Source organism: Coloeus monedula (genome assembly GCF_965178545.1).
Source record: "Coloeus monedula genome assembly, chromosome: 6".
Classification (NCBI taxonomy): domain Eukaryota; kingdom Metazoa; phylum Chordata; class Aves; order Passeriformes; family Corvidae; genus Coloeus; species Coloeus monedula.
The window spans coordinates 42,638,878-42,775,507 of NC_138786.1; the positions used below are offsets into that span (position 1 = coordinate 42,638,878).

General features: G+C 47.6%; 6 protein-coding genes across 11 annotated transcripts in view; 2 read left to right on the forward strand and 4 right to left on the reverse strand.

Annotated features, from left to right (window-relative positions):
• Positions 1-21,796: 21,796 nt before the first annotated feature.
• Positions 21,797-34,604, forward strand: TMEM63C (transmembrane protein 63C; the record flags this gene model as incomplete). Its single annotated transcript, XM_082283186.1, has 22 exons — positions 21,797-21,994; positions 22,319-22,398; positions 23,535-23,622; positions 26,889-26,926; positions 27,332-27,474; positions 27,780-27,831; positions 28,252-28,360; positions 28,806-28,879; positions 28,984-29,064; positions 29,204-29,324; positions 29,441-29,574; positions 29,792-29,914; positions 30,461-30,614; positions 31,163-31,269; positions 32,053-32,139; positions 32,654-32,719; positions 32,836-32,998; positions 33,223-33,328; positions 33,529-33,696; positions 33,977-34,092; positions 34,239-34,310; positions 34,392-34,604. The coding sequence occupies 22 exons, from the start codon at positions 21,797-21,799 to the stop codon at positions 34,602-34,604; spliced, it is 2,493 nt and encodes an 830-aa protein (XP_082139312.1).
• A 5,292-nt stretch (positions 34,605-39,896) lies between these two features.
• NGB (neuroglobin) lies at positions 39,897-56,724 on the reverse strand (the record flags this gene model as incomplete). 2 transcript variants are annotated; one of them, XM_082283876.1, is made up of 4 exons in its annotated part: positions 39,897-41,211; positions 42,338-42,457; positions 43,985-44,096; positions 56,643-56,724. In XM_082283876.1, 4 exons carry the CDS (start codon positions 56,720-56,722, stop codon positions 41,065-41,067), a joined length of 459 nt encoding a protein of 152 aa, XP_082140002.1. In that variant the 3' UTR covers positions 39,897-41,064. The 2 variants fall into 2 exon arrangements, with proteins under 2 accessions (XP_082140002.1, XP_082140001.1); XM_082283875.1 differs by lacking the exon at positions 56,643-56,724 and adding an exon at positions 45,435-45,541.
• Positions 55,252-81,592, reverse strand: POMT2 (protein O-mannosyltransferase 2; the record flags this gene model as incomplete). Of its 4 annotated transcripts, none has more annotated exons than XM_082283872.1 (21): positions 55,252-56,862; positions 57,396-57,510; positions 58,173-58,313; positions 59,282-59,387; positions 59,573-59,632; positions 59,847-59,918; positions 61,071-61,147; positions 63,557-63,648; positions 65,316-65,467; positions 66,234-66,312; positions 67,785-67,854; positions 68,669-68,735; positions 70,720-70,829; positions 71,889-71,971; positions 72,886-72,992; positions 75,580-75,739; positions 77,427-77,535; positions 78,526-78,634; positions 79,786-79,890; positions 80,667-80,751; positions 81,393-81,592. In XM_082283872.1, the coding sequence occupies 21 exons, from the start codon at positions 81,590-81,592 to the stop codon at positions 56,757-56,759; spliced, it is 2,205 nt and encodes a 734-aa protein (XP_082139998.1). In that variant the 3' UTR covers positions 55,252-56,756. The 4 variants fall into 4 exon arrangements, 3 of the variants coding, with proteins under 3 accessions (XP_082139998.1, XP_082139997.1, XP_082139999.1); XM_082283871.1 differs by having other exon boundaries at positions 67,785-67,857; XM_082283873.1 differs by lacking the exon at positions 58,173-58,313 and having other exon boundaries at positions 67,785-67,857.
• On the forward strand, positions 81,584-91,055 carry GSTZ1 (glutathione S-transferase zeta 1). The gene is made up of 9 exons (XM_082283874.1): positions 81,584-81,717; positions 84,804-84,855; positions 85,434-85,501; positions 86,336-86,416; positions 86,886-87,011; positions 87,540-87,615; positions 88,443-88,495; positions 89,755-89,804; positions 90,555-91,055. The coding sequence occupies exons 1-9, from the start codon at positions 81,691-81,693 to the stop codon at positions 90,679-90,681; spliced, it is 660 nt and encodes a 219-aa protein (XP_082140000.1). The 5' UTR covers positions 81,584-81,690; the 3' UTR covers positions 90,682-91,055.
• A 10,808-nt stretch (positions 91,056-101,863) lies between these two features.
• TMED8 (transmembrane p24 trafficking protein family member 8) lies at positions 101,864-117,659 on the reverse strand. 2 transcript variants are annotated; one of them, XM_082284282.1, is made up of 6 exons: positions 117,550-117,659; positions 116,443-116,521; positions 113,757-113,886; positions 112,705-112,846; positions 112,165-112,464; positions 101,864-111,033 (listed from the first exon to the last, which is right to left on the reverse strand). In XM_082284282.1, exons 1-6 carry the CDS (start codon positions 117,626-117,628, stop codon positions 110,816-110,818), a joined length of 948 nt encoding a protein of 315 aa, XP_082140408.1. In that variant the 5' UTR covers positions 117,629-117,659; the 3' UTR covers positions 101,864-110,815. The 2 variants fall into 2 exon arrangements, with proteins under 2 accessions (XP_082140408.1, XP_082140407.1); XM_082284281.1 differs by lacking the exon at positions 117,550-117,659 and adding an exon at positions 115,082-115,146 and having other exon boundaries at positions 116,443-116,511.
• Positions 117,660-125,423: 7,764 nt separating this feature from the next.
• Positions 125,424-136,630, reverse strand: part of VIPAS39 (VPS33B interacting protein, apical-basolateral polarity regulator, spe-39 homolog) — a 15,295-nt gene continuing 4,088 nt past the window's right edge. Inside the window, exons 7-20 of the mRNA XM_082283154.1 lie at positions 134,839-134,895; positions 133,823-133,915; positions 133,124-133,157; positions 132,573-132,675; positions 132,457-132,484; positions 132,221-132,294; positions 131,601-131,676; positions 131,176-131,310; positions 130,665-130,706; positions 130,177-130,266; positions 129,696-129,782; positions 126,998-127,087; positions 126,594-126,698; positions 125,424-126,341 (exon numbers count right to left, since the gene is read on the reverse strand). Of these exons, the coding sequence (XP_082139280.1) occupies positions 126,321-126,341; positions 126,594-126,698; positions 126,998-127,087; positions 129,696-129,782; positions 130,177-130,266; positions 130,665-130,706; positions 131,176-131,310; positions 131,601-131,676; positions 132,221-132,294; positions 132,457-132,484; positions 132,573-132,675; positions 133,124-133,157; positions 133,823-133,915; positions 134,839-134,895 (1,035 nt within the window). The 3' untranslated portion in view covers positions 125,424-126,320. The remainder of the gene's footprint in view (positions 126,342-126,593; positions 126,699-126,997; positions 127,088-129,695; positions 129,783-130,176; positions 130,267-130,664; positions 130,707-131,175; positions 131,311-131,600; positions 131,677-132,220; positions 132,295-132,456; positions 132,485-132,572; positions 132,676-133,123; positions 133,158-133,822; positions 133,916-134,838; positions 134,896-136,630) is intronic.

A 136,630-nucleotide genomic window follows, 5' to 3' on the forward strand; every position in this document is an offset into this window, starting at 1 on the left:
CATAGCTGCAATAGCCTTTTTCTACAGATGTCATTCTCAGGAACAGTTGCACCATCTTGCTTGAAATATGTCTAGATGAATTCAGCCTGAGTCCCTCAATCTGCCTGGAGAAATTCAGCGTAAATATTAAGGCCATAAATGATGGAAAAGAGGAATTACAATTGGGAGATTCACACAGCAGGATGCAGTGCCACAGTCCCAGCTTCCAAGCAGCTCCCTGTGCCTCATCCTCCTGCTGCCTCTGGCCGCAGCTCCATGTCTCTCCCACACTGCTGCAGGGTTATGAGCGATGCAGGAAGGAGGTATTGTGTTCCTTCACACCCAGAGCTGGAGCTGAGCCACACACCGCTCATGCTTCTCAGGCATGTGGAGGACTTAAAATCCATGGGATGCCTGAGCCCTTGTGAGACCGCACCTGTAAGGCTCTTCTTGGGCCAAAATCGTGGCCAGTGAGGCCCAGTATGTAACAGAAGATGAAGGAGTTTTTCTCCCTTTTAGGGTTCCTCTGTATTTCCTTTTTGGTTTATTATTCTATTCTATTCTATTCCAACTAGGCACAATCTGTGCCAGAGGCAGGAGAAACAAGTATCTCCAGGGAATGACTTACACGCCAGCTAGGTTTGTCCAGCTTTGTGTGATCCCTGATGTCTTGGCAGGTAAAAGGAAGGGGAGAGGGTGTTCCCACCTTTGGGACTGGGGCAGCTCACCAGCAGCAAGGTTGCCAGATCTGCTCAGAAGTTAAGATTTCCCAGCAGTGTTTGCCAATTTAAGTCATCGAACATGTTGGCTCAGAGAAGCCACGGCTTATGAAAAACAGTCTTTACTTGCTGAGACGTAGGGGATCAAATATTGGGGACCCAGTGGCAGATCACAGTCATGAGGCATTTTAGAAAATCCCCATGGATTTTTTTCTCCCACAAGCTCCCATTACTCATTGCTTGCAGAGCACGTGTTGCACTAAGCTGGCATGGTCATCTCTGCTCTCTCCTGAGGTAGGCAGTGTCCCCTGATGCACGGCAGCAGGCAAGGTCTCCAAACCTTGGTGATGCTGTAGGACTGCCACTGGCTTGTCTGGAATGAGAAGGCAAACTCTGTGGCTTCTACACATCATACATATGGCTAAGGAAGATAGCAGTGAAAGAGATTTTGAAACATTTTTTTATTCAATTGTTCCCTAAAGTCTTGGGCATGTGTTGTTTGGGCTATGGTAGCTCCTAGAAGTCACTGGTTGGAGATAAAGGTCTCATTTTTATGAGACTCATTTACATGAAACTGAAGTTTTATCAAAAGACATCATGTTGTAGCCAGCCTGTTCTCTGCACCATGCTCCAGCAGACCCGAAGTCAGCTGAGGGCTACCTCAGCCTTGGGGAGCCTAAAAACAGAAAGGAAAGACACTAAGGGGTACACCTGGCTTTCATCTCTTGGTTGTTCATGGTCTGTGAGCTGTGCCTGCCATTTCCACTTGCAGTATGAATGAAGCTGTTATATTATGTTCATTCCCTGATGCTTCTCCTGGCGATTTTCATAGCTGTGCTTGTAAGACTGGAAGGTCTTTTACTTAAATGGTTGGAGTTTAACCACTGAACTGTGCTTCTTCAGCCCAAAAGTGATGAAATGAGCCAAAACAAGCCTTCAGAGGATGCTGCAGAACAATACTATTTACTCAGCATCTGGAGAAGCCACAGATGTGGGACCCCAGGTCTAACGTACGAGGCAGGAGCAATGAAGCACTTGGCATGTCAGTGAGACTTCTCTGCAGTCACATTCTGGTGACTGTTCCCTGGTAGCCCACTTGCAGGTGAGTCTCTGACCATCACTTGGGTGTTGGGTGCCGGCCGTTCAAAACACCCAGTACTGCATCCCTGAGGGTGCTGTGGGAGGTTTCTCCAGCACAGAGTGCACTGCCTGCATCATCACGGATTGGAGAAATGGGGACCAAACTGGGATGCTCATGGAAAACGAGGCTCTCAGTGCTCCTTTGCACTTGGTGGGTCAGGTCCCTGTCTGTCCTGCTGATCATTCCATACGAAGGCAGAGACCCTCTGCAGGAACAAGACCCGTAGGAACGTTCTTAGCTACCACCCCTGCTGCCACCCCTGCCAAGCAGCTGAGCGATGCTTCATCAAGGGGAGAGGTTTTGCAAACGGTGTTGAGGTCTCAGATGTACCCACCCCCCTGCCCCTACCACTACCCTACCCCGTGCGCCCCACCGCAGCGGCTGATGGCCCCGGAGGCCCGTTCCGCTCGCCCCCGGGGCACACGCCGGGCAGCCATCCCGAGGAGCCCGAGCGCCGCGGAAGCTGCTCGGAGCGGCGGATGAGGCGGGCACAGCCTCACACCCAGAAATAGCCTGAGACGCGCAGACCCCGCACCCAGGCGTTCTGCCGGCAGCTCCCCGCCCGCTCCCCGCTCCGAGCGCCGGGGCCGCCGCCTCGCCGCCTCCTCCCCGCACGGATGCCACGGGGCGCACGGTAGGCAGAGCGGCGGGGGCTGCCCGACCCCGGCTCGGGCCGGGAGGCGGCTGCGGCTCCCCACGCGGGGCCTGGAGCTCCGGCGGCGCAGGCCCCGGGGCCCAGCACCGGTGAGGCGGGGGGAGCATCCCGAGCACCGCAGCCCGCGGACCGCGGCCTCTCCGCCGCAGCGGGGCGGGCGGGGGGCGGGGCGGCGGCGGCCCCGGCCCCTTCCCCTGCCGGTGCCGGGCCCGGGCCGGTGCCGGGCAGCCCGAGGCGACCGCGGGGAGGGGAGGAGGGAGGCGGCGGGAGCAGGGCCCGGAGCGAGCGGACCCCCCAGCAGGTCAGTGCGGGACGGGAGCCGCGGTCCGGGCTGTGGGGCTTGGCGGGCGCGGCAGCGGGCTGGGGGCCCGGCGGGCAGCGGGGCTCCAGCGGGTGGGGACTGGGGCGCCCCTGGGGTGCAGGACGGATCCGGGGGCACGACCTGGCGGTGCGGTGGTTGGGATGGGGAGGAAGCGTGCGTGGGACTGACCCCGGCGCGCCCACGCCGAGCTGCGCCTGCCGGGTGCGACTGCGGCGGGGGATGCTCACCGGGCGGGTAAGCCGGCATCTCCTCGAGCAGCCCCGGGACAGCTCGCCAGGGCCGTCCCGCGGGTCCGGGAGGCAGGGACGGGTTTGGGTCGGTGTTGTGGGAGATTTCTGGGTTACTTGGCTCTGTTTAGACACTGTTTGCCCGCCTTCATCTTGGACCATGTACCAAAGTGTTTGTAAGTAATGCTTGCATCTGCCTGTCTGATGGGCGGCTGAGGCCCAGCAAGGCACAGGGGCTTCCCTGGGCTGCTGGAACAAGTTGGTGGCAGAAGCAGGGAGTGAGCCCCAGCCCCTCAGTATCATCTCCCAGTGCACATGCACTGGCCTGCGCCACTGGCCTGTGATGCGAGATAAAATGTCACCCCACCGCTGTGTCATGTCATGGCTTGTGCTCAGTCCTCACGTCATCCTGGCCACAGAATCGTCCTTCTGGGGGCTACACCTGACGGTGTTAGATATGCTTTGTGCTGGCAGGGGAGAGGAGGGGGAACTTCTCCCCATTTCTCCCTCCAGTTTCGTTATAGTGGTGATTTTGAGAGGGCTGGTAGGTCAGGGTGATCTAATGCTCTGTCCAAGCTGCTCTCCCCCAGGTTACAGCTTCATCCAGATTTGTCCATGGATGAAGGCCCTGCCTTCTCCCTTGTTTGCTTCCCCATCCTCACTAGCGGCAGCAGTACTGCACAGTGGGTTTGCTATTCAGAAACCTCCTGAACAGGAGTGTTACCCAGGAGAAAGAGAGAGAGAGAGACCTTTGTCTGGCTGACAGATGTTGTTTCTGCATGAACATCTTTTTCCTTTTAACTGTTTAGCCACCATCTCCAGAACATGCCAGCCTTCTCCCCTTTCAGAGAGTTCAGGGGAAAGCAGGGTGTGGAGGGAAAACTGGGTGGGGAAACAAGGTATGAGAAAGCACTTTGCCCCATGTTGGAGATTTACAGTTCTGTATAACCAGTCAGGCTGCCTGTCTGAGCAGAAGAGAGACAACAAAATATGCCATTTGGGAGAAAAGGTGCTGTTGTAGTGGTTTGCAGTATTTGTTCAGCGGGGAGAGGGGAGAAAGTGGAAAAAATAGGAAGCAGAAAGAGTGATTCTAGTACCAGACCAGAGCCTTGGCCTCGCTGCCTTCCCTGCTGCCCTGCAAAGTGGTGGTCAAGGCTGGGCAACAGATGGAGAGGGAAGCAGAAGCAGCTCCTTCAGGAAGGATTTGTCTAAAGTATCCTGGCAAACAGCCACTGGCAAACAAATAAGTAATAAATAAAAACAGGGAGGCCACCAGCACCCCTGCGGCCTCTGACTCCATAGCACATATGGGCTTTTCTGGCTACCCTGTGAGCTGAAACCTCTGCCTTCTTCCCATGGCTCCATCCTGGCTCCTGAAACTCCATTCCAATGCCTTTCAGGTCTTTTTTTTTTTTTTTTTTTTTTTTTTATTTTAAGATAACGTTTGAATCGCTTTGTAACTACTCTCCTCTTCAAAGCTTTCCCTGATGTTAACTATTTCATCTCTGGTTTGGTGGCTGCTGACAGTGGTAGGCATAGGGTGGTCCTGTGAAGGACAGAAATAGCCGTGCTTGCTGGGGGTGCTGATCAGGGGTGTGCGTAGGCCCTCGCAGGTAAATACTGTCTTCCTTCCATGCAGAGACTTCTGGCCCACAGGAACATAAGGCAGATTTCAGCACAGCTTCAGAGCCTGCATCTGCAGAATTGTAAAAGGATGAGTGTTTCTGCTTTAAAATATTTCTTGCAGGAAATACTCTCATCTTAAGAGACTTCGAGGACTTTCCAAAAGCAGCAAGAAGAGGGAGAAACGTTTCTAACACCCACAAGTGAATTGAATTGATATTAAACTAATCAATCACCTAAACTCCTAGGCAAACATCAGTGTGCTGTGCAAGTGCTGGCTCCTCCACGAGGTCTACAAACACGAAAGCCTTCTACTGTTGTCACTCCTGTGTTTCACTTTAGTTGCTGTAAATATATTTTGTGTACTTAGCCCTAAGTTTGAAGAAAACATTGCATTGCCGATGCACTGTGCTCAGAGCAAAAGCAAGTTTGTTTTGAGATTATTTCAGGACTGGAGAAGCAGCTCCAGTCCTAATTTCCTTCGGCTGTGGCTTGAACACATTCAGTCCCTAACCAGCTGTCATACTCAAACACAAGAGGACTTAGAGCTTTAAAAGATCCCACTTGGCATCTACCTGCACTTGAAGGTGCCTAAATATCCTTTGAAAGCTTGTTTGAAGTTACTGCTTCAAATGTGTCTGAGACTAGTAATTAGGCTGTGATCACGTATTTTTATTAGGTGGGGACAATGTCAGCAGTTTGCTCACACTATTACAGCAACAATGGGACAGACAGAGAGCGGAGCACAGCCCTTCCCATCCCCCGGGCCGCTATTGTTGCTGGCTAATGGGTGAGAAAGGGCACGGCAGGTCCCCCTGGGCCTCTCTGCAGAGTAGCTTGGAGGGGGCCATGGGCTTGCCTCTCCCAGCCTGCTGCCGTGGTCCCTGTGTCATCCTCACCTCCCAGGCAGTTCAGCTGTCGCTTGATCTCACACCTCCTCACCAGGTTTGCTTTTTATGACTTGTCTTGATGGTTACCTTAGCCCCAGTGTTGTCCTGCTTTACCTGTCCTAGCTGGTATGGCCCTCTCTTGGTTGATGGCTGTGTTGGCTTAAGAACTGCAGCCATGCTGAAGGCTGCAGAGAAAACCTCTTTGCCTGAGAAATTGGCGTCCTAATTGAAATTACCATAATGTTGTCCAGCCTCTGAGGAGAATGAATACCACTGTATAGAAGCATTTCAACACTGGAATCAGTTGTGTAGTTCCAAGCAGAGTCTCCATGAGAAGCTGGGGTTACCATTTTCACCAAGGAGGGGCTTCTTGCAGTCATAGTTTGATCTTAAATAAAGATGTGTTTAAAATGGAGTACCAGAGCAGAGAGATTTGGTGCTCCTGTTCAGTGGGAGCACATGAAAACTTTGGGTGACCCGATTCCCCTCTCCCCAGCACCAAAGTTGTGTCTTGTCATCCACAGATTTGTGGGTGAACAGAGAGGAAGGCAGGATCTGAACAAGACAGGCTCCGCTGCACCCCCAAGTGCTAAAAGGCAGCTTGTGAGAGGTGGAAAAATGTGTCATCATGTAATTTTGAGTTCCTCTAATAGAGATAGGAAAGGGCTCTGGCCCTGCTTCACTGGAGAACGCTTTATTATTAGCTGGGAATTGGTGGTAGGAGACAGCTGGGGCAGGAGGTGATGGAGATTGAGACAATGAGCCCCTTAATGTGCTGTGTTGAATGGTCAAGGGGAGACCAAAATTCAGAGGAGCTAGGGGTGCAGGAGTTAGGGCAAACAACAGTTCTGGAAATGTAGCTGGGGAGTGGCTCCCAGCTGTTGCCCAAAGTGAGCCTGTGGTATCCTGAGGCAAGGTCTGGGGCCTCTGCATTGTCCAAGCCAAGGTGGCCCTGCCAGAGGAATCCTCTCGCTGCGCTACCCATGCAGCAAGGTGACCCACGCTAAGGTGACACTTCCCCACCAGGCTGAGGTGCTGAGATCGTGTGAGGGCTGGCGAGCTGGTGCTGACTCTTGAGGCATGGAAGTGGCTGGCCATGGACCACAGGCACCTGTGCTGCCAGGATCCCAGCCAGCATTGGGACAGCCTCTAGTAACATGGAGCTTGGGACACACCTGGCTGGAGGATCTGGTTGAGATGGTCTTCTTGGCATGGCTGTGGTTTGGAGCAGAGTGTTCATACTTTGAGATATTCAAAACCTTCTGGGACACAGCCCTGAGGAACCTCTTCCAGCTGACCCTACTTTGAGAAGGGAGGCGGCCCTTCAGCCTCAATGCTTCTGAGCTTATTTGTGCTGTTGTCTGACAAATTCAGTCACCGTGGGATAATCCCCAAGGCAGCATTAGAGAAATGACCACAGGTTGAAGTTTGCCTAGCTTCCTTTTGTCTGCAGCATTCTGAAGGTCTCTACAAGATTAGGAGACTGCCAGGGCTTGCAGGCTCCAGGCTGGGGATGTGCCCTGTTCACTGTGTTTCTGGGCTGTTTTTCTCAGGGAGGGCACAACTACCTGGAAGTGTAATGGCAAAGAGGACAGAAAAATGAACCAAACTTTAAAGACTTCGGAGTAAACTTGTTCTGTGCCTTGTTTGGCTCTTGACCTGCTGCTGAATAGAATGGATGGATTAAAGTCAGGACTTAATGATCATAAAGTCACGACCTAAGTACCTGTTTTTTAATCGTGTACACTTCTGCTCTTTTCCTAAAGTTAAGTTGATTCTCAGTGATGAGCATGATGTAGGGCTTAGGGCTGAGCAGGAGGCTGCACTGTGCTAAATGAGTGAGTTTATAGCTAACATATGGTTTTTTAGACAATGTCTATATTTCTTGCATTAAAAAATGGTGAGTGATGCATTTCTTATTAGATACCACTTAATTATTTATTATAAATTTGGTCCAGCTATATTTCAGTGGAAAATGAAGTCCAATTGAAAATGCAGAGTGTGAGCATTTTAAAGTGGTTTCTAGTTGGTTAAATAAAACTGCTTAAAATGTATGAAGACATTATTTATATATGTAATGAATTTAACAATGCTATACTGCTATACTATATTGTATTACTATAATACTGTATCATAGGAACAGAATTGTATTATAGGAGATACAAAATATAGCCAGTGATATAACCTGATTATTTCTGACATTTAAGAATTCAGAACTAGTAGAGATTATCCTCTCACAGTTCATCTTCATTAGGCTTTGAAGGGGAACCAGGCTTTCCTGCATTAACCTGCAGTAATTTTTCAGAACTTTTACTAAACTAATCAGTGTACTAAGTTAATGGAAACATTTTTTCCCCTCTACTTTCAAAAAAGGTTGCTGCTGTCAGAGCCACTTTTGCAGTTCATCAGGCTTTAGCTCCAGGTGCTCAGCCACTGAGTGGATCTGGCAGCAAGGACATACTCCATGAATTTCCAGTGACTTACTTTTCACTGATGAGAGACATCTGGGGTCTTAGCATGTAGGTTTTATGAACTTCTAATTTTAAATTTGCTGTCTTTAATTTAAAAAGTTTTTAGTTCAGACAAAATCTGATTGCTTTTCAGTCAGGTGTATGTTTCCAAGAATCATAATTCTTTTATTTGTTCCGGTTCCAAGTCCTCTATATTGCTTTTTCCTTTCATATTACTGCTGCTAATCTTCTCATCAAGCAGTTTCATTTGATTTTTCTGTTGGGAGGTTTTCATCAAGCTTAATTTTCTTTTACCCAAGTTTTTAATTTCTTATGTTTTCTTTCATGAAGTTTCATCAAATTTTTCCTTCTTTAAAAACAAAGAAAGGCTAAACAAAGGAAATAATTGTGGTAGTGGCTGTGTAACCTCCTGAGAATTGTGCGTTTTAAAGACTTTCATGTTTTGTTCAGTCATTTCAGGAGTCAGAGGATTGATGTCTTTGCAAATACAGTCCTCTGATATCCTACACATTGGGCTGGAAAAAGCTAGCTGTGGAAAATTTTAGTAACTGAACTTAGAGAAACTATGACCATGCCCTAAGTCTTGTCTTGGGTACATACATACACTATGATGACTGTAGCTTTGTGTGTGCTCCAGGTTTCAGGATTCCTTCATCCCGGCAGCTACATCTGAAGGACCAGCTGCTTATTTGGTCAGTCCCTGCACAGAGGTAAACTTCTGAGGTTTCTTTCCCTCCATAATGAGAAGGTGAATTCCAGCCCTCTTAAAAGGCATGTTGCAGTTTGTTTCGGCAGAGAAGAGATTTCACTCCATATTTCTTTGGGCCTTGTTTTTTGGGGGCTTTGGGGTGTTATTTTGGTTTTGGGGGGTTTTGAGGAGATTTTTGGGGGTTTTGTTTTGGGGTTTTTTTGTTGTTTTGTTGTTGTTGTTTTGGGGTTTGTTTGGTTTTGTTTTGTGGAAAATATCCTGGAGGCAGCATAAATTTCTGTTATATGTGTAGCCTTAAAAAGTCCAAGCTGGGAGCAATACTCAGGGTATCCATCTAACTCCCCAGGTGCCCACGGGAGCCCTCCATGCCAGTGCTGTGTCCTCCCCATCCCCTGGGGTGGGAGAAGAGCTGCACAGGCATTTGATGGGACCCTGCCGACCCTCGGCTCCAGGCCTGCTCTCAGTGCTGCAGGCTGGTTGTGTGCTCCCTGAACACGCTGGGGAAAGCTCTCGGTTCCTCACAGCTCACCTTGTCTGAGAGGTAGAAAGCAGGGAGGGTGTTTGTGTCAGCAGGTATCTCTCCCCCTGACTGAGCAGAGCTAAGCTGGGGAGCTGGGTTTTGTGGCCATGCCCTGTGCGTGGCCAGCCTGGTGCTCTGCACAGCAGCAGCAGCAGCACTGTTGGAGCTCTTGGGTTCAGTCTGGTCCTGCAGCTCATTTAGCACTGGGTTTCTCCATGGCATGGTGAGCATTAGGAGGAGCCTTTCCAGTGTCCTCCTGTGGCTCTTCACACCTGGCTTTTGTTATTGCTTGGTCCCCTCCCTCCAGCATGACATTCATGTGCCCCATGACACAGCTGTGCTGCCAGGAGAAGCATGGAAAGCAGCTGGGCAGAGTTTGGAGGCTCTGTGTGTGTCCTGCAGGTATCAGTGTATCCCCAGGGAAGAAGCAACAGTGGGAATTCAGCTTCATGAATGGGAATTCAACTTAAATGTTGATGCCCACCGCTCTGGGCTGCCTGTTCAGAGCTCTGCTCACCCTCCCAGGGCTGTGGTTGGTACAAGGATGGTGGGATGAGCCAGAACCTCCATAGTATCTGTGGTTGCACAGATTTTTGTCTCTAGTGAGTGCAGGTGTGCTACTGGCAATAGTGAAGCTGAGGGGTATTTCGCTGCGGGATGTGTCCATGCTTTACTGACAGTGCTGGTTGCCCCAGGGAGTCAGTCTGGGAGGTGGCAGCTGTGCTGACGTCTCATGCATTTGTACCTTGCATTTTCCCAAACTGGCTGGCAGTGTTTCCAGGTGGAGAGATGCTTCTCAGAGCAGGGACGGCAGCTGTGCAGCACAGTGAGCACCAGACTGCCCCTTACATCAGTCAGATAGTGGATGAGTAGGTGAAGACCCTCACTCATTTACTAAATGCCTTGCTCGTGCTGCAGAGGTCAAATATGGGATCAGGTTCTTGGGGTGCTCAGTGCAGAGCCACAGTACACAGTGGCAAGTTGGGATGTGCTGGGTGGGGATGCAGGCAGGGAGAACGGCCTATCCAAAGCCAGGGATAAAGCAGGAGCCTTGTCTGGGACTCGGCAAGGATACCCAGCCACTCTCCAAACAACTCCATATCAATGCCACATCCCCAAACATCTCTTCCAAAATGGACACAGAGCCTGTCTGATTCCTGCTAATTGTGGCAGGGCCTCAATAGCTGCTGGGCTGTGGAGATGCTTGCAGTGGTTCTTGCTGCGACACTGATCACTGCCAGGTAGGGGGATCAGAGAGAGATATACCATCCTGCTGACACTGGGTCCCCAAATCTCTTCAGCCAGCTATATTCCTAGTGCTGGCTCTACTATGCCCAAACCACCCTGGAAGAACGAGGAGGCATGAACTTGGGGAGGTTCCTTTTGCAGCCATCTCCTGCAGTGCCTCATGTTTAATTTCCCATTCTTACCTGTTCCATGTGAGCAGTGTTTATGTGGAGCACAGGGGATGGCTGCCTGGGGACCCTGTGCTGCTGGCGGAGTGGGCAAATCAGCTCAGGGGCTGACAGCCCTTCCCTGAGCACCAGCCTGGCTGTGTGGCCCTTTATGTAGGGAAGGTAGGCTTGTGAAGAAAAGCCAGGGACAATCTCTCTGCCTTCCCTCTGATTTTCCCCCTGATCCTAGACAGCCTTTTTCCAAGGCTGAATTGCGCATGAAGCATCTCTGATGCTGCCTTTTGGATGCAGCATGTTTGAAAGGATGCAACCCCCCAGCAAACATGCCAGGCTGGGCTGGCAGCCCCTGTGCAGTGTTGTGTTGTGTGCTCTTGCAGCAGAAAAAGCTTGCAGGTCGCTCTGTGACCACCCCACTGCCAAATCTGCCATCTGTCTCACATCCTCTGGGCGATGCTGTGCCTCCCAGCCCACGGCTTCTCTTCTCCCAATGCCTTGTCCCTTTCCCAGCCTGGATGCTGTACATGTCCAGATGTGACACTTCCTTCTCTGCCTGAAGGGAAGAAAAACATTTCTTGTGTTTTTCTCCATTGCATCTGTCACTCCCAACACCCCTTGCGCTGGTGTGGGCAGCTGCTGGCCAGTGGGTATAGCCAGAACAGGGCAGGACAGCAGCGCAGTGGGTGCAGGCAGTGCCAGCCTGCAGCACTGGCACAAGAGTCTGTTTGCTGACCATTTGTGTCCCATTCATCCCCTGTTCTGGGCCACCCGCCTGTGATAGGTGTGTATTGGGGGGATCATGAACCCCAGTTCTTGTCCCAAAAGTCCTATGATTTCCTTTTTATCTCTGGTGCTCCAGGGCCATTTGACTCCCCAGATCCTTACCATGGAGAAGGTGAGAGCAGGCTGGTGGGTGTGATGGGCGGCCTGCTCTGCTCTGCTTGGCTCTCCTGTGCCCTGCAGCAGGTACATGGCTGTAGCTGTGCTCAGGTGTTGTGGGCAGGGGAATTCCTGGGGATGATGCAAATGATGGGGACAAGTCTTGTCACCATACATGCGCACCTGTCTCACTAGAAGGAGGTCAAAACAGTCGTGCTTTGCAGAGCCACTTGTCTGCAACTCCACATGTGCCTGGGAGAGCTATCTTCCTTCCTGGCTGAAGCAGCAGCTTTCCTCTCATCTCCCCCAAAAGCTGTGTGGGCTGCAGAGACAACTGGATGTGTGCCTCAGCGACCGGGGGAGAGTGACTACCCGCTCCCTCCACTTCCCTGGTGAATAGCATTGCCAAGATTGCCCTGCATCGTGTGCACCATCAAAAGCTTTCCCTTCCCTTTGATGCACTATTGACTCAAACCGGTGTGCAGAGTGCTAATCCCTCTGGCACTGCTGGATGTAACTAGCATGGCTGGATGTGACTGACACAGTGACTGCTGGGGCCATCCCCACTTGTGCAACCCACTGGTGCCAGAGCCTTCACTGAGCTGCCAGCTCCCATGCTCCCAGGGCAGTGTGATTCATCCCAGTCATATGGTGTTACCCAAATCTGCTCAGAAGCTGGGCAGAGGTGGGAGGAAAGCCTTGTCAAGGCCAGGATTGGTGAGTGGTTGTGCTCATGGGCTCCTGCCGCAGCCCAAACCTCACTCTGCCCTTGGCACCAACCACAGGCAATAGAAATGTTCTGGCTCTGCTCTAGATTTTACATGCACTAAAATCATACTTTGTGTGTGTGTGTATGTATGTGTATGTAGTGTTGTAATCCACTGCTCTCAGGAAGAAGTTTCTGTGCTTGCAGAGAGGGGAGCTGGGCAGGGCAGGAGTGTTTCTTTGCTTCTGCAGCAGAGTCAGCTGTGGAGGATGTTGTGACTGCTTGAAGATGGGGAGAAGTGAAGGGTGGAGAGGCTGGTGGCAGCCAGGCACCAAGGCATACCCCAGAACGGTGTGGAGGACCATGTCTGAACCCAGGCGAAGGGGATCAACAGGATAACCGCAACACTGCCCAGTGGCCCCTAGGAAGCTGTGGGATGAGGGTGCTTGGTGGGAGGGTGCTCCCAGCTCCCTGTCAGGCAGCAGCAGGCTGGAATGGAGCAGAGCTGTGCCCAGCAGCACGAGTGCCAGGCCCTCGGTGCCCACCAAGGTGGGCTCCCTACACATTGTGCAGCAGGCTGATGGGCATCAGCCGTGAGGAGGGCTGGCTGGAGCTCAGCAGCTGAGAGCAACTGCACAAGGGCTTGAAATGTGCTTGCTTTCTTCACCAACTCAGCAGTGAGGTCCCTGCCATCCCCAGGTGTGTCATGCTGTCCTGGCCAGGCAGGACACCGGGGTGCAAAGCCACCAGTATTGCCTGGCCCAGCCACTGCAATATTTGGCTTCCCAGTCTGCATCCTTCTCATGCACAACCCAACTCCTTGCCAGTCTCCTTCCCTCTGCCCTTGGGTGGAGTTCCCTCAGGTGATGGCCCCAGCCATGCTGGCTGCTCCCATGGCTGGCAGTCTCTGCAGCAGGTGGCTTTATAAAAGGCGTCAGATAAACATCCCACTCTTCCTTTCTACCTCCCACAGCTCCCTGCTCTCCAAACAGTGGAAGGAACTTGGGGAGGAAAGAGCTGCCTTTTCCCTATTTCCATCCTGTCTTGTTCCCTATCTCCAGGAACCAAAATGCGCCTGGCATCTTGTGGCATTGTGAAAGATGCCTGTGACTTGTGGTGACAGCTTCAGTCTGGGCCCTGACCAAGGCACAGCTACTCCTGGTTTCTCTACAGGTTTCCACAAGGGAGTGTTTTTCCCAGTGGAGGTGGCACTTTTCCTTCACAAAGGCCTTAAAATCCTCCTCTCTGTGAGCACTGTAACCTGGGTGGCAGAGGAACAAATCTGCTTGTAACTGCCTGACATCCCACCACTGTTGCAGCCTTGCTGAGATGTGTCTTCCTCGCTCTTCGATGCCAAATGGGAGCTGCCTCTGTAAAGTAGGCTGTGCATGTGGGCACATGCTGGAGCTGGCTTGGAGCTGGCAGCTGATAAGGAACCTGGAGATACCCTTTTCAGGGAAGTTCAAGCCCTTCCCTAGGGCCAACTGCTGCCATGTACCTTAGTCACACAGGCAGCAGGGTCTGGGAGTTGTTCTCATCTGCATGTATCATCATTAATTAATTGCAAGTGCAGGGGTTCCTCTGGGACTGTGAACAGCATGCATCAGCCCAGCTTGGAGCAGGGATCTGGTGGTACCACGATGTCTCTTTACTGTTTTCCTGAAATACTGCTTTTCTGAATGGACGTGTGTGTGTATGTGTATAGGTTAACTGAGAACCCCAGCATGATACCCTTTCCCTTTCCCATGTGTGAGCTCCCCATTCCCTGAAGTCAACCCTGGCTTTGTCATAGTATCATACAAAAGTTTGGGTTGAAAAGGACTTTTAAATGTCTTCTAGTCCAATGCCTATGTTCATGCAGTAAGCATGAACATCTTCAACCTGACCAGGTTGCCCACAGCACTGTCCAACCTGACCTTGAATGTTTCCAGGGATGGGGCATCTGCCACCTATGTGGGCAACTTGTGCCAGTGTTTCACCATCCTCAACTTAGAAAATTTCTTTCTTATATCTAGTCTGAATCTATCCTCTTTTAGTTTGAAACCCTGTCGCTACTATGTGTATTGAAAAGTCTGTTTCCATCTTTATTATAAGGCCCCTTTCCCATCTTCCTGCTCCCAGCCATCACCTACCAGCAGCCCAGCAGTGCCCTGTTCTCTGTGTGGGCTGGGGCTGGTCCAGGTAATCCTTTGTGCTGAAGAATGTTGATTTAAGTTTTATCAGAGGACAAGGGTGCATGATGCTCTGGGGAGCTTGCAGCCCCATTAGCTCATGTTTGCTTGGTGCATTGCACACACAAAATGTTCTGTGGCGGGCTGTGTGCACAGCAGGAGAGTGAAATGCAAACCAAATACGGGTTAGAGCCAACCTGCACTGGCAGCTTAGTCAAATGTGGCAAAAATGGCTGGGGGTGGAATAAATAAATTCCGCTCCGATTCTTCCTTCCCAATCTCAGTGCGCTGGCTTCAGCAGCCGCTGGCTCGCACATGTGTGGAGGAGGCGCTGGAGAAGAGCTGCTCTGTGCACAGCATCTCCCACACACACTGGCCCAAACAAATCTCCCTGGCTGTGGGTCTCACTGTAAGCACTGTTTGCTCTTGGTTGCCTGGGGTTTGGCTTTATTCTGCCAAGGAGCACTGCAACAAGTCAGTGTTGGCCTGCTCAGTCCACAGCATCCCTGCAGGAGAAGGGGCCTATGCAGGTGGCTGTTTGGAAGGCCACAACCATTGTCCTGCAGAGAGTCCCAGCAGAGGCTGGGGATTGGGATGCCTTCTCATTCAAAAACTTCATGGAACTTAGTCTGCCCAAGTGCCAAAAACCCACCCTGCATGGTGGTTCTGGGGAAGAAGGGGAGGGCAGAGAGCTGTGAGTGATGTGACAGCCACCACAGGAACACATAGCAGGGGAGGGGTTTGTACTGGTTTCAGGTGAGTCCCTGGGGCAGCATGACCCTGCACAGGGTTTCCTGAAGGTAGTGGCAACCTGCCAATCCTAAGTGCAGAAAAACTTGCTTAGCTCCCCAAAATGGGGTCAGTCTCAGCCTCCTAGTGGGTTACATTATTTAGATGAACAGTGTGGCAGGGCAGATTGGGAATTATGAAGCACTGGGAGAGGAGCAGCAGTGCCAAAGGCAAACTCACCGCTGAGGGGAAGGACCTCACTGTGGGGTTTGCATGCCTGAGTGGGCTCGTGGGTTGGCTCTTTCCCCAGCCTCCCTGCCCTGGCTGGCAGTGAGCCTGGCTTCGTACTCCTCAGTGAGAGAGCAGTGCCAGAGCTTACTGGTAGGGAAGATGAAGTTTATCCACTTTTAAGCAGGTTTATATTACGCAGTCATGCACTCACATTCATTTTCTCATTAAGTGGTGGGTGTGGGTGTGAAATGGAGTAGAATCAATGAAGTATGAGTCCTTCTGACCTCTCCGAGTGATCATATCTTCATTGGCAATGACAAAAGTGGTATTTGAGCAGGTGTTTTGTACCTGTTAGGAGTCATCTGTTGCTGCAGAGTGGTCCTTTGCCTCCAACCCTTACTAATGCCATCCTCCATAGCCCACAAGACATGTTGCTGCTTGTGGTATGGTCCTTGTTTGAAAGATGCATCTGATTTGCAGGAGGCTAACAGAACAGGCTGGTGCATGTCCCATATCCTGCTGGTGATAGGATGGGGTCTTCTGCTGGTGGGTTGTCTGTCTCGCACCCTGACAGGGTGTGGGCACAGCATTCACACCGGTGTCAGTGAGCCCTGCCCAGGGATGCTGCTGCCCCACGGGTGCTCACCTCACCGACCACGAGCAGCCAGAATCTCTCTTTGCTTTTTGGACCTGGAGGCCATTAATCTTAAGAGGGAAGGTTGAAGGGAGAGCCAGGGAGGAGTGCCTTGGACCTCTGTGGGGTTTTGGAGGGCTGTGTCTGTGGTCCCATCCCCTCTGTGCTCATACCCCTTGGGGATAGATGTGGCCCATGGTGTGCCTGTTCTCCCACGCACCAAGTTACAGGAATGGAGAGGTCACCATGCCCTGTGGTGCCAAAACTGCTGGGGGGTGTGTTGAGCTCAGTGCTGGCTGCTGCTGAGCCTTTTCCCATCCTGAGGTACTTGGTTAGCCCTGCTGAGTAAGTGGCAGTGGCTCAGGTTTCCTGCCCTCCCTGTCACTGCAGTCCTGCAAAGTCAGTCACTGCAGTACTGCAGGGTGGGATGCTGGAGGTTTGCCTGCCTGCCTGGTCCTGTGCACACCAGGGCATGAACCTGATCTCCGTGTTACAGCATCCTTGTTTTTCCCTTCCACAGCCTGGCCATGATTTTGTGATGGAAGAAGGATGTTGAAGCAGTCAAGTAGCATAGATGCTTGTTTTCTAACTCTAGGTCCTCAGCCTGGCTGTTCTGTGTGGCCACAGACTGCTCCATCAGCAGCCCCATGCCCTGGTTGCCCTCTAGCCAGCCAAAGTCAGTAATCCCACCTGTGCTAGAGTGGGATGCTAAGGCTGGATGAATGTAGGCATGCTGGGAAACCCAGCTTAGTCATCTCAACGCTCCCAAGACTGTTTTGATGTTTTGCTACTCCAGCTGTCTGTGAATCCCCTAGCAAATGAGTTTGCTGGCAGGATGCTTCAGGGGAAAGAGAAATTATGAAAAATTGCATTCACATAAAAGACATGCCTTATCTTTAATTGGAAATCTGATTCTCTGGATTAGTGCCCACCCAACCGGAGAGAAGAAACATATGCTGATGTATCAACAAAACAAAGAGGGCAGTGAATATTCAAAGCAAACCTTACATGCACTGAAAATGCTTCATAGAAATTATCCAGAAAATCAGTTTCAATGGAAAATCTCATGCATTCACTGTCCATTCACAGGCCACAAAGAGGAGAAAGAATTGCCCTACATGTTTTCTGACTTTTTTCTAACCCTATTTTAGTATCTTTCCTCTAAGTAAGACCTATAATGGATAGACCATATATTGAAATTTCTGCCTTTATGTTATTGCTTCATTTTCCCACCTGCAGCCCTGTCCACCCCTGTGTTTCTTGACTAGTGCATTGCTGTCAATTCTCTGGACAGTGGCTGCTCTGAGGAACATCTGCCTGTGGCTGGCATCTAGAGGCCCTGCCTCATACACAGCTGATGGGTAGCTGTCCTGACACCTTCTGGAGGTGAAGGTACCCATCCAGCTCTGTTATTCACAACAGTATTTGTTCCTTTGGCCCCTAAAGATTGGGAAAAGCACAAAGGCAGTGGCATAGCTGGGAACAGGAATTGGGTTGGTGATGCTGTGGGTTTTGTTGAACCTTTCAGATACTACTGCAGAGTGCCATCAGCTGAGTATTGCAAAATTCTGAATTTTCTCATTTGTATGATGTGAAAATTTAGCTTGGGCATTTCAACAATGACTTTAAGTGTGACCTACAGTGTCCCCGTGATTTCTCATTCTGTATGCCAAAAAACTTGCCTCTCCAACCAGAGGGAGTTTGAACATGTTCTAGGGGTCTGCATTTAAGCAAGCTGTTCTTGGTGCACATGAGCAGAAATCTCCTCCACTGCTTCTGCTGCATGCTGTTGCTAGAACATATACATGACTTACTTTTAGCTGGTTGCTCCCATTAGTTATTTTAATGGTAACACTGCAGCTATATAATTTGCATAAGCTTTTCTGAGAGCAGCACCATAAAAGGTGAGACTAGCTGGAACAAATGGCCTAGAAAAGTAGTGATTTGGGTATTTGGAGGTGAGTTTCTGTGGCTATCTGGCAATGAAAGGACCAGCGAAAAGGCAGGAGAGTGGCTTGAGATCAGGTTCAGAGGAGCTGTGATACGCTGCAAAGGCTGTGTTTACAGGCCTGAGCATGATATCACAGCTCCTTTGGACTCCTTTGGAGTTGGAGGTGCTTAAGAGAGAGAGGACAGAGCTGGACTGGGTCTTCAAGTATCTTCTGCTCTGAAATGTCTCTGTGCAGTCCGGCATTGTATCAGCAGTGCTGTGTGGAGAGAAATGGGCTGGAAGGGTGAAGGCTTGCTTTTGGGAGGTTTCTGGGCAGGAGAGCTGGGAGCAGGAGATATTAGCACCATCTCCAGGAGGAACCCGTTGCTTTTGGCCACCAGGAGCAAAATATCTGATACGGGAGAGAAGGGGATAGCAACAAGCACTTGATAGAGAAACACAACTTGTGCAGATCCCTGTGAAAATCCCTCTCACCCTGCCATCCTCCAACAGGATGTTCCTCCTACGAGCGTGAAGCCGGTGCCTAGAAACAAGCTGCAGGATCTTACTGCTGGGTAGTGGAGTGGTGGTGACTGAGAAGGGACTTGGAGGTTGCTAAGAGTCTCCTTGTTTATTTGCTGATGGTCTAACAGCTCCCTCGGTCAGAGACACACTCTCCTTGTTAACAAAAAGGCAGTGAATTATTGAGCAGCTGAAAATGCCAGATGGCAATAGCTCTGCTGCTTACAGGAGGAGGGGAGAGAGGGAGACATGCACATGGTGGGGAACAGATTGAGAGCATTTCCATAGCAAAAAGCAGACCCCGGCTAGAGGTCCTAGTGGCCCCGGGTGGTTGCCTGATGGCAAGCAGGAGGCAGGCAAGCCAGGGCAAACAGCTGCTGCTTGCCAGAGTAGCCCCCTCACTTCTTACAGGTCTCTTCTGGAGGTCCCTTTTCAGGGGTCATTATCCTGGTGGGACCATGCTGGCCCTTGAAGTACAGGACTCCCAGCCATGGCTGGGAGGCAGGCTGTGACTGAGTGCACTACAGGGATGCTTTGCCAGCCCATCCATCACTCCACACCCAGGTGCAAGTATTAGCCCCAAGTCTACTGGGATGCCCTTTGGAGAAGTATCAGCATATCTCAAGTGACCTGGCAGTTCTTTTGAGAGTCTCACTAATGTTCAGCCGTCCTAGCTTGGGCAGTGATGTCTCCAGACACCACAGACTGGACAGATGGATGTGTATATGGATAGGGACCTCCAAGGAGAACTGAAGATGCAGCATGGGCAGGTCTGTAGCAGACACGGAAGCCCATGGCTCAGCTGACGTTGCACCATGTGCACAGGAAGAGGGACTGCCATGTGTCTGCATGTCCTGGGGCCTGTAGCTCAGCAGCTTCTGACATCCCTTCAAGGCATCTATGCAGGTAGTCAGATGCCAACCTAATACTGCAGTGGGGTGAGGCTCAGGCTCTTCTGGGCTCATAGCCTTGGTCCAATCATCCGAGCCACTCCTGGGCTTCCAGTGAAGATTTTTCTTTGGGATGGAATTTATGCTTCAGAAATGAAAATAGCAAGTCACCATCTTTTTTTGTGTATTTAATTTGAAAACTGCAGGCACCAAGAGTAGTTCTTAAATTCTTCAACACTCTGGAGAGCTTGAGTTGAGAATCCCTTGGGAATCCTCAGTGTCCAGGCTGTCAGATCTTTTTTTCTTTTTTTTCCTTTGTTTTTCTTTTTTTTTTTTTTTTTGGTCAACTCTCGTGTTTGAAAACCTCCCTCCTCTTCAGCTTATTCTTTCCCTGGATGAGGAGGTCAAAGAGAGTCAGTCTCTCAGGCATGTAATGTATGTCAGCTCCTGCAGCAGCACTCTTGCCCTGCCCATTCTGGTCAGCTGTGGGATGGGGGTGTCTGGGCGCCTTGTGACTTTAGGACAGGACTCCTCAAGCAGCAAACTGCAAGCTCAAAGAGAGAGAGACTGAGGCCACAGCCATGCATATAAAATTAGGTGCTGCTGTAGTCCCCCATCTGTCACACTGACATAGAACAAGTAAATGTTTCCTAACAAAAGCAAATCTGTGTAGAACTTAGGAATATCCTCTTTCTAAGCCAAGTCATTTTCTGTGTGATGTCTCTATGCTCCCCAAGGACCTCTCAATTAGGTTTCCTTTGGTGTTGAAGAAGAGTTGATCCTGTTTGTTCTTGGTGGCAAAAACAGCCATAAACACTTTGCATCTCCACATCCCTGGAGGTCCCATCTCTCTTTGTTTGCATTCTCCTCCGCTGCTTAATTAAACCATGGGTCCTGCTTCTCTTCCTCCGTCCTGTTCATGTGGGCTTTGAGTGTCCTCCAGCAGGGATCACCTGGTGCTGGGTAACTGCAGGGGCCATAGCAGGGTCTCAGTTGTGGCTGGAATATAGATAAAAAGCAAGGAGAAGAATGAATGCCTAGTGGCTTGGATGCAAAGCTCACAGGAGTACATGTTATAAACCACTCTTGAGTTTTCACCTAGCCTTTGCACTGGTCACAATATACTGACCACAATATACTGTGCCCATCATGTCTTATAAACTTCAGGCAGGCCTGAAAATGTTCTTGTCAGGAGCACAAGTTCCTAAGAATAGAGATATAGAATAATTGTGGTTGGAAGGGCCCCCTTGGAGGTCATCTGATAAAGGTCCGTGCTCATGGCCAGGCCAGCTTCAAAATTATATTTGGCTGCTCAAGGCCTCCAAAGACTGTGTGGTCTCACCACAGACATAGCTGTTCTCTGAAGGCCATGCAGCTCTCCAGGCACCAGAAGCAGCTGGCTAAAGGTGTTGAGGGTGACTCCAAGGCTCAGAGGCAGGACAGGTACATGAGGACAAGAGACTCTGGCCCACTTGTTCCAACCCCATATTAGTTAGTGTTTGCTGTGCTGGTTCCCTCTCCTCATCTTTGTATGGTGAGTGCAGCAGCTGTTTGGCACTGTCCTGTGGCATCCCCATGAGTAAAAACCATGCTGTAGAGTGGTCATTCCCAGGGGCCCTAGGCACTGCAGGCTTGGAGAGGATCCACTCCTATCTAAAGCATGGTGGTAGGAAAGGTTATGGAAACAAGCCGCCGTCTTCGCCATTAATGGCCTTTAAGTGTCTCCTGCCAGTGGGGACTGTAACCTATGGTATCAGCTCCCGGGGAAGGTGGTGGGAAGCCTGGCATTTAGGGTTTTGAGAAGCTGACTCTTCTGAAGAGATCAAGATATCTTGGAAAGAGCAATTGGAAAGCAGGTGGAACGATGAAAGGGAAGTCCTCTAACTCCCGAGTCACACAGATCTTGATGCTGGAGGAAGACATCAGGCTTAGGGATATTCCATAGGCAGTAGATATCTGGCTGTGGGGAGAGAAGTGAGTGCAGCCCCAGCAGCCCAGTTGTCAATATCATCATTGCTGTTTTTTTCAGAAATTCAAACAAATGCTTCAGCTTCTCATTCCTGCCTGCTGAGGACATCAGAGTGGCCATGGCTCAACCCAGCTTCCAGGACTGAGGAGCAGAGGTGGTGAGAGACCTGTCTCAGGTATGACAGAGACAACCAAATAGTGTGGGGTTTAATGGGGTGGGGAAAGGGCAGGAAGTAGCTGTGAGATTTCTTCAGCAACACCTCTGTGTCCAACAACCTCTCCCTGAGAGAGACTGGGACTGGGGAAGCTCCGAGGTCACCAGCCAGTCCTCTCCCCTCCCTACCCTTAGTGAGCTCCTCAGACCTTGATGGAAGAGATCTGGAAGAGCCATGGCCTCTTTTCAAGCAATGGCTTCTCCATCCACACCCCTGCCTCTGTGTTGCAGGGTGAGACCCCACGCCGGCACTGATGGAGAGCACATACTCGATGGAGCCAGCACCTGATGGTGCCGGCCTCACCTCGCTGGATGTGCTCATCTTCCTGGATGCTCCAGTGAACAGCACGGAGGAGCAGTGCTTCAGCGCCCGCTCCCGCAGCACCGTCCTGGAGGGACTGCCATTTGGTGGTGTGCCCACCGTGCTCGCCATCAACTTCACCCTCTGGCTGGTGAGGGCCAGGAGGGTGCCATTTCTAAGGGTTCTGCAGCCCCCACATGCACTGACAGCCACACGCAAGTGCAGCCCATGCACTGGTGCACCTGGCTGACTGGGGAACAGGGATGAGTGCAGAAGTCCAAGGGCTTTGCCCTCATCGTGGTGGGCAGCCAAGGACACTTGGGCAGCAGTGGTGAGATTGCGGAGCAGGAACAGTTTGGAGCAAGAGTTTTGCATGAGCTTGGGCTCATGAGTGAGAAAGCAGAAAGGAGGGATATGAGAAGATCCCATGGGGTGAGACCTTGCAGCAAAATACTCCTCTTTCTTCTTCTTCCAGCTTCTCCTTCTAGTCTTCTCATGTCTTCGGAAAGCGGCTTGGGACTACGGGCGCCTGGCACTGCTGATGGACAATGATAGGTGAGGAGGATGCAAAGCTGCTGCAGGTGATGGCTCCATTCTCTTCAAGAGGGCTGGAAGGAAGGCCAACACTGTGGGGTGACACACAGAGAAGTTCAGCAGGTGTTGCTATCCATTCTTCCCACTGGCAACGGCCTGGTGCCCCCTTTTCCCATGGAGACACAGCCACCATCTGTGGCAGGGAGAGGGAAAGCCCAGGCCAGCTTTCATCCCCTCTACCATTTGGTGACAGTGCTCTTGGTGCCATTGAGGGCACTGTTCTGGGAAGGACAAAGGCCCAAGAGCTGCTTTTGAGTGGGGAGTGCGCCACTGCCTCTTCTCCTGCCAGTCTCTTGGGATGAGCAGGACTGGCTGGTGGAGGGGGCAGAGGGAGACACACAGCAATAAGACTGTTCCTCATGTCACCACAGCAACTTGCCTGGTCCGTCATTTGGGCTAGGTGCAGAATTCCACAAAAATAAGCAGTGTTCTGGTAAAAGGGGAGCCCAGACCATATTTCTAGGTGGGCTGTTCTGCCCAGAACAGCCTGTCTGCCAGAGCACAGCTCACCTTGGGCAACAAAGCATCTTTCATTGCACAGGCAGGTGCACACAGGAGGGGTCAGTGCAAGGCTGGGCAGCCCACAAGAGCAAGTTCTGTTAAGTCCCTCTCCTGCCTCCTCCCCTCTCCAGCTCCTCTTGGCCTCTGAATCTGGAGCTGTCTGGCAATGAATACGTGATGTTTCCCTTTATCAGTGAGATCAAAGGGCAATCAAGACTTAAAATGCAATTCCTTAAAAGGAATGATTACATTCCTTTTTTACTGTAAAACCATTTGAGACATCTGAAAACAATGGAATAGAAATACCTGGTTCAACAGTCTCTTGTAATGGACCTACGGCTACACCTCCATGAGCCCATCATGGGTCAGGGCCACAGAGAAGCCAGGGAGACTTGTTGGTGCAAAGGCAGCAAGATGCAATCCCTTTGTCCCAAGCCCAGCAGTAATCACTGTTCCAGGCCCAGTGTAGGATGCAGGGAGGGGGGAGGCATTTTCCGGGCTGCTCTCCTGGGAGAGACTTCTCCAAGGGTGCTTATCCTCTCCTGTCTGCTGCTTCTCTTCTGCCTCACCCATCCACTCGTCCCCTCACTGCAAAGCCTGACGTCGCTTTTCTATGGAGAGCAGAGTGAGAAGGAGAAGTCCCCGTCAGAGAGCAGCCCTCTGGATGCCGACAACAAGGATGTGGTGAGTGCCAGTGGCTGTGGCAGTGGGAACCTGGGCTGGGCTCATCCTGGCCTAGCCTGTCCTGTTCTTCATCAGAAACCTGGGTCAGAAGTTAAATGGGAGAAATTAAATCTCCTGCTCAACATCCTTTAGCAGTGGAGATTTCAGGGCTTTTTGTCCTGGGTTCTTTGAGGCATCTATTTTGAATGGCAGTTTGGAGGGATGCCCCTGTCAGGGCAACCGTCTCACAGCTGCACGGCTGTCCTTGCAGCTGTGGGAATCTAGCTGGATGCATGGCCAGAGCTTTGCTGCACGCCTGCAAGGACCTTTCCCACCCCTCAGGACAAAGTCTCCCACACCACATTTCCTCCTCTGCCAGCATCGTGGGGCTTTAAAGTAGTCTTCTGTTTCTCTCTACCACACTAGGCTTTGCTGGAAACAAACACAGATGGACACATTTTGCTGCCCCTTTCTTTTTTGGCAGAAAAAGCTCAAACATCAGTCACTGGTATGACTATGAACAAATGTCATGACTTATTTAAAAATTGAGGCAGGAAAGAACCAAAAGAAGCAAAATCCTTGCAAGTGGCAGGAGGCCAGTTTAAAGGCTCTATACCAGATGCTCTAGGCAAATGTATATTGCTCATGAAAAAACAAGTGAGAAAGACTACAGGGAAAGCCAGCACACTAAAGAGCAGATTAAAGGAGATTATTAGAAGCAAGAAGACATCCTTTAAAAAGTCAGACTGTTCACAAATGAGGAAAATCTCAACTCTGCCAGGTTAGATGTAAAATACACTAAGAGGAGTGAAGAGCAGTTATGAGGGGAAATTTGTAGAGATCATAAAAAGCTCAGAATCACAAAATCACAGAATGGGTAGAGTTGAAAGGGACCAAAGTGGGTCATCTGGTCCAACCTCCTTGCTCAAGCAGAGTCATCCTAGAGCACATGGCACAGGATTGTATCTTGAATATCTCCAGTGAAGGAGACTCTACAACCTCTCTGGGCAATCTGTTCCAGTGCATCGTGCTTTCTTCCAGTCCTCAGGCACCTCTCCTGATCACCAGGACTTCTCAAAGATGATCATGAGCTGCCTTGCTGTGGTGTCTGCCAGCTCTCTCAGCAGTTGTGGATGCATCCCATCAGGCCCCGTGAACTGGTGGATGTCAAGTCTGGCTAGGTGTTTTCTAACTCAGTGCTCCTTCACCAGGGGAGAGTCTGTCTTCTAACATTCCTTTATCCTGATCTCTTGGGTCACAGATCCCAGAGGACTGGTCTTGTCAGTCAAGACTGATGCAAAGAAGTACTGGATTTTTCTTTGCATATCAGGAACAGGAAACATGCCAGAGGGTTTATAGTGCTGTTAGATATTGAAGATAGAAACTATTCACTGGAGGAGGCAAAAATGCTGCCAGACAGCTAAATGAGGTTTGGGTGCCTTTATCCAGTGAGGAGATTGACCTGTTCATGCCCACAAACCCTTCTCTGGGATGCACCAAAACACCCCTCCAGCAGTGAGGTTGGAGGACGAGTTGCAATAAAAGCCTGACAAATTTCCACTGCCATCAGAAATTCCAAGGAGCAGGCACAGAACTTCTCACTCACCCTGAGATGAAAAGCCAGGATACTGACTGGAGTGTGCAACCTGTCTCCTGTGTGTGGGAATCCTTAAGAATGTGGAATCAGCTGATAAATGCTGTTGTTTCAAGAGGGTTTCTGGACAGCCCAAGAAATTACAGCCCAGGGAGCTTGGGGTCTGCAGAGCCTCTTAGGCATGGTTGTCTGGAGCAGAGCCTTGGAGTAGGACATAGGAGGGGAACCTGCTGGGCTGTGCTAAGGGAGTGTCTGACCCCTCTGGAGCTGTTGGGGATGTGGGTATGCCTGCATGTCCAAAGCCTCCTTTGGCTTTTGATCAGATGAAGCTAAGCTGTAGGATAGGAGGGAATGTCCAGGCATGAATAAAGTCAAGGGATGGAGAGGAGGAAGAAAATGCCAGCTCTCACATGGCAGAGTAAAGGAATCCCCCATGCTTGGTGTCCCTCCCATCCAAGGTCAGCATAAACAGAGCTGGTGAAGGCTCTGGAGCACAAGCCTTACGAGGAGCAGCTGAGGGAGCTGGAGTTGTTCAGCCAGAGGGAAAGGAGGCTCGGGGAAGACCTTATTTCTCTGTACAACTACCTGAAGGGAGGCCATAGTGAGGTGGGGGTCATTCTATTCTCCCAAGTAACAAGACGCAGGACTAAATGGCTGCATTTGTAGCAGAGCATGTTATTGGAATATATTGGGTATTAGGAAAAAGTTCCTCGCTGAAAGGCAGGCTGCCCAGGGAAGTGATAGAATCACTATTCCTAGAGGTATTTAAAGGGTATGTAGATGTGGCACTTAGGGACATGATTTAGTGGTGGACTCGGCACTGCTCAGTTAATGGTTAATGATTTTAGGGGTCTTTTCTAACCTTATGATTCTATTATTCTATATAACCTCCAGAAAGTAGTGAAGAGGCCAAATGGATGAGTGCTATTTGGCACAGCCATGACCTGGAGAACTGCAGAGGGACCTTGAACTTGCATGATCTCTGGTGTTAGTACCATGTAAAATAATGCATACGGGAGAAAACGCCTGTGCGTACACTGTGACAAGGAATAAGCTAGTACACAAGAACTTAGGCTGTCCTGTAGCACTCTACAGCAGTGCCACCTCAGCACCTGAGAGTAGTCAAAAAAGTGCATTGAATTTTAGGGGCTGTCAGGGAAGGGGAAGAGGAGGGAGCTCTGGAAACAGGAGCCTGTTACAGTGAGCCTCCTAAATATTCAGAGGAAGCTGAGGTCCAGCAAGTCACCCCTGAAACAGTAGGTTAATGCTTCACCTCAGCTTCCTCTGCAAATCTTTCTGTGGCCAAAAATATGCACCTGACAGCCATCAGGTTGGTTGATGTTTGTAGAGAGACTTCCCTGTCCCTTTATACTCCTGCCCTAGCAGACTCCTTGTTCCCCCTCACAGGAATTCTCTTATCACCACTTTCAAGGTCACATGGTCCCTCAGGGCTCTTGCCACCTAGAAGAGAGGTCCTGCTCAGCTTCCCACCAGCTCTTTGGATGTGTTTTCCTTGCTTCTCCAGAGGCAGCTGCCTTTCCCACTGGGCTGAGCATTGCTGAGCTGCCATGGGCACTACCTCCATTTGCCCCCTGGCCATAGGCACCGCACCACCTCTGCCTGTGTCCCCAGCTCCTCACCAGGGAGGTGGGGATGGTTGCCCTTGTCTCATCCTGACTCTCTTTCCTTCTAGGGATTCTGTTCCTGGCTGCTTTCTATCTACCAGATGAAGTAAGTGTGTGTCTTTGGCATTATGGTCATGCCCCACCACCTCTGGGCACCGCTGGGGGAGCTCATCACCAGGAGCTGCTGGGACCAGCAGCAGAGGAGAGCCCTCTTAAAACATGCATTCTGAGGAGAGAGCAGAGAGCTCACCCCTGCATTTCCTCCTGGCCCCTAGATCCTATCCCAAAGAAAAGGGCTTCAACCTCTCCTGATAGGAACCAGTCCTGTAATGAGATGGCATCTGGAGGGCTGCTTGGGTCCCTCATTCAGTCTGTGCTCAAATCCTTTGTGCCACAGTCAGGATGTCATGAGTTGGTGTGGGCTGTGAGAGACTGGAGAAAGCCAGTGTCCCCATGACGGGAGATGGTGGGGAGGAACCAGCCACACTCACCCCCACCTGCCTCTCTCCAGGGACGAGGAGATTCAGAGCAAGTGTGGGATCGATGCCACCACCTACCTCTCCTTCCAGCGGCACCTCCTGGTCCTGCTGATGCTGGTTTGCGTGCTCTCTGTGGCTGTCATCCTGCCTGTGAACTTCTCAGGGGACCTCCTGGGTAGGTGCTTCCCTAGTCACAGGATGACTCAGGAGTGCCATGCAAGTTTCCTTTGGGCAAGCACTGTGCCTCTGGGGCAGAAGGCAACAAAACCCCTCTCTCGGAAGCTCCCATGTGAGCAGGAGTCCACCATTAGCTGTGGGACAGAGGAGCATAAGAGGCTGGGAAATTCAGGGCAGTGGGGACTTGGTGGGGACCTGGGGGATGGAAAACAAGGGAGCAAACACCAGAGCCGATAACTGCAATAGGGACATGCACACTGCGCTGGGTTCCCTTAATCTTCTGCTTCTCCTCTTCCTCTGCAGGACACAACCCCACCCACTTTGGCCGGACAACCATCGCCAACATCCCAACTCAGTAGGTGCTCCCACAGGCAGGGGGGCTGTGTGTGCTGCCGCTGTGGTGGGCGCTGCTGGGAGCACCTAGGCACAGAACTCACCACAGCTCCGTGTGAGCGGCACACCGCTCACAGTAGCTCTGCGTCTCTCTGTTCTACGCATGAGCACAGTCAGGGCAGCCAACACAGTGGCCCTGCTCGTTGCACCCCCGTGCTGGCAGAAGCGCTCTCGGGGATGCTGCGTGGCCTCATTTCTGTAGTATCTCAGTGAACACCATGGGTGCTGCTCTTCTAGTTCCTGGGGTGGGTGTCTGACAGCTGGCACGGGGAGGTCCTGCTGGGTGGAAGGGGTGGCCATGGGTGAGATACTGAGTGCCGTGCTGGTTCCCATGCCACATGCTCATCACAGTGCTCATTGATCCCCTCTTCCTCTCTTCCAGAGACCGTCTCCTGTGGCTGCACAGCATCTTTGCCCTCATCTATTTCATCCTCACCGTCCTTTGCATGGCTCACCACTCTGTCCACCTGGAATATAGAGAGAATGAGAAGGTGAGCAACCACCCCTCCTCCAACCCTGCCTTGGTCAGTGCTAATGGATAGCTTTTTGCTTTGCACAAATGCTGGTCCCAGTAGGTACAGAGGGCTTTAGGAACAGCCTGGAACTGGGCTGGCAGGGAGAGGTATGGCTGATTTTCACCAGCTTCTGGATAAAGTGACAGCCTAGAGACAAATCTCTCTCTTGCTGTCTTGTCTCTTGAGACTGAAGCTCTGCTGTATCCATCTGTCTGGGGTATGGCATTGTCTGGCTATGCCCCCAGGGTTTGGGTTTGGGCATTGAGGAGATCTGTGCTGACTAGCCTCCAGGATGGCAGTCGGTGCTCCAGCTCCCCTCTGGGTGAACAGGGTGGCAGCGATATGTCCTGCAGACCCCTGCCCATCTTGCAGATCCTGCAGATCCATCCTGCAGATCCCTCTGCCTCTTCTCATCCCCCAGGTTGCCCGGACACTGATGGTTACCCACATCCCCAAGGAGATCACAGACCCTTCCCTTATCATCAAGCATTTCCAGTGAGTAGCCATGTGCCACAGCCTTGCTGGGTGAGTGGCAGGCAGGTGGCAGGAACTGTCCCCATCCCCTGGCTCCTGGTGCCACCATGCCCCTGTGCTTGCAGTGAGGCTTATCCCAGCTGCACCGTCACCAATGTCCAGTTCTGCTTCGACGTGCGCAAGCTGATGAAGCTGGATGCAGAGAGGTGAGGGGGTGCACGTCTGTGTTGCCTCTGTGCATGGGTGTACTGCTCCTGCCCACCACATCCAGGCACCCAGTCTGGGTTTCTGTCTGTATACCTGGGGCTCCCCGAATGACCTTCACCCCTATCGGCTTCCTGGCAGGCGCAAAGCAATGAAGGGGCGGCTTTACTTCACCACCAAGGCACAGAAAGAGGGGAAGATCATGATCAAAACTCACCCCTGCGCCCGCATCTTCTGCTGCCGCTTCTGTGGCTTTGATGAGGTAGGAGGGTGCAGGCAGGGCTGCAGGCAGCACACCTGCACCATGGGCAAGGCAGAGTGTGGCAGCTTGCCCCTGCCCCAGCCTGGTGTGCGGCACAGCCCTGGCTGCTCCCGCAGGTGGATGCTGAGCAGTACTACGGGGAGCTGGAGGAGAAGCTCACAGATGAGTTCAATGCCGAGCGCAACCGCATCACGCTCAAGCGGCTTGACATGGCCTTCGTCACCTTCCAGGACGAGCGGATGACAGCTGTGTGAGTGCCCCTCATGCAATGGCCATGGGATGCTCCCCAGCCTGTTGGCCACCACTGCTGGGGAACTGGGACACCTTGCCAGCTTTTCCAGCCAAAGCCAGGCAACGGGTCGCTCTCCTCTATGCCTCTGCCATTTGCAGAGTTGGCTGCCCTGTTAGAGCTGTGGGAAGGGTCTCTCAAGAAGTGAGATCTGACCCCTGGCTCCCTCTTCCTGCAGGATTTTGAAGGACTACAGCCACATCCACTGCCGCAAGCACCCCCAGCAGTCATCTGTCACCACCGTGGTCAAATCACACCACTGGGGTGTTCACTATGCCCCTGCACCCAGCGATATTATCTGGTGAACCCCCATGGCAGACGGGAGGGAGGAAGGGGGAACAAGCAGATGTGGGGAAGCCCATGTCCATACCTATAAGGAGCCCATGTCCATAGCTATAAGGAGCCTATGCCCATAGCTATAGGGAGCCCGTATAGCTGTAGGGAGCCTGTGTCTGTATCTGTAGGACACTTTCCCAGGGTGACAGGGGCTAAGAATCCCTCCTGTTGCCATAGCAGAAGTCAGCAGGGGTGATGGGGGTGATCACCCCAAGGGTGGCAGGGCTCAGCCAGCTGAGATTGGGGGTGATCGCCAGACTCTGATTTCTCCAGCCTGATTCCAAAACCTCCTGGTGGTATGGACCTCTGCTGTGGCTGTTCTCTGGTCCAGGGGGCTCTGCATGTGACAGGAAAGCAGCGCAGGGAGGGGAAGAGGGCGAGCTCAAAACAATGTCTGCCAGGATGGTTGGTGCAGATAGCTGGAGGCAGAGCTTCATGAAGCTATGCTGGGAGGCCCAGGACATGTGGCTTTTCCTCTTCATCATGTCCAAGTCACGTTTTCCTCTTACAGGGAGAATTTATCAGTCCGTGGCACATCCTGGTGGGTGCGATTCTTCCTGCTTAATATCTGCCTGTTTGTCCTCCTGTTCTTCCTCACTACGCCAGCCATCATTGTCAACACTATGGACATGTTCAATGTCACACACCCTGTGGAGAGCCTTAAGGTAGTCCCTAAACCATGCCAATTGTACTGAAAAGTCATCATTTCCAGGCTTGTCTGTGACAGGGGGAGGGTACCAGCTCTACACTGGCCCAAGAAGATGAGCCATCACTAGGATGAGCATTGATGAGAAACAAGGTCATTGATGAGGTCATGTCTGTGCTTGCTATCCATCCCCTTCTGCTTGTGTTTCCAGTGGCAGAGCCCTAGGGCAGCTATGCAAACCTGAGCTTTGGTGCTGGTGTCCATGGAGGCAGGCAGGTTGCTGTCCACTCAAGAAGAAAGGTCTGGAAAGAGCTCAGGAGATGTTAGGAGCTGCCAGCAGCACATCTCCTTCTTGCTCATTGACCTGTGAGCTTTTGGGTGGGCACTGAGGCTCAGAACATGGCTGTGGTGCCTTTGGCTGGCCTCAGGTTCTTATCTCCTGAAACAAATGCCCCTGCTCAGGGAGGTGATGCCCCAGCCCACCTGCTGCACCACCATGTACTACCTCCAGCATGGCTGTGCTCTGGTGGGTTGCTGAGGGGGTGTCTGGCATCTCTCTTCCTGCAGAACCCCATCATCACCCAGTTTTTCCCCACGCTGCTGCTCTGGGCCTTCTCCGTCTTCTTGCCCTTCCTTGTCTACTACTCAGCATTCTTCGAGTCTCACTGGACGAGGTAATGGGGCAGGCCCCCTCAGTCCCCCAGGGCTACCAGAGATGGGAGGAACCGCAGTGGAAGGGGAACCCACCCTGCAGGGAGGCAGGCAGTGGAATGGCAGACCCCCACTGTGGAGCAGGGCCCCCTGGGTGTTTCTCTCCATAGAAAGAAGCCGTTTGCTTCCCATAGTCCTGAACACTTTCAGGCTACTGACAAAGTCAGGTGGTTTTAAGATGGATCTGAAGAAGTCTGTGAGAGGGACAGTGTGATGGTGGACTGGCAGCAGCAGGGCCATCCCAGGCATGCTCCCAGCCCTCCAAGGCAGAGGTATGGGTTCAGAATGCTTAAGTAGCGGAAACTGCCCAACTCCTACAATGTGCTCTCTCTGTCTTCACCCTTCATCAGCCTCAGCCCCTGTGCCTGGTCTGATAAGTCCTTGTAGGAGCTTTTTCACCATCTCCCTTTTTCTGGGGGAAATGGGAGTTCATGAACTTGTACTAGACATCCGTCTGCCTCTTGTTGGGTCTATACCAGAAGGGATGGTAGGAGAGGGCAAGGATGAAGGAGGTGAGAGGCTGGGAGTATGAAAGCTTTCACTACAGCAAATTCCTCATGGTTACACACCCTGGCCTGGGAGAGGCTTTGCAAGACCCCAGGAGATGCTCAGATCAAATGCACACAGCTTTGTGTGGCTTGGAGTTACTCCTTGGTGAAAAGAGAGACTCAGCTCAGCCCCTCACTCCACCTGCTGCTCTTTCCCAAAAAAGTGCAGTGTTCTTTTCTTGTCTTCCCTCTCTGCAGATCAAGTGAAAATCAAATCACCATGCACAAGTGCTTCTTCTTCCTGGTGTTCATGGTTATCATCCTGCCCTCGCTGGGTCTGAGCAGGTACAGACCACCCTGCCATGCTGCTCTCCCTGCTCATGAGCTGCCAGGATCACATGCAGGCCCCTCACCCTGGCAATCCAGCCCCAAAGGGCTAAGGTCCCACTGCCACTGAAACACAGCAGTCTCTGGGGGAAAGAACACTCTTTAGCAGTGCTGAGCCACTCACAGATGGTCACAGACAGAAACCTTCCCTGCAGAGGAGTGGAGCAGAGCAGTTTACCAGGCTGCCACAGCTGACCCAGCGGGGCTGGTGGCAGTGATCAGCTGCGGCTTGGGTTCAGCAGACCCTAAAAGGACCTGGTCAGGGGTCTGCATAGCCCCACCTACAGCAATCCTGGCCATCCAGGAGGCAAGCACACACTCCACGGTGATCTTGTGTGGCAGAGGGGGCTGCTCTGGCAGTGTAGGGTCCAGAGGGTCTTGCCTGATCAGGGCAGGGGAAAGCACATGCCTTCTGGGTGTCTCTCACATAGCTCGCCTTCTTTCTGAGCTGCTCCTCTTCTCTCCCCTCCAGCCTGGACCTGTTTTTCCGCTGGCTCTTCGACACCCACTTTCTGGATGAGGCTGAAGTCAAGTTCCAGTGAGTAGCAGGAAGCTCCCAAACTTCCCAGGCAAGCGGGAGCACCTGTTGTCCATCGCCAGCAGCTCTTGCTGAGCATCCTCTCACTGTCTCACCTCTCTCTGTCCCTGGGGCAGGTGTGTTTTCCTCCCAGACAACGGCGCTTTCTTCGTCAACTACGTAGTCACCTCCAGCCTGATTGGCACGGCCATGGAGCTGCTGCGCATCCCAGGCCTCCTCGTCTACACTGCTCGCCTCTGCTTTGCCAAGTCCGAGCCCGAGCGGCTCCATGTCAAGCGGGTATGTGGCTCTGGTCACCTGTGAGCCTACGTGACCCCCAGCACAGCAGGGATGCACCCACTGGAAACTCAGGCTGTCGTGGTTTTGTGGGGATGCATGTGGGGACTTCTTCAGGCCCCTTGGGGGCTAGTGGGGATGAGGCAGTCCTGTGGGCTGGCATGCAAAGGCCAAGTGCAGCCTTTGCAGTGATGGAGGCAGCAATGACACTGTTGGTTGTGCCCCAGAGCCAAGCTTACCAGTTCCAGTTTGGACTAGAGTACGCCTGGACCTGCTGTATCTTCTCTGTTGTCATGACCTACAGCATCACCTGCCCCATCATCGTCCCCTTTGGTGAGTATGATCCCATGCCCATGGTCCCAGCCATGCCAAGAACAGCTTTGTCCCAGCCGCCAGCAGCAGCATGGGAGTGCGGGCTTCCTGCATGGTACAGGAGGGCACCCTTGGGCATCATCCCCAGTGCCTGCCCTGCATCCTTGTGTCCTGGCTGTTCCCATTGCCCTCCTCCCAAATGTCTCCTCTTGTCCCACCAGGGTTGCTCTACATGCTGCTCAAGCACATGGTTGACCGGTACAACATCTACTACGTGTACATCCCCACCAAACTGAACCAGCGCCTCCACGTGGCCGCCATCAGCCAGGTCGTGGTGGCCCCCATCCTCTGCATGTTCTGGCTGCTCTTCTTCTCCGTCCTGCGCCTCGGTAGGGAGAGCCTGGGGCTGCACCCTGCCACTGCTGAGAGTCGTGTTGATGTTTGGGGGTGACGAGCCACTGGTGTCACCCTTGAGTTAGGCATGGCATGGAGGGTGGCAAGGGGGATGGTGTTGGGAAGACCTGGCAGATGCAAGAGGTGTCAGCTCGTATTTTGGGGAGGGGATTGAGAGCTTGTAAAACCCAAAGCAGACACCAGCCTGGGGCTCAGCTGGACATGCAGCAGGTTTTTTGGAAGCTTATGTGCTGCCCCAGTGTCTCTGTGCTCTAGGTCCCACTCGGCCTGTCACCCTCTTCACCTTTGTGGTCCTCCTCTCCTGCATCATCTTCTCCTTCTTTGGCCTCTGCCTGAAGAAGCTGCAGCCGCGGAAACCCTCCAGCTACCAGGTGAACGCAGCCACCCACCCCACGGTTCCTTCACCCCACTGCATCCCCTCCTCACTTACCATGGGGAGTCTGACATAGCACCTGGCTGTCCCCAGCCAAAGCTGGGCCCCCAAACCATGATTTCCTCATGGCCTCCTTCTCCTCAGATGTCTGACCAGTCTGAGGGCACCTTCAATGACGTGGAGCGGAGCAGTGTTTCCTCCACCCCTAACTCCAATGTGAGTACCCCTCCCCAGCCCTGATGTGGCCACCTGCTCTGGCTCCCATGGGTCCTGATGGCCCACTGCCCCCCGGGGCAGCTCTTTGTGGCCACTGTCCTGCAGGAGCCTGAGCTGAGCCTGACGCCGGCAGCCTCTCCAGCACACCAGTCCTATGGCACCATGGGCAACCACCTGGAGCCTGCGGAGGATGGGGAGGATGGGGGGCTGCAGAGCTTCGAGACAGAGCTGGAGACAGTGGAGGGCGAGTACAGGAGCGGCCCCGTGATAGAGAGCCAGGCTCGCTACCAGTGAACATCCCTGGCACCAGCTGGGAACAGACTGCTGAGAGCGGAGGACGTGCCGTGGGGCAGGAAGGAGCCTTCCCTGCACTGGTGGGGGCCACCTTGCTTATGGGACAGGAGACAACAGGACTGATGTGAGGGGGACACACCACTGCATGGGCAGTGGCAGGAGGCTCTGGTGGTACCTCCCGCTGCCTGCACTGGCTAAGCCCCTTAGTGTCCCCCTGTCCCCACCTGCCTCTTCCAGCCCACAATGCGGGAGAGGGGGTGCAGCAGTATAGGGAGAGGGTCTCTCTGAGAGGCTGTGCTTTTGGGGGCAGAAGGAAGGCCCTGGCCCCTCTGAGAGGAGGAAGCAGCCCAGACAGCCCAGATGAATGTGCCTGCCACCACGCTGTCCTCTGGGTCCTCAGAGGCAGGGGACAGCCACCCCTAACCCTTGCATCTCAACCCATCCACCCATTGCTCAGGCAGCTGTCCTGCTGCCTCCCCTGCTGCTGGCCTGCAGGCTGCTGCCTGCCCCGCTTTGTCCATTTTAGCAGGGACTGCTGACATGCGTGTGCTTTGGTAGAGGAGGTGAGTGTCCCTACATTGGCCACCAGAGCCCCTACATGAGCACCAGCAGCCCTGCACCAAGGCAGACATCAAATGCAAGCCCAGCTCTTCCTCGACCTCCCACCCCATCCCCCCATCTTGCCGCACTACGCCTGTGTCCTTGGGCTCTTGGGGAGGAGGTCAAGAGACAAGTGTGTTTAATGGCTTTGAGGACAGCTCCTTGTCACTCCTCTTCCCTGGTGGCATCCCGTCATGCTCATGCTCTCACTGGGGCTGCCCATGGGACCCAGCATAGTTCTGTCCTAATGCAACAGAACAGGTGGAACAGGTGGAGTCTGGCAGGACCCAGTTTCCAGGTCCTCCTGGTCCACCACATCCTGCCTGCCCTTGTCCACAAGCTGCAGCTGTGGGTTGCTCCCCCATTAGCCACACTGCCTCTTGAGTGTGAGTCCTGCTGTGGTTAGTGTAAATGTGCCATTACCTGCCCATACAACATCCCTGCAGTTTTCCAGTCCATCCAGAGTAGCTGTGGTGGCCCCTGGGGACAAGGGTTTATCCTCATCCTGCTCAGCTTCTCTCCCACCATAGCCCACCTGGGCATGCTGGCTCCTTACTCTGCCCTGCTTTGGCCTCAGGGCTGATTTTCCTGTCCCTGATTCTCCTGCTAGCTTCAGAGCAACTGGAGTTGCCACCGTCCCGGGGCAATGCCAGGAGGGAAGGGAGGAAAGTGCGGCTCTGCCAGCACCAGAGCTGGCTGGCATTGGGAGTGCTGCTGTGCGAAGGCACATGCTCAGCCGTGGCACTGGTTAGCATTAGTAGTGCCACTGGGAGGAGGGGTACAGTGTGCCAGCTCTGGGCTGGGGGGAGGCTGAAAGGCAGCCCAGCAGTGAGAGCATCAAGTGGGCCCTTGGGGCATTTCTGTGGGGCTGGTGGATCTCAGCTCAGCCGGCTGGCAATCCCATGGCCCCCGTCCCACCCACACCCCTGCATGCTGGGGCGGTGGCTGCAGCACACGAGCCACAAAGCAGTTGGCTCGGGGCAGCCTTGAGCTCAGACGCTCCTTTCCAATCCCAAAAAGTTCTCTGGGGGGTTTGTGGCTTCCTGTCCAGGTGCCCCTGCAGCTGTCCACAGCTCAGCTGCTCCCCTCACTGCCCACTCCAGAGGCAGCCCCAGGCAGGGCACGGGGATGCTGGTGGCCTCTCTGAGGGTAGAAGCAAGTGCCTGCTAGTGGCACTGTGTCCTCGGGAGCTCGGGCTGCTGGTCTTATTGCCCTTGGCTGCCCCATTGTAGGAATGTGCCAGAGGCCTGTACCTTCTTGTGATTTATTGCTATGACCGTGCCTTGAATAAAATGACTTCACCCAGCTGCTGCCTGGCGTTGTCACCCCATGCATCTTTCCTGGCACTTGGAACACAAGCCCTGTGAGGAACGACTGAGGGAGCTGGGGTTGTTCAGTCTGGAGAAAAGGAGACTCAGAGGCGACCTTATCACTCTCTACAGCTTCCTGAAGGGTGGTTGTAGTCAGGTGGGAGTTGGTCTCTCTCCAGGCAGCAACTGACAGAATGAGAGGGCACAGTCTTAAGCTGCGTATGGGGAAATATAGGTTGGATATTAGGAAAAAGTTTTTTACAGAAAGAGTGGTGAAGTACTGGAATTGTCTGCCCAGGGAGGTGGTGGAGTCACGATCCCTGCATGTGTTTAGAAAAGATTGGATGTGGCACTCGGTGCCATGGTTTAGTTGAGGTTAGGGCATGATGATCTTGAAGGTCTCTTCAAACCTGGTGATTCTGTGATTCTGTATAGGGGGAGCCTTTGCCACTGGAGCCTTTTCCCACCTGTGGGCTGCATTTGACCCTGCCTGGGGATCTCCTGCAGAGGCTTCAGTGACAAGGAGACTGCTTGGACACATTCCCACCTCCAGACTGCCCACTATGATCCCCATAAAAACAAACTCCAACAAATGGGCAGAAGCAGCAAAGTTTCCGGAGTGGAAGAGCACCTTGCTGTGTCTCATCAGACAGACTGGCACAGCCCTTGGCACCATCCCTACATTGGCGATGGGTTGCAGTCCTGGGACAGTCGTGCTTTCCTTGTCTGCCTTCTGTCAGCAGTCACTCCATTGGCAGAGCTGGCTCAAAACACCACCAAAGGTGCAGGTGCTGCCTGGAGGTCGCAGGACAGTAGCCTGGAGCCCCTCTGGGACCACAGCAAGGGGCAGGGGCAGGAGGAACCCATCCCATCTGAGGATGAACTGCCCACCAGCAAGTCCCAGGGAAGGGAGTGAACACCATTTTGGAAGTCCTTCTCTAGATTTTGAGAAAACAGTGCTCTTTTCTCACCTCCTCCCTCCCAAAATACAATCTTTTTGCCTGAATTCCTACTTGAATGATTTGCCTCTGGTTTCAGCAGGTTCCTCCTGCTGGCTCCTCCACAGCTTCCCTGGAATGAGCCTTGCCACTCTGGTTTATGGCACAGCGCAGAAGGCATGGGGAGGGCTTCCCTTTGGGTGAAAAACTGGAAAATTTAAAACCCCAGTCCCCCATTGCATGCCCCTACAGAGGCCCCCCATGGTTTGTAATGAGTGGTAAACAGAGTTAACACAGAGCAGTGCTGTGCCAGGGAGCTGGGCAGGAGCACTGGCTGTGAGCCAGGGCTGTAATTGCCCCCAGTTGCAGCTCTCCCGGCCCTCACACCAGGAAGCTCATCACAGCCTAGCGAGGGCCCTCAGCCCCATCACGCTGCACCTCCACCTTGGAACCCGCTCAGGAACCCGCTCCCTAATTGCAGCCTGCACACTCAGAATCCCCCACAGCCAGGGCCAGCAGTTGCATGGAGTCTCCCAGTGTGCCGGCTGGTGGCAGACAGTGACAGGAGCATCCCTGCTGGGCAGCAGCCGCAGCAGAGGCGCAGTTTGTGGGAGCCATGGCAAACCGCCCTGCAGGCACAGGCAAAGATGGGGGTGCTGCTGGAGGCTGCCGTGCTGGCCCCTCCCTGCAGTGCCAGGTTTGGGCTCCCACCACCAGTCCCAAGGCCAGAAAGAGTTGGAGTGTTTTAGCAATGACCCAAAGGGGGTATTTCTTTGCATTCAGACCTCTGCTGCTCTCCTTGCCCTTCACAGCCCATCACACATTGCCCTGTGGAACAAGCCCATCCTAGATGAGCAGCATGGCTCTCCCAGGATGTTTTCACTTCTCTCCTGTGCCAAGGCTGGGATTTCCAGCCTTCAGGAAATGCTATTACAGAGCCTGAGCTGGCTTCCCCACTCTAGGCACCATTCTTCAGCATCAAGTGCCCAACTCTCCCAGGGCTGGAAACCCATCACATCAAAGCTAGAACATGCTAGAAGACACAACCTCCTGCATCCTCACCAGCTGCTCCCTGGGCAGGGCTGCCAGAACGACTCCACAGCTCAGCTGGCAGGTTGGATGCTCCATGGAGCCAGACAGGACTTCTCTATGAGGCCATGCTCTGCTGCTGCAGGTGACCAGCAGTGGGTGACCAGCAACAGGTGAGCCAGTGCTATGTCAAAAAACAAAAGCAGAAGCTGAACAACAGGAAAGAGATTTTTAAGCTGATGGCTTAAAATTCTAATTCCATTAGAGATTGTCATACTTGAAGGGTCTGAGCAATTAGTGGCAGGGTGTCTTTTAGCCCCTCCACTGCTGACCCACTCAATCACCAGGCACAAAAAACTCCCAACAGGCTTTTGCTGCTGGATGCTTTCTCATGCCAGCCAAGCTGCACTACACAAGTGCTCCTGGTGACCAATATCTCCAAAGCTGGAATCAACAAGAAACCAGTAAAACCCTCTCTGTCATCCTTTTTTTCAGGTCTGCTTGGGCCTTTTATATTAAAATATAAACACAAGGCATCACAAAGGGCTAAGACTCACTGTTGTTCTTTAATAAACAGTACAGCTGGGTATAAGAGGCACATAGAGTAGTTCAGTTCTCTTGGGAGTTACACAAAATGTGGCACAGAAGAGCAGAAGACAAGGAGCTGGGAAGGCTAGAGGGAGCAGGGATGGTTTGGGCAGTAACACCCACACCCCACCCATCACACAGCTGCGTACTTGTCACACGGAGCCAGAAGGTGTCCCACTCCCATGATGCTGAAGGCTGATGCCCCATAACAGGGTTGCAAAGATGACATCCCCATTCCCAAACCCTCCTGCCCCATATCATGCCATCAAAGTTGTGTCTCACCCCAGCCCCAGCTCCTCCATCCCTGACTGCCAGGTGCAAGAATGGGGAGGACTTCACCTGACCCAGCTGATGGAGAGAGCCATGGGCCAGGACACACACCATGACACTGCAGGGCTGCAGAAGCAGAACACAGTCCCATGGGGAGGACAGGGAACATGGGGATGTTCACTGCCTGTTTCACACCTATTAGCTTGTGTCCCAAACACAGCTGGAGGGTTCTTTGCATGCTAGAAGCCCATGGCTACCATCTGGCCTTGCGGCAGGGAACTAGAGATCCATCTCACAGGGCACCCCGTCATCCCCTCCATGGCATGGGCCTAGAAGACCTGCCACGCTGAGCAGGCAGCCTTCTTGTGCCCCAGAGTGAAGGACATCTGAGAATAGGAGGAATGTATCTCCAGGACAGGACCATGTCAGACCTCAACACCAGGCTCCTCCTGTCCTGAAGAAGAACAAAAAAAGTGCTGCCTGTAACTGAATAATTGCTCCATGTCCTTGCTCTGGGGCTAGTGGTGGCTAGAAGCATGGTTCTGCTTGTTCCACAGTGACTTCCCCATAAAGATGAACTCTTTCTCAAAGCACTCACATTCAACCCCCTCACCAGAGCCCTCAGGTGCTGCCTCTCAGCAATTCTCTGGGATTTCTTCTAGCAGATGCTATCTCCTCAGTCTTATGAGAGTGAGGAACTCTGCAGATGGGTACTGTGAGCAGCTGGGAAGCACTCCAGATTCTGACAGCATCAGCAGAAAGATTCCAGCTATGCTTCCTCTGGCCAAGAGCCAGAATTTCTGGAAGTTGTTGCTATGGCACGATTGCAACCTTCATTTTTATTTTAAGACATCTTTTCCTTGGATTTACTTTATTTTCCTTAACATAAAGCAGTAAACAGACACCGCTGCTGCTGCATTTCAGATGGCTCTAAGGTTAAGCCAACTGGCCAAATCAACACAAAGCCTTTCAGCTGGCAGCCCAGCCCTGCCAAACACAGTCTCATCTTGGGATTAATGTGACACCACTGCCTGAAGCATCCCTAGGAAACCTACTGGGTTGTGGCCAACCTGACATGGGGAAAAGCCAGGGATCCCATCCAGATCAGAGGCAAGGCAGAAGAAAGCACTGGGATTAACCATCTGGTAGTAATGTGTTGGTGAAGGGAGAGAGGGAAAACTCTGCAAGGTTTGAGGACAGCCACGTGGTGTGACCCGCCCTCTTGCTGCCTTTCCCCCTGGATGGGGCCAAATCCATCACTGCCACAGCTGAACCAGGTACAGTAGTGCAGGAGGACTGAAGAGGGTCAGACCTGGCAGGTAAAGCACAGCAAACAGGGTTTCAGGCAGATAAGCCCAAGAGGCCTATGCCAGCTGTCACCTAACTAGGGTGGGTGCAAGAGGAGGGAAGATGAGCAAGCTGAAAACCAGAGTAGGTACATGGGTGGTGGTGCTCCCTAAGTAACTCAGGGCAGGGTGGCACCTGTGCTGTGGCACTGCCCGGCCTCGCTGCAGGGACGCACCCTGCCAGCCCTTAGCAAAGGCAGAGACACGCTCGTGTTGAAGCAGGGTGGAATCACGGGAGAGCCCTGCAGCACGAGTGTGGAGACAGCCATGGGCTGGTGCACACTGGGAGACAGAGGTGGGGGGAGGCAGAGAGTGTGGCGTGAGTGTTCCCCGTGCTCAGGACTGCTGCATGGTCAGGGACAGGGATGGCTGGCAGGATCTAGTCCCCTTCTGGAAGGGTCTCCCAGCCACGTTGCATGGCTTTCACCACAGCATTGTAGAGTTTGCTCCAAGCTTCCTGCACCTCTGGGCTGAAGGCAGCACCAAGGCATTTCTCCAGCATGTACAGCAAGGACTCGCCGACAGTCTGCAAACCAAACGGGGAGGTGTCAGGCTCAGCACCAGAGGATGACATGCAGTCCCTTGTCTCCCTTTGTCACGTTTTTGACTTCTGCCAATGCAGGGCACCTGCTCCTCTTCCACCAACAGTACCAGGCCCCTCCAGTCCCTGGCTGGCCAGAGGGGACCCAGAACCAGCCCATGTCATCCCCTTCCCCTGCCCTATGCTGGCCCTCACCATGGATGAGTGGGGAGTGGAAGTGAGAGAGCAAAGGCTGACACTGCACATGTAACACCGGGGGAAAGGTACGCATCCAATTTCTGTGGCTCCCAGGTGCAGGTAGCTGGCCCTATCCCTTGGCACAGCAGTGGAGCAGCAGAGCTGAGCAAGGCCCTGATGTCAGGAGAGTGGGTCAGACCCCACACTGCCTCGATGCCTCTCAGGCTTCTCCACTGGGCATTGCTCCTCACAGAGCTGTGAGCAGCCCCATGCAGGAGCACCCCCACACTGCAGGGCTGGTGGGGATCACTACCCCAAACAAAATGGACCCTGCTCCCTCTGAAGAGAACAAAAGCTAGCAATATCAGGAATGATATACCATGATAACCATGTGTTGGTTAGAAAACTTTTCTTGAACCTGCTGCATTCCTGTCCATGCTTGATGGCAGGAGAGGAGTAATCAAGGGTTTAATATGGAAGATGCTCAGGTCTTACTGCCATCGAGGAAGCAGGGGCTGAGGTGCAGTAACCCCATCCCAGTGCAGACACAGAGAGGTGAATGCTCCCTTTTCCAGGTGGGGTGAGGTTTGCCCAGAGCATTAGATGCAAAGGATCCAGGGCAAAGGCTGAGCCTGCAACCCTGTGGCACGGGAGGGACTGCAGTGTCCTAAACCATGGTCCTCTTCAAACAGTGGAAATGCCTTGGTCCCATCTGTCCTTTCTGCCTGGGCTTACTGGGCAAGTGCAGAAAACAAGGGGAGCTCAAGGGTTCCCCTCATTGGGGCAGTGTCACTACATTGGCACCTTGGACAGGCTGCCCCGAGCCACCAGCTTTCTCTCCAGACAGCTGGACCCAGAAGAAGGATGGGGACAGCTGAGGGTTGCAGGCAGGGATGAAAACACAGCCACAGCAGGACAAGAGAGGACACCTCACCGAGAAAGACTCAACCTTCACACCAACTGCCTGGTGCTTCTTGCCAAGGTTGCACAGATACTCTTCCAGGCAGGACAAGTTCTCCAGGTGGCTCACAGCAGCATCAATCACCAGCATCACCTAGCGCAGGAGCAGAAAGGCAGAATGGCATTAACAGAAAGGTTCTGCTCCCCTCCCAGAGGAAACAAAGTGTCTGACCCTCTACTTCACCCTTGTCAGCCTGACCCCCTCCCAGCCCAGATGCCCTCTGAGCTTTCCCTTGCTCTACTGTGATGCGTGTGTCACATCAGTGAGGCTGGCAGCAGCACACACCACAACCTTCCATGGGACACTACCAGAGTTGCATAGCAAGCAGCACTGCTGACCACCCTGTCCCAGAGGGGATAAACAGCCATACAGCAGAGCAGTTGCAGGTTAAGACCTAATGCTGATGCAGTCATTACAGCTCCTAGGACCCCAGGACAATGGCATGGGAACCCCAGAAGTTGCTAGGACTAGGGTTTCCAGTTAGAACTTGCCAAAATGGTGCAATTGTGAATAAGGCCACTCCAATTCTAAGATCAGCCAAGGTATTTTGAAGAGATGGGGTGGAAACTACAGCCAGATCTCTTGACGTGGTCTGGTAAAATATATACCATAATCTCCCAGGAGCATTAACAGCCAAATGGAAACAGGACAGAAAAGATTTAATGAAGGATGAAGAGAAAAAAACACACCAAATTAGAAGAAGAGATTAAAGGCAGGGCATGGTTACCTTAGCAAAGCCAAGAGGTGATAAATTTGTGCTCTATAATTTCAACAGGCAATTTATCTCCAACAAGAGCAAAGAACTATTTCAGCTCAAGGCAATAATCTTAACTTTGCCAATAAAGAGAGGCTGGAAAATAACAAAAAGCTTGCAGCTATCAGAGGAGCTCAGTCCTGAAACAGCCTCTATACAAGGAATAAAGACAAGCAAGCAAAGCACTGAACTGGTTTAAAGATGGAACCAGGCAGTTTGTGAAGGCATCTGCAAGCCAAGGCTGAGCTCTGCCCCAGCATGACTGCTCTTCAGGGTTCAGCAAAGGGTCTCTGCTGACCAGGTGTACTTCTATGCATGCCTGAGCCTCTCCTCACCATTGCTCCTTTCTCTGCTTTGGGGGGAGGTGAGTGTGTACTGCAGTACTCCCTCAGAGACTCTCTGAGAGGTGCTGTGGGCCTTCTGGCTCTGCAGCTGCACCAACAGCCTCTCCATAGCAGTGGGTTCAGGGAAGCCTGGCCCACTGCCCAGCTCTGTGCCACCTCCTGGTCAGCGAAGCACAGGGCTTCAGTCCTCATCTGGACAGAGGTGAGCTCTCTGGTAGGCACTTCCATGGTAGGGGAAGGACTCTTTCAGCTTTCACAGGAAGCAATCCACTCTCAGATGAGGGCATGGAAATCAGCATGGTGCCTCTTAGCCACCATAATCTGCATTCTCATCCCCTCCCTGCTGTTGTAGGACACTTTGTTCTGGCCTTCTGCTAGCATGAGCAACGCCAGCAGTTACCATCTCAGAAGGAGACTTCCCATGCATTCCCTGGTCAGACACACCACAGTCCCAAATCATTGCCCAAGGGTTTCTTCCTCCATGGAGGCTGTGCTCCAGCCATGCCACAGCCCCTCTCTCACCTTCCTGATGTGATCCAGGAACTCAGGGGCAGAGAGGCACTCCTGAGGGCTGGCAAACTGCTTGCAGTTGTACTGGAAAAGGGGCAGCAGGTCAGGATCCAAGTCAAACAACCTGCAACAGCAAGAAAGAACGCCCCATTTTCTCATTTCCTCAGGTTTATCTGAAGTCCTGCTCACCCCATCAGCAGCACACCCACAACCCACTTCTGCGTCCCTTCCCACCTACTGATCCCTCCCCACCTGTAAAAGATCCAAAAGTTCTGAAAGTTTTAGTTTGGGGCAATCCAGATTACCTATAGACAAAAACCTTTCTGTTTCTCTAGCCCATAGCCCCAGCTCTTGGATCCATGTTCATGGCACCTGAGAACTAGTCTCAGCCCTCTGGAGTTCCTCCCAGCCTGACCCTTCTCCCCAAAGTCTTGGTTGTTGTGTCAACTCCTCCCATTCCCACTTTTTGATCCTCTTGAACCCCAAAGCTGCCAAATCAGGGAAGGCCTCCACGCTCCAGCAGCCATCTGGACAAAGGGGGGGCATGTAAAAGCTCAGCTGATGCCCCACTCGACACCATCACCAGCTCCTATCTCCTCTCTCCCCGCCCCCTGCCCCTGTATGTCAGGCACATATGGGACTCAGTAGCAGCCACCCAGGTAGATATAACAGGCCACCAGTAATTCAGGCAAGACGGTCTCTCTTCTCCTCATCCCGCACATTAAACTACTGCATCCCTCTCCCCCCACGTTGTTGTCACTGCTCTGGTAGATTTGGATCCCACTCACTCCAGAAGCTGCTCATCAACTCTCCAACTGTCCTTTTCAAGCGACTTTTCATTGATTTTTCCTTTTTTCTCTTCACATAATTGGTACATTAATCTGCTTAGGAGAGGCAAGAAGCTGGGTATCAGCCATTGCACCCGGCACACCATTTCCTCTGCCCTGCGACTGGATCCTTCCCTGTCGGCCAGGTCTGTGTCTGGGGCTGCACAGCACTTCCCTGATCAGGGAACGACCGCGCGGCCCCTTCCACACTCTCCCCAGAGCCAAGCGGACACACAGCCCCTTCGAAGAGCAGAAGTCGCGGCGGCAAGGCAGGGGATCGGTGGGCAGAAACGCACCAAACCTGCCCGCCGCTTTTCTCTCACTCTCCGTCTCCTTGTGGCAAAGTTCTCACTCGCGAAGGGTGGGAAAGGTAGGGCAGCAGTGAGGAGCTGCCCCACGCCGCTGCCGCACGGCACCTGCGGCTCGGCAGCGGAGGGGCTTCGGCTCCCCGCGGACCCCAGCCACGGGAAGGGAGAGAGGCCGGGGGAGGGGAGCCGGCCACGCGCCTTCGCCAAGCAGAGGGAAGCGTTTCTCTCCAAGAAGCGGAGCCCGCCCGTCCATCCCTCCCGCACGGGTCGGTGCGGGCGGGCAGGAGGCCGGGACCGGGGTGCCGGTGGCCGCATCGCGCCGCTCACCTGGTGAAGAGGACGAGGCCGTGCTGCACGGGGCTGCCGCTCACCCGCTGCCAGCTCTCCCGGATCAGCGCTCGCTGCCCGCCCGACAGCGGCATCCCGCTCTCCATGGCGGGGGCGGGGGCCCTGCCCCTCGCCGCCCGAGGCGAGGCGAGGCGCTGGTGCCGCGGCTCCGCGGGCTCAGGGGCCGGCGAGCTGTGGCCGCCCGCCCCTCGCTCCGCCGGGGGGGTGCCGGCGCTGCCCCCGCGCCCCCCGGGGGTCCCGCCCCCGCCCCGCCGTGGCCGCACCCGCGCTCCGCCCGCCGGCACCGCCGAGCCCCGTGGACACTCTGCCCCACCGCGGCTGCCCCGGCCGGGGAAGGAAGAGCTCACCGAATATTTCCCACTCGGGAGAAGGAAGGAAGGAAGGAAGGAAGGAGGGATGGAAGGAAGAAAAAGTAATTCAAAATGCCCAAACTTCCCTATCCCGGGGCCGCGGGACAGAAAGTTCAGCTGGTTCACGGTTGACATTTCCTGCCGTCCTGATTTTACGAGTGAAGCAACAGGGCAGAGCCCTGCCAGCGAGGAGACCACCGGGACCCGGCCACCATCAGCACAGCTCCCTCTGAGTGTAACTTTGCTTGGGAGGGCCTCAGCGATGCTCCACAGCATCCTCTTGCTCTTGGCAACTTCCACTGAGAGTTTGGTTGCCACGCAGCCACCTGCTATCTCCACAGGAAGATGCATCCTAGACACTGCAAGGTACGTGTCTAAGGCTAATTATGCCAGCTGAACCAGGCAAAGTTGTCAATAACAGATGAGAAGATGTCATCTTTGTCAAATGTGTTCAGGATGCACAGGTTCTCTTTATCTTTACTGTTCAGACACTTCTTAATTTGGCGCCAGGATTTATGGAGCACAGAGGAAACAAAGCAAGAAAAGGCAAATGAGGTCTCAAGCAGCACAAGGGAAGTCAGGAAAGTTAAGGTTTTCAGAAGGATGAGAGCAATACAAAAGTGCAAATATTACTGAAACCATCACAGTCTGCACCAAAATAACAATTGTTCGGATCTTATTACAAGTTCTGCTTCTGTACATCAGACTTATTTCTGGTAATCAGGAGAAATGACAGCAGCCTCCGACCCATCCCAGGAGCGCATTGACTCAATGTAAGCAGAAAGGAAGCTCTTCTGAAAACATTCCCTAGGAGGAGACAAGTTCAAAGGCACAATGTTATGTTCTCAGCCCCAGCTTGTCTCCCAGGGGCCTTTCTCCTATAGAGCTGGAGTGACAGCACTGACTGCAGTGACAGCAGGAAGCCACCCGAGACGGCTCTGCAAGTGCCAGAATAAATTACCTGTTCTCTCAGGATTTTGAGACCTTGCATTCCCAGCACAGACCAGATAAGATGCTGCGTAGGAAAAGCTCCACATGCAGTAAAGGAAGCTGAAGAACCCTGTCCTAAAGTTGGGCGCTTGAAGGAAGAGTGCAACAAACTCAAAAAAAAAAAAAAAAAAGGAACTGTCAGATGGGACTAAGGAGTCAAACAAAACAGCATCTTAACTGTGTGGTTTCAAAGGGTATGTTCACACTGATGATAAGTCACTGTGATGATAACCCCTGAAACTGCAAGGAGCCTGAAAGGGCAGCTGGGAGAGCAGCGGGAAATATAGGGTTAATCCGAGCAGGGCGGAGAAGACCAGCCCTGCAGAGCCAACGCAAACATTAACCTTTAGCTATCTTGCGGCTGATCGAGCAAACCAGCAACAAGCAAGAAGTGTCACCATATGTCATCTGTGCAAGGTACTCTGACATTTCAGCCGATTGTCACAACCACACAGATGTGGAGCTTCACCAGAGCCTGGCTGGATAGTTCAGCCCGGCCCTGCTAACAATAAAGGGTAGAACAGATAGGCACTGGAGTGCTGCCAGGGCACTGGAAAGGAGCATGGAGAGTCATCCCGGGCCACGAGATACTGAGGAGCAGAGTAGAAGCACATATGTACAGTCAGAGCAACAACCAAGGCTGATTATTTGCCTAGCAACATTTTGAATATATTCAGAGCTGGCTGATAATGGAGGAAGAGAAAATCCACAAAAGCAAGTTGTAGTTAACAGAGATCAGTTCCTGAAGATTTGTTGGGATGTGGGACACCTTTTCTCCCGTCCACATAGGGCACCATATCAGCTACTCTATCCCAGGGCAACAACTAAGTACAGGTTTAGCCATTGTTCCTGATGGAAAGGGTGTCTCAGACAATAGCAGTGAAGCCATGATGGCAAAAGAAAATGGTGGCTCTTGTCCAAAATGTTCCCCCCTGCACCTTCTCTCAGCAATGATATGCCTTCCTTCCATGGAAAATATGGGTGCCTCAGCTGATGAAAGGGGCAATGGTCTGGCCAAATTCCCACCCACCTCTTGCTACCCAAACCCCAAATAGATATGACACACAGCAGAGTCTAAGAACTCTTCCCTGCCCCCCAGCAACAGCTCTTTCTGGGCAGGATATATTCAGGAGCAGTTTCCCCATCTTCCCTGATCATCTGAACAGGGAATCCATCCCTTTGCTGCCTTCTGGCATGGATGCATCTCCACTCTCTTAATAAACCCAGCATTTTTCCCCCTGTGGCAGCACAGGTCTTCCAGCACAGGAGGAAGGATCTGCAAGGAGGGACTTGAGATGGGAGACAGGGAGAGCTCAGGGATAAGAAACATCCAAACCACCAATCAAATTATTTAAAAGACCGAGGGTTTGGGAGAGACGGTGCTCTTGCCTGTGCGCAAAACAGCTTCTCCCTTGCAGCTACAAGGCTGTCAGAGTTCCTCCTGCTGTCACAGCACTGAGGTGCTGAGAGCACAAGTCAAGTCCAGAGAGGATTTAAGCACAAGGAAGCAAACAAGAAAACCTCTCTTCTTGTTCCAAATGTTTTGTGAGCCCTCAAGCACGAGAATCTCAGCAAGAGGTTGAGAACTGCAGATGTTTCCATGGTCTGAGGGTTTTCTGTGATGGTTCCCAGCTCCCTTGGCTCCATGTACCTAACCTGGCAGTTCGGCTCTTTCCTGAACTGCCCTTCGATTTCTGCAAGACGGTCCCTGGAACTCTCATGAGTGAAGAACAAACAGGTCAGCAGCACAGACTGCTCCAAAATCATTGGCAGACCACTTGAAGAAAGGGGAGGGAGGTTTTCAGACAAATTCGCTGACATGCAAAGAGGATAAGAATGCTCTTTTGTGCTTTGGGAGAACACAAATTTATAATCTTTTTAGTTTGCAGTGGGTTTCATTATTGTAATCTACAGCTGCTTCACGTTACAGTACCAACACTCTTAACTTCCCTTGCCAAGTGTCAGCTTTACTTGTTCAGTGCCTCAGTTTACCCACATGGAAAGAAAGTTGCCCAGTCTCGTGAAACAGTGTGGCAGAAGTAGGAACAAGCTTGCAAATGCCAGTCCCCAGCCCAGCCCTCCGGGTTCACAGCATCTGGAGAACAACCCTCCCTGCCCAGGGAGGCCCTGTCTGCCGGGCCCAGGGGTGACTGCTTTGCACGTGCTGCTGTGGCACTGTCAATTTTCATCCCAGCTGCTGCACTAACAATCCCGTATCTCCCTTTGAAGTCCTGCTCATTTCCAATTCTACATCTGTGAGTCTTCATGAATAATGACACTCTGATCTATCTGCCTCAGGCTTCCTGCTCACTTAGGATACAGACTCCTGGGCTTGGCTAATCCCCTTTGTTTCCCCTTGTCCCCAGCCTCAAACCCAGAGATTATGACAGGTTCTCTTTTTCCCAGACTCCCATCACCATCGTCAGGTGGGAGCAGAAATCATGCAATGTTTCCCAAAGTCTTCTCAAGCTACCCCCTCAGGCCATGGTGTGGCACAGCTCAGTAGCAAAGCAAGTCACGAAATATGGTTGCAAAACAAGAATCAAAAGCGATACAGGAGATAATAATCTTGTACATAAAATGATTAAGATGAGCTGCAGAGCTTGCTTGCTGCCACCATGACTGTGGAGAGAGCAGGGCAGCACCACCACCCTCACTGGTGGGGATCTGGGCTAAAGGGAGAGGGATAGGCAGTGGGAGAAGGAGGAGAGAGAGGATTCAACAGCAGATTAAAATGAAAACTTTTTTTAAATTCAGTTTGCTAGACATCCCCAGGTTTATCTTGAATATCCTGTGGCCAGCTAGGGAATATTTGTACAGGCAGGTGAAAACAGTCCTGGGATGACCGGACATGAAGTGGTGAGAAAGGTCAAAGGGGATTACACTGAGCTGTCGGACCAGGTCTGGTACTTGTAGATGTTTAGACCTTACCCCAGATGTTATTCACCTTGAGCTCCCTAGCACAATGATAACCCAACACCACCAGGCTGATTTTCCAGGAAGCAACCCCTGCCTTTTGTAAATCACTCTACCAAAGTGAGTTCAAAGAGTTCAAGACCATGTCAGTCTTGACACACAAGCTGAATTTGGTCATAAGACCATAACAGCTCTGGAGGTATGTGCACCCCAAGCTGCTTTCATTCTCCACCTAGTAACTGAACAGTTATTGTCCCTAAAGCACTGCAAGGCACCAGCACACTGCCAGGGTGTGACCCAGCTGATCCAACACTGATGCTTTCATAAGGACACATAATCTAAACTCCCATTCTGATCAATGGAGAAACCCAGGTACTTCAAGACCACCTCATCCTAAAATATATGGAGAAAAAAATAGGTCAGGTGAATGAAGACTTAAGACTACCTTTTGTCAGCTTCATGACAACAAGATGATGGGCTTTGGATGCAATATAGAGATAAAGCAATGACACAAGAAGGATAAAAATGGAAAAGCAATTTACAACTATTATAATGCTTGTTAGACTTACACCCTTTCTCTAAAGCACAAACTTTCTATTTCCAGAGCATGCTTTACATGGGCCAGAGTTACAGAGTTAGTGGTGGTGTATTAGAAAACAACTCCAAGGTGTTCAGCCACAATCCTAGGACATAAACCAGGCAGCAGTGGTGGGTGTAGTGAAGATGAAATCCCTATGATTTCAGCATATGAGCATGAGGAGACTGATGGAAGACATGGTGCAGTTTGGGAAACCTTATCGGTAAACCGAAAAAAATGAGAACAGAGTCATGGGAGATTGAGGGCCAAAGGAAGCAACTTGCATTGGCAGCTTCTATTTGGTTAGAAAATAGAAGACTGAGAGGCATCTTGAAGACAGAGCACAAAATCTGTATTAAAACACCAGGTTGTAAAAAAGCCTCATTCTAGTTGAGGAACAGATAACGGGCTGATGGCTGGAATCTAGAAGCCTACAAATCTGGCAGGTTCAAATCAAGTGGAAATTGGAAGCAGTTATCAGTGTTCACCCACGTGAGATCACTTACCTGCAGAAAGAAGTCATTCTTCCTTTAGAGGGCAGTGAGAAGTAAAATTTTACTTCAGATATTATCAGATATTACCAGCATTTTATGAACAACACTTCCTTCTTTTTTGGTCATTTCCCTACATTCTAGCACAGCTTCTGTATCAGCAGTCCTCCCTTCCAGAACAATAGCCCTGATCAGACAATATCCAAAGACCAGCTTGCACTGTGTGAAACAATACAAGAAGTCAATAGGCTTTTCAGTAACCATTTAATAGCCTATTGTATCACCCTGTACAGGCCACAGTCCAGTTCCTAGCTGTCCTGGCTGTACTTCAGTAGCCCTCGGAACATGTCCAAACTGACTGGTTGGCTCTCCTCCAGCACTCATCTGGGCATCAATGCATAGTCCCAGATAAGGTGGCTGTATTTTGGTTTTTCCCATCTAGTTCCACCTCAAGCAATCCCTTATTACACTATACTCAAAAGCATACCCCAGCCCCTCACTACAGCCTTGTATAAAGCCAGAATCTGATTTTCAGTGTTTCAGTTTTATTACAGATTCTTGCATTTAGTTCACAGCAAGGGCCTCATTTGTACAAAACTGTGCACCAGTCTGGTGTTATGGACACTACGGACTGAACACGACTTACAGAAAAATGTTGGGTTCCTGAATGAAGTGCTTGACCTGTCAGATGAAGTGTTGATAGGTAACCTGTCAGAAGCTTGATGAAAATACCCATTAAATGGACCTATTATACCTATTGACAATTTACCACATCTTTAATAGGGAGAAATAAACCCACTTCAACAGACAGTACTTTATTCTTGTCCAAATGTACCAGTTTCACTTTCAATTGTGCTTACGAACACATTGCTTGGATTGCAGTAAAATCTGATCTCCTAGAATTGCAGTCCAGCAACACTTGTGTGCTAAAAGCTGATGTACATCATCACTATCCTAGATTAAATTCTCCAATGGGTCCATTTAAAGTTCATGTTGTTACTTCAAGCATGTATGTGAGGAAGAGATGAAAGGGGGAAAAAAACCCACCCCAAGACCTAGACAAAAAGAGATTGCTTTAAAGAAGAGATATTTATTACAAAATTAAGTTCCAAATTCTACCTCATTTTCCATTATCACCTGTACAAAACACATTTATAGCTCAAGGGAACATTCTGCCATCTACACCACACGGTACAGTAACTGCACTGTAGTTAGAAGAATTCAGTTCATGGACAGATGCACGCACGCACCCACCGGCTGCATTAGTAAGAAAGGTCAGGATGTAGGACAGAAGTACAGAAGAACCCCTCTCACTGTTGCTCCAAACTCTTGCTTAGTCAGGGGCAAGTTCTTCAAGGATGGCTCTAAAAAGTGTCTCTTGTAAAACACAGTAAGCTCACTTGGCAAAGTTTTAGGATCAATTACAAATTCAGCAGGAGTGGTATCTATGCTAATATGTCACCACTTCAGATATTATGATATTACTCATGATAACCAGAGCCCTTGACATCCAAGTAAAGAGCATAAAAAAGTTTAAAAAGTGAAGCAACTTGCAACCAACAACACAACCAAGATCCTGGTACTTCAAAGACAGAGAATTTTCAGTCCTGACTGCTTGCAGCCCACACCCCCGCCCCAAAGCGAGTATGCTACGGAGGTGGTGTTCTTATCCTCAGCCTTCCTTTCCCAGCAGGGAAGAGCCTTATGTTGTTCTAACAGTCCACACGTTTTTGCTTTCACAACACACTTGCCCATGTGTGGGGTTATAGGGTCACTTGCTGTAAAGGAGGAAAAAAGCAACCTTACCTACATTCCTCACCCAGCAGAAACACAGGGCACTGCTAAGGAGGTTTTCACATTGCTAGCAGAACCCTGAGAGGAGGAAATAGTGCTTGTGCACAGAGTGCCAACCCAGAGGCTCACTCAGTCACAGTATGGAAGGGAAGCTGCTCAGTGCGGCAATGGAGAATTTCAGGTAAATGCCTTGTGTTTCCATGTTAACAGCTGGTTTGCTCTCAAGCCCCTTAAAAACAATTCTCTGAGGGATTCAGGAGGGATGGGAGGCAACTATCAAGTAACACATGTTTACCTTTCCATAACAAAGTTCTGGTTTTGCTCTCAGTACATGTGACAGGTATTCATCCACTCAGGCTACTACAAGATGTCCTGTCCAACCCCTTGTTCTGGCACCTGTACGAAATGGATGCATAGCCCAAAAATTGGGGAAAGCAAAGACATGTCCTGTACTTGGGTATACTTCAAAAACCAGAAGGAAGGAGGAAGATATAAAAAAGTATATCCTATCAATGCCCTTTGTGCATCAATCAGCCTTTCCTATCAAGATGCAAAAAGAAAACCCTATACAGACTAGAGAGTGGTGGTGGCTCCCAGGGCTGCGAACAATGACGGCAAACAGTGATGACACAAAGTGCTCCACCTGGACCAAGAGCAACCTTGGCACAGAAATCTCCATTCAAATCCTCCTCAGAGTCACATCTGTGTCTCATAGCATGAGTAGTCCAGTTCCTGGAAATAGGCCAGTCCCTGCTGCTGGAATAGATGTGTGCGTATCGATGTCCTGAAGCGACTGTTAACAGAAACCTTTTAAGATGGATGGATTGCTTAGGATAATGCTAGATGAGCCTAAAGGCCCTCTATCTATCCTTCAGAGACTCAGGAGTTGAAAATAGAGTTTACATACAAAAAAGAATTTGAAGCAGGGAACGTGGCAGCCTGCAGCTTTTCATGATTTGAATCCATGGATACGGTTTGATGAAATACATTGTGAGTGATAAAAGGAGCCCTGTCAAGCAAGGTTCAAAGAGAGCAGCTGCTCCAGAGAACAGCACCTTTTGGCTTTAGAAAGCACCATCAGCTATTTTCCACATGACTGGAGAGGACAACTAATGAGCAGCTCTCAAAATGAACCTGCACTCATTCCACAAGCCCAACCGGAAAAACTGAACCGAAGCAGCCCAAATTCCATCCTGAAAGTGAGGAGTGCCTTGCACCCACTGCCTCATGTCTGCACCACTCAGAGATTTCAAGACAGAGTCAGGAAGGGAATCCAAATTATTTATTTTATTGACCTCACAAAATATCAGTTACAATTATCTTTCAGCAATGGCCTGACAGGTTTTGTTTTAAGAAGAAAATACTGAAGGTCAAATTCTAACTAGAATAATTTTTCAGTATTTCTCTCCTGAAAGAAGACAGAGCTGCATCAATTTACACTTACTTGAAAACTCAACCCTTGGAGTCCAGAAGGTGCAGAGGAAATGTCTGCTTTTAGTCTTCAATGTAGACCTTTCAATCCTTTTAACTCCAGATCAAAAATAAAAATTCTACTGGAAGTTGCTCCCCCTTGTGGAACAGCTAGATATTTTTTTTCACTGTATGTCTCCACCCCCTTACCAGCACAGAAGACCTAAGAAATAGATTAGTCTCAATGCCAATCAAATGCTCCCAAGAGAATTTCTGAAGTGACAGACCTAAAGAAAAATAAACCTTTTGTTTGTGTTGAAACAGAAGCTGGACTTGTGCATAGGAAGGTGGGATGGGAGCATGACATTTGCTGCCTTCAGCACTCAGCTGCCAATCCACATCCAAAAGATTATTAATAATAAAGGATGGAGGGACCCTAGCCAAGGAACAGACTGGTTCATCTTCCTCAGGCAACTCCTACAAAACTGACCCCTTCATAATAACTGAAAAAAACAAAGTTACTAACACAATTTTTGCATTCCCAAGGTTTAATCTGATGAATAAAGAGTGCTAGAAACTGTAATTCCAAAACACTCACGAGCTTCCTAGATTTTTTTTGTTATTAATGCTAAGGGGATGTGCTGGAAAAAACTCTGCACTTTAAATCATGGCTTTTGCCAGCTCTTCTGGCAAATCCTCCCTCCTTTTTAGGAAAAGCTCCTATTGAGGACAGCAATGTATTATAAAGTCAATAATGTCACCAAGTGTAGAAGATGCTGGATCACATTGCTACAAGGCAGCACTGCACTGTCTGCCTTCCACATTGCCAACAGTTAATTTGCTGCTGCTGTCAGATCTGGCAGATTCTGAAGAAGTTTGCAGCCTTCCCCCACATCCTTCTTGCCTATGTATCACCTCTGTGAACTCCTGGCTCATGCAGGTAGGAGCACTTCCTACAAGAACAGGTGGAAAAGAATCATCAAACCCAGCGGCTAATTATTGCAGTGACTTCCCACCATGTATAAGCAGCAGGTGATCAACTCAAAACCTTTAGAACCAAAAGCACAGGTCCATCCCATCTGAGCTAGCACCTATAGGAGTCATCTTCTGGAGAGATGTGACATACCAAGCCAGAGCCTTACAAAAGCAAGCAGCTGCCTTATTGAACAATGCCATGGATCTCTACCAAAGAAGAGTGAAAGCAAGTCTGACTGGAGTCTAGTCACGTCCCTCCCCCCACCCCGCACAACTATGCTAATGCAGCCCCTCTGTGTGGTAGGAAATGTACTGGAATCCAAGATTTGTTAAGAGAAATAAATGCACAGTCCATGTTTAAAGGCAGACACACCCACCTGCTGTTCTCCCTCTACCTGTAATTTTGATGCAAGGCTGTGAAGCAAAGCAAGAACTCTGAAATAGAAGGCGTGAGTTCATTGAAACATACACAGAAGAGTTTTTCAAGTATTGCTTCTTGAGATAGGAACACAGCTGGGATCTAAGTGTCATTCACGTTGGCTGCTACAAGGTAGCAACTTGAACTGCGACAAGAAACTGACACTGGATGAAGAACAGGAAATAGAAAGAAAGGGACATCAATAAAAATACACCTAACGCAGGACGAAGGCACCTGATAAATCAAATTCTTCTTTCTTTGAAGGGGTGGATTCAACATCCAATGGCTCCTGACACCTCACAAAGAATTTTTGCCTGGCTTCACATTTCCTTGTCATTTGATGTTCAGCAGTCTAGAGAAGGAACTTGTTCAATATGGGAATACACTGAGCAGATACTTTGGCACCAGCAGCCAGTTTTGCAGATGCCACATTCATTGAGGTGAAGCTTTCCCTTAAAAGCACAGGCACTGGCACTGAAATAGCTGGGAACAAAAGCTGAGTGACAGCTGTCTGTAAGATTTCCAAGCTATCATTGCAGCCTCTAGTACACCACCATGCTGGTCTCCACAGTGTACTGGGGCTGAAAATAAATCACCTGCCATTTCCACTGTAATTTCTTTGGCAGCTTCAGACAGAACTGGAAAGAAGCTACAAAGAGCTGAACTGGAGCAGTCTGGCTCTGGAAACAGGCCTGCTAGGTGAGTTGTTTAAATGATTAAAGGTGACCAGAAAGCAAGGCAGTATACAGGGATAAACAATTTCCATCTCTGCAGAGGGCCTGTGAGACAGGCAAGGCACAATGGCTCGGGAGATTTCAAATAGACCCTTTCAGTCAAATTTTTTAAAAATTCAGGGTCAGAACAAAAAAACCTACAGACAGCCAAGGCAGGTAGAATGAAGGTCCCCAGATACAGTAAAAAAAAAAAAAACCTCACCATAAGAAAAGTTGTTAATCATGATAGAAGTCCTATAGTACTTCAAACTGTAGTAGTGCTTAGATTACAAGAAGGAAGACACACAAACACATGGAGTGTACATGCAACCGCAGACAGCCTCCAACTTGTACCGGTCTGGCTGCTGGAATGCCACTGCTGTTTGACTGACATATACTGCTTCAAAGAATTAGCATTTAGGCAGCCAGTTGTCCATTAATATAACCTAAGGATTCAGGACATGAATCTTTTAATTTAAGGGGACCTTCTCATCTTCTGCATCTTCCAATGCAGGCAGTGCAAACAAATGCCAAAGCTACAGGGTTACTATACCCCGAGTTCTCCAGAGAGGGCATTTTATAGTCACATGTCTTCAAAGCACCAGAATGAGCCTGACATGCAGTAGACCTCATGTTTCTGATCCGCTGCTCCCAGGCTTCCTTTGCTCTAGAACTCCCAGGAGTCCATCCACCGGAGCCCTGCCATGGGACTGCTAGGGTCGGAGGCCATGGGTCCTATCATCCCATAGGACAGCGGATGGAAGAGGTAGAAGCTGTGGAAAGAGACCAAATGCCCATCAAACACAGCAGTTTTCTGTCTCAAGAAGTTCGCAGCCTATGGGACCTTTCTCCTTGGGCTGCTCTAAGCTCTACTGGGGACCTTCTAATCTCTGCTGAACCCAATATACACAGTTTTATCACATGTGGTATTTTCTCTTAGAACCTAATAAGACTTACGACAATGAAAAATTTGCCTGTATTTGAGGAATATGTCACCATCACGGGGATTAGAACCACAAACCACTGAAGGGTGGGTTTGCAGGAGCATAGAGTGTTCACACTGTGTGCTGTGACAAAAGGAAGATTCCCTGCAACGGAGAGATGTTCTTTAATGCATTACTGGGACACAGATGCTGAATCTAATCAAATTTGAGGGTTTAGGATTGGGCTTGAGGGTGTCTGACAAATTCAGCAGAGAAGAGAAAAGGAAACAAAGGCTAAGGATAACTAACAGGCAGCAAAGTTTCTATTGAGATGGCAACTGTCACTTATTCCATGCATGCAAAGTTCAGCTTTCAGCACTCACCTGTACAGGATGAGCAGAACCAGTGCCAGGAACCCGCCTCCATATACCTTTCTAGCTGTAGTGCTGGGTGACAGGAACCCAGCACAGAACTTCAGTAATGCATCCCAGGTGATTCCTAGGAGAAGGAAGAGGTAGAATTCAGAAGAGCAGAGCTGCTATGTTCAGAGACTAGGCTGACGAAACTCTGTTAACACCAGAGGACCATGTCAATTTTTAAATTCATTTACCTTGGTAACCTTCAAAACCATAGAGATTGTTTTGTATTAGCAAAGGTTCTTTTTTCCTACCTTTCCATTTGAATAAATGCAAAAGAGATCTGGGCCCCTGATGCTAATGAAGTTGGTATAAAATCACAGGAAAAACTACCAAAGCCAAATTATAAACAGACATGACAGAAAAGTGGGGGCAGCAAACAAAGAGGGAAGTAACTTATATACAAGAATCTATAAGAACAGTGAAATAGCAGAGAGTAGGAATCCCATCTCTAAATTTAAATGCCCTAAGCACTAGACATGACTGCCTCTTCAGGGTGATAACAAAAAAACCCAACCAAACAAAAACAAACAAACAAACAAAACCACCAGAAAAAACCAAACAAAAATTGGCACTGCAGCTGCTTTGTGAAAAACATTTTGACTAAGTCAATGCTTTCAAGCACCTTGCATGAGCAAACATAAAGCCTATAAAAACAATAAACATTTTAGTCAGAAAAACATTCAATTTAACAGCATATCACCTTTTCCCCTACCTTGTCTTCTCCAAGACTCCAGTATTTACCTGTCAACATGCTGGAAAAAAGCATGGCAGGAAAGTAGTGGTGGAAGTAGAGAACTCGACCCATCATAAAAAAAGGGAGGTAATGAAGGAGCCAGCCCAGTGTGATCTGCCCTCCACCATGTAGCACAACTCGGGACAGTTCTGGAACACAAATAAACAGACTTCAGCAGAGAAAAACTCAGCTACAGTTCCTATTTGCAAACCTTAACACACTAAGCAAACTCAACAGGAATGATCTTTCCAGGAAGTCATGTATTGGTCTGGAATTGCTTCAAGCCTCTGCAACATCCTATCTGCAATCTTTATAAGTATACAAGCACTCTTCAGGAGGACAGTTATCAGAAAGCCCTAAGCCTCAAGGCATGGCAGGAGGTTGACCACCCTCTATGTTAAGACCAAACATGCAGTTTCTCAGAATGTGCATCAGACTAATCAGGTGATTCTGGTTTCTGATTGTTTTCATTGTCTCTGCAACAAGAGCCATCCAGATGATCACTTTGTCAGCCCTTCCTGGAAAGAAGTGGTGCCTAGTTTTCAGAGCCTGGGGAAAGGACTAAGAGCTCTGGTGTCTGTATACAGCTTAGCCAATAGCTTATTGTATAAATGAGAAGTTTCCCATCACATTTTAGAATTGACTTCCCACAAGGAGATCTAAAAAATGAAGCAACCACTGATGTAAACTGGAATGGTCAGAGTATGACTGACTAGGGCTTGTGAAAAGCTCCATAACCTTGGCAATGGACATAACACAGGATCATTTTATCTCTTCCATTTGTCATTTGCTTTGCATAAATATCAGAAAATATTTCTTGTCTTTAAACACTGTGCATACTACAGAGTACAGGGCACATGCAAAGCTTGAGAGCAGGACATTGATTAATTGGCCTGTACCCCTTGCAGCCAATGTAAGTAGCTGTGCACTGCTTTTGTAGAAGATCTGTGGTGCTCACTATTAAACTACAGATATGAAGTTCCCACTCTTTTCCCTGTGGACACCGCTTGATAATCCAAGCTCAGTGGTTTCCAACCCTTGACATAAGAAGTCCTCCCATCCACACACTTTTAAGGTGCCTGCAAAAGGCATTCATGAAAAGGAAGACTGACCTCACCTTTGAGTTCAGATGTCAGTTGGACACCTCTCTTCAGAGCCACTGCAGTGCAAAGTGTTATCAGAAGATATAATCCAATAGTGACCAGATTTAGCCACCAAATCACCTACACAAGAGAAAAAGAAAGATTTGGGACTTTATGCTGGACATGTGCATGTGACATGCAAACATTAAGAGTACAATAAGAGAGACAGTCCAAAAGGAGAAGGAAAAGAAACACTGTCATGGGCAGAAGCAAGACTAAGCTAAAATTTGCTAGACATTGGCTTGGAACCTCCCACTCCAACTTACCGGGTTTCCAAGCAAATAAACCCGATAATCTGTCTCATTGACACCAGAAAAACGCAGTCCCTGAGGAAAGAGATCAGAAGGGAGAGAAACGGATACTCATCAGTCCAGTTTGTATTTTGCACAGTGTTTAAGGTGGGACAAATTCCCATCCATGCATCTCAGGTGCTACAAAAGAAAGCTGACAGCATCTTCAATGCAACTACAAGGTGTTGTGCTTCAAAAGGCACTGCAAAAGCACTTGAAAATAGAAAGGACAATGGATTGATCAATATACCTGGTAGTTGATGGGCCAGTGCCAAGGTTTGGATGTAACTTCATTGTCCTTTGGTTTGAGGCCGCTGTTTCCCTGCAGGTAAGTCAACATAAAATTTAAATAAGCAGGCAGTTATGCTGCAATGTCTGGCCAGAAATGTCCATGTACACAAACATACCTCAATACTCTTCCTGAGTGAAAGTTCTTTTTTGACCTACATAAACACATCATCTTCCACAATGGTCACAATTAGGAGTATGAATGTTTTAATACTACTGTGCAAGTGAAAATGGGTTTTGGGTAGCATAACGGGCAGTATTCTCTTATTTCTCTTCTCCAGCTTTTCTGCCACTGCAGATACATGTTGCATAAGCAAAACCTTTTTTTCATTAAGAGACTAGTGTGACAGGTTTCCCTCCACTATGAAAGAAAAGCCTCAAAGATTATTCCCATGGAAACTCATGCAGGTGCTTCCTTACCTGAGACAGGATTATCACTAATTGCCATGGAAACACTTTTCAAGTACTAACAATAATGTGCTTGACTACTTTTTTCCTCTTTAAAATCTGAGAAGAGCTTCACAAACAGTAGCAGAGAAAACCCCAGACTCCCTTCTCAAAATAGTAACTTCTTATTCTTCAGATGAAGAATTGAGGAGCTGGAAGCAGAAGAGCTGTGGCCAAGTGTACAAAGAACAATCCTGGAAAAGGACTGCAAGAGCAGTCCACCTTGCAAATATTAAATCTGCTCTTTTTAAATATATATATATATATATATATATTCAGAGATAAAAAGTAAACCAGAAATCACAGCTCCTTGATGAACTTGAAAAATATCAGAAGTTTTCCATTTTCAATCCAAACATTTACTGTGCTTCTAAATTCTGTTTAAAAATTCTGTTTAGCTGATTTTTCTGATTTTGACCACAGTAATATCCTCCTGCCTCACAAATACTAATTTTACTTTAAGCCTTACAGGAAGGTAGGGAAAACATTAGTAGCTAGATCACACCAACAGCAGATCCAGGCATTAAGCCTAAGGCTTCCAAAGTTTGACTTGGACGATTTAGCTCCAAGACCATCCTTTTTTCTAAGTATAAATTCAAGTAGGTTGCTTGGGCATGTAAATTCTGCCCTGGCTTGCAGCCATCACCCAGATCTCTCAGAATGTGCTATGTTTTGGGTTTTTTTTGAATGCAAGAGAGAGGAGGAAGAAAATTATAATTTAGAATCAATGATATCCTACCCGGATCATAACCATGTGGGATTCTAGCAGAATTTCTGCAAAAGAAGGCTTCAAAACATCCAGGCTGATATTGGGCACTTCAAAAAAAGAGAGAAAAATAGATTAGAAGTTTGTATGGTTTACTTTTATTTGCCTTTTTTATAATAAACTAAACTCTCTCCTCCTACAACAAATCTGCTTCCAGAACCTCTTTTAATTCTCTATGCAATTTATTCATATTCTAAACACAGTGGTTTGCAGTCAAAAGTATCCCCCAATGAATTTTACAATTGTTGTACTCCTCAATTTCCTCCTTTACTTCCAGGAGCAATACAAAATAGATAAAAGTCCATGAAATAAATAGATTTGTATTTCTGGCTGAAATTAGAGACATACTCTTCATAGCCTGCTGTTTATCTGTAAATGAGCCATAAGTATGGGAATGTAAAATACATTACAACAAAAGAGGAAATTATACAAAGTCAACAGCCCAGGATTTTTCTCCCTTGGTTGCTTTCACAGGAGGAAGAACAGGAAGAACTAAATGTTTTAATAACTTGGAACTCAGTCCAAGTCGCCTGAAATTCATGGGATGAAAATTGTGTTAAATAACCCAGGCCAGTTGAGCCTGTGAAACATATGTAACTCCTGGATGAGGCTGCAAGGCCCACCTGTGTAGTGGTTTGGTCCAAAATACTCATTACTGTTTACCTTCTGTGATAAGAACTAGGAGAAAAGCAAAGCAGGCACAAAACTTGAAAGAATATAAAGAAGTTTATTAACAGACCTAAAAGAAGAAAGAGGGGAAAAAAAATCATACCACACCTTCAGAACACTTCTCCTCCCCCCCACCTTTCTCCCTTCTCCCACTGACAATGTAAAAAGACAACCCTTGAGATGTTCAGTCTGTTTACCACTTCCGTAATACCCTTGTTCAGTCCATTTAGGAAGAGGAGTCTCTCTTGCCCATGCTATGAAAACATTATCACAACGAGACAGCCGCCCGGGTTGGTTCTCTGCTCACATGTGAGTCCCTTCCCCAACTTGCAGCTTTTCCACAACTGCTTTCAAGGGTCCATTCTTGAAGTTTTTGGGGTACAATCTTAAGGTTGAGCTGTTCAGAAACAAAAGTTCTCTTCATCCATCTCTGGGAGCATTTCATCTCTAAGAACAGAGGCCCTTCTCCTTCCCTGGGAGCAAAGGGTCCTCCTCATCTTCATCTCTAGGACTATCTCCAGGAGCATCTCTAGGAACAGAGGTTTTCCCCTTTCCATGTGGAGTAAGAGTCCTGATCGCTTCCATCTCTCCCTGTTCAAACTTCTCATCGAATTACAGCTGCGTCAGCATCTGCCTATCTCAGCACAGGTGCTTTTGCTCACAAGTACAAGTTGAATGCTCCACCCCCCCATGCCTTCATGAACTTACAACAGGTAGTCTGATGCATCATAGCTTTACAACAGAATTTCAGCTTTAAGCATCTCCTCTTTCTCCTCCCTCAGGTTTTCAGCTCTTCACAGCACTAAAAGGGTTAATCTCACCCTGGCCTTGCAGCTGGAATTTCACTTATCGCTGTTGGACACATGATCTTTGCCGAACAGCAGGGCAGCTTCAGCTGAATCTTGGCTGCACTGGAGAGGGGGAGCCGGGCTGCTCTGTCTGCACGTAGCAGGACTGTGGGGGTTCCACGGCTGGAACAGGTCCATCGGCTCCAGGATGGCCGTGGCCCAGCCCAGCCTGGCCCGAGCAGGGCCTGGGCTGGGCCCGCTGGTCCCCACACGGGGCCCGCAGCCACCTGTGCCAGCGCCGGAAACAAGAAAGGGCTCTGCCCGGAGTTTGTCTATTCTTAAGTGTGGATCACAAAGGCGGTCAGAATTTAAGTGGATTAAAAAATTGTCCATATTCAAACTGGCCAGATGATAGGTTCTGTCAGGTCATAGAGGAGATGTAAGCACCCCTTTGCAAGAACATCACTTCTGGGACTATGCTTTGCTAACCCATGACAACCTGTCATTACAGGCAAACTTAGATCTCTGTCACACACTATTCATTTCTTGATGGTACTGCAAAGTCATTACTTAGCACACCCCCAGTAAGAGAAGGAAAAAAAATACACCAGAACAGAGTGGATCCTAGCTTTTCAAAAAAATCTTTGAAATATATATGACACACTCATATCAATGACAACAATTCCCAATTAAACAATATTAGAAATAACAGCCTGTACTGGAGTGCTTTTTTAATACATTCATACCTCAAAATCCTTTAAAAAGTCTTTATACTTCCACTACACTTCATGCATTATCACCAGCTTCCAGTACAATCAGCGAAATAGAAAAGGGCTCTACATCCCTGCACAGGCTCAAGTTCAGCAGGTTTGCACTTAAGCTGGGAAAGACCACAGACATTTCAAATGCAGAATGCCAGTTACTGCTATCTGATACCTTATCCCTTCCTTTAACAGCAAGCCAAGACGCACCCTTCAAAGGAAAAGGAAATAAATTACTTACATTTAGGATTAATATGATCTTCAAAGTTCCAGAGGGAATTGGGTGTCTCCTTCAGGTATGGTGTGCAGGTGACTTCCACTTGTTCCCAGCCCCTGAGGATCAGCAGAACAGTTCACCACCACCCCACAGAACACTCAAAACTTCCATTTTGTGTCTAATTTTTCCCCATTTAGCTTTATACTTCTCTGTAACGCTTCAGCAGTTGCATTCTTACATGCTATGAGAACCATGTAGAAACCAAAATAGATCTGCAAGGCAGTTGACATCAAAATCCCACAGAACAGTTGAACCACATTTCTCACTTTCTCACCTAAAAAACTCTAAGGTCCATATATAAACAGTGGGATTTTTGAAAATTATGCACCTTGCCAACTAGAAACTACTTCCAATTCAACCCTTATAGTCCCTTCAAAGGAAACCACCATCATCAATTTAAGTAAACCCATACCTACAACAACTGTATTACAGAAACAAAACAATTACCTTAGAAGATACCAATAACTGTTCTTTAGTCTGTCACCCTATGTCTAGTAGGTCACATCAAAGACTTTGGGAGAAAGTGCATCAAATCTGGCAGTAATATGACAGATTAATAAGGAATTTTCTATCAACCACCACTTAGCAAATTTCACTAATTAAGTAATCCATTAAATAATTACTATTAAATTCTCTGAAGGACAGTGATTATTACCTTTTAAATATAAAAAATATAAAAATCTGATATACTCTAACCATCCTGATTTGCAGTTAACAAGTATTTTTTCCCCTCAGCTCTTACTATTATCAGTATTTTGTGGCAATAACTTCCATTCACATAGTAAGTTGTTAGTGGGAAAAAAAAACCCCAATTCACAACCTTTTTTGAATGCTCTTGATGGAAACTGGCTTTTTGTTTTTTTAACTGAACACATTATTTACCCATGAGCCCAGTTTTATGGTGACGTCTAAGTGGCATTTGCACTCCTGGCCATGCAGGTGCCAGAGATACCGGCCTGCTCTCACTATGATTCAGCATCCACAGGATTCCTTACAATGCGGTTTTACCCCAACACAGTGAAGGGAAACCTAGAGCAGCAGAAAGGGAGGCAGCTTTCAAAACAGCAGCAACATGACGTGACTGCACAGCCTCTGCTTCAGGATCCATGTCAGCATCCCACACAGTGCAGCTTTACAGACAGGGCAGCTTCCTGGGCGTGAGCCTGGATGTCTCTGCATACACCTCATTTTAATGACGAAGATAGAGAATTCAAGGACATACAAAACCCAGACCCCTGCTAATAGCAGCTTGTAACCACTGCCTTGCTTCAGGTGCTGCATGCAAAAATGGCAGAAGGTCTTCTAATCACAAGGTAAATTAATACCAATAGAAGGTAATTTTGAAGATTATGAACTGGGGTATGAACTGCCCCAGTTTCCAGTGATATTTGCAAACCCCAAGGAAAAAATGGGAATTAAAGAACATGTCTGTCATCCTGTCCTGGCCTTACCAGAGGATGAGATCTATGTCCATGCCACTCTTGGATCTCTCAGTAAGGGATAATATTTTTCAGAGCCATATACCTTCACTGTAACACACTGCATAATCCTAACCCAGATCTTTCCCTCTGGGCATATATTTAGCACTTGCTAGTTACATTTTTATTCTTTTAGAGAAATAGAGGATATGCAGTTATTGCTTAGTCTAAAAGTACCATTGAGTAAAGGAACATGTCAGCTAAAGGCCTTGCATCCTCTTGGATGGGGTTTACAAACTATTTACCATTTTGGCAGAGTCTTTCCAGAAGAGCCCAATATACAGCCTGTGGCCACATGGGTTAGCCGGACCTGACTCCGCAGGACTTTGATGAGCTTCCCAGTCTTTCTGCCTACCACTTCAATCCGCCAGAAGTCATTGGAGTCTCCTGTTCCATTCTGTCAGGCAAACATACCATTGGAGAAAAAAAAATTACAAAAACAGAAAAAAGAAACGAAAGAATGCCCAAACTAGAAGACATACAGAACTGAAGCACTGCAAACAGGAAATTCTGAAACTCTACTGGGGGCAAAGCTAAACAAACTAGCCCAGACCACCCTCACTCACAGTTCAGAGGAGAGATTCCCCATCAGGAAGACATCATTCTAGACATAAGCAACCACTCACAAATATACCTCTATCTTTCCAACCTTAATTTTGTTTGCTTTCAATTCATTCTTGACTGTAGCTCAGAGTTACAGCATAAACAGGGGTAACTTGGCTGCTTCACAAAAGGGGTTTAGGCAACAGATCTTTGTGTTTAGGAATTCAGCCCTCAAAGCAGATTTAATCTCCGTGATTCAAAATTCTGTCATCATTCTGTCAAAAAAACACTTGTCGATGTGACAAGGCCAAATATATAAAATAATACTTGTCAGAGCAACTTCAAGGTTGCTCAGTTTGTCATTTCTGGAGCTGAATGCTGCCAAAGCTAGACTGACAGTAAAAGTTTAAATTTTTTTTTTATCTGTGTTCACATTAAATAGACCTTAAATATGAGATAACTACATAATATAATCATACTACACCTGGTTTTTCCTTCAGGATGGCAGATGTCCATCTATCATCCTGGCTAACAAACTAAAAAAAGCAATAATAAATCGCCTTGGCATTATATGAACTCTCCCAAAAAAGCAGCTTTTGTTTTATCTTGCCTTCACTTACTATTCCATAGCCAGTGACCTGAAAATGCTTCCTTGTCAGGGGAGCCTCATGCTGGTGACTGTGCAGATTTCTAGAAGTTCTGAAATGAAATTAAAAGTCAAACCTTTGAACCTTGTCAATTTGTGATAAGAACATTGGTTTGAGCCACTCAGAGATCTGCCAGTACTCTAACCACTGAATTCCAGCTGAGGGCACAGCACGATGCAGCCTTAACAGGATGGGGGACATGAAGTGAAACTGTCAATTCCCAGCATGTGACTCTGAGCTTATGCCACACTGGGCAGTGACAGAAAAGGATGACAGCATGAATAAGTCCAACCCTCAAACTACAATCTACCACCTCTAAAAGGAAAAGAGGTTTGTTTCGTTTTGCTCTGTTGTTTCCCTTTTTTTTTTAAATTAACAGTAAAAGTGTGACAAACAGACCTGTCTTGTAAGAAGAAAAGCAAGATCCTGACTTTTGCGATTATCAGTTTTGCTTTTGAGGGGAAAGATTGTGCCATTTAGGGGAAAATCAGTGGCCACCATTTAGCACCAGCACAGTGCAGACAAAGAGCCTCCTACCCTGGCAGGGTCTGCCAACTGCAGCAACCAGAGAAATGTGGCCATGGCCCGCCAGTCCTTGCCAAAGCCGCTGGCAGTGCCACATCCGCACGGACATCTCTGTCCCGCAGGCTGCGCCACAGCCCGGCCCCGCCGGATCCTGCCACGGCACCGCCGAGTCACTCCCGTGCTGGAGACCTCATTGGGACTCAACCCATTTTGCCCAATCCAGATTTTATCATCCTCATTACCGTATATTTGATAGTAAACTCCCAAATTAAAAATTTTTTTTAAATAGTCTTATAATCATTTTGGAAACCTAAGCAATGATTTGTACATGTCATACTGAATACAGTACAACATGATTTCCAGACTCAAAAGTTTAGAGGTTCGGTTAAGAAATCAAAGCTGTGAAAGCACAGAGCATTTTGGCATAGTGACATTAGACTAGACAAAGACCAAATATCAAGTCACTAGGGTTCCTCTGCTTCCTCTTAAGGTATTCCCTGCAGAGAGGGAAGTGTCCAGCTTCCATTTTCATCCAAGGTGCTATGATCTCAGTGCTCTCGAGAATTTCAGTGGGTGGGTACTGCCTATGAATATAGGAACAGGATACTTGCAGTACACTGACAAAAAAACCCATACTCTATTTGCCTAGCAAATTCAGCATGGAGACAGGGAACAGAATGAGGGTTTTGAAATTGTTTCTCTGGAAGAGTTACCCTGATTATCACACCTCACACACCTGAACAAATCTCCGTGCTGCTTAGGTAGGTATTTCTAATAAATTGTGTGGCTATCTTGAAAGTTTCTCATTTAATAGACACTTTTCAAAACATTAACCATAAAAGAAAAACTCTACAAACCTCACACTGGAAATTCAGATATACAGATACCTCTGTCACACAGCCTGCTTGTGCTCATCTAACCATAATCTCCAGCAGGGCAAGTCTCCCACCAGTTCTATTCAATCACATAATCTCTTTGAATCCCAGAAATCATCCTTACTCTTTATGTTCCAGACGAATAATATCTCCGTGCCTCACAAACTCCACAGGGCTTGAGGGGTCAGACAGATCTGCTGAAGGAAGATGAACTGATCATATCAATGCACTTACAAACTTACCAGGGTCTTAGAAAGTTTCTTGCTGATACTCATGCCTCAAGCAGATAACAAAGCAAAAATAAAGTATTGTGTTGACTCTAAGCCTGGTGTAAAACATTGTTCTAGACTCTAACCCTGAGAGCTACTCCCAAGAATGTGAATTATAAATGACTCTTGCAACACTGATTATAATTTTTCTTAGATACCTATGTTATTTACATTTTTTGCTGTTTAGACAATTCTTGTTAATTTTTATAAACACATGTGGCAGGTAAAAAAAGGAAACTGCCAGACCAAGCATGCCTCAGCTACACACACTACATAATCTAAATCAACAGCTTTCCATACAAACCACAGATCATCACATTCAGTACTCTTATCTTGTCCCAAGCAATCATCCACAAAAATCTGTCAAACAAGATGTACCAGATTGTAACAGAACCCAACTTCCCCAAGACTCCTAGCCACAATAACAGACTGCAGAAAATATTAACTCAGTTCACACTGATTTCCTCTCTGCTGTTATTTGCAGCCCTACACAGCTGAAAAATTGTCAATGCAACCTTCAGCTAAGAAAAGCTTATTTACTTCAGCTGTACAATCTGGAGAAGAACCAAAAACACAGCAGACACACACAATGTAAATCAAGATGGAGACAGCTTCCCCTTGTTCTTCCTCTTCTCCCTCTCGTAACCATGAAGGATACTCTGCCCTGGAAAGAACTCAGAATATTTATGTCAAAAACAGAAGCAGCAGTTATAAAAGGCACTTTACTGGTATTTGTTACCTGTATCTGAATCATGTTTCTTTATAATCCACAGGTTATTCAAATCTTTATGTAAGTAGGCAGTGACCTGAAATGACAGGATTAATTATTTTACCTAACAAGAAAAAAGTTGTTGATAGCAGTCACACATTCACCAACAAATCAAAGCCCCAAATGCACCAACAACACAGAAATCCTGGGATTACTTTTCTGACAGTGCCCCCTAGGAAACGAGTTATGGGCCACTGCTTAACCCAGATGACACCTCTTAGCCAGTATATAGCCCATCCTCAGAAGCACTACACTTCATGGCAGTTCACATGCACCATGGGGAACAGGCTCCAAACACAGTCTGACCTCCTCTCACCCTATTTCAGAGGCTCCTTCTACAACAACAGGATATCCAGACCAGAACTCTTGAATAATCACTGACCACTCTCTGAACCAGGAGATGGAAGCAGCACTGGTTTTACAGACAGTAGAGATTTGACAACAGGATTCAGGGATAACCCGTTACAGCCACGCATGCTACACAGCTAACCCTTGCCAGCCTGCTCAGCCTCACACAGAGTAACTACATCTGCTGCTACCATGGACATGGGAGACCATCTTATACCAAGGCGCTGCTCCCCAGTGCATGTGGAACTGTACTCCCTTCACCCACCCTACTCTTACAGAACAGCAAGCCATGCTCTGTGCAACCCTAGCCCAGTGCCACACCTGTGCCTCCCACTCAGGTGGGAGCAGATGGCCCAGTGGGTGGGTGAGAGGCAGAACACAGAGGAGCATCTGAGGGTGGGGAAAAAGGGAGAACTGGAGATAGAACCTCATACCTTGAGGTCAAGCCATTAGGAGAGGAGGGAAAAGTGGAAGCAGAGAAATCACTTTTTCCTCTCTAAACCTCCTCCAAGTCCTAAATTCCCTTCTCCAGAGCCCTGAAACTACCCTAGAACCCTACTGCTGTCCTACCATCAGGGCAGGGAGCACAGGGGGAAAATCGCCATCCCTTCCCACTTTCCACAGGGAACTCCCATTAGTGTCCTCTCCAAATTGCCTTTCCCTGCTTTTAGTATCATAAAGCATGATCTGCACTCAAATTTTGCCTGTGCTTGAGCCAGTTTGGCATGACATCTCCATATACTACCATAAACACTATTGTCATGCTAGAGTATTAGAAATTCTGATTGTGACAAGCAGCAGGAAAAAAAGATTGAGACCAAGTTTTCACTTCTGAAAACTTCCTTCTCACCACAGAGACAGCAGGGAGTTAAAAACCAAACACTTGTGTTTCTCTGGTAACTTTCTTTCAAGGACCTCAGAACAATTTTTAGACACTAATAATCAAGCTGCAGAATACATCTTGGTAAAAGTGCAGAAGCGGCAAAGATTTGTGAAGCTTGATGATGATGGACAAAAATAAGTATTCCACTCAATGTTCGTACATCTTAATTAGAGATAGTTACATGATTTCTGATTTCTACTTTCACTTATTGCTTAATCATTTAATGAGAAGCCCTTAGTTCAGATGGTTTCCATACGGCTACATTAGCTTACAAATGTACAGTATCTAATTTAATGAGCAAAGCATTACAAATTCTTCGGTGACAGATGAAGGCAGGAAGGCACAAAGGAGAGGAATTCATGTAAGGCCACAGAGGCCAGTGGCTGGAGTAAAAACAATACACAGCAGTCCTACTCCCTTGCTTTTAATCTACAGCCAGAAAACCTGCAAGATAATGTACTTGCTTTAAACACAGTTTTACAGCCTTCCTTGAGGTAACTTTCATTATGGAAGACTATTCTGAAGTCCTCTTGGACTCCATTTATGGACAGTGGTCTTGCTATTATAGCAAAGCCTTGTTACTGTAGGTCACCCCTCTGGTGTAACATGGTAGGATCGCTTCAAGCCTCCTTTTTAGTTGGAGTTCCAAGCCAAGTGCACAGCTGTGGCACTAAGAGGGTAACAGATGCTGAGTAAACACATAGCTCCCATCACATCACCCCTAATGCTAAATGCAAAGGCAGTCAGTCAGTGACTGTAGTCACAGGCCATACTACCACAGCACACCAACCTGCTGCTGGCGAGCCCCAATGCCTTCCGGGTACAGGTGCCAGTGGGAGTGAAGGTATCCCCCTGCCATCCGAAGGTTCTTCATTGTGACCACAGACCCATAAGCCAAATCTGCATGAGAAACAAGGAGGAAAAAAGACATAAGGCAGCTCTCCTGTATCTCCCCCCGCTAGTCTACAGTGCTCGATTAGGCATGCATTCTCCATTGTTTTGATGTAAGTTTGTTTCCTGTTTGACAAGTTACTCCACAGGGCTCATTGCAAGCTTATCTCCCATCCCTAACCCGGATTCAGTGAAACAGTTATGTAACATTTGGCTGAAACACTTAAAACTCTCCCACTGAGTTTTAACAGAAACAGAAGTGCTAAGGCACTCTTTGGTATGTAATTTCATAATGAGAGTTTTGAGATAGCTTTCCCTAAGAGTATACAGTCAAATTAAAACATTGCTAACCCCTACAGCAATACAAGAGGGAAGGGAGGCAAGCTCAGCTACCGGATAGCAGAGCTGATACCCTGGCTTAAGACATCTTCCTTTCCAGCACGTGGGAGAACTCAGCCTTGGAAGACCTGATGCTCTTCCAGTGGCAGCTCTGGAGCAGGGAACAGGCAGAAAAAAGCTCAATTAATACCAAAGCTAAACCATATTAAAGGCTCAGTAGTCCCTAGCCAACCTGAGGACTAGGGAACAACCACAGAGCTTTTCGCTAAATTCAGATCCATTCTGAATACAACACAGCTGGACCAGTGGCACACTGTATTACACAAGTTGATAGTTTCCACTTACACATATTTTGGAAACAAAACCCACATCTGAACACTTACAAATCTAAGGTGAGCAGGACAATAATTTTTTTGTTGTCTCAAGCAATATAGAACCAAAGAATAACAAAATGCATGTACACAAGTCAAATCTCTCAAAATGGCACCTTTCCCTCCAGATAGAATATGATGAAACAGCTAGTGACCATGCACTGAACATAGTGGTATTTTCAGCCTTTTTCCTTCTCTCAATACATAAAGCTGCACAGAGGAACAGCACGGATCTGACCTCGACCATGGAAGGCATAATCCACATTGCCCTGCACTGAGTCATGGGAGACACCATTTTTATTTAAGCTCTCATGTACACTGACAACATTCAGAGTGCTTTATTCATTCGGACACTCACGCTCTGGAATGGAGACATTATGAAGATTGTTCCCAATCAGCTGGGACTGAAATGCTGAACTGAAGAAACCATCTCCAGGACCACTACAAGAGAGAGCAAAGAATGTCACAATTCGAAGTCTCACTGAACATGCATACAAACCTCTGCCATGCATTACCAAGTTGTTTTTACAGAAGAAAAATTATAAAACCAGACTGGGCATCAGAAGAAGAAGAGTGGGTGCAGTTCCCCTAGAGGCACACTTCTCTAACGTATATAATCACAGCAGATAGACACAGTCTTGCAGGAAACTGTCCAGAGCTACAAGGGCTTGAGGTCACAAAAATGTACGTGCTGGCACTGCACAAAGCACCAGAACTGTCTTTGGAAGTGTTCTTGCAACACATAAATTGACCTGCTGTCAGGACAGATTTAACAAAGCCTTTCTCTGTGGCTCCTGTAGTCTTATTTCTGCTAAGAGGTTAGTGGTAAGACCAGTCGACTTTAACTGGAAAATAACATTTATTTTTCTATTCTTTTTCTACGGTGAAATGCTTATTCACCTCATTTTTTAATGCTGGCATACGGAAAACATTACTTGGCCATTTTACTAGCTCTTTCCTTGTAAAAGCATCCCTTGGTTGCAGGCATTCAGAAAAGAGCCCTCCCTTCAGGCACACTCAGACTTTTTTAATCACTGCCATTTTTCAGGAATGCAATGACTTTAATTACTAAAAGACAAAGAATGCAGTTGAGACATTTTCAGGTCCCGGAAAGAAAGCAGGAAAAAAAAATGAGACAGAAAGTTTTGTTAGGTTACTTGCTTGGCATTTCAGAAAGTCTCAAGCTCAAATTTAATTTCACTGCCAGCTTGACTAGAGTTGGGGAAGGGAATTAAACAAACACACAGCTTGTGGCTGTGCTTCTGACACTGAAAGTGGACTACTATATAACCAAAAGCATTTAATTCAAAGCAATGACAATTAATTCTTCTTCTGGAGAAAACATTGTGAAATACCTTCTATTTAACACTGCAAAATGAACAGCAAACATAGCCATGTAGAGGGCAAGCGGGAGCACGATGAGGCAGAGTACACGAGCCAGTAAATGCTTCCCAAACACGACCTGTAACAAACACAGCCTGGATCAAACAGTGCAGCTGCAGGAACAACTTCACTCCTTATTTCACAAGACTCTGAGCAGCAGTCCTATGGCTGGAGCTTGCTGTGCAAGAAAGCTTACCAGGCTGCAGAATTACCTCAGAAAAGCCCAGAGAGAGGTAAAAACTGAGGCAAACCTTGCTGTGTATCTCCAAAAGCTGGAGCTATGGTACCTTGAAATTTTAGGGTCATGGGAAAAAGGACAAAAACAGGCAATAGAAGAGTTTAGCATTCTTAAGTGCTGAGCATCCCTACCTTTGGCAAAGGAGGTTGGGCAGCTCCCACTGAAAACACTTTGAGAGCAAGGACCTTAACTTGTTTATCAGTGGTACATATCTTGACCCAAAATCCCAGCAAAGAGATGGCTTCCAAAATAGTAACTACCAAAGCTGAGCAAGACAGCAAATGAAAATTTGCTTCCCCAATAAGTCTATGCAAATGTGAATGTAATCAGGACTTCTTGGGGACCTAGATATGTTTCACTCACAGAAATCACCTTGCTTAGCAAGAATGCTCTCATACTGCAACTTCTAGTGCTGTTCACCCAGAAGCTACAGAAAAGTCAGCAGCAAAACCTGTTATTCAGCTGTCTCAACAGGAAAGCAAAATATTTTATTTCAACCAATTGAAAACATGGTTTGCAAACAGATGCCCAAGAAGCTACTACATTTTCACATCCTACTGACACTGCTGGTAGTAGAGTAAATAATGTAAAATAGAGGGTGGATAATAAATAGCTGTGGAAGAAGAAAAAATATTAAATAGCAAAACCTGTATCCTAAATGCCCACACTAACTTCAAAGTGGATGAAATCAGATGCACTTGCTATTCTCCATATTTTTTTAACATGATACCTATCATATCATTAAGCTCATAATCATCATAATCATTAAGGTAATCATTCTCCATCCCTTAGTACCAGAATCAATTAATTCAGAAGTAATAGAAAAAGCTGAACACACTGCAAAATGCGCTGAAGGTAACAAAGGAAAGAGCTGTTCAGCTCAAGTATTTCAGCAGAACACTTAATAACCACTGGACACTTGGAACAATGCTGATTGATGGTACATAACCAAATATAGGCAGTGGAGAGGCACATGAACTAACCTCCAGTTCCCTACTTAAAAAGGCCTCAAGATGCTTCAATTTTCATGACAAGGTTTTCTTTAACTAAAGATTTCAATGCAAAGTCAAAAAAGAAGAAACTGCATGTGAAAGACAGCAGTGAGCAAACCAGAACAGTGGACCAACACAAGCTGAGAATTCCAGAAATCAAGTTAGTCCCCAAAAAATTGCATGTAAATAATCATAAGTAGCTTCCTAACAAATGCAGAGATAAGTTATTCAGGCTTTCAGGAGATTAATCCTCACCTTTTTTTTCCCTTCTCCTCAAGCACCAAGGTTGCCAAATAGCTATTCAGCAAGCATCTACCTTCTGGAGTAAATTTCTTTACATATTCTAACACTCAAGGGTTTGCTGCCTTTGCTGCCAGCAGCACAAATGAAATCACTGTGCAGCCGTCTGCTGGCAGAAAACTTAGACATGATGGATTTGTTCTATTTCAAATGCAATTAACTGACTTTGCTCAAGAAGTGTTTCTCTGGAGTTGGAACATTGAATCTTTGCAGCCTGTATTGATTCATATTAATCAAAGAAAACATTTCACACATCAGGAATACATAAAGTCCCCCCATGCCCCCACTGTTTATAAGACAAATGAGACAAAAACAGTAAGTGAAAGAAACAGAATTTTCAAGATTCAGAAGAGGCTGAGACAAGAGGAGAGCTGAACACCTTTTAAAAGATGTGACTGAAGAATTTGTCTTCCTGCTGGCTGCAAGACAGCAAATGGTACATCAAGGTATTTCTCCAAATAGCAGATTTCACAGTCCACAAACATAAAATGCAATATATTAGACCAGGACACTCAAACCCACTACCAAATTTTTTAGGGCTTAGAAGAACTAAATGTGTGTGAATTCAAGGCTATGGCTGCCTTGTTCTTCTGGACTGGCTATGGATACTGCAAGTTGTAGAGCATTTCTGTGGCTCATGATGCTCTGCATGCGCCTGCTATGCAGCCCATGCCCCCTTACTCTCATGAAGTAGAGCCTGAGCTCACGCTGCTCATGCAAACTAAGTGCTGCAAGACATGCCTGTCTGCCAGGCAGCACATACTCCTTGGAAGGTCACGTAACAGTGTTGGACAACCTCTTGCTTTGGGCCACTGCAAAGCCATTCCCAATGAGCATTTTCAGCTTAGACTGAAAATTCAGCCAACTGGAATGGTAACAGTTTCTCTCAGGAAAAAGTAACAATCTTTCTGCTGTGCTGGTATACATTACGTCCTGCTAATATAAGTGTGCTTGGTTTTTTCCAAAAGTCTGGCAATAGTTTCTTCATTATAACCTTAATCTCTGTTTTTCATCACCCATATCAGATGCCCCTCTTTGCTGCAGACCGAGTACCTCTGTTAGGGTTGTCAAAGACTAGGAGAATTACAAAGCAAACAAAACAAAGAAACCCTTAAAGTAAAGTCTTTGAAACTCACCAGTGACAGGCTCAGGTTCCCCAGCAAGTCCCATAGGTCATAGATTGTGTTCAAGCCAACCAAGAGGACTACAAAAAGGCCAACAAATTTTACCCCCATTGCTCCAGCAAGGTTCACACCAGTCAGACTCAGCCAGAACCACCAGGAGGCAGAAAATGGCCTGTAGGACCAGTAGAGCAAGTCAGTAAATAAAATGATGGCTACATGAATGGGCAGCCTGCGGTCACAAAAATAAATAACAAATCAGTTACCCCACAAAATTCCAGTCCATCTTCTCAGGAGCTCATAAGGAGTGGAAAAACAAGTTTTTCATTTAGTTTAGAATCATGCAAGGATACTGGTTTCAGATACAGGCTTGTGAAACCTTGATACAGGCTTCAGGTACACTTAAGCTGGGGCAACCATAGATCTCCCATTCAAGGATGGAAACACAGACACCAGGTATAAGCTGAAATAGTAGTGTGAAGAAAGTCTGACTAGATGGAAGTTCGGAGAACAGAAACAAGAATTTTGCTCCATAAAGTGCAAACTTAGTTCTCTCAGAAATTTAAGAACATGGGGAAGAACAAGAGACAAAGAGCAGCCTCCCCTACTAAAGCAAGAAAGCCTTAGTGGAAAATATCTATCCAAAACACAAACAAAAGCAGCAGCAAAAGGCAAACAAATTATAAACTGACATAAAACTGAACCACAGAAGAGAGATGAGAAAAAATGACAGCAGAATTTAAAACCCTGTTCCTACTGATTCCTAATGTCTTGACACTTATTTTGACTAGACAAAATCCCCATGACCTGCTAAGCAACACAATACCTATAGAGTTGGCTTTTAATTTGCGGAATATCAACTACTTTGCCAACAGGATTATTTCTAAGATACGAACAATAAATTCAGGTCAAGGCACACAGAGCTGATCCAGCACTGCCCCGTAATTCAGTGCTCACACACCCTGGGGAACGTGATGTAGATAAGGATGGCCTTGGATAGCAGTACATGATGCTGCAGGCTGCATTTCAGCCACATGAACTGTAGACACAATAAGATTGATATGATCAGTTCTTGAATGTTTAATGAAATAAAAAACTGCTCATATATAACACAGAATTTTGAGGTTTTATGTCTTTGAATTTGGGATGCATTTCAAGGAAACTACTCTCTGCAGCCCAGCCACAAAGAAGCCTTTTGACATATTCCAATACCTATAAATCACCACCCTCTCTGGATGGTCTACAGCAAAAATCCTTAGCAACTTGACTACTTTATTCAGGATCATCCTGGCTGTATTTCCCTCTAAGTTTTTGTAGCAATTTCTCTAAATCAAGCAAATTACACTATTTACCTCAGATGGCAGGATTTTTATAGGTGCTTACAGCCACAGATAAGTTGTGTTTCTCCAGCCTGGAAACAAAGTAACTGGTTCAAGATAACAATAATTTTGCCATTAAGGACCAAGGCCTTGAATATGCTACAACCATCCTTCATTCCTCCTTCTCTGACCCATCATGTCCTTTATTAACTTTTTCCCCTGGGAAGTTTTAAAAAGCTTTAACCTTCTTGTTCCAGATTTGTGGTTCCATAAACTGCATAAACTATTTCTGCTGACATTTCCTTTCATGCTAAAGTAATCTATTTAATATTCTCTCGGTGTACCCCAGTCACAATACTTTCTCCCTAACTACACAAACCCTCACAGGAAAAATTTCTCTCCCCTACCAACAGTCATTTTCACCTTCAAATTTCCTGAAGTAATCTCATTTCAGCCATTCACACATCACCAATGGCAGACATTACTTCAACTGTGTGCAAGTTGAATACCTATAGTTTAACAAAATTATCATCTGTATCTTACCTGTCTGCACAGTTGTTACATTTCACCATACTCAGAACAGCTCCCATGAGAAAGAACATTAGAATGGGATCCAGCAGGATATATTGGGACAAAGTAATACAGCCTGTATCTGCAAAGAAACACACAGCAATGTCAAAAAGACTTGCAGTTCTGAAGTGAATCTAAGATTGTGGGAATTCAGTTTCCTCAATGTAGTCAAGACAAGAAGAAGGAGGGAAATTTCAGAAACAGGAGATCACAACATTTCAACTTCTATCTGGGTAACAAAAAAAAATAAAACAACAACAACAAAAAACAAAAACAAAACAAAAACAAAAACCAACCAACCAAACAAAAAACCCAAAAAACCAAAAACAAAACCCCCCAAAAATCAAAAAAATCCACCCCAAAAACCCCAAAAACAAAAACCCAAAAAAAACCCCCCAGGCAGTACAGCAGTATCTGTGAAACACCACTTGGAAAGTGCTGGTAACATATTCAGATGGAGATTACAGCCAGCAATGATCTACCTATGGCATCGCCATGGTGCCAGAGGATGCCAGAGGAGAAATCATCTTGCATATGGTACCTATAAAAAATTAATATGGTTTTGATATTTTAAGTCTCCATGCCTCAATACCTGTGTGTCCTCACAAAATGCCTATTTAGGTAACTCCATTTTTAAGGTCAATTCCTCCACTTGGCTCAATTCAACATGGAACTTTACTAATTTATTATTGTGAACTCTTCTAAAGTAATGTAGTGGCTGTTAAACATCTCTATAATTCATATGGGAAACATCAATATTTCACTAGTGGGCAAAATCATTCCTGACCATCCACCTTATAAAAATGTTTAAAATTAAGGTGAAACCTAATCCAATACTGTGGTTATGCAAATAACAGAAGTACCTATGAACTAAACAAGACTGTAAAGTTCTCCAATTAAAAAGCCTCATATATATATATAAAGTGGAATTACTTTGCTTCTTTGTTTTGAGAGACTTCAGAAAGTCTCTCATTAACCCAAACATCCCCTGGTTAGGTAACACATGATAATCCAGAAATTAAATTATCTGAACAGTTAAGATACTCAATTTTGCTGTAGCAGGAACACCTACCAAAAATAAGGATGAAAGCTGTGAGTAAGGCTGCTGGCAGTGACTTTGACAGTTCCAATACTGTGAGGTAGGCAAAGGGAACCAGGCAGGAGCCAAGGAATGCACAAAACTAGAGGAAAAGATCATGGGAGAAGTTATAACCCCACCCAATGTGAACAAGACCTCACACCCTCTCCTTTCCTTCATCTTCCATACCTACAACAACAGGAGGTGCGGCAGCAGCTGAACTGAGTTACAAAGAACATCAGACAAAAGCCAACTGAACAAAGACCCTGTTCAGAGGACAGAGGCTTACTCTGTTCTGCAGAGGTGTTAGTAACAAGTCAGTCACACTCGTGCTAGACTACACCAGATATTCATAAAAGGATGTGTCAAGCAGATGCACTACACACCCACTACACACAACTTTTTTATAACAAGATACTAGATTATGAAATCTAAGAACAAAATACACCTGCACCTTATATCTTTAGCAGACCAGATTCCCCTCTCCTACATAAATAAGACCAAGGACAGCTGGAGGAGAAAGAGCAGAAATCAAAACAAAAGAAAGCAAGACCACAGTAGAATTTCTTCTCTTTAATGTCTGGTTCCAGCACCTCTCCCACCTTTGGTTCAGGGAAATCTAAAACCATGAACCTCTGGAAACTAAACTAAGAAAACATGCCTTCCCAGTTTTCAGTTTTCTTTCTAGGTGGTAGTAATTGGCCACTGTTTCTCTTTTTGACTTATCTGCTGTCAGTTATAAGGCTCTTGGTCTTCCAAAATACAGTGCAGCCAGGGTTTCAGATAGAATACAACTCTGAATTCTGCCCTGCTGTCCCAGGCTCCATCAGCATACTCAGCTCTGTGTCACTGGTGGTGGCAAACCGCAGGTGTCAGTGGAAGATCCTGGCTTTTTGATATCCTTGGCTCCTCAGTAGATTAGCCAGGCACAATGGAGTGAGAGAAGCTCAAACTCAGCAATGTTTGCTTTCCAGAACAGGCAAGATATCTGTCCCATGCAGCAGTGTAATCTCACTAATTAGCAGAAAGAGCTGGCCTCAGTTTTCACCTTAATTTCTTATCTGGCCTCTCACAGCCAGACATTAAGACTTATTCACAATAGAACCACTAATACTTTTCAAAGGAGCTTAAAGACAAGGCACCAGGCTAAATAGGCCTCTGACCTGATCAAGAAGAGCTGTTCTTATGATGTAACACTCTGTATTGGAAGGCACAGGGAAGTTAACCAGCTTGATGCTAGCCACAGAGCCTTACCCCTCTCATTCCTACGTAGTTGTGCTGCTCATATCGATCCCCTGGTTTTTGGAAAGGAAATGTACCATCATATCCACTAAGGTAGCCAGCAAGTCCAATCAGCATCTGAAAAGGAAAGGTGAAAAAAACTGGTCAGGAAAAATCACACTGGAGGAAGAAGTATCCAAGCTAGCAGCATATAAGATTTTTATAGAAGCCACATTGATCCAGAGGACAAATAATTCAGACACATCATCCAAAAAAGAGTTTATTTACAGGAATCACATGCATACATATTGCCCTTTGTCTAAGGCAAAATCAGAATTATTTTGGCTACAGTCTATAAGGATGACTGCAAGCTCAAGAAAAATACTAAGTGTGGAATTGAATAGAGAGAATTCTGTAGCCTCCCATAGCTCCCTATTCCTTTAGTTTCAGGAGACTCAGTCTGAAAGGAAGATAACCTTGACGAGGCAGGAGGATGCACCTTCATCCACACTACACACTGTTGCTAAAACAAGTTAATTTACAGAACAAGAAATCAGTGCCCTCAGGATACTTTGAGGAAGGCATCTCATCTGCTCACAAGTTATCAGGAACTGTTTGCTTCCTTTAAAATGTAGGCTTCTATTACATATGCCCTCCAAGTGTCACATTGATTTTTTCATGTCGAACCTTTCAAAAACCTAACATGCAATATTGTTTGGTTTTCTTATATTAGAAGCATTTTTGTGAAGACAAAACGTTGCAAGTTGAGGCTCTGGACACAGAATGCAAATTGTTATGATGTTAACAACAGTTAGGAAAGACTTTGTTGTTCACACTCTTTGGCCAGAAGGCAGCCAGACTTTTATTGGCCCACTCCTGTGGCTTCTGAAACATGTAACAGAAAAGCAGTTTACCTTCCCCAAAGGAGGATGGACATCAAAGAAGAAGGTTCGATTAATGTAGTAACTTCCCATCTTCCCAAAATGAGTTTCATCCCAACTGCAAAAAACACACCAACAAAACACAAACCACAATAGCCAATCTGCTATAACGCTGAAGACAAAGAAAAAAAAGAAAAAAAAATACCCAGGAATGTGTTTTTACTTATGCTTTTTATAGTACAGGGGGTTACTGCCATACATTCCATATGAGACAATGTGTTATACTCAGTGGGAAATCATGGACAGCATTTCAACCATTCTAGGAAAGGTCCTTTTTTAAAAGAGTTTGATATAATCACTCCAAAACCTCTGGTTTGCCCTTTTGATTCCAAATTGACCTTAGGTTAAAAAGTCAGCCTGCTACACACAGATCCCCAAAGTCTCCCCGGGACCCGGTGCCCTCTCTGCAGCACGTCCCGAGAGCAGCGGGGAGCGGCGCAGGACCCGGGCCGGACCAGCCTGAAAGCGCAGCGCTTCCTCGTGGCCCTCACTGCCGCGGTCCCGGTCCCTCCACCTGCCTGGGATAAACAGGGATCCCTCCCACGCCGGACGTGGCTGGGGCGGGGAAGGGGCGCGGGCCGGGCGTCAGGGCGCAGTCCCGGCCGCTGTGGCCGAGAGGAGGCGGACACGCACCCACCCGCACCCCGGGGCTCGGGCACTGCCCGGCCGGAGGGACGAACGCCCCGCCCCGGCCCGTACCAGACGTGCGGCGGTTCCCGCAGGCGGTGGAAGCGGGAGGCGAAGCTGAGGACGGTGACGAGGGCCAGCGCGGCCGGGCGGGTCGCGGCGGGCGGGGCGGCGGGACGCGCCGGCCCCCCCGGCCCCCGGCGGGGCTCCCGCTGGCGCGGCGGCATCCGCGGGGATCCGCCGCGCGCTGCACCGCGCCGGGCGCGGCGCATCCTGGGCACGCAGCGCGGGGCATGCCGGGGGATGCAGTCCCGGGGATGCGGTGCCGGGCAGCCGCCGGGCAGCCGCCGAGCCCTGAGCGGAGGCCGGGATGGCAATGAGCGCTGCCGCCGCCAAGGTACGCGGCGCTGGCTCCGCGCTCTCCCCGCGGGGCGGGAGGGGAGCGGGGGGCGATGCCGGCGCCACAGCCGGCGGGAGTGGGGCTTGGGGCGGCGGCTCTCCGCCTTCGGCCTGAGCGGGCCTCGCTCGGTTCGGCCCTGTCGCCGGCCGTGGCGGCTGACAGGGATCGCGGCCACGATCGGATTCTGGTGCCCCGGCATCCCGGGAAGCCCGGGATGGCGGTTCTCAGGAGGAGTCCACCCCCGCTCACAGCGCCTCTGCTGCCCCGGTCTGCAGCCGGGTCTCTGTCGCAGTGGAAAGCAAGGAATTAACCCCATGCTAAATAAAATGCTTTAGCGTGCTAATGCTTTTAGCGGTGGTGCTTACTAACCATATTTTATTCGCCTGCACTGTTCACACCAAGTCCTGCTGCAGAGATACTGAGAATTTAGGAGCAAATCTGTTATTTCTGCTTTACATTTGAACCCAGCAGAGTCCAAGCGGTACCTTTCAGACACCGAGGTGTCCCCTACCCCAGTCCCCAAGGAGCAAGCAGTCTATGTGTGCAGGCTGCTGGGCTTAATGGCTCTCAGGAAAGGTGAGAGATTTGGCCTTTCCAAGTACATCCCGTATATCACCTGGAAAGAGGTGGTATCCAGAGGAGACCGTACTGAAGAAGACAGGAAACCTGAGAGGTCAACACAAAGTTTGGAGTGTTTCTTCCATCTTCCACAACAGTGAAATGCATTTCCCAAACCTTTACTCTGGACTGGTATTTAAGCCCAAACTTTCCTCACTGATTGCCAGAAATGAAAATAGAACCAAACCAGAAATTGCAGTAGACACCAAGAAAATGCTGTCCTCCTGCTATCATCCAGCTCCAACCAGTCTAAACTGCAGGTTTTGGGGATTTTATCCCACAGGGTTGTAAATGCAGGCAGTTCGTTCCTGATACTTCTCTGGCCCATGCTCAGCATTTCCTCTGAGGAAGATACAGTGTCACTCTGGGACCTGCCTACTGAGGACAAAACATTTCTGCTGTCTCTAGTCTTGACTTAGCTGATTATTTTTGCCTGTGATCTGCCCTGCTGCTGGGAGCAAAACAGCATGAACTCAGGAGAACACTCCAGGCCCACAGCCTGTGGAGACAGTTCCCAGCTGAATGCTGGGTTGGTTTCCATGTTCTTTTTGGTGAAATCCCCCAGGCCCTTGAAATTACAGAGCAAGGCAATTATCTTAGCACAGTTTATTCCAAATGATAGCACAGGCTGTAAAAACAAAAAAAGAACTGCAGAGAGGATCAGGAGAAATGTCTCTGCTAGCTGAGAGGCCAGAGTCCAAAACATGTAGTGAAGGACATAAATTTCTGAGCCAAAAAACCATTAGCAAGGTCCTCAGGAAAAGCTAGTAAAATCAGTGTCTCATGAATGCTCTGCTTCTCTTTTGAAGCCATCGTTTCTGTTTCTTTCCCTGCAACTCCGCAGGCTAGACCTTTGAAAAACGAACATAGCTGATACTTCTAATGCCCTGATCCCAGGAGCAGAGAATTTAAGAAAATCAGTAAATACTTTGTCCACTCAAGTGTTACCAGTACTGCCATCACTTTCCTCTCAGTTATAAGTAATTTTCCAGTAAATCTGATTAATTTAGTCAAAGACATACCTCATTTAAAGTTATTTGAACCAATCTAAACTGTAAGAGAAGCATCAAGTTTACAAAGAGGACTGGAACACAAAGATTCTCTGTCTCTCTGGTTTTCTGTTGACAGACTATTATTGGGCTTTCTTTTTCCCTGCTTTCTTTTGTCTTGCTGCCAGTCTCTGGAAAAATTTTTATGCATTTTGGGAGGGTAGAGACACAGAGAGATTCATGGCATGTCATGGGATCTGTGTAAGCAAGGAGAGACATGATTACAGGTTTATTTAGAGACATACATGACTACTAACCTCCTGTGTGGAAAGAAAAGACCAGGACACATAAAAAAGAAATATTTTTATTTTGCACAAAGTTGGTCTGGGAGCAGAGTAACAACTACTCCCACATTTGCAATGTAGAAAATCCCCTGCAGTGGCCAGTAGTGGTGGGAGGAGGGCTACAGGAGTACACTAAGGAATCTCCCTGCAAAGGTAGCCCATTCCAGGAGCTAGCAGTCATTCCTTAGTGAAACAGAAATTCTGCATGCAGCTTTGGTTTTCTTGCTTTGTTCTCCATGGTTAGATTTCTGCGTTGGCAACTGGTGACAGCCTGGGAGGCTCTCTAGATACCTTATTTGTTTCTGGATGAAAAGCTACAGAAATAAGAATGGTTCCCAAATATCCTTCCAAGCTTAAATCTTGTTAATGGTTTTGATATCAGGGCTGGGAGAGGGTGACTGCAATGACTGCAGGATTGAATCTGACTGGCTGGCTTTTGTGTCCTGGGCACAGCCTGGGGGGCACAGTCCTTTCCTGATTGGTTTTAGGAGAGAAGCCTTCCCCCATTCCAGCTAAGTTAAAAGGGAAAACACAGAGGTGGTTTTTATTTTGTGGAGGTGACTGCACACACTTACCATGGCATCTGAAAAGGTGAGAGTTTGGCCAGGGTGGAAGCATCTGGGAAAGCTGCCTCAGTGTTATAGTTCAGGTAGAGGTGAATTACCTGTCTTTGTGGCTTTCGTCTCAAACAGCAGAGAAGCTCTTCTTATTTGGAAAGAGTTCTGGCTTTTCCCTGCATGGCTGGAAAAGCTAGTTCATGCCATGCAAATACCCAGTGCAGGTGCTTGGCACAATCAGTGCAGAAATAGTTTCAGAAATCTAAGACGGGATAGAAGTTAGCAATATTGAATAGGGACAAAGAAGGAAGCTTTATAGGGAATAATTTCAAGGTCAGTCATGTACTGCTGGAAACATCAGGTGCAACTGAATAACCAGAAGGCTATTATGAGAGTGATGCTACCTGTATGCCCAAATCAGGAACAGTTACTTTCAGAAAGGAGCCCTCTCTCCTCCAAACATTGCTCTTCCCTATCTTAGAGTTCCTGAAATGACTTCTGCTCATGCATTCTTCTCCTTACGTACAATACTCTGGTGCTCCCAGCATATAACCCTTTCATCTTTCTCTTCTCAGCCAATACTTTACAGCTATTTCCGAAGTTCCTGTTCTTGGAGAGTGCGAATCGGTAAGATTCAGTGTTGATCTCCCTTTTTTTGTCCCAGTATTGCAGTATCCTGCCCTTCACTAACCCAATTAATCAATCACTTATTAACAGAGGTCAGCAAACATGAACCTGGAACAGTGAGACATCTCCCCACAGGGAGGGAGGGGGACACTGCAGCTTACCTGGGGCAAGAGGAACAGAGGGGAACAGATAAGAGGGCTTCATGATACCACCTCAGACTCTGGCCTGCCCAGGTCTTGAGAGCTAAGCAGGGCTGGGAATGGTCCCTACTTGTACTGAGACAGAAAGGTGTACATGTAAGCACATGGCCTCCTGCCCTCTATAAGCTGAATCAGGAAGGGCTGTGCTGCAAAGAGCTGCAACAGGTATTTTGAAAAATGCAGTGGTTTTGCCAGGACTGATCTTTAGTACTTTGGTCCTTCATTTGCCAGAGCACTGCCTTCTCAGTGGACTTAGGCCACCCTCCTTGAAGAATAGGGTCTTTTTTCAAATGTAGATGCTAACATTTCCCTGAGCCCATTACCAGTGAAACTGGTCCCAGTGTACCTGTCTGAAGCTGTACACTCTGCTCTCCCTAGCACTGGCTCTGAAAGGAATTTCTTATGACCTGGTCCCAGTGAACCTCATTAAGGATGGAGGACAGCAGGTAAGGATAAAGATACCACTGCTCTCTCCAGGGGTACTGAACTTGGGGATCATTAGGAGGCTTGGAATTAGCACTAGAAAGCTCACAGGCAAAGTTACGGAATTCCTCAACACTTCTCTGTAATTAATAGTTGCTTTCAGCCAGTATTCCTTGGCATGTGAAACAGAAGGAGAATATGACTGCAGGAGACTAGAGGCTTTTTCCTCCCTCAAATATTTGTGACTGAATCCGTAAGGCCAAAGATCTTTTGCTCTTGCTTACTGATACAACCGAATATATCTGGAGCACAGACTTCAGAGAAGCTGCACTGCACTTTAAACAGACTCGGCCTCATTCAATTAGCACCAGAAAGTGCATGGAGGCAGGGGTAGGGGCTGTCCAAAGGATGCTAAATGATATTGCAGAGGGCTGTAAAGGGCCTGGCAAAAGGAAGAGGTGGGTTGCTGAAAGAGATCTTCACTGAGACCTTACTTGGGCGTCCATAGGAGGGAGTTGTGCACCTCATAGTACCACCAGCTCAATGGGCTGGTATGGAGTTGGAGAGAACTAGGACAGTAATGGTGGTACTGACGCAGGACCACCCATTCTGGGCATTGCAGTGATGCTTTGTCAAGAGATAAGGCAGTCTGGCCCTGGATGCAGTGATCCCTGAGCCCCAGTGAGAGCTTGCTGGAGGCTAATAGTACATAATAGTGCATAATTTCCTGCAAAGATTAGTATTAAGGCAGAGAGAAAAAAAGAGTTAGAAAAAAAATTTGGTAACAGGGTTCTGGGAGAAGAAAACAAGGAAGAATTTCTTATTGCTTTAGAGTAATCTCAGGTTTGTTTCCACAGTTTTCTGCTGAATTCAAGTCACTGAATCCAATGCAGCAAGTCCCAGCCTTGAAAATTGATGGCATCACCATTTCTCAGTCAGTGAGTTATCAGCCACATCCCTGTTAACCTTTCACTCCAGCCTGCTGCGCAATCTGGATGGGATGGCTTTGCCCCGTCTTTCTCCCCAGAGCTCGCATCTATACATTGGAAAAGAGATGGCATTTATGATCCCTCTTGGGAACAGAAATAGCACGTAGTCCCTGACAGGAAACTACTGTCAAGGATTTAAGTTCAGTTCTGCTTTGGTTCATAACTCCTCCTTTCAGTGAGCAGTTTGTAGTCTGACTTCGATGGCTGTTTCATGGTTTGCCAGAAATTACAGCTGGACCAAATGACAACAAGGTCACAAGCAGACGTCAGAGGGGTTATTCTGTTCCTTGGATTGGTAACAAACTGCATTCGAAACCTGTTGTGTTCTCTTGGATCAGCTCCCCTTTCCCAGGTGTCCAGGATGTGAAGTTTTCCTTGGCTCTCCAATAACCTCCCATTATCTCTTTGTTCATTACAGCTAGCTATAATTAATTACCTAGAAGAGACACATCCTAACCCCAGGCTCCTTCCCCAAGATCCAAAGAAGAGAGCCCAAGTCAGAATGATCGCTGATCACATTGCCTCTGGCATTCAACCACTCCAGGTACTGCCTTGTCAGATCCATGCAAATGAGAAAATTAGAAAGGATTTGTGTCTCTGACATGCTCGGTCTCCTTAAATTGTTGCCAGCCAACTGGGTGGCAGAACTTCAGACTGCTGTGCTAGCAGATCAAATGTGCTTAACCTCTGCCTCATCTGCCAATGGCAACAATACAGTATTTCCAACACAACAAATCCTATAGCACCCAAGCGTTCTTTCCAGAAAGAGCTGAATCCATATAGTTTTACTGCTGGGTCAAGGACATTTTAGGAAAAAGAGAATTGAGCAACCCAGAAGGAAGAGGCAAAGGGATACCCTGGCAACTGTTACAGAAGGGTAGTGCCAAGAGAAAGATACACCAGGGTGCATGATTCAGTGAAGGTGAGGTCAGGGCTGACCGCACCAACTGAACTCAGGCCAGTGATTCAGCCTTGGGAACTCCTCATCTCCCCTCTCCTCCACAGGATGACACAGTGGGCAAGATCCAGCCAGCAGCAGTCATCTAACTTGGAGATTGCTTTGCCTTCACAGAACCTGAGTGTCCTCAAACAAATGGGGGAGAAAAAAATGGAATGGGCTCAGAACTGTATCGCGTCTGGCTTTCAAGGTACATCCCACATCCAAAATTATCAGCATTTTGGCTGACCTTACAAAATGCTGCACCACTGGCATTCTACTTGCCTCTTCAAGTAGAACCACAGATCTTCCTAGGCTGGTGTGCTGGGGTCCTGCCTTGCTGGCAGAGACAGTGCTCTTCCTGCCCAGAGTCCCTTGTCCAGGACTGGTAGCTCCCCAGGATCTCAGAGGAAAGATGTCCACAGAACACTTCCTTTGCTGTACATGGAAGAGGGGAAGCCTGGGGCCATCCTGCACACTGCAGCAGTTGATTAATTCTGAAGTGTAAGGGCTCACAGCACTTCTAAAGTGCTACTTACATATATATACATATATATATGCTTTTGTAATCTGACATCTAATGGCAAACTCCCACAGAGTCTAGCAAGTAGTAGAGTATTTCTTGGCCTCTTTGAGAGAAATGGTGCTTTTTGTTTCCTCAAAACCCTTTCCCCCATGTGCTGCAATGACAGGCCCACCTTCACTTTGCACAGACACAAACTGACTGAACCTTTGTATTTTTTCCCGTCCCCAATCACATATTTCTACATTATCCTCATAGTATTTCAGGTGCATTGTCTGAAGCAGCTGAAATCACCCTGAGCCCAAAAAAGCTGAAGTACTTTTTCAGTCCTAAAAGACTCCCATAACTATACTAAGATTTATGTTTCTTCTAGTTTTTGTCCCAAATTTCTCATTTTTCGTACTCTGCTCAGGGTTAAGATGCCCTCATTCATATTCCCAGTCTAGAAAGTGTTCGGTGTCCCTTTCAATTTGAGTTTCCAATGCCTCACTCCAGTGTACCACCTCTCTTGACAGCACTGGAGCAGATTCTGCAGCATACTGCTGGACGCTATTGTGTGGGGGATGAAGTAAGTATCTGAGAGAGCCCTGTGTGCCACTGCAGAACTGAAAACCCCAGTATCTTCCCCTAAAATAGGAAAGAAAAGTAGTTGAGGAGACAAGAACACAACCCCATCCAGTGTCTAGAATTACATGCAGTGCCTTCACCATAACAAAAAACAGCTGCATGGATCCTACTTAGGCCATTACTGACTGGCAGAGAGTTATGGAGATGTTTACTTGTCCCTGCCTATAACCTGCTGATGGCCAGATTATGCAGCTGTATCTCGGATCTGGCTGGTACTAGAGGGTGTGGGAGAAGATGATACATCATTTCATCCTTATGGGATTTGGACTTCAAAGTGACCTGTCATAGGGGCAAAGCTTGGCTCAAGAAACATAGGTTCAGTTCTTTGCTCTGTTCTATGGAACCTCTAACCAACTTGTATTTTTCTGTTCTGATTATCCAGTTTTAATATGGATGGATTTCACAGAGCTCACATAAAAGCTGTACTGACCCTCACCAAACTAGATGCAGCTCAGGCCTCTTCCATTTATTAGTTCTGCTGCCAGGCAAAAGATCTTTCCTATAAAAGCCTCAGAAGAAAGGAAGGCTCCTGCAATATCCTGGGATGCAGAGGATTGTCTAGTAGCAGCCTTGGTAGGCAAAGGCTACTTACAAGATCTAGTGTTGGAGAATAATATGTGCTCTGAGAGGCACCCAAGGGCTTTGTGACCTTGGGAGCAGGGGAGGGACAGCTGCCTCTGTCTGTGCAGATAGGCAGCCAGCAGGAAGGCTGTCCTTGAGTCTTCCTTTCAGACTGCAAGTCTCTGAGCCTGTGTGCAGAGGCCCTATCACATATCAAGTCTTGACATTGGCAGGACCTGCTCAATATTCCTGCGGTGCAAACAAAATTTACTTATCTTTTCCCAGCCATGCAAACACCCCCTCCCCCTACATCACCTCCCTCTGCAGCTTGCCAGCAGACCTGTTTGCTCAGAGGCAGTTGCCATGGAAGCACAGTGTCCTTGAGGTCATAATGATCAGCTGGTAAATATAAATCTCCCTAAAAGCTAATGGCTTCTACTAGTGACTGTTACGAAGTTCTTTTACTTGTACTGTTGCTGTATTATTAATGCTGAATTAAAGAATTAGATCATCATGACAACTCCTCTGTACTGGCTGATAAAATAATTTCTATCCTGGTCTCAAAGCGTGCCACCACTGGGAAGTGTGATGGGACAGGCTCTGAGTTACTCTAACCCCTTTTCTCTTCTACGTTTGCAGGTTTCCATGGCTGATCTGTGTTTAGTGCCTCAAGTTGCCAATGCTGAAAGGTAATTAGGGCTAAGCTTGAGGTGTTCTTCAACACACCTACTTAGGCTGGGCTGTCAGAGCTTACCTTCTGCTGCTCCTTGTGCCTGTTAGAAAGTATCCCTTCTGCCTGCCCTATCCACTTACATTTCTTCTTTCCATGAATTTTCCTATTTCATAAATACTGTCTCTTTTGGAAATAAGGCTCTGTGGTCTCCTCTTAGAGGCCCCTGGGGAAACCTGATCTATGTCCTTAGAAAAGCTCAGGTTGCCCACACTCCACATTCTCTGTCCCTGTTTGCTCTATTCTTACACTGCACACAGGAGGAAAAGATGAATCAGACTTTATTTGTTTAAAGCCTTAAACCCATACCAGTGGCTGCATGATTCCCAGGAAAAGCAGTGTCTTCTTACCTTGTGCTGCACACTACATAAAAGCCTGGTGAAGATCACGTAATCACAGAACCACTGGGGTTGGAAGGGAATTCTGGAGGGCATCCAGTCCAATTTCCCTGCTAGAGGAAGTGGCACAGGATTGCATCCAGCTGGGTTTTGAGTATTTGTAGAGAAAGAGACTTTACAACCTCTCCAGACACTGATTAATCTTTCTAGCATTTGTTTTTAAACTTACAAGGATGAACCTTTTCTGTTAGTGTAAATGCCTGTGAGACTCTGGCACACTAGGCAGGCCTATCACACTGCTCTGCACTTCTGCTCACTGCTGCACTGGCTCTCCAACTCATAGTACTTCACAAATTCTTTTCCTTTTGCAGATTCAAAGTGGACATGGGTGCATACCCCACAATAACCAGAATAAACAAAGCTCTCTTGGAGTTAGAGGCCTTCAAAATAAGCCACCCTTCCCGGCAGCCAGATACTCCTGCAGAGCTGCGAGCTTGAAGCCTTTCTACTCATTAAATCTAGAAAGCTGATGTGATAAAGAAAACAACTCCTACAGTTTGAGTAGGACTTCAGTTCCAGTAGGAATACCTAGTACTATTGTCTTCCTTTCATCTGGATGGTAAGAAGGACAGAGAGCCTGGAAATAGCATGGATGACTTACAGGAGCTATGCCTGTGCTGGAACACCTGCAGCTACTAGTTTTTTGTATCTAGTCTATCTCCATGAAGCAGATTAAAGCAGAAGTTCCCTCTGTATGGCTTTGGGTTGGGGAATGTGGCCACAAACAACTGTGAGGCATTGAGCCAATTCTGTATTCCCCACAGGGGCTACTTCTTTCTACCATCTACATAAAGAGCATCAGGCAACCTGTACACAGTGTGCTTATCCTTGCAGCTGCCTCAGAGCCACAGCACAGTCAACAGTTCCATGGATACAAACAATGAGATCTAGTCTCTGATAGAATATAGCTTAACCCTTGCTGGGGTCTTGAAGGAGCCAAGTCAGCAGCTCTGTTACCCCTTGCAAGAACAAGAGCAGTCGCACGGAATTTATAAAAGGTCTGCCTAGAGCAAAGCTAGGTGATTGTGCCATAGACAGCAAGGCACAGCCAGCTCTCTCCCCTACACTGAAAATTACGTTCTCTTCTTTTGCCCATCCTTGGATACGGCTCTAGGTGTTTTCCTAGTTTTCAGCTGCAGACTGTTGTCCAAGGGAATCCCACCCCAGATTCCCTCCAAACCAGAATCATGCCTGTACTTTTACTATGAGGACTTTCCAAATAGCAGGAGTAGATCCCACTCCACTCATCCCAAATGAAACCAAATACCTGAATCACCTTCAAAGCTGAAAGCACCCTGGGAATTCCAGCTTAAAACCTGTAGGACAAGAAGGGAACCCATAACCTTGTATCTGTGTTCTTGTGCAGACTCAGCTCAGATCCCACTGAATGTTTTGGCACCTGAGCCCAGATACTGTATATCAGGTATCCTAAGAGAACAATACTCATGGCCTTCAGACTTTACAAACCCACAATCTCTTGTACCAAGGTGGCATTCACCTACATACAGATACCTGGACTGCTATGTTGCTTGGATTCATTTATTGCCATCTATATCTGTATTTAGGCTGGTAAAGAGCCTTGCTGTTCAGGGTCATTCTGAGTATCATGCATTATCCTAGGTCAAGCTGGATCTTGACTGTGCTGTTATAAAAGGTCCCAGCACAGTTGGAGCCCCCAAAGACTAACACCGTGTGCAGGTTCTGCTCCTCTTTGTTCTCCTTGTCCATATCCATCAAGTGGGCAGGAGTCAGGTCAAGCAATGTGTGGCCAGCTCGGGGAACAGAGCAGAGGTCGTGGTGGATCACTGTGCTCCATGAGAGAGTATCTGAAATAGAAAGGGGCTATCAGTACTGACAACCCCATTCCTAGTGCAAGGGATGAGATAAATGGACTAGACCAGGTGTTCAGAAACACCACTGTAGCCCCAGAGTCACCTTCAGCTATCAAAACAGGGCAGGAAAGTCACTCACCTAGGTGGAAAACAAAGACATCCTGCAAGGCTCCTTTGGCATTGCAGCCTCCACTGATCAGAACCTTCTGGTCCGACACAGCCAGGGCTGCATGAAAACTGTGACCAAAGCAAAGTCAAATGGTGACTACAACAAAACCTGCTGGGATGGCCTCAGTCAGAAATTGGCAGGGATAGGCAGACTTGATCTGGAGATTGGGAGCTTAAGCGGCAGGAAGAAAGTTGACTTCTGCTTCTCTCTACCCTGACTTGCAGAATAACCCTAAAAGAGATGTTTGTCTGCGTCCGCAGATCAGGCCTGAAGAGCAACTCATTATCTCAGAAGGAGCTATCAAAACTCCTATGCAGGCTAGCTGGGCTCTGCACTGCTTTAGATCATTGTTCTAGTGAGCAATTCTGTCCCTTTAGGAACAGCACAGTCCTGGTACAGGAGTTTCTTCCTCTGTGTGGCACAGTACTTCTCCAGCCACTGTGAAGACCAAACAGCAAGCAGTTTACTAGGACACAGCAGAAAACTTACCCTAGCCTGAAAGGCAGATTTCCAGGGAGACTAAGGAATATCCCCCCACACCATACAGGCACCAACAAGGACAGCACAGGAATTCCTGCCCCATAGCAAAGATCCACTGTATTTTGACTAGTGGGACAGAGATATGCAGCTGGGTCTGATCACAAGCACTGTTTAAACCTGGCTTCAAAGAGAAATGACAGAAGAAGATAGCTCCTGGGTCTGCAACAGAATCTTACCAACGTGCAGAAGGCTGTCCTGCGAGGAGAGGGACTGGTGTGTACTCCATGAAACCTGAAAGCCAGAGAAAAGGCAGGTGAAATGTCCAAAAATCTCTGCCTCATAACTAGACAAAAACTTATACTCTGTTGCATCAACAACCTGCCTTCTCTATTACCCAACCTCTTCCAAAAAAGCCATTGTTTTTTCTTCATTCCCCCCCCCTTACTGCCCCAGAAAGGGTTTTTTTTAACCCATAGTTTTTCATCTCCATTGCTTAGTCAGGAGTTTGTATAATGTTATTGCTCTTTTCCCGTTGAGCACACCTCACTCCCAAGCCCCTGTCTTGGAACAGACCTTCCCAAGGCAGCCAAATGGCACAGACTTTCTTACCCAGATCCAGAACGTGCATGTCACTGAGGTAGAGAGAAGTACTCCGACCCCCAAAAATCAGCAGCTTGTTTTTCAATAGAGTAGCTGAATGCCTGGGCAGAGAGAACTCAAGTGAATAAAACATCTTCAGCAAGTTCCCAAAACTTCCATTTTAGCCTTGGCCTCTTCTACTGGGCTGCCATAGCTTCAGTCTACACCTGCCTCTACCCACAGCCACTGCAGCCCAGGGACAGAATTCCATCAGGATTCATAATAGGAGGTACTGAGTCACATTGCTCTAAACACAGCCCTATCTTAAGGAGTAAGTGGTGGAGAACAATCACCTAATATTTAGGAAATCACACTGGTGTGGGAGGGAAGGTGAGCAGAGGTTTCCTGCATTATTTTGGATAGCTGGAATTAGAGCACTCTCACCCAAGCCTAGGCAGAGGCTTCTCCCCTTCTGAAATGGGCTGATACCAAATTTCATGCTCTGGATTGAAGACATAAAGCACATTGCTGCAGGGTGCAACTGCCAGTGATGCCTTTCTGGGGAAAGTTCCTCCAAAAACAAAGAGCTCCTTGTGGTAGATAGTTGCACTGTGGTAGGTGAGCACTGGTATTCTCCCTTTAGCCTAGAAAAAGTTCAATATATAGTTGTTACAAGAAGTGCATTATTTGCTGCATGACCCATAGGAAAGGGACCCACATCATGCAGTGAGTTTGGTAAGTCTCAATTTTCACTTTATTGGCTCCCCAGCCAGATCTTTGCTGCACAGGCAGACAGTATATTCTCTGCATGCTCCACACCACCAGAATGCTCTGATAAGAAAACAAGTCAACCTCCCACACCTTCCTCAGAAGATGTCAGGGAACAGAAAGATCTCATCCAGGTTTACTCTGTAAAAGCCATTTTGTGCTTTAGCCAGGAATGAGATGGATAGTCCCATGCTGACAGGGCTCAGAATTCTGCTGTCCTCAGAGCGGTCCCCAATTTGAGAAGATCTTCACGTCAGCATCTGGTGCTGCATCAATGCATCTGGTGCTTCACCAGCTCTTCACGTCAGCATCTGGTGCTGCTCTCAAATGGCACCATATAAAATGAGAAGCCATTTCCCTCTGCTGCTTGTAGAGTACCTCCCACCCTTGGGCTTGGTCAGACACAGCCCTCTGCAGCACCCATTTTTTCACATTGCTTCATTCATTGTAGGCGCAGCTCCTGGTTTCTGTTCAGCATGTGGCTTTTCAACACAGCCTCCTAATACATGTCAAACCCAACTACGCATCTCAGACAACCTGCAGCAACAGTGGACCAAGACTACTGGACTAAGGACATGGGTACATCGACTGCCACATTCAGGCAGAACCTGCCACCCCTCCTGCGCTTTTGTCTTGGAAGAGATGCAGTACTCACAGCCACAAAGAGCCATTTCCAGGTGACTGTGTCCAGAATGTAGATCCTGCCGTAGTCTTTGTCCTCCCTTATGCCCCCAAAGATGTAGATACGCTTGGTGTCAGGGTCGTAGGTAGCTGTGTGACCATGCAAGCATGATGGCATGGCATTTTGTAGCTGGAAACCCACTGGAAGCCATAAATCATTGTCTGTGGGAGCAACACCGGACACATGGTATGCAAGTTCAAAAATGCTCTTGATTTCTCTAGATTTAAAGAATATGCCATAAAACTTTATTCAAAACCTTGCTCCCTTCATCTCCTCCTCTCCTTTGATTCAGGGCTAGAGGGAGCTCATACAGAATATTGTTTCTGTAAGGAATGAAGGGGAATAGCACAGTGAAAAAGACCAGTGAGGTGCAGAAAGACAAGGCACTGGAATTTTATCTCACACTTTCCCACCAGTGACCATGCACAGACTGCAAACTGCACTGTTGCTTTTACCCCCTAAAATCCCCCCAACTCTTTCCAGAACTTGTAGCTTAGCTCCTAGAGGGCTCTCAAGTACAATCCCAGAGCCTCTCAAGGCCCTCTGTGCTGTCAGCTCAGCCTGGTGACATGCTAGATGTGATGCCTTTGCTGTCCCCTCCATATGCACAGATGCCCAAGTATCCCCTCCCATCTGCATGAGCTGTCCTCGAGTCCCACTGTCCCCACTGCCTTTGACAGCCCTAAAGTCCCCACCAATTTCCAGCTTCCAGAGAGCATCCCTGCAGGACTGTTGATTGACACCTTCTCCACCAATGAGAACAGCTGTCCCCAGGTCACTGAGGCACATGGCATGGCACCACCGAGGGCTGGGACTGCCTGGGGAGGAAAGAGCACAGGCCTGTGAGCAGTCAGACAAGACACCCTCAGCGCCCTTCCCTGCTGGGAAGAACAAGCCACCTGAATGCTCAGAGAGAGGAAATGGTAAGGCAAGGGCCCCTGGTCCCTTCCCTCTGCAGGGGAAAAAGACTTACCTTCCTGAGAAGTATTTCCAGTTGGCTCATGGGAGTAATTGCTGTACTTAGAGAGACCTCAGGAGCAAGGAGTAGCTGGATGTAGGATGCATTCAGGCTGCCACTTCAGACAGGCTTGAATGTCCCCCATTTACTACCCCATCTCCAGAAGTGATTTCCCAGTTGTGCTACCTGCCCCACGCCACTCCTTGTGAGGGAGGGCTACCCATGGACAGCTTGTCAGTGCCGAAGATGGAACAATCAGCAGCCTGGGGCTGTTTCCAGAGGTATTCCTTGTGCTGCTCTGTTCCTCCTCCTTTCCCCTCCCAGGCCCCTGCAGTTGGCTGAGCAAGCTAGAAAGATACTTTTAAATCAAAGTCTATTTCATACCTTACCTTTTTTCCTCAAAGAGCTATGTACCCAGAGGTGTGTCTGAGATTCAGAGGGGCTAAAGAAACATATTTGAGAGCCTGACAGTACTGGAAGCACCTGTACTGACGGCAACTGCATGAAGAGGAAGAGTGTGTACACACAACCTACTTGTTATTCTTGATCACTGGGGAGATACAGGGTGAAGCATGAGAGGCTTCTGACGTTGAAGGGAAGGAATATCATCACTGAGTGACTGAAAAGACAAATCAGGGTCTAGGAACCAAATCTCACCTTGCAACTCCTTCACCGCCAGATCTGCAAAGGGAACACAGATATGGCCCCATAAAGCAGCCAGCAGACATATTGTGGAAAGTGCTCAGCTCCACTGTGTAGGAGCCCTTTGACCTTCCTTCCTCCAACCTCCAGCACAAAGCTACTCACTGCAACAAACAAGGTGCAAGACCAAGAATCATGAACTAAGTCTCATCGGAAGAAATGCAGAAGATAGGTAAGAGGAGGGCACACTTCCTTTGACTGCCAAATGCTGTCACCATTGCATTTTACCCCTCTGATCGAAGTTCGTTTCCCCCCTTCTCACACTGCCTGCAGCAGAAACAACTTTATGATGAAGCTGTATTTGCATTTATGACAAGCAAGCCAAGTCCCAATAAGTCATTTCTTATGGGGACCACTAAGTTATTGCCAAACTTACACATAAACTTGGTCACACTCTGGAGCTGACTTGGAATACTCACTCCAGAAGCCTAAGGTTTTGTTTCCAAACCCCTTGGCAGTTCCCTTCTCAAAAGTCAGTACAATTATACTAATAACATATATTATTATATACATATATTCCTTTTTGTATTCTCTATACTGTAATAATAACCAATGTCTTCTATGGACCATGTGGTATGCTGTTAAGTAGGGGTGCAAACAGACTAATGCAGAGGTTACAGAACATCACAGTAAGTAACTTTCTTGTGCCTCAATTTACTCTTCTGTAAAACAAGGTTAATGATACTTGCCTATTTATAAAACACTTTTACTTGTATGAAAAGATAGGCATTATGTCACAGTACAAAGTGTTGGCACTAAGAATATCCCATGTTCTATTTCTGGCCTTTTCCCAACAGGCAAAAACTCATCAAGCAGCTGATCCAGTAATAAAGAGCATTCTCAGTATTTCAAAGCCAAACATACAAGCCCATCATGCCTTGGAGGTATATAGAGAAATGGACTGGGAAGTTGTGGCCTAGCAGCATTGACAGATCATTCAGACAAGACCTGTAAAATAAAGTTGGAATCTACCAGAGTTACCTTCTTCATCGAGATCTCTCTCAGATGCTGTGGGTTCAAACAAAACTTTCCTGGGCTTTTTGGAGTGGACTCTTGGTGGTCCTTGGTCAGGACTCTTCCTCCAGGCCTCACTGGATTCCACCTTGCCAGCTGGTGACTTCAGAGCACAGGGTACCACCAGGGTCCTCAGTGGTGGCTGGATGTCCTTCTTCACAGGCACGGATGCTCTGGCAGCCACCTCTGAGCTCTGACTCTTAACCTGTGACATGAGTCCCAGTCAAATCAGCCCTCAAGAAAGATACCCGAGGCTACTGTGAATTGCATCTTACTGGGCCACAGATGTGGTAACTGTTTTCAGGCTTATCCTCCCATTGAGTTTTAAGGGCCAACATGCCATCAGTATCAGCTGCCAAACGGGTGCTGAGCAAAGCAGCTATCTGCTGCTGTGTGCTGTGGTCGGCTTTCAGACTGCTGGCTGCTGGGCACAGCTAGAACATGGAAGGGCAAAAAAAGGCTATATGTACTAGGAATGAAGCTGATCATCCCACCAAGGACTACTAAATTCAACCTTTCAAAAGGTTTCAAACCATTTCAATGGAGAATATATCTTTCTTCAGCACAAGAGAAACTTTGGCTCCAGAACTTGCTTAGCCGTATCTCCACTGAAAAAATGGCAGCAAATGTTTCAGCTAGACATTAACTGAATGGCTACTGGTGAGGGAGAAGATACTAAGAAAAAAGGTGAAATAACAAGGAGACAGCTCCAAAATACACATACCCCAGTAGGATCTTCCAGGTCCTGGCCAAGGGGCCTATCATCCGCTGGGAGCACTGGTGACTGGGTGGTCTCTGGTACAAGGAAGGGATGGGCAGGTGTACTGCTGGAGACACCTCGGAGCAGCTGCAGCAGAAACAGTGACAGAATAAAAGGACCTAAGTGTGCTAGCCTCCATCCACAAAAAGGATGAGCAAAAACATGTCTTGCAAGGGACAGATTCCCTGCAATCGAATAACCTGCCTCCATCTCCCACACCAACAAAATAAACAAGGAAAAGGAAAGCCAGGCACTGCAACACACTAAATCCATTGGCTTCAGCTCAAGGTAAAACAACTATGTAAGTACCAAAGACTCAAGAGAGAGTGGAACTGGAAGTGAACAGCTGTCTGCTGCCCATCTCCTGCGACACACAAGGTGTTCTAGCAAAACTGTGTTCAGAGGATAGGCCTGGAGCATCACAGCAGTTTCAGGCTCAGCACAGATGTGCATTAACAGATCCGTGATTGTCAGCTCTACCTTGGAGTAGCAGAGAAGGAAAAGAAGAGCAGGGAGAGGAGGTTCTGGGGCTCAGAAATGACAACATTTGGGACCCTGGGCAGGAAGAAAGGAGAGCGTCAATTCTTTTACCTGTCCATTGACAGTCAGGACAAGCCTCACAGGGTTGCCTTTGTCCCTCTCTTTCAACGAGGCCATGAAAATATCTGTTCTCCAGTCATCTTCCCACACCAGAGACCTGCACAAGGGACCACAGCTTTTCAGCCCACAAGTGACACTGACCAGGGCAAAATTCCTGCTCCCATAGTAGATTATAACAGCCCAAAGCCAAAAGAGATCCAACCAGGAAAGCAGTCAAAAGGAAGCTGGAGTCATCACTAGAGAGAAACACCATGGTGGAGGACCAGCAGGCCTGAGCAGCTTTTGCATAACACCAGCAGAATCAGGTAGCACCAGAGATCAGAAAGCTTTCCAGGATGCCCCTCCTGACACCCTGGCAGCTCCTGCTGTAACCTGCGGGTGGGCTCCAGCGTGCCGACCCGCTGTGGTGCGACGCCTGGGGACACCAGCACATCCACTGCGATGCTCGTGTCCGGAGAGTAACAGCTCCAGTCGCCCAGCCCGAACACCACCAGCTGCTTTGGCAATGGCAGGGGCAGCCAAGCCTGGAAACCCATCTGGCTGGACTGGCTGTAACGGGAGGGAAGAAGAACGAGAGATAGTAATCAAGGAGTAAAATAAAAGGTGATAAAATATATGAAAACACCTAAAAATTGGTTTACGCCTGGGAAGGGTGAGAGGAGAGGGGTTGTGCTGTTTAAAGATGAAACCATGCAAGGACGCAGTGGGAAGGGAGAGGCGCCAAGGGCTGGGGCAGCGCAGCCAGGTGGGCAGCGGCATTTCCAGAAACGAGGGCCAGGGTACAGCGTGCAGGTGCCCGGCCCGCGGGGGAGCCCAACCCTGACAGGGACCGGCCGCGCCCGCGCAGCCGCGGGGCAGGGTCGAGCCAAGCCGGGCCGGGCCGGGCCGCACCTGCCGAGCCGCCGTGGCGGCTCCCGCAGAGCCCACAGCACGTAGAAGGCGAGGCCGCCCTGCCGGGCGCTGCCCGCGGGCCCCGGCCGGCCCCGGCGGCGACGGGCGCGCAGCATCGCGGTGAGCAGGGCCGCGGCCGCCGGGACCGACATTAACGCGCCGCGGCGCCGCGGGGGCGGCCCTGCAGCTGCGGAGGGGCGCGGCCTGGGCCGGCCTGCCCGTGCTGGGAGCGCCCGGGGGCGCGGTCATCCCCGTTAGCGGCGGGGCTGGCGGCAGCCTTGCCTTGCAGGGAGGAGGTTGGGGCAGCAGGGCTGGCTGTTCAGGCCTTCGGAGTTCGGGACCAGCCTTGCCTTCGTACCAAATTAGCCTCTGTAGAATTACAGAATCAATTAGGTTGGAAAAGACCTCTGACATAATCGAGCACAGCCAATGACCAAACTGCACCCTGTCAACTAGACACGGGCACTACACATCCAGTCTTTCCCTAAACACTTCTAGTGGTGGTGCCTCCATCACCTTCCCGGGCAGTCCATTCCAGTATCTACTCACCCTTTCTGTGAAGAAATTCCTTCTAATGCCCAACCTCAACCTGCCCTGGCACAGCTTGAGATTACGTCCTCTTACCCTATCACTGGCTGCCTGGGAGAAGAGGCCTCTTCCCACCTGGCTCCAACCTCCTTTCAGGTAGTTGTAGGGAGCAATGAAGTCTCCCCTGAGCCTCCTTTTCTCCAGCCTAAACAACCCCAGCTCCCTCAGCCACTTCTCAAAGAACTTGTGCTCCAGACATTTCACCATTTCTAGAGCCCAAGACACATGTCCCTTTCCCGAGAGGGATAATTTGCTTGCCAATTCCTAAATGATTGTAGCTGTACACATTTCTTGTAGCCTTCATGAAAAAGAGAAGGTGTGAACCTTGCTTCTCTTACTCTGCAGTCGGGGCTTGTATCAAAGAAAGGCAGGATGGTGGCAGATATTCCTTAATAATTGCATGTGTGTATGTGTGTGTTACTACAGAGGTTCCACTGGGTAACTGACACCACCTGTATAACAATGGGTAGCTCTGCTAAGCTTAAAGGCTATTCACCTGAATATTCACTTTCATGGCAGAGGCAACAAAGCCTGCTGCAAGGCCTTCGCAGAGCACCTCATGATCAGTGTTTCTGCTCCAGCCCATCCACAACAGTTACAGCAGGGAGAAGGGGAGTGGCAGAGTGGGGGTGGATGGGAAGAACTAATGTGAAATGTTGCATCACTTCCCTGCATCCCCGCTGTTTTCCTTAGTTTTCCTCTTGGCCATGGGCCTGAGCCAAGCACAAGGATGCATAGTGAGTGCATGGTAATTAAGTAGCTGTAGCACTGTTTCTCTTTGGTGTTCTTAAAATGCAATGAAACATCTTTAACTTGGCAGAATCATCTGTCCTTTGGATCAACTTGGTTTATGATTGCTCCTGCCCATCAATTAGTTTATAAAAGTGCTCTAAGGAAACATTGGACTAGAACAGAGAATTGAACCTCTGCAGCACTTGTCCTACCAAACTTAAAATGAAACAGGTGAGAAAAGATGACTCCAGCTGCAGGCATCATTCCTCATTTTGACCAGCAGGTGCTTCTTTCAGAACATGTAAATAGAGCCTTTGTAGTATGATAAAGCTGATGGGCAAAGCAGCTGTGAGGAGCTGTGAAGGGCAAACACTTTTCTCTAGACAATTTAATGAGTATCTGGTAACTGAAGAGATGTTTTTTGATCCTCCAGATTGAAAGCTGAAGTAATAAAGGAGCTAGGGGATCTCTGCAAATGGAGGTGACAAGTACCAGTATGAAGAACTGGAGGGTAAAGTATTCAAACTCTACCTATGTTCATTATATGGGTTTAGCTACTTGCTTCTTCCTCTCCAATTCCTCAAGCATTCAGTACAATCTCAAGAAAAACATTTCAGCAAGTCATTTTAACAGACAAAAAATTTCCTGGCTGGAACCCTCATCACAAGCTGACAACAGAGCATTTTCCTATCCATTTATAATCAGAATCTGCTGTACACTGCAAAGTACATTTTGAGTATTTGCCTCTGCTTTGCTCCTAAAACTAACTACATTATTTTGCTGGAAGGTCTGTAGTTGAATTTTTCATATCAAGATATTCACTTGTTTTAAACAGAAGACAAAGTTCTTGGTTGCATAGTGAAAAGTTTATTTAAAGGGAATAAGTTCCAATATATTATTACAAATCAACCACAACACATCAAATATAAACAATACAAACCAGTTGTAGAAGGAATGCAAGCACACTATAAATATAGCCTTCATAAGAGCCCTTCAGAAAGAGCCCAGTGCCACATTTTGTTAAAATATCCTCTTCTCTATTTAAAACTCACCTCTTGGTGAGCACATGAAAAGCCAATAGTTGGTGCTGAGAACTCAATTTTGAAATCACAGGACATCAAAAATATTCACATCACATAGATAAGGACTGACAAACAACCATCACAGTTCACAAGAACATAGGTCTGAAAAAGGTATGACCAGCTACAAGGTGCTCCCCATCGAAAGCCTGTGCTAATGGCTTGGAGCTGTGAGTGGAAAGGAGCCTGATTCCCTCTGAGGAGAGCAGTTCCCAGGGCATCCTGGAGGTTGCAGGGAGACCATCTCCATCTATTTATCATTTCCAAACACAGCTCCTAAACATCAAGGTCATTACTTGGCAAGGTGTCCTTAGCTCTGAGCTTTGTGGCTGGCATCCTGCTTCTTGCCCAAGGGACTTGACTCACCAGTCCAGACAGATTTAAAACAGATAACCCTCACTGATGGATCAGAAAATTCTTCCTCTCTCCCTTCCCAATAAAGGCTACATTTAATGTATGATAATTCTGAGAAAGCAACATGCTAAATCCAGAATGGAACCTAGAAAAGCCAAGGGGACTCAGATCCACCATCCACCTGGCCTGATGCACCTTCAGCTGCAACAGCACAGTTTCAGAATAAGTAGCCAGAGACTCTCTCCAGACAAATGTGGAATATCCCCACAGAAAACTCTCCTCATTGCAATATACATTTGAACTCTGCTGTTTATGTACCTTCTAAAACTTTATTTAATTGGTATTTACTGCAAATCAACTTCTTTAGATAAATGCCTTAGCACGTTGACTCCTGGCTTCTTTGACAGTCTAATTAGCAATGTATTTAACACAATCAGTTCCCAGCTTTTCATTCTGCCAGTTGTGAAGTTCTCATTCATCTACATGACACTGTAACATCCAATATTTTTCCCAGATATGAGAAAAGGAGAAATAGTTTTTTCTTTTACACTTGTCGAAATAAAAAAAATGCAAACAAAAAACTTTGTTGCTTTGGTCTCTCATCCAGCCTCAATATGCATAAGCACACACCACTCACAACTCTGGATTTCGACCCTCTTTTTAGAGAAAATTACGAATGCCCAGAAGAAACACTCCTCTATCTAGTGTTCCTCTGGTCCTTGGGTTTAGTGTCAGCATATCAAAAGGAGTACTCCTCTGGTGTTCCTAGACATCTGACAGCAGCATATGAAGGCAAAGAACGTATGGCACCAGGAAACTCAAACACCATTGTATAACTCATCTTACAGTAACAAGGCGGTCTATGAACAGATCAGATCTCCAGGAACAGCCTAGAGGGGCTCTCCATGCTGGACCTTAGCAAGTACCACCCCCTACCCAAATGGGCAGAGAAATAAGAAGAAATCTCTTGTATTAATGACACCTATGGTTCTTATTTCAGACATGTTCTTTGTTCCTAAGGCACCTTGTGATAAATCCTCTGTAGAGTGGCTTTAATAGGGGTAGTGAGACAAGAAGGAAGAGTATAAGCAGTGGGGATGAAAGTGAACTCATTTAGGGATTCATTTTCTACCCTAATTCCCCACAAGAATGACAAAATCTTTCAGCAACTAGACCTGTAATAAGGTTTATCTCAAACCCACCTTACCAGGTCTAGCACCACAATAACTGACCCACTGCAAGCCATAGATGGAGGTTACATGCACACACAGGTACAGAGAGACAAGCTGACAGCGTAGAGCCACAAAGAAAGGCACGTGGCTGCCTTCTACACTCAGTGCATAGTAACTCGACTTTCTTAGCACCTGAAGTCAGGCAACTAAGCTCTTCTTCTTAACACATTCTCATCTTACCTGTTCATGCATATTAACTGGGTCTCAAGCATTAATTTGCTACAAGCCTGTGTCTCACCCCAGTAACCTTTCCTGAGAACATGTATTACAGGCCTCCAAAGAGTCTGAGCAAATGTAATCAGTACCAGTAGTGGTCCTTGATTTAAGCAATTTTAACTCTCTCTTCTCAGTAAACCACATACATTTTAAACTCCTGCTGCTACGTTACACCTAAAGCAAAAAAGAGAAAACAACTGAGACTTTATTACCTTCTCTGACATAAAAAATGTCCAACAAATTAGTACCATTATTATAGCTAAACACTTATACAAGTCCTTTGCTACAGGATATATCTCTGTCTGAACATACAAACTTTATTTAGATCTAAATTATATTCAAAACAAAATGTAAAGCAATTTTGTGCTTTCACAAAAGCAAACCAAAAATGCAAAAGAAGCTTCTTCTGTGATTTAGCTTTCTGAATTTCTGGACACAATTTAGAGGGAAAAGAAACACATATTAAAAACCTATTTGAAATCTTCCTTCCACAGAAACAAAGAAGAAATTTTTGTTTCCCAAGGATTAATTTCCCTCTCTGAAGTGCAACTGCATTTTAAATTTATTTTTCTTTCTTGACTCAAGGTCTAATTCCAAAGATCTCTATTTAAATAAGAAGGGTTTCCGTACCAGCTAGCAGGATTGAATACAAATCCAGGAAATACACCAAACTGAAAAAATTACGCATGCAAAATAAGATTATTTCATTGAAACAACTGTGGGTTTGATATTGAATGGGAACGGTTGCTGTTAATCACTAGCCACACAGCCAAGCTATTTGACTTATCAGAAAATTAATAAAAACTGTGTATCCTTCCAAAAAGAAGTTGTCATTTGGATAATGAATGCTATTTAAATAGCTGAGAAACGACATACTTGTATAATGTGGAAATATAAGAAAATAAACAAAAATAGGAATTATCCTGTGCAACTATGAAGCTTTCCTGCAGATTAAATATTCCTAAAACTATCTTGTGTTCATAACAGATATCAGATATTTCTGGGAAACTTAAGCAGTGGAACAATACACACCAAATGCTTTCAGTTCCACTGCAGCAGGCCTGTCTGTGGGCAGGCTGCATTTGCAGACCGGGCACATACTCATTCAGATGAGATTCCACATTCAGTGCTGCTTTTGGGTTTAAGTCAATGAGACCAGGTAGACAGGCACAGTTCCAAAAGACTGACCTGAGCCTTACTAAAGATTGGTCCACACTTCAGAAAGCAAGAACTGAACAGTAGGTTTGCCATCTACAGTGCAATTTATCTTAACAAAAACCATTAACTAATGGCTTGAAAACTGGCACATACTATTTATGTGTCAGCAAGTGATCAAAACTGGTTGTAAGGCAGGCCTTACTAATTTTTTAAAACATGACAAAATGTATTTCAAACCTTATTATGAGACAGAAGGGGCAAGTAGCTGCAAGCTAGCAACAGGGAGGCCACAGTATAGTTTTAAATAGAGATAACCCACTAGCCTGCACAAGCTGTACAGCTGAGGATCAGTAACTCTGCAATATCTCATGTACATACAAGTCAGAGGTCACTTCAACATAAATAAAAACTAATTAGAAAATGGACTAGGTGCCAAATAGTGCATCATATGTTAACCAGCACATACACACAGGGTTCTGCAGATCTCACAGCCAAAGACCAACAGCAACCATTGAGTGGGGCAATGCTGACATTGTGGTCAGACCGAAGGGTCTATTCCATCTTCTTCTGTTTTGTGCCTAGAGTGACAGTGTGCTCTCCCCTCTCTCTTCTGCTTGAGCAATAGCCAGCCACCAGTGGTGGTCAGGAGGACTGTATCTGGCTTAAGTTGGACTCTGAGAAGGCAGGTAAGAACACAATAGTTAAGGGCCATAAGTCTTGCTCAACAGTTAAGGGCCAGTTGGGCACAAGGAAACCCAAAATACAGCCAGTAAGGAAATATGACTGTAAGTCAACGATCTTACTCTAAATAGTGGACAGCCTAGGGCCTGTTACCCTCTCCTGCATGGCAGCAGGCTGTGCACCAGCATCTCCACTTGACTAGGGATGCCTCTTAGGGTTAACTTCTTGAGGCTGAAAGATTCCTTGCTAAGGAATTCTCACTAAGTGCTTAATATCATCATGCAAAAATTTGAAATCTTAGCTAAGTGAGATACACAATTGACTGTACACAATATCCTTTAGACGTAAACTGCTGACCAAGTCTAGGACCAAGTCTGGATCCAGCCACACATAAATTCCCCTCCAGTTTAAAAAGTAAAATGGTCCTTTCTGAACCTCATGACTCAGTAGAGGGTCTCCCTAACAGTTTTTGTCTAACCCTGTTCTCTATGCAGTAAACAATTAGTATACCTTGCCATCAAATCTTGTTAAACTATTGTCACATTTACTCATAGAATGGTTTGGATTGAAAGAGGACCTTGAATATCATTTAGTTCCAACTGCTCTCCCATGGGCAGGGACACCTTCAACTAGACCAGGCTGCTATACCTGCAGGGCTGTGTGGGAGACAGGTTACATGTGCTGGGGTGCTGTACCTGTGGGGCTGAGTGTGCAGGAGATGGGTTACATCTGGTTCACAGCACTGACCTGAGTGCAGGATACCTGGTGAGGAGGGAGAGAGGATGGGTCTGGAAGCCATGAGAACAGCCTCTAGAACATCTGGGGAGAACTGGGCATGTTCCAGTTACTGCTGCATGTAGTGCTTCATGAGGCATGTATGTACTGTAGTCCATAAGCAGCGGAGGAGTTGCACGTTGCAGCCATGTCAGTCAGTTCTGATGTTCCTGGCACAGCCCTACCTTACAGACCGTGTCTGTCCAAGTATTTTGTACTGTAAGTGTGTGAGCTGACTGACATGACTGATGCCTGCTGTCTGAATGATGCTTCATGAATCTCTTTGTCCCATTTTTAATCAGTAACTTTCATTATTCACAAACCAATACTTTAGAAAGGGTGGGGGAGTAAAATCCCCAAACATACTTGCTTGTGATTTGCTTTTCTAACTCAACTCTCCTTTAAACCAGAAGCTGTTATGAAAGGATACTGTCAATTGCAGAATGTGATGCATAACTCAGGTGGCCTGAGCTGCAAATTGCCCTCATAACACTCAACTTCTACTGCTGGGTTTGGCTATCAGCTTGTTAAGGAATTATTTTACTATATTAGTATGAATAGCAAAAAAATTATTTTACTATATTGGAATGAATAGCAAAATATAATGAACCTGTTACTGTGCTTCTTGAGTGTTTCAGATTTTATTAGCAATGACAGTTTCAATGAACTTTTAATGAAATGTTTACTTCTTTTATAAAACCACCCATAAAAAAAATCTCATTTCTTAAAACCAGTTACTTAAACACTTTTCTCAGTCTAAAGACCTAAAGAGCCTGCGTTTTTTTGAGAATTTTTGAAATTTCTGTCTGGATGGGAATTATTGCACTTCCTTAGATTTTCCTGCTTCACATCAGCTGTTACAGTGTGTATCTGATGGATAGAGACCATAATTTTTAAGAATGCAGACCTTTTTTCCTCTGTCTCCTAAGACCCTCTGAAGCTGAAAAAGAAGTATAGTCCAAGCTCCTAACAATTTGGGACAGTTAATTCCAGCAATGACCTTATTTTCAGAAGCTGGCTTGTGTTATTAAAGCATTTACTAAATAAACTTGCCATTTTCCTGTTGTTGGTATCTTTTACTTCCTACATCATCTGTTTGAAGAAAATTATTAGTCTGATCCTCTACTGTACGATTCTACCTGATGCAGTCTTTTAGGTAACGGAACTAAGTGAAATTCCATAAACTTGTGACAGTTGGGAGTTCACAGATTGACTTAAGCTTGTACCCACTTTACAAAAGCACTTCCATGACAAGCATTGAGTGATGAACAAAGGTATTTTTTCCAAATTAACAACATAAAAAATAATATAAGGAACAACCTAGTGAAACCTCTAAGAAGAATGTAATTGCTCTTTTTTATTTCCTCTAACAGTCCTGCAGAGCTTCACCACTGAGTTTCAACACCACCAAGTTTTCCCAGAGCCTGCAGAACAGATTGAAGAACCCTGGCAGTATTGACCACACATGTATGTGGCTGATCCTATTGCTCTGGGACATGACCAACTGTTGTATTTTATGTGCAGCCTCTCTTCTGGCATTGGTCCATAGTGTTTTCTGTGTGATCATAAATAGTTTTAAGGTGTTTTCCAGGGACTCGGTACAAAAGGTTCATAGAATCATAGAGTATGTTGAGTTGGAAGGGACCCATCATGATCACCAAGTCCAACTCCTGTCTCAGAACACCCCAACAATCAGAACATGTGCCTGAGAGTGTTGTCTAAACACTCCTTGAACTCTGGCTTGGTGCTGTGACCACTTCCCTGGGGAGCCTGTTCCAGTGCTCAACCACCCTCTGGGTGAAGAACCTTTTCCTAATATCCAACCTAAACCTCCCCTGAGTCAGCTTCATGCCATTTCCTCAAGTCCTGTCACTGGTCACAAGACTGAAGAGATCAGTGCCTGCCCCTCACAAGGAAGTTGTAACTGCAATGAGGTTTCCCCTCAGTCTTCTCTTCTCCAGGCTGAACAGACCAAGTGACCCCAGCCACTCCTCACATGGCTTCCCCTCCAGACCCTTCACTATCCTTGTGGTCCTCTTCTGGATGGTCTTTAATGGCTTCATGTCTTTTTTATATTGTGGTGCCCAAAACTGCACACAGAACCTGAGGTGAGGCCGCCCCAGTGCAGAGCAGAGCAGGACAATCCCCTCCCTTGCCCGGCTGGCAATGATGCCCCCCAGGACATGGTTGGCCCTCCTGGCTGCCAGGGTACTGCTGGCTCATGTTCAACTTGCCATCAACCAGGACCTCCAGATCCCTTTCTGCAGTGCTGCTCTCCAGCCTCTCATACCCTAGTCTATACACAACACACCAACTATGAAATGTTGTTAAATTGATGTTTTATGTCAGCAAACATACTACTACCACCTCTTTGTTAGGAGTGAAGTGTGTCACTCCATCAGCAATATCTAGGAACTTGATAGACAAAGGATGAAAAAAAAAAAAACAAACACCTTACCTAAATTGCTCAGGCCTGATTCAAATGCTGTAGAAAGGCCGCAGGATGGTTCTTCATTTCATCCAAGAGAGGTTAAAGGAAAGAACAGCCTTCTCCAAGCTGCTAAATGAAACAGCATCTTGCTCTGACAGATACCAAGCCCCTGTCTCCCTGTGCTTGACCTGCTTGAATAAGGCAGCTGTGCAGTTCCCCCCACCCCTGGTGAACACACTCTCTCTTTTGAGGAAGGTGGTTGTTTTCTCCCCATCTCAGGGCCCAAAGCAGCAACAACACTGCTCCTTGCCCACTCCCCCAGAAAGCCACTGTGCTCCAAGCAGCGCTCTTGCAATTTTCACTCCTCCTGCTCCCAGCTTGGGCTGCTCTACTGTACTGACTGCTCCCTCTCTTACCATTTTGACCTAAGTGCTCTGGCGCAGTGAATCAGTAAGCAGAGATAGTTAAAAGTAAGAGCTTGAATATGGAGCAAATTGCACAGCATTACAATATATCCTTAATAGGAAATATGCAGCCCTCCAACGAGAGCAAAATCTTTGGCTTTAACTACCCCAAATAATTTTGTCCATCATGTCCTCTCAATAGAAGGAATGGACCAAGTAGAGGTGCTTTACCTGGATGATTTAAAAATAAAACTCAGAACTTTTCTAGTATTACCATGGAAAGTCATTTTGTGTCTCTGCAAAGAGGTATCAAAATGTAAATACAGCAGTATTCTTAGAAAAGAGAACAATTTCAAGTTAAAAGTATTAAAATAAACAACAGTTACAAATAAACATATTTTAAAATTCATCTCTGATGGATTAACTTCTCCTTGTTCAACTCAGTCACTACTTAAGCAGAAGGTGATAACTAATACCATCACTAGTCACCAAAACATGCCAGGGAACTTCCTAACAATACCTTTGCAACAGCAATAGCAGCTGACAAACTGCATTTCTCTGGGAGCCTTTTCCTTGCTAAATATGTTTGCAATACCAGTGAACGAACATGCTGCTACTAAGAAACATTTCCTGTATATTTATTGGTTGTATTCCAACCGTTTTGTATTCATTCAGCATGGCAGTAAGTAATGTTTTCTGCTTCGCATCTGGATTACAGGAAAAACTTTTGGTAATCACTGAGGTTTTAATCATCTACATACGCCTACAATCAACAGATATAACATCCAATTCTTAATCTGTAGGAAAGCCTTCTTATGGACTATGAGCTGTGCACCCTGCTCCCACCCCGTTCAAACATGAGCTGTGACTGCTATTTAGGGCCCACCTGTTGTAGCACTGCCAAGCCACTGCAGCACGGGCTGCTGCTGGCCAGCTACACTACCACCCATTTGCGCGAGTGAAGGAAGCACAGACTGCTGGTGCCTGTAGTGATGGTAGGTGATGGGGTTGCCCTGGCTAAGTGACAAGCCAGCTGTGCTTCTGGCTCACTGAAACTAACAGCTGCCCTCTAGTGACGCAGATGCAGCAGGAGAGTTGGAAAAGTTATTCACAAAACAGTAACAGATTATTTTCACTTCATTTTGTACCAGCACAACAGATCAGAACCACAACCACCTGAACCTGGCTTCTGGGCAATTGCCAGCTGTGATGTGAAGGTCCAGCCCACTGCCTGCATGGAGCAGACCTCCCAAAGTTTTAGAGAAAGAGCAGCTGCCTGGGAACAACCAGGCAGTCACAACTACCTTTCTCCCTGGGACAGTGGAGAAGGAAGGTGTGGGAAGAAACCAGTTCGTGTTCAAAGAAGAGCTGGCAGAATTGCGCCTTCGTTCTGTCACACAGCAGTACCCATCAGGTGGTACCAGGGCTGGGTGGCAGCCTGCTACACTCACCATCACCTGCCTGCCATCCTTGCCCTTTCCCTCTTCTTCAGCTGGTGTAGTAGACGTGAAAAAACAGAGTCTTATTGCGGAGCAGAGAGTACGAGTTATCAAATTTCAGCAGGTAGATGCCCTCGCCCGGGTACTCGTGGCTGCCTGCCTGTACCTCCCGATGGCTGTTCCTGCGGTACACAGGCATGATCTCTCCGTAGCGGTTCCGCAGATAGCTTTTGGAACCCCGCTCTACATCACCTACAGGGGACAGTCCTGAATGGGAGAGAGGAGACAAGTAAGTAGGCCAGAACCAGTTAAGCCAGATAAAGACTAAAACCAGAATGCAACACAGACGTGAAGCTATACAGAAGGCTAACTGTGACAGCATTACCCAGAGCATCTCCTCTGACCTTTCTGCAAGTAATTCCCACAAAGTCCAGTCTTCCTTATCATAACAAAGGTCATACCAAGAACCTGTTCCTTTGGGAATACTGATGGGACAGTATTTACTAGACTGCCAGTCCAGTCTCCTCTCTTACCTTTTAGACACCTCACTGCTTTTATACACACAACAGCAGTCCCATGATACAGACTTGAAGCAAAGAGAGGCAGGAAAGCTCTTAGCTGTTACCTCATAGTGTCTACATCCTCAATTCCCTTCTCCAAGAGGATTCCTCATACAGGAACCTACCCCTGTTTACAGGGCCTGCAAAATTCAGATGCCAGCCTCCCAGCTACACTGGTTACACATACACTGAAGCCACAGAACACGCAACATTGCTGTGTATTTCCCAAGTACAGTGACACGGGTAGAGGACATTTCAAATACAGTCAGAAGGAGCTACTGATGTACTGGGGAAAAAAAGAAAACAAGAAAAAAAAACAAAAAACAAGCAAAAAACCCCCAAAACAAATGACAACCAAAAAAACCCACCCACCCCCCAAAAAAACAACAACAAAACCCAAAACCAAACAAAAAACCAACCAAACAGAAAACAAAACAAGAACCAACCAACAAACTAAAAAAACAAACACCCCAAAACAAAATCTTTTTGCCTCCACTCACCACCAAAAATTTCTCAGTCTGAGAGTCTAAGAAAATCAGTCAGGTTAAAATTTCAGACTTTAATCTTTTTATCAGGTAGAAGTTGACTGAGCAAATTCTGATTTTATTTTTCAACATGTTCAATTTTAAGAATGCTCTTGGAGAGGACACCCACTGAGATATGCTGAAGCAGGAAGGGCCAAATGCTTTTTTATCACTCTAACCAAGAACCCAAAAGGCTGCAGAGATAGCAAATGGGCTGACTAAACAAAGTAGATGGAAATTATAGCATTTGACAGATATTCTCAGCAGCATGGCAACAAGCACCACAAATTAACCTTTATAAGATCTGCACTAACCTTCAATTTCCTCGTCTTCTTCTTCATCCTCCTCATCACTGGATTCACTGACCTGAACAGTAATGGCAGTGCTAGTAACTGTGGTCCAGTCAAAATAGACTCCAAACCCAATGTCGTAGTCATCCGTAGCAAACTCCCAGCAAATGCATTTCCCATCGGGATGGGTTGGCACACGGACTGTCACCACCTCGCCTCGCTTCACCACCATCCGGCCATTCTTCTCCTTTCCCATCTTGGCTTTGAATTCCTTCATCTTCTCGGTGGTCCACATGGTAGGTGCAGCCAGAGGGGGAGGCTGAGCTGAGACAAGGGAAATGATCACAGGCTTACATGACTTTTCACTACTGAAAAACGGTTACCTGAAAACAGTGAAGCTATTTCTGAAAAGGGGCCTGCTCCCAGAAGCTCCAGATGTGAAGTTTTTCCACTAGCCAGGAGCCCAAATTTCCAGCAGGAATTAGTGTCTCCAGGACAGTCTCTGCTCTTCTAGCAAGGGCAGGCACTTAAAAAATTATCCAGAGTTCTGCCTTCAGGACTCACCTTTCCTCTGCTCCCCAAGGAGGTCTGCAGTCTCCAGCTCAGCTGAAAGGATATCCACAGCACCAGTGTGATCGGACTGAATCATGACTATATCCCCCACTCCCTGAGGTACATGGTAGTTGGTTACCCGAACAGCAGCTTCCTGCACAAAGCACAAAAGAAACATTGTCACAAAGACCATCCTGGTTAAAAAGTCTCTGCCTGGATTTGAAACAACCCATTAGTAATTCAGGCATCTTTATGAAACCAACTCAGACCTGCAGAAGCTTCTATTGTTAGTGTTGGCCAGCTCTGAGACACCTCTCAGCTTTGTTTCCCCCACTGCACCAAAGTAATGAACTTTGAAGTAAAACACTGCATTAGTGTCACAAATTACACCCCCCTTGGCTGCCCCAGGAGTCCCTGAGCAGGCGCATTTTTGCACTTGCATCAGAGTTAATTGTCACCCCTCAACAAAGCAACAGCCTCATAGATTTAGCTGACTATTCTTGGAAAGAATTCCCAACACACAATCTCTCTAGGGAGAGCCTTTCAGCTCTGTGTGCATCCAGACTACAGCCACAATCAAACTGTCATTGCTGCATCCTAGTTAGAAGTTCATCTGGTTCACTAGGGCCTCTCTCCTCATATATGCAAACTCACAGGTCCTGAACTGGGTGTCACTTCCACAGGTTTTCCTGGCTATCTGTAAGGCAAACAAATTGGCTGCTCACAAGAAGAAACAAGGGACTTTCAGCTCCCTCTTCCATTACTCTGCAAGAATGGAATTTCCAGAAGCACCAGGTAAGAGCGGAAGGTGAGAATTACCTTGAAGCCTCAGTCAGCTAGGAAGCAAGGACTAACTGAAGGCACAAGAGGGATTTTGCAAATTAGACTGATACCATTTATCTCCCATGGATGTATAGGACAAAATGTAACTGAATCTATGTTAATACTACTTTTTTCTTAACACAACCCTTAGAGCCTCAGTCCCATTGTGGTAAGCACATAAGTAGGGTGGGAGAACTGTTGCTGCACTTCTTGGTTCTCAGACATAAGAAACATACATCTACCTTTTTGAGGGACTGGATTTGGTCAGGCAGCTTCTCTTCTACTTCAGCCACTTTCTGATCTTCCAGAATGCCAACTTCTTTCTTTGAGTGCTCTGTTGTGCCTGTACTCAGGTGCGCCCCAATCTGTGACCTTTTGGAGGAAGACAGTGTACAATTCAGCACTTGCACCCAGGGCACAGCCAGCACAGGAATCACTGCTCTGGAATTCAAATGAACTGAAGGAACAAGCTTCTACGGTCAGCACCTGCCAACTGGACAAAGAACCCCTCCCCACCCCAGTCCTGCCATCTCTGCATGACTACCTTCCATGTGAGCCAGGGGGAGCAACTTCAGTGGGATTTACCATCCTTTAGATAGCAGAAATTCACTGCACTCACCCCACAGCATGCTGGCTCACCAACACTATACTAAGGAGAGACAGCAGCAGCAACTTTTCTGGCCAAGAAAGGACAACTACTTTTATGCCAGCTACTGCATGGCATCTGCATACTCCATCAGAGGTCAACTGGATCAGTGAAAGAATTCAGAACAATTTTGACAGCCATCCTGAGAATGCCCTCTATTTAAGTCACCCAATATGCCTTTCCTACTAGCAACGCCAACAGAGAAAGAGAGCACCCAGGTGTCTCTTTGCCATATTCAAATACAATCCACAGATAAGCAGTAAGAAATACAAAGGGCAGCACAATAACTTAAGCAAAGAGGTCCAAGTACAGGACTGTAACAAAAGAAAATGGACATGCTAAAACAATAAGAATGGCACATAGCAGGAAAAGAATGGGCAAGAAAGGAAACATCTTTGGCATTTATTCTCTGTTGAGGATTTTCTTCTAAATTATATTGAAAAAAAAATTGCTGCATGTTGTCTATAGCTGGACTTATCATCCCAAATGAACTCAGATGCCAGAAGAGTGTCCTCTGTAATGATCTCATTACGTATGTGAAAATTCTATGAGAAGCAAGCTAGTATTAAGTAAGAATAGAAACATTTCCGCTTTTGAAAATCAAAACCTTCTCACAGCACTATAAAACCAACGTCAACTACCTTGCTCTAAAGGATCAGAAACATGAGAACACAGCATGAATGGAAAAAACATGCATTTCTTCAAATGTCTCCTTTCAGAAATGAGAAATACTCTCATTAGCAAGGAAGCAGACCATAAGTATAGTTTGGAATAATTAAAATAAAATATACACAGCTCAATTAAGACAAATTCTGCATCCACAGAGAAGACTTGAACAGGGCAAATGTGGCTTTTGTTTTCAAATTGTTACTCCTATGGCACTACAGAATCTATCCAGAAACAAAGCCATTTTTTACTTACATTCTCCCAACAGTGATTTCCTTTCCTAGAATTGGCACAATAGACCAGAACGTCTGTAAGAACAACTAAAATGAGATGAATAACAGGTTGACAAAATGGCAGCAGATGGACAAGATAAGAAGGGACACTTGGTGGGAACAATTTTTTAAAGGAAGAATTCTTGGACTTCCATGCTGTTGTTTTCCAGCCCATTTGCATTTTAGTTTAGCAGTTGCATGAACACACCTAGATGGGCTATTTGGTCAGTTGCTACCATAGGTGCACACATCTGCTCAAAAAGCTCTCCATCAACACAGGAGCTTACAGCTTGGGATTTTTTTCCTCTAGATACCACTGATACCCAATAGTCTCACTGAAAGACTAGGAAGAGTTACACAAGCTTTACAAGCAGACTTACAAAGACAGATTCAGCTGATTCCTCCTCACACAAACCTTTTGGACCATCTCCACCCCTTTCAAAGAAGAACTAAATTAAGACAAATTTAATAGGTAATGTCCACAAGTATCCATTATCTACATTGGCCATTTTGCTCACAGTCTGTATTAATCTCTTCAAAGAAAATTAGAGAATATAATAAAAAGATGGAAGAACTCATTTACAGACAGGAAGGCTGATAGAGGTGTCAGCAGCATCAAACCAAGATGGCATCAAACTGCTGTTTTAGTAAGAAGGGTAGTTTGATGTGGAGTTTTTTTTTCCTGGATTTTTGCATCTTTTTGATGAAGTTGTGGTTTACCTACTGTAACTAACTTACACATTTCTGAAATTGTATCCTGTGCAAAAAATGTGTAACGCCAAATGAAGCTTCACTGCACAGTATTACTGCTTCTAACCAATAAAATTACTTAGCTACAAACACCACATGCCCAGCAGATACCAACAAATCAAACATCTGATAACAGGGTTGATCAGCAGCATTAATGGAGAGACACAGAAAAAAAATGATGAAGAAAAAAGCCAAAATTTTGTCAAGAAAACAGCTTCCCCCAGATTTATAGACAGTGGGCATGCTCAATTATTGACGTATCCCTCAGACAGGACACAGGAAATTTTCCCCTGAAAATGTACTAGCTCTTATAATGGGTTATAAAACTTTGCAGGGTTCCTTTCAAGCTGTATGACTCTGTGATTTGAATAGCTGAGCCATGAAGTATGCTTCACAAGCTTTAAAACAACCTTAAAGCCTGTAAGAACAGGCCCTCCCGTACTGATTCCGGTATATACTGTCCCAAAGCAGACAATCCAGTCTCCAGCCCCTTCTTTTTACCTGCACAGAACAAACTGCCACACAGGAAAGGTCATGGGGAGTGAAACAGACTGTCATGCATGTGGGGTACAACACACAGTAAGGTTTTCCTACCCGCTCTGCGAAGTACTGGACTCCAAAGAATCAACAAGCTGATCTGCAGGCTCTGTCTTTTGGGCTGAGTCTTCATTTTCTAACAACAAACAAAATATACGAAGAGAAGGTGAAATAAATGTTGCTGTTTATAATACACTGACAGGAAGAAAAAACTGCAGCCAGCACTCAAACGTTGACAAGGTCACACAGCTGTGAAACAAAGAGCTGTGCCAACCAGTTTTTCATGTTATGAGCTGTATCTAGAACCTTGCAGAACAAAGATTTTTAAGGGACTCAACCCTAGGAAAGGGAGAACAAAAATCTATGCATGTTTTTGGTGTAAAGCCATTCTCAGAAGCAGGGTTCATTCAGGAACTACTAATCCTAGCTTTAGAAGGACAGAACAAGGCCAAATTTCATCATGTAAAGCTGAGCTGACAAAGCCCTGGAAAAAGCAATCATGCAGCAGTTCACAAAGGGCACTGACGAGATGGAAATTGCTAGGTCCGTGCTAAAAGGACTGTCTATAAAGATGGCTCCTGGTCTTCCCCGAGTCTGCTGAACTCAGGGAAAGCTCTGTCCCCATACGATTGCGGGGCGCGCTCCACAGCGCTGCTCTCCGATCGCATGAAGGCAGGGAACAGGGCACGGACAAGTTCCAGCTTTTGCAGGTCGCTGATGCCCCTTGGAGCCGCTGGCCATTCTCAAGAGTCGGTGCGAGAAGGAGGCAGCTCCAGCCCAGGGGCACGCAGCCCACGGCGCAGTAGAGCTCCAGGCTAGACGGGGCCTCTCTCACCGGGGAAAGCACAAACCTCCATCAATCCTCCCTCTTCCCACCGCACCGGGAGGAACTCTTGCTGCAGTTCCAGGCGCCCGAGTTGCCGAGTCGCGCAGAGACCACAGCCCGGCCCTCTCCGCAAAGCCGGCACCGCGAGCGGCACCCGCGGCGCTGCTCTCCGCAGCGGGCACCGCACTGCCTCCGAAGGGAGCTGCCACCGTGGAAACGGCTTCTCCGGCGGAAACGAGCAAATCCATCACGTAAAGGAAACTCTCCCCGTAAGGCCAACGCTAAACTCGCGCCCCCGGGCTGCCCCCGGGCTGCCCCCTGCCCTACCCTGCCCGTACCTGCGGGGCCCCGGGGCGCGGTGTCGCCGCCCGGGGGCTCGGAGCGGGAGCCGGCGGCGGCGGACAGCGCGTCCGACATGGGCACGGCTCGGCGGACGGCCGGAAACACCCGAGCGCGGCCGGAGCGGGGAGGCCGGAAACACCCGAGCGGGGGGGACGGAAACACCCGAGCGAGTGCGTGTCAGCCGAGCCGCAGGGAGATGGTGGCGCCTCGGTGCTCGTCCCTCAGCCTCCCCCCTCGACAACGCAGCCAATCAACATTTAGTTCTGCAGAGCCGCGGGGCGCGGGCGGCGTTGCAGGCTGACAGCAGGGAGGGAGTGGCGGAAGGGAGAACGGGGCGCACCTCCAGGAAGTGATGGTTGCCAAGGTAACGGGGTCCCGGAAGGACGCGTTGCCGTGGGGGCCTGGGGATGGAGCCGATGGAACCGCGCCCGGGTCCCGCGGGGCCTGGGGTGGCTGAAGGGCCGCAGCCTGAGCCCGAGGGCGTGGGGGGACCGGGGCCCGTCTGCCCCTTCCTGTCCTGGAGCGCCGACGAGGTGGCTGAGTGGGTGGTGCAGCTCGGCTTCCCCCAGTACGAGGTGCGGGGCTGCCGGCCCGGGCGAGAAACCCCCGCCCTCGGCACCGCCTGGACCGGTGGCCCTGAGCTCAGTGTGTGTATGAGCGTGTGCGTGTGTGAGCGCAGGGGGGCCGGTAGTGGCAGGGTGCGACCCGCCTTTCCCTCCGCTTCCCTGCCCAGGAATGCTTCAGGGCCAACGGCATCACCGGCCGCCGCCTCATCCTCGCCAACTGCTCCAACCTCCCCGCCATGGGCGTCACCGACTTCGGGCACATGCAGGTGCGCCCGGCTGCGGCTCCCGGAGCTCCCCCCTCAGCCCCTCGGCGCCCAGCGCTGACCCTGCCTGCTGGCAGGCGGGCTGGGCTAGGGCCTGTCTGCAGAGCGCTGATTCAGACAGCGAGCCTGAAACTGGACAACCGAATTTATACAAACCGTCACGCTTTTAGAGCATAGGTCTATTCAGGTATAGGTCTTTAGCTGGCTGCAGATCGAGGGCTGCTTCTCTGGGGTACCATAAGTGCTTAGCCTTTCTTTAAGTTATGCTGCCCCTCTGGCCCCATAAAATTGCTTAGCAAGATGCACGCACCCTCAGAATTTAAGTAATTTTCCACTTACTGATTTGTAGAACTTCTGAAAATCTAGTTAGATTTAACCTGCAGCAATTGAGCCACTGATCTCAAGCAGCAAAAGGGCCACTTGTTATTTCCTTGTTTTACGCTTTGCTGGACACAAACACGAGCTCTGTATCTTCCTCATTTTATGAACATGTAATTGGTCTTTTTCTGTTCAAACCTACATATTTTCTTTAGCAAATACTGATAGTTACGGCTGAATTTCGGGGCTACAGCCTGGCCCTCCAAAACTTCCTGAAAGTTCAGAAAATCAACAAGTTGACTTAAATTTCATTACCCTCTTTCCCTTCCCTAGTGGAAACCACTGAGGGACTTGGGCTGCATTTATAGAGCCAAATCATCTGTTTTGCATCACAATTTGAAGTTGCTTTCACCAGAAAACACAGGTAGAAGTTCACTCCAGGAAGAGAGAAGAAGCTTTATGCTCCAGTGACTAGACTATTAACGCAATTTGTTTTATTCTACAGTACCAAAATGCAATTTCACCACAGTTCTGTCTGGTTGCACAATCTTAACTGTTTGTTTGAAACTAAATATGCCACCAAAAACATTAACTAGTGCCATGACTTTGCCTGTTGTTTTGAGAGAAAGGCATCAATTTACACCAAGTTTTTCAGATCACAGCCCTTCATTAATATTTCTGGTACAAGCAGATTGAGACTCTATAGTCATTTGTGCTTTCCAAAAGTGGCAAGAGTTTTATAGCCTTTGGAAGCCTTACCCTCATACTGGGGTATAGGGATTATGTATGGTGTTAGTTCAACTGCTGAGTAATACTAGGCCATGGGTTAGAGATATCAACTGTAACCCATTCTTCCTCTTGTGGGAACTGAAATTCCTTTAGATAAGCAATAGACAGCCAGGACACTGCCGCAAGCTTGGCAATGAGACTGTCTTGGTAATGTTTTCCAAAGCTTGCAAGTAAATGGGAACATCTCACAGACTTCAGTGGAACCTAGATGTTCTCAAAGGTCATGCCCTATCCTGCCAGTTATTTGTATTTTAAAGAACTTTAATCTGATAGAATCCAAGCATGCAGAGCTCTGCAGGATGTGGCCCTTTGGGTGTTTCAGGAAGTGTGTATTAGAGCAGGTGAAAAGTTAAAGCTGCAATTTCCCAACAAGAAATATAAACGAAAGGCTGTGAGCAGTCGAAACTGATACAGTTACTATAGAAATAAGAGTGATAGCATCAACTCAGTGAGACAGAAACTGTTTGCAGTTTAGGGGAAATGGCAGTTTGGTAGAGAACTATGCAGCTAATTATGTGGAAGCTATGCTATGGACAAGTGACATTACTGCTGGTTTTAATCCCACTGTACTGGTATTTTTAATATTAAAACCACTCAAGATACAAGTCTGGTGTTCTTTTGCTATAACAAAAAGTAGGGTACTACTCTTCAGAGTCAAGCTAAAGTTGAGGGAAGGTTTTGAGCAAATACTGTGAAAGATCAGTAAAATCTTGCAGATTGTATTTTGAAGCTTCAGTCAAATTAGATGCTTAAATTCTCAGAAGTTGCTTCAAAAACAATGACAAGGTACTGCTCACTCACAGTTCCAGGTCCAGCTGGCTCAGACAACCATACACTCATCATTTTCTAAATGAACAATATGACTTTTTGCTAATAATTTTTTACACCTTTGTGTAGATTGTCATTCACATTATAATTTAACAAACATCCATGATTTTGTATTAAGCAGAAGAGGCTGCAGTTCATTCACCCATAACTTGTTTGTCCCTGAAGTACAAGGAGGAAAGCAGGGCTATATTTACGCCACTAAGAGACCAGATGTGATGTCATCCCTGATAGTAAATCTGGAGAGAAAGTGATCTGCGCTGCTTTTACAATGTCACATGGGGCTTTTGGGTTCAGATCCCCCATGTGTTGCAACTTCAAGCATGAAACTGTACCAAAATTCAGAATATCACTTCTTTTTCCTGTTGCTATAACATGGAATGGATGGTTTTAGCTGTTGCCCTGTTGTCTTGGTTTGAGAAATGAGAATTTCTGGTGTTTTGTCTTATATTTCAGGAAATTTCACGACACGTGCGAGAGTTGCTGGGGATTGAGGAGCCTCTCTTCAGCAGATCCATCACACTCCCATACAGAGACAATATGGGTCTCTTCCTAGAGAGAAAGGCACCGACAGGAAAGAAAGCAGATGTCCTCACTTTCTCAAAGTTTATCCAAAAAGCAGGACTGGAGCCCTATACTACAGTTCCTTCTTTGCAAGGATCCCAGACCATGGTGGGAGTGGATGCTCTCCCTGCATCGCAGGACATGCAGAGGCAGAATTAGAGACTCATGCTGCACTTTTGCCTTTGCAAGAAGCCCAGCAGCCACAGCAGACTGTACCCTCATCACCTTGCAGATTGTTCAAGGAAGTACAGTTCCACTTTTTCACAATTCCAAAAACTGCCACTGCAGCTCTTAGACATTTGATTACACCAAACCCATTCCCACATTGTATCTTTTCTGCAATCCTTCATTTGCTTACAGGAACCAAGTGAAGTGGAGGTTGTAGAACAGACTGTAGCATTGTCTGTCTTTCACTTTGCTTCACAGTTGATTAAAAGAGACCAAAACCCAATCATAGACATATTTTAAGCACAAGCAATTGATAAGAACTTCCCAGATGCTCAAGTGAATAGATTTCTCCCAGGCTTCAGTGTCTGCAGACCAGGCTTGCTCTGAAGCCCAGATGTAAGATAAATGGCATATACAATAACTGGTGTACAGGTGTGGCAACAGCTGCTGTCAGCAATCATAATTAAGCAAGGGGTCTAAGCGCAACATGCAAAACTAATCCTTGGCCTCACCACACAAATGATTTCCTGTGAGGCAAAACCAGGCAGGCAGTGTTTTATCATGGTAAACACTACTGAAACACATGATAGATGGCGGCAGAAAGTATAAAAGAATACTGAATTAAAGAATTTAGGGAGTAAAAATTGCTTTGTCCCAGGTGGATTTGGACAGAATATCCAGTTACTTCCTTTTTCCTTGAAGGACATATCATATAGTCTGTGGCGGTGAGGGTGGGATGAATTCTCACCAGCAAGGAAGTGGAAGTGCCGATGAAAGCCTAGCTCAACAGAAAGAGTACGCCTGACAAAATCATTAGTATGTTGTCAGGATTCAATGGCTTTCTTGAGATCCCTCATGGGGAATAAAAAAATACAACAAAAAAAGACTGGGCCTGATCCTGTTTAGTTTGTTACACTGAACCTGTAGCCACTACAAAATAACTCTAATTTGGTTTTGTAGTTCAGTTTTGTATTGAAGTTGCAATAGAAACACTGTAAAACTGAAGCAGTTCATAGGCCAAGCAGACTATGTAATAAGCAAATTCAGACAAAAAAAAAAAAAGTAGAAAAGCTCAGGCAACCAGGGATAAGCAAGTTTGTTGAGCAGTGTAGAGAGTGAAACTTGTAGAAGAAAATGTGTACATTTTTGGCTGGAATAGTTTAGAGTCTGAGAGTTAACAGTGCCGGTTCTTGCCCTGCTTAGTCCCATAAGGGATGAGATCTCAGCAAAGCATTCCTCATGGGCTTCAATATGGTTTATGAGAATTTAGAATCATACTCAGCAGTTTCCTCTGGAATTTGGAGAAACTGTTGGAAGCAGCTGTGGAGAATGGAGACTTGTCATCCAGTATCACACTAGGTTCCACTACGGCTGAAGTGAGAGATGTCTTGGTGCTGACCAGCCCACATTGCTTTGTAGGCCAGTCTCCAGGGGGTGCCTGGTACAGTAAGAGCACCAGGCATCAGATAGCAGCAGACAAGCCCTCTCTTTTCTAACAGCTGGCTAAAGAGATACTTTCTCAGTGGCACAGCTGTCAGGTCAAACCAGTGGAAGGTTCTGGGAAGGGAAAACCAGTGGAACCATTTATGGGCAACAACAGTCCAAAGCAGCTTCCTAATAATGTAACAGTGGTTTTCTTCAGTGTCTGACTACAAGACTCTTTCTTGGGCCTTTGAGAAACAATCAGACTCAGAGACTTGAATATAAAATGTTCCAGGCATCACTCTGCCAAGTGAAGTATAACTGAGACTAATGGCTCTAGAACAGTCCTGCAAAAGCAGGAATCCTTTCTCTCAAGCAGTGTTCTCTTGACTTAACATCCTCAATAATTTAGTTCGTGAACTGTCATAAGATCATTACCTCCAAGAACTGTCCTCTCTAGATATTCCCAGAGGATTTTTTTTTTTTTTTTTTTTGGCATCCTGTGCCCTAGTATTGATCAGTGGCTTCAGACAAGCATAAGTAGCCAAACAGGAACTAGGGGCAAAATAACTCAGTCCAGGTCTTCTATTGCAAATACATCATCTAAGGCAATTCCTCTAGCAGAGATGCATCCTAAGGACAGCACAGAGTTCAGCACCTTCCAACCCAACAAGGCAGCCCATGTTTTATGTGAGATGAGGCAAGTTGCAGAGCAAAGAGACAAGCAGTACCTCAGCATTCAACCCTCTACTTTCTCCTCTTGAGTAATTGAAGGGGCAAAATCTTTGCTGACAAAACTCTTGCACACAAACCTGGGCAGGAAGGGTTTTGCTCTGCACAGATGAGGCAGCATTCAGGAAAGCTGAGGTCATTGCATAGTTTCAGTGCCTTCTGGTGAGGCAAATTCTGCCACATGATGCTGTTCAGGCCTGCATAAAAAATGACCACCAGCTATTCATGGAATTTTATTTTCCTTGCAGGACGAACAAAATCAAGTATCAGTTACCAGTGTGCACACACATGTGAAGAGATAGTCTCATCTCACACTGCTGTGAGGAATCACACTGACAATCAGACCTGTTTGGTTTGAAACCTCTGACCTAGGACCATTTTAGGTGAGCGATGCTAAAACTAACAGTAACAAGTCTAATAGAGCTTGTATTTTATGTAGCTCAGTCTACCGAGTAAACAAAAGTCCTTTACAGGCTGTATATAAAGTCATATAACCATTGGGCCATGATGGCATGGTGAGCACCATGGGTGCTTCAGGCACACTCAGCAATGCAGTAATTACAGGGTGGTTGTTCCGATGTTTCTGGTCCCCTTTTGTAGAAACAATGGATTCGAGTCCCATCCAGTGGTAAAACCCAGAAATTGCAGGTTTGAGTCCTGCAGTAAATCCTGTAGTGAAACTGTGTGGTGAAAGGTGCACTATGAAGTGTTTTTAGGCCACATGTAAGTTAGTAGCTTTTATGGTGAAATTTGCCCAGATGCTTTGAGTTCTTTTAACTCTAAAGGAGGCATCAATGCAGTATGTAAATAATTTGTGTGTATGTGTTAAGAAGAATGAGGTGTGTGTTGATTTGAGTCTGCCAGCATAAAAAAAAATTGACTTGGGACACTTATGACATAGAGCTTGTTTGCTCAAAGATTGTTTTCTAGAAATGTAAAAATATGTGAAAAGTCTTGCAAGGGACATGTGCAACTGGAATGATTTTCACTGCACATCCTAGCCAGAATAAAGTGATGCAACTCACTGACATCTCAAAGATGGTGTTAGAGAGTTTAATTTCTTCCCAAGTTTGGTGACAGTTCCAGGCTCTGAAATGACATGGTCCATTTTTCTTACAGGGAGGGATGGAGGTGTTAAGGCTGTACACAGTGACAGGACAAATGACAGTAAACAGCCAGCATGTGTGACAGGAGGCAGCAGAGGAACACAATGTCCTCCTAGGCCAGCAGCTGAGCATTGTTATAAAAGCATATAAAGCTCTGCTTCTGCAGGGCTACTGCACTAAGCAACGAGAAAGGGACTCAAAAGCCCAGAGAGACAGGAGAGTTGACCAACCAGCACCTCTGGGCCCTGGAACACAATTACCTGTGCTTTGCCACATGCAGGTGAAACACAAACCACTGCTACCAGACTAGTAGCACTGTCTGCCTGCCAAAAGGGGCAGACAGGGACTTTGGCAGCTGCCCATCACTGTTCTTACCTGGCAAAGGGCAGCAGCAGAGTGACACAAAGGAATAACATACAGAGAGCTCAGCTGCCTGGCCCAGTCCTTGCAGGCTGATTTGAAGTCTTTAGCTGAACCAGCTGAGACTTGGGATCTGGCTAGTTTTCAAGATCTGTAAAAAGCTATTTAATAATCCCTGATTCCTCTCTTCTCTGAGATAACAAGGGGAACTGGGCACAAATTGCAATGTGACGATCCATCTGAAGACAAAAAACCACCTTTGTACTGTGAGTGTCGCCAAATTCAGGAACAGGTTTCCTGGAGAAGCTGAGTCATCTCCAGCTGTGATAATACTGAAAACCCAAATAGCCACAGTCTTGGTCTGCGTGTTCTAGGTGACCCTGCTAAAGCAAGAGTAGACTAGATGATCCCTTCCAACTCAATGATTCTGTAAGAAAAAATACAAACACCAACAGAAAAAAAAAAAAGAGAGAGCTCACAGTGCAACAGGGAGGCTGGAATCCAAATTTACTCTGATGTTTGTGTGACCCCCTGTGGCAGCAAACTCTCCTATGTTAAAATTAATTAATCTGTGCTGATGGCATTGAAGGTGTGAAATTAGGTACTGCTGCAAGCAATGTCACTCCACGGTGACATGCACTGTGCTTTTCAAAACATTAAAAAACACCCTGCGACTCATTTTGTGGGAGGTGATAAATTGCTCAGGATTAGCACTCAGGAGTGACAGTGTGCTTAGTGGGGAAAGGAAACAAACAGCCCAAGGAGAAAGAGACAGCTTTATTTACAGAGTTGAAGTGAGGTCTGAACGGATGAAGCCAACAGTTGCCTGAGGAGTTGTGTTTCTGAGAAAGTGCATTTCAATCCCTCCTGGCTAACACTTTCTGAGAAAAGAGCTGCTGGGGCCAGCAGGTTTGTTGCAGTGGAGAGAGGTCCCTGTTTGCTCTCCATCCAACCCATCAGGACTTTGACCACCTCCACACTAGTCTTTCCCTGATAAAGGGATCTTCCAAATGCTGCAGAGTGCTAGCAGAAGGATACTGGCAGAAGTTGTTGTCCTGGCTCTCTGCAGGAGTTCACATACCTCTTTTCCTAGGGTGAGCCAGAACAAACCAAAAAAAAAAAAAAAATTAAAGTGCAGCTGGTCCTTTCCCCTGACACTTTCACATGGGGAGAACACAGTCCAGGTAGGTTTTACTCCAGCCACAGCCATGATTAGTGATGCCCAAGCCAGCTTGACTGTTACAGGGACTGGTCAGCACTGTCTAGTGGAGAGGCTCACAAGTGTGACTGACATGTTCCTCTTGCAAGAATAAGCTCAGGCAACACCAAGAGCAAACATTAATCTTGCTGTGCCCAGCAACTTTCCTCCACACACACAAGTGATGCTTGGCTTACAGCCACATCAAAGACAATCAGATTCCAAAAAGAATCAACCCTGATGGATCAGTACCATGGTTTCGCCAGCTACATTTTAGCAGCTGTCTTCAACCAGCCTGAACACCACGCTCCCACAAGCCACAGGCACCCACTGTCACCAACGAACGTTGATCATGCAAGGAATAGGAACAGAGCTGCTCTGTTGGCACTGGACTGGGTTTTGCAGTTCCTTCTTTCAGTGACAAGGCTATGGCCAAACAGGCTGTTTCCCAAGTGCTCAGTTCTTCCACCGGATTTGCTAAAAGAGAGAACAAGACATGACTAACAGCCATGCTGAACATAGAGCCTTCAGGGCCAACTGACAAGGACAGCTATAGCCAGAGTGTGCCATTTTTATCAGTATAACCATTCATTCCTATCCTGAATGCAACCCCAAACAAAAGATTAGCTTCCCAGCAGGGACAGAAAGTATGTAGGACAGCCATGTCCTTACAACTAATCTATATCTGTTTCTGATGAGTGTCTGGAAGAAAAAGTAAGCATCTCTTACCATGTTGTTGAGAATGCTGTTGATCTTTTCTTCTTCTGCAGAGCCCCGCTCCACCTTGCATTTATATGCTGTCAGCTGGATACGATCCTTTAGATCCCTGTAGGTCTAGATAAAGAGCAAAACCAGCACCCAGCTGAGAGAAAGGGACACTTCCACCATTAGATGGTGCCCTGCAGATGAGCAGGGCAACTCTACAATCCCCCATCCAGTTCCCAACACAGAACAATTTCACAGCACAAATGCTAGGAGCCACTCTCCTGGCTCAGGGACTCCTACTTGGGAACCTTATCACTCTTTCCAGGCCACAGGGACAAACAAACATCACCAGGCACATGGCAGAGAACAGAAAAGCTAGAGAGAAAAAGCAGGCCCATGTCCCATCTCTTCACACAGCAGGAATCTACCTCTATGACAACATCATGGCACTTGTATTTGGTAGCGAGGTTCAGCCGCATCTCCACATCCTCCACCAGGCGCACATATTCCTGCAGCACCTGCAAGATACGGAAGAATGTCTCAGCTCTCTTCCACAGGTTTTTCCTGCCTCATTCCCTCACCTCAGTCCCAAAACCTTTCAAAGTTGCTGATCACACAGACTTGGCCCCTTCCTTAGGGAACAAGTGACCTTGACAAGACTGCTTAAGATCCCAGAGGCTTTGCCTGCAAAGCTCAGAATCACAGAATAAGCTGAGTTGGAAGGGACCCACAAGGATCATTGAGTCCTACTCCTGTTCCTGCACAGCACCATCCCCAAGGGTCACAACATGTGCCTGAGAGCATTGCCCAAATATTTCTTGAATTCTGTCAGGCTTCATGCTGTAACCACTTCACTGGGGAGCCTGTTCCAGTGTCCAACCACCCTCTGGGTGAAGAACCTCTTTCCAACATCAAACCTAAACCTCCCCTGACACAATTTCAGGCCACTCCCTTGGGTCCTGGCACTGGTCACCCTTCCTCTTCCCCTCACAAGGACATTGTAGACTGCAATGAGGTTTCCCCTCAGGCTCTTCTTCTCCAGGCTGAACAGACCAAGTGACTTCAGCCGCTCCTCATATGGCTTCCTCTCAAGGCCCTTCACCATCTTCATTGTCCTCCTTTGGACACTCTCTAATAGCTTAACGTCCTTCTTATATTGTGGTGCCCAAAACTGCCCCCAGGACTTGAGGTGAGGCCACCCCAGTGCAGAGCAGAGCAGGACAATCCCCTCCCTTGCCTGGCTGGCGATGCTGTGCCTGATGCCCCTCAGGACACGGGTGGCCCTCCTGGCTGCCAGGGCACTGCTGGCTCATGTTCAACTTGCCAGTGACCAGGATCCATGGTGCTGCTCTCCAGCCTCTCATTCCCCAGTCTGTCCACACATCCAGGGTTGCCCCATCCCATATGCAGAATCCATCACCTTGCTGAACTCCACATGGTTTTGGTGACTGCCCAGCCCTCTAATTTGTTGGGGCTTCTCTGCAGAGCCTCCCTGTCATCTAGGGAGTCAACAGCTCCTCCCAGTTTTGTATCATCTGTGACTTGCTCAGTACTTCTTCCAGTCGTGCATCCAAGTCATTTATGAAGATGTTGAAGAGCACAGGGCCAAAGATGGAGCCCTGTGAAACCCCACTAGTGACCAGTCAACAGTCTGATGTCACCCCATTCACTGTAATGCTTTATGCCCAACCCATGAACCAGATGCTCACCCATCTCATCACCTGTTTATCCAGCAGTGTGCTGGACATTTTGTCCAGAAGGATACTGTGAGAGACAGTATCAAAATCCTCACTGAAATCCAAAAACATTACATGGAGTGGCTTCCCTTGATCAACTGGGTTGGTTACCTTGTCATAAAAGGAAATCAGATTTGACAAGCAGGACTTTCCTCTCTTGAAGCCATACTGGCTGTGACCAGTGACTGTGTTGTGCTGCAGGGTTTTCAATACCTGCCAGAATAATCTTCTCCATAACTTTACCATGCGCTGAAATGAGACTAGCAGGCCTACAGTCTCCAGGGTCCTCCTTCTTGCCTTCTTGAAAACTGGGACAACATTAACCAGACTCCAGACATCTGGGATCTTTCCAGATTCCCAAGACTACTCAAAAAATCATTGAGAGAGCTTTTGTGATGACATCAGCTGGCTCTTTGAGGATTCTTTGATGAATCCCATCATGCCCCATGGATTTGTAGGGATCCAGCTGGAGCAGCAGATCCTGCACAAATTCAGGGTTGACTAGGAGGTGATCATTCTCACAGTCATGGTTCTCCTGCTCAGGGCACTGAGACCTGCTTGGTCCATCATCTGTTTGTCAGGTGACCATCCTCATCCTGTAATGGGCCAATGTTATTTCTACATTGCCTATTGCTATTAAAATATTTCTAAGAACTCTGTTTATTGTCCCCCACAGTTCTGGCCAGCTTCAACTCCAGTAGAGCTTTGGTTGCATGAAATTTTCTCCCTACAGTGGCATGCAGCATCTCTGTATTTTTCCCATTTCATTTGGCCTTACTTCTACACCACCTTTTTTTGCCTTATTTCCAGGAGAAGATTCCTATTCAATCAAGGTGGCCTTCTGCTTTGCCTGCTTGACTTCCAACATTTGGGAATTTCCTGCTCCTGTACCCTTAGAAGGTGATGTTTAAAGGGTGACCGATAGACCCCACTGCCAGCAAAAACATTTTCCCAGGGGATCTCACCAATTCCCTGAGCAGCCTGACGTCTGTTCTCCTCATGTCCAGAGTTGAGGTTTTGCTGGCACTTTTCCTCCTATCAATAGTCTTAGGCTACCTCGTTCCTATGTATCAGGTTAACATTGCCAGCCAGATTAAGCAAGAGAAAACTTAACGTAGCAAAGAAAGGTGGCAATGCACATGGGAAGAGAGTTCCCAGCAAACTCTGGGCCAGCTGTCCCTCTTGCAGTCAGAGCTAGGACCCAGCCCTCAATAGCACTCACGTTTCCTGCTGATGCATGGGTTGCTCAGCTGAGTGCTGCGCCCACCTGGCAGAGCCAGAAGATCGGCAAGCTTCTCCCACTTCCAGCTAGGAAGCAGCTCACCTGAGGAGTCATTCACACACCAAATCCCAACAGAGAGCAGGACATAAGCAGGGGTTCCTGGCTCACCTGCACAGGAGCACTGTTCCTCTGCAAGATCTCCACCACCCGGTGGAAGCCAATAGGTGCCTTCTTCTTGGTGTAACCCAGCCAGTTCTGAAATGAGAACCAAACCTATGTTAACCCAAAAGGGCAATCCCTCCAGCCACAAGAAAACGTGGGTTTTTTCTCCCAGTTCCAGCAATGTACTCCACAGCCACCATGTGCAGCCCATGGCAGAGCCCTTCACACAGTGGCTGGATACAGGCTGGCTGCAATCCCTTTGGTAACAGACCTCAGGGGCAGCCCCCTTCTCTGAGCTTATTGCTGCAGCCAAGCCAGGCCCAGCAGAGGTCTTGGGCAGGGAAAGGAGGAAAGTATTGCAACACCCTGCAGCAGAGGCCCTGCTGAAATAAAACCAGTCTGTCCAGTAACTCAAGAACAAGCCAGCTATCAGTAGCAGATACCAGTTATTGGGACTGTGTCCCCAGCAAGGCTTTCTGCAGCTCACCTTGGTGGTCAGGAGGGCATCCACATCACCCCAGGCTCGCAGCTTGGCACGGGCAGCCAGGGCAGTCAGCACATACTGCTTATCAGGAATCTGCAAGGCAGAAAGCTGCAGTCAGAGCAGTAGCTCAGCTCAGAAGGTCTGTGTGGGCTGGACATGAATGGCATCTGCCCCAGCCCTGCCAGGATCCACACCAACAGCCAGGCAAACAGCCAAGATGCTGCCTGATGCCATGGACAGCACTGCAGACAGCAGGAAGTGGGGATTTGCAAGTGCTGCTGCAGACAGGATACATCCATTGATAGTCTCCACACGGCTCCCACTTGCCTTTCTGAGACTCCAGAAAGGTCCTGCTCAAAAAGGATGCCATGGCCCCCTCTCTAGCTCAGTGCTGAGCCCCTCAAATTCCTCCTACTGAGCCCCTTCATTACATACAGTTTGTCTGTGCATGTTTTCAGCTAGTGCTGCTGCAACAGGAGAGACTCACACACCTTAAATGTTTTCTTCAGGTTGGTGGGGCTGCTGAACATTCCCTAGAGAAAGCAGACAAGTCAGTGCAAACTCAGCAGGGCAGACCACGGGTGGGATTTAGACACCTGTTATAAGACATCTGCCTTCCACAGGGGCAATCTTCTCAAGATTTTACTGCTTTTTGCTCATGTCAGTGTCACAACTGGCAGAAGAGAGCAACTGTACTACCCTACTAGCTCTCTGGTTTGGTTTCCCTACATCCTCAACTGGTGCACCTCCAGCATTTCCAAGACCAGTACCATGCATCTCAGCCTCATGGGATTTATAGGGGTTTCTAGGAGGCAATTCCCTGACAAACTGTGCTGGGTTGAATGTCTTGAAGCACAAAGGAAAACTCCAAACTGGTCCCAGGGGATGAAATATGACCTCTCTTTCCCTTTCTTTCTTTAATATGCCACAGCTTGACCACCCCACATCTTGAGGGCTACAAGGATGAGATGCAACCCTTGTCTTCTGCCACATCATCCTCACCTCAGCCTCTGTGTAGTGGTAGAAACAGGAATAGAAGAGGGTGGTCACTAGTGGCATGTTGAGAATTGAAGCCTTGCGAGGATATTTCCGAAATAGCTCTGACTGCCCAGCCATCTCCAAGTGCCGATCATTAGCCTGTGGAATCAGGAAGACAGACAGGGTGACCATGAGCCAGGACAGCTCCCTGTGTAGCTGTGGGATAGAGACCTAGAGAGAGTGTTGTGACAGCAATGTGCAAGCACAGCTCTAACATGCTGTCAAATCTCAGATCTGGAATTTCACAAGTGCCTGGCACAGCAGCCTGAAAAGCAATTACAACTACACTAGCCAGGGCAGGCTGGTTAGATCCAAAGTGGTGTAAGTTAGGGACAGCAAGAGATCTCACAGTCCCAGTCATCTCCTGACCAGCAGAGAAGATTTCATACCTCAATGATGATCTGTCGCTCCAACAGGGTATAATGGTCTTGGATGTGGGAGGTATCCTCAGCTGAAAACGGCAGCCTGGCCAGACATGAAGGAAAGAGACACTGTGACCAACTCTTAAGTACAGAATCCTTCATTTACTTCTAAGTGCACTTCAAAGGATTTTTTTTCTGTACCAAACAAGCTCCCATTCTCCCCAGCTTGAATGGCTAGTGGGTACTCAAGTTCCTGACCTGCTGCCCTCTCCAACTGGCTCTCTCCTAGACAGGCTCCAAAGAAATGTTATGTGGCACCTCTCACAGAGCAACCTGAAGTGGATGCTATCAACTTCCTCAAGTGCCTAAACTTTCACCTATTACAGTCTGAAGGGTCAATGATCAGAAAGTCCCTTGCAGCATCTTTCCCCCTGAATAAGCAGCAAAAGCTGCTAGACTAGTGATCACCACGAATGCTTCCTCTCTGGTCTACATTGTGTCCACAATACCCCACTCCCGCTAAGGGAAAACCGACATCAGCTCTCAAACCACATAAGCCATGGCACTGGGACAGAGGTCTAATTTTCTTTACTACCACCATCTGTGAAGAATCCACATCCCTCCCAAGCTTTTGCGTTTTTTCTTACCCAATGCAACCTTTCAGAAATTCCCTCCTTTTTTCTACATCCTGGATGTTCAAATGCTCCCGGTACTGAGACAGCTGGAGGAAAAGAGGGGAAAGAAGCAGTCTGTTCTCATGGATTTGAGAGATACAGTATTCCAGAGGGTGAAATGGGGACAAAAAGCTTTTGCCTGACTACCAGACACTCTGCAACCAGCCTCCCCCTGCACTAAGGGAGCTTGTGCTCCTGGGAATACTCACAGCAACGTCCTCAGTCCTGTCTAAGAACCTGCAAAAGGAAATTAGCGAGCATTAACTAGGAGGCAGGCTCCTAGCAGTGTGCTCAGTCCTGCCACAAGATGCATCAACAGCCTCACCTGAGCAGATCCAGAAGGAACTTCTGCTCACCCGTCTCTCTGAGGAAATGGATCAGATGGCACAAGGCCACCTGCCGCACCTCCAGCTCCCGAAACAAGATCTCTATAGGGGAGAGAGTTTATGTGCAGGTGGGTAAAGTAAGAAAGCAGTATCAAGCAGAGGGGACTTAGCAGGGTGCATGGAGTTGAAAGTGACTGGAAGGATTCAACAGCCTTATCCCATCTCAAATCACAGTCTTGGAGGCTGGAGCACAGAAGAGCCCAGTCACTGGGCTGACAGCTGAATTCACAGCCATGTGCTGCCGCTACAGATTCATTTTCATTCATCCCATCACCACCACCTACCACTGCTTAAAGATCCTCTGTGGAGTCTTTGTGGGCATCATCATCCCCCCCGCCTCCCACATTACACTTGCTACAAAAATACTTCATGCTTAGTAAAACAGCAATACCCCAGATGCTCTCTTTCTAACTTGCATCCAGTGAAAGAATTATCCCCTCTGTCCTTAACTGAAACACAGTATAGAAACTCCAGCCCCAGTCACGCTCACCTCTCCTTAGCGTCCGTTTCAGGAATATCAGGACCTGTGAGCACAGAGAGACAGCTCAGAATTAAGATGGATAAACAAACAAGTCAAGGCCTAGAGAAGCTTTTGCAAAGGGCTCTGAAAACACAGCTCTTACAGCACTGAACTTAATTCTGGTACCCACTACACCCACACCAAGCAATGAGCCTGGGCCACAGTCACCTAGATGCTTGCCTTAGCTCCTACTCTGGAGTTTAGGTGAGTGAGACCAAAATTTACAAAGGAAAACCTTTCCATGCAAAATCCAAGAAATTAAAGGCCTGGATGAAGGCAGCTCTGACACAATCCAATTTCCTGTCTGATACTTTAAGAGCCAGAAAAACTGGTGAGGCACCAGATCCCAAGTCCCATATCTTCTGTGCTGCAATGAGCAGATTAAACCTTGACTTTCGAGAAGTAGTTGCAAAAATCTGTAAGGCTGATGGATCAGATTCCTTGTTATTAACATCAATTAACATTAATTCTGCTGAGTGGCAGGAAAGACAGCAGGAATATGGAATTTCCCAGTCTTAAGATTTGACACTTTTTAGTAACTGTTGGGTTTGAACTAAAGAACACCCCCTAGTCTTGCAAGACTGGGTGGCCAGCTGACTGCGTTCTCACAAGAGCTCTCTGTGGGGCCACCCAGAAGTCCCAGCCCTGTATTGCCCCAGCTGGACTCACAGCTGTAATGACATTCCCATCATGCCCTGCCACAGCTTCATCCAAGAGCACCAGCTTGTCCTGCAGGGAGCGAAATCTCTCCAGAGAGCAGACCTAGAGACAGAAGAGGAAGAAGTAGGCATGTGGGACATGAGACAGTCCTCAGGCTGAACCAATCCCCAAGGTATTATCTATTCCTCTCCCATAAACCCTTCAGCAACACGAATAACCACCCTCCCAACGAGTGGAAAAGTTTAGCTGAAACCATATGCTGCATAATCCCTGGAAATTTGTCCAGAGGGGTTGCAGTCAACGCTAATTACTGCCCAGTCTAGGACAGCAGACAACGTATATTCAGCACAAACACCCTTGTAACAAGACAAAACTTTCCCGTACACCACAAACCACTAGCCCTGACAGGAGGAGGGAACTCTGCAGGCCCCTTTCCACAAAGGAGACCAGAAAAGTAGAGTCATAACTCTCTGCCTTCTTCTTACCCCACATCTGTGGCCTCTCTCAACCTTTCGTTCATCTCAGCCTTTAAGGAGACACATGCAGAGTAAAACCACAATCTCCCTATGTGTTCACTGCACACTGAGGTGGCTGAGACTATGATTACAGCTCCAGTGAAACCAAGACCATTTCAGTCTTCCTCCCTCCATTTGCCAGCAACTCAGAATGGAGATAAAGGCCCACCCCCTCAGATTTTTAAAATAAACCCAGCCCCAGGGAGCAGAAAGGGTAGAAAGGGACACAGCAGTACAGATACCTACTGTCAGAGCCTTGCTGAGGGGACAACTCAAGTAAACAAAGCAACAAAACCCTGAAGTTCTCCTGCTGCTCCTGAGCTAGTGTGATCCCATCACTGCCACCTGGCAAAGTAACAGACAGGCAGACCACCATCCCTGCTAGGTGTTGCAAGCAACACAGATCCCCTCCTTGCTCCCAGAACAGCCAGGAGCATAGGAAAGTGTAAAGCAGTTTAGGACCACCCACCCTCCATCTCTTACAAGCAGGTGGGAGCGTAAAGTCCTTACCTTGCCCCTCTGCATTCGCCTGACTGTATCTTTGGGACTCCAATCACTGCTGTAATCCTGCCACAAGAAGAATAAAGCACTCTTAAGCCTCAGATCATGTCAGCAGTCTCCAAGCTGCTTTCCACTTCTGCTGCATTAGTGATGGCCCACATGTAGCTACTCACACTTACCCAGCCGCTCCACAGAAGGTGTTAGTAGGCATGTGTATGTACATTGTCCAGGTGCAAATGCTGAGCCCTCAGACTCTGCACATGCTGGTGTGGGGGAAACTAAAGGCTCATATGTTAACACAGCCTTTCTATTGCCTCAGTAAGGTCTGTCATCATATCCTTTATAAGGAGTGCATTGCAGCAGGTTGTCCTCCTTGAAAACTATGTATTTTGTTGCTTTCAGGACAAACAAAATACATAAAAAACAGACTAACCCAAAACTGAGGGGCAAGGAGTCAGTTTCTTCTTACAATTCAGACAGACTTCTGCTGGTGAGCCTTCCACAGCAGCATGGAGAGCGCAGGGACAACACCCTCAGGCAAGCACCTGAGGAGTCGCACAAGACAAGGACAATGTGACAAGGGCATTGAAGCCTGTAGGAGGACCATCTTAAGGTAATATGCTACCACTGCTGCAACGACCAGAATTTTCCCCCTGCAGCCTGCAGACATTACGATAAAAGCTGGATAAAAAGCGATAGTGGCCCAAGCCACTCCTGAACTCAGATACCATAAAGTCATCTAGGTCTCCATGAGGCACTCAAGCCAGTGGTTGCAATTCAGCTTTCTGCCTCAAAAGGCCCAGAGAAAGGGAGCAGCAAGAACCAGCTCTGAGGACTTTTAAAATCCATTGAAAATTTACTGAAAGCCCAAATCTAGGGATAAAAGATCTGACCCAGTCCTGTTAGGGGACGTCTGCACATGAGTCTCTCAAATCAATGTACAGCTGAGTTGTCAAATATCCCGAGCACCAGGGTTCCCTCCAGCACCTCTGGACAGAGGCAGCTTCTCAGCCTGTCACTATCAGGACACTTATCAAAAGCTGCCACTAACTTTCCCTTCTTTGTTCCATCCCACTTACACCACCCCTGTCTGCATTTAAGGGGCTGTATAATCCTTCTCCTTCCTGTTTCACTGCTTCTGCAGGCCCAGAATAGAACACAACAGGGCGAACTTGTTTCTCCTGCCGTGCTTTGAGGAAGTGCTGTCTGTTAAGTTATGTCACTAATGGCTAATTGACATAAATACACCAACCGGGGGAGGATCAGATGGCCAAGGATAGGCAGACCATGAACCCTAGCAGCTCAAGGATGCAAGTGCCAGCTACTGGAGGAGACTGGGGTCTGGGATTCAGCTACAAAACAAATCAGATGTCTAAGACCAGCTACTGGACGGACCCATAGAGTATGTTCCACTAGTGGAACTGGTCAGACAGAAAGATCAGGATCAAGCTCAGGATCAAGCTTGAGTGGTTTCTGTATGTGTCTGTTCATAAAGGCATTAGTTTCTGTCAGTGTTAATCCATGCAGGCAGATGTGTTATTATTGTACATGTGTGTATCTGTAGGGAATATGTGCTCAGTCCTGTTACTGCCTGGACCTAGGGACATGGAACTACAGCCTCACACCTAGTAAGAGGAATCCACCCAGTCCCAAAATCCTCTATATTTTCCAACACCTATCACAGCACATCTAGTAGACAAACATTCCTGCCAATTGGAACACTGCCTCTGCACAACACCCTCCGTGTTGTCCCAGTGATTCATGAACAGGAAATTTCAAAGCTTTCATATTTAAAAAGATG

Bases quoted from the DNA above. Each gene is read 5' to 3' on its own strand.
- GSTZ1 (XM_082283874.1), top strand. From the start codon at position 81,691: ATGGCAATGAGCGCTGCCGCCGCCAAG. The intron at 87,616-88,442 runs GTACATCCCACA...CTCTCTTGACAG, and splicing joins TATCGCGTCTGGCTTTCAAG to CACTGGAGCAGATTCTGCAG. The intron at 88,496-89,754 runs GTAAGTATCTGA...CTACGTTTGCAG, and splicing joins GCTATTGTGTGGGGGATGAA to GTTTCCATGGCTGATCTGTG.
- TMED8 (XM_082284282.1), bottom strand. From the start codon at position 117,628: ATGTCGGACGCGCTGTCCGCCGCCGCCGGCTCCCGCTCCGAGCCCCCG. The intron at 116,522-117,549 runs GTACGGGCAGGG...GTTTGTTGTTAG, and splicing joins CGCGCCCCGGGGCCCCGCAG to AAAATGAAGACTCAGCCCAA. The intron at 112,465-112,704 runs GTGAGTCCTGAA...CCCTTGTCTCAG, and splicing joins CCTTGGGGAGCAGAGGAAAG to CTCAGCCTCCCCCTCTGGCT.